This window comes from Cryptomeria japonica, chromosome 9 (genome assembly GCF_030272615.1).
Source record: "Cryptomeria japonica chromosome 9, Sugi_1.0, whole genome shotgun sequence".
Taxonomy (NCBI): domain Eukaryota; kingdom Viridiplantae; phylum Streptophyta; class Pinopsida; order Cupressales; family Cupressaceae; genus Cryptomeria; species Cryptomeria japonica.
The window spans coordinates 214,761,578-214,889,886 of record NC_081413.1 but is presented as its reverse complement, the minus strand read 5'-3'; the positions used below and the strand labels follow the sequence as shown (position 1 = coordinate 214,889,886).

Sequence of the window (128,309 nt, the reverse complement as noted above, 5' to 3'; positions counted from 1 at the left end):
TAAATCTATTTTTTGAATAATAAAAAGTTAAAAAAAAAAATTAAATCTTCAAATAAAAAAAAACTAAGCAACATGCATGTTAGGAAGAGTTTTATTCCTAGTTTTATTAGTTGAAATTAATATGTATGTAGGTTTTTAAGAGTATTGACTTGAACTTTATTTAAAATCTCTATAATAGATTCAAGATTATATGTATATGTATATGTATATGTACATATATGTAATGCCCCTCCCTCGATCAAACTCGGTTTAACCAAGTTTGACTTCAGTTGACTTGTTCTGTTGTTTTTGTGATTGAATGATACTCTCTAATGTAATGACTCTTATCACGATTCTACCATATGACGTTTTGGATTTAATAAATGTTGGTTATGCATTAGATATATATGGATGTTTAGATGTTAGATTATATGCTTATGCACTGATCCTAGATTGGCATATTTACTTTATGTATGAGATATATATATATCATGTGTTTGTTTTCTTGTATGTGTATGTATTTGTATGGGGTGCGAGGGAATGATATTCCATGACCCACTTCAAAGGGACATATTTACTTGTTGTTGGAGAAATGTATGTGTGTTTTTCTCGATGATGCAACTGCAGGTACCGAGCATCGACTCCACCTGAACCTTCAGGTCTAAGCGTGCTCTATGACCCAATGGTAAAATGGAAAATTGGATTTATCAGTCATACCCTTGACGTGACCATCGTTCCTACGAGAATGAGTTCCCAGTCAAGTATCCTTGTTCTTTGGTTGTTCGGTCATATAAGTGGTTAGCCCTATTGGTCCTTGTGTTTTGGCTAGTCGTAGTTCATTTCTCGTGTATGGTTTAATATTTATCTATATTTTACAGTGAGGGAGTATTAATATTAATAAAATAAAGGAGTTAATGAATTTAATTTATTAAAGTTATTAATGAATAGAAAATTGTTACTACGTTATATTAAATTAAATTGTTGAGTTAAATAATTTAGATTATATATCTTTTCTGAAATGATTATTTAAGAGGGAATTAAATATTTAATTTGGCATCTTAATTGTGCTCATAGAAAATCTATTAAAAGATAATAATAATAATAATAATCAATATCTATTTATTTAAAATTCGAATGTATAGGGGAGTTACGAAATATAAATTAATTATTGGAATTATGAAAGGAATCTTGCATGCTTTCTATATGGGGAGTTACTTTTTTGGAAAAAGTGTATCTTCTGCTTTTTGAAATGGAGGGGGGAGTTTTGGTTTTCTCATAAAGAATTTTTTTGGGGTGAATTTATGGGTTTGAATTGTTGTTTCTTTCCTGGATTTTGGAGGAAGTTTTGGAGAAGGAAGATTTTTGCAGAGGTCAAAGTTTGGGGGTTTTGGCTTATTGTGTTGCCTGTGTGTTGTCGGATGTTGGATCTTCAGGCTTCGCTTACGAATTCTTTGCCAGGATAGCATCCTAAGGTAGGGATTTAAATCCCTTTGTGCCTATGCCTTTCTTTGTATATTTTGTATGAAAAATTAAGTGTTATTTATGAAAGGTTGTTTGAATCCACTGAAATATTCGGCTTAGCAATTGGTAAATTTCTTTGTGCATTGATCAAGGGTTTTTCAGTTTTAGTTGTTTGCTTATAATTTGTTATCAAGGTTTCAAGTTATTAATTTGTCATTTTTGGAGTTGTCCAGATTTTGTATGTGTATGAGTCTATACAAATCATGAAATCATGACCTTGGAACAACTAATTATTTATACATATGTTATTTCATATAATTAATTAATCATGTGGTAAGTGTTGTTTAGGATTTTTTGTATGTATAAGTTTTCTTATGGACTTGGGTAATAAACATTTAATTTATTGTTGATCAAATATAATGATAGAAAAATTGTAGGAATGAGTTACGATTTCTTAAATATTTTGAATAATAAAATGTCAGATTCATTGTGCAAATTATTAGGAATAAAATGAGTTATAATAGTTTAAATTTTGGGTTATTGAAATTAATGTTAACTTGAATTAATTGTTGTATAGATGAGATTATGGTCTCTTTGGTATTTTATTATGGTTGGATTCTCTTATGTTTGGCATTATCAGACCTTGTATTTCTTTTGGTTCTTGTCTATCATAGTTGGATACTCGGATATGTTGTTTTAATGTATTTTGGTTCTAGAGGCTAAGGACAATGTTTGAGTTCCTATTTGTTTATCGTTACTCTTCGTCTTTTAATGTAATGTGATTAGTGTCCTGCATGTCTTCTATGCTAGTCAATCATTCCTTGTTGCATTGAAACTCCTTGTTGTATTTTTGTTCTAGCAAGTCAATCAACCTTGCTATGGTATAGGGGCCTTGACTCTTGGTGTTTTTGGGCGTCATAGACCTTATGTTGAACTTTGGATTCCTGTAAAAACGTAAACGTTCTAATTTCAATAATAAAACGAAAAACTCTTTATTCTTAAATAAATTCATCTACTTCTTTCACTGCTATCCTTAGTTCAATATTGTTAGTCAAATATGATCCTTACATACATGAATTTCCATGATCGAAATAATGATCCTTACAACATAGGGTCTTCATAGTATTTCATTTGTTCTATACATCATTCATAGTTACATACAATACTTAGGCTTTTCTTTTGCCTTAAATTCAAATAACAAGAAAATACAAAGTAGAGGATGAGATGTGTCTATTGATCTTCAATCCAAAGTTATCTTCATTTCAATCCTTAGAAGGAAGACGAGAACAAGATTCAGGTGCTTTTTCCACCCAACCTTGAAGTATACATCTCCCCATAATTCTTAATCTATTTAGAATACCTGACCCTGCACGAATTGCTTAGCAAAAGGAATTCGATAAACAAGATGGAATCTGGGACGTGCCTAGAATGATACATGCATTTTCTATTTTTTAATTCATTTAAGAAACAAGCAAGATCATAACAAGGATATGGTAGAGAACATAAATAAATCCATTTGTTTCAATGGTCAATAAGTTACTCGGCCAAGTATAATGTCATGCATAGCAAATAAACATAGTTTGGAAAAGCAAACTATTTTCTCTATAAACTCCACATTCGACACCCATCCTAGAAGGTACCTTTCCCCACAAACACATGTCTATTTATTCTTTCATCTAACATGTCTACTTTTTCTATTATTCATAAAACATCAATATGATTTGTAAAGAAGACAATCTTTCATTTTCAGATTTATAAAGTAAATTTAAATAAGAAGGTGTAACAAATGAATGTTCATTTGCATATAACAGAATACATAATTTAAAACATGAGTACAAATCCTTTTGAATCACAAATTATCATTGTATTCTATGTGTATATGTATCATGTAAAATCTTCGAGTTTTTTCATTCCTTTCTATATTTCAATTCTATGAAAGAATTATAATTTCAGTGATCTATTTCTAGTTTGAAGTTTGAATAATTATAATACCATGTAATCACTAACATTTATGTTTCTTGTTTTGTCATAGGTTTTCCAAATTAATAGAATAACGAATACAAGTTTTGAATTTGTCTCATTTTAATCCTAAGTCTGGAAAAATATAAGAACAACAACTAAAGAGATCCAATACAACTAAAGAGATCCAATAATACGGAATTCAGCATGTATATACTTATTGTTATGTATCCATATGTGTGTGTGTGTGTGTGTGTGTGTGTGTGTGTGTGTGTGTGTGTGTGTGTGTGTGTGTGTGTGTGTGTTTGTGAGTGATTACGTGCATATATACATATATGTATATAATGTTATGGTAAATTCGTCCAAACGGTCATATCATGAATATTCTGGATAAATACTTCATTCTGAAAATTACTTGTCTATGTTTCAAGTTTTCCTACATTCTAATTTTTACATACACATGTTTATATATCTGAAAATATATACATTTTTTTTCTGTTTACAAAGGAAAAACACTCTGATATACTCATGGTTTTCTATCTATATTTCTTCCTGTGTGTTATATTTCATGTTTTTTTTTAAAATCACAGTATAAATGAATAAATAGTTATATATAAATATACGTATATATATATACAAAAACCTGTATTTTAAGAAAAATACAATCTAAAAAAAAGGACATACTATGAGCACTTTGTAACTAGTACGATTCCAGGAAGGTTGTCTATTCACCTTCCTTGGTGTACATACCTTGTTTGTTGGTGCTTGTGTGTTATCCTTGGTGTCCTACATCCTCTTTTTTGTGTGGATTGATATTATGCCCATGTCTTTTCTTGGTTTATGATTGCTTAATGTGGTTGCTTTGCTCGTGTTTTCTTTCTTCATTTCTTCTTGCCTCTATGTTTATTCATGTTACCCTAGTTTTCGCCAGGTTGCTCTTGGGCTTGGTCGGTCGTGACCCATCTCTAAAGTTGCTCGTGTGAAGGTGAATATGTAGTGTTAATGATGGTGAACCTAGTTGCAAAAATGATAAGGTGCACACCATTGATAATAGTGGGAGTCTGGAGAATAAGAATATTAATTCGCAGAAGGATAAACATGAAAAACCCTCCTACAAAATAGTGGTTTTGGATCACTCGGCTCCGGTTTGCCCACCTTCTGCTAGCTTTGATGGAAGATTTTTCAGGCCAGAACACATGGATATAGAGAACGATCTAGGAGGGTCCTTAGCCGATGGAGATAGATTTGGAAATGGTGGTGGCAGTGCAGCCGATGACCCCGAAGGGGGAGGAAATGGTAAGTCTCTTCCTCTTGGGTTGAAGGCCCTCTCCTTGTCTCCTAATGAAGACATGATTAAAGCCATTAGATCAGAGCAGTCGTGTTTAAGAAATATTGCAATTTTCTTTGTCTGTATGGATAGAGAGTCTTTGCCCTCACGAAATTTTTTTGATGAATGGATTGCTAATGTCTGGGGTAAGAAGTTAGGTATTCATGTTAAATTTTGCAAAATGATTCAAAAGGGATTATTTGTGGTTCTTTTGAAATCCCATAATATACAAGATAGGGTTTTGAAGAATTTTTTTTGAATGTGGGACATTCTTTGTTTAGGGCATTTCCATGGTCCCCTAAAGGGAATGTTGAGCAGGTTATTGCACGTTCCTCCCCTAATTAGGTAGAAATTGAAAACTTACAGCCCAAATTTTGGCCATTCATTCCTTAGATTTTGAAACCTTTGGGTTTGGTTCTGCAAGTTGAGGAATCGAGAACCACTCTCCCTCACCTAAATGTCAGGACTCTTGTAGTGCTTGCTCCAGAGGTTGTTTTTCCTGACATTATTTCTTTAGACTTTGAAGATGAGAGCTTTTCATGGGAATTGTCCATGTTGGGCAATTTGGGGGCTTGTTTTTATTACAAAATTAATGGACATATGAGAAAAGATTGTCCATCTCTTAAAAATTCTCACAGTGCTAACTTTAACATTGCTTTGAAAGGCAATATGAGAAGTGATCCTAATAAGGTGCAAAAATCTGTTAATAATCCTAAAGAAGGTAATAATCTACTAGTGGATGAAACCTCTGACATTGGCATTGAGAAGGTCAAATCGAGTCTTGATTGCCCGACTGATGTAAGTAATAATAAATTTGTTAGCCTCTCTAATCCTCTGTTTGAGGATGAGTATGATGTTGTTCATGCCTCTACCATGGATGCCCCTCCCAACACCCTAGTCGGGTGTCATTCAGTGCAGGCTCATCCTTCTAATTGTGGTCAAGACAAGGTTGATAATTTACCACCCCCCCCCCCCCCTCCCAATTGAATGCTCAACAACTTGCTCTTGTAAGTATTAAGGAGAAAGATGATTTAATAAATAATTCTTCTCAAACCCCCTTTGAGTTGAATATGGGTAACTCCTTACCTGGTATCATGGATTCCATGGTGGATGCATCTTCTAATAAACAGATTGTGCCTTTTGGAGCAGATAGTATGGCTAACAATAATTCTAAATAGTTTATAGAGGTTGTTAGTAAAAAGGCTAGGAAGAAAAGGAAAACATCAGACAGATAGTCTCTCTCCAATGATAACAATGAAAAAGGTAATGAAGTGCCAAAATGTTTTAATAGGTTGTACAAGAACCAAAAACCCTCCACTAAATAGATTAGTGATGATGCACATTCATAGTTGGAATGTTAGGGGCTTAGAGATGCCTGATAAAAAATATGTGGTTAGGAAATGGTGTAACAGTATCAAGGAGAACGATATTATTTGCCTCTAAGAAATTAAAGTGGTACGGTTCCATGCCTATACTATGATGAATTTTTTGTGGGGTCAAGCCATTGGGTTTCACTCTAATCATGATAGGGGTAAAGGTGGTACTGCCATTTTGGTTGGTTCTAAGTGGGTAGATAGGATTATTGATAATGGTGTCTCCCCTTGCTGAAGGGCTTTGTGGGTCACTTTCAAAGAGAAGGGTTGTGTTTTTGGTATATGTAATATATATGCTGCTAATGACTATAGAGATAGAGCCAATTTTTGGGATTGGTTGACAACCGGCCTCTTGAATGCTCATTGGATCTTTGTGGGATACTTTAACATGATTGAGCATGGCGAAGATAAAAGTGGTGGCAATAAGCATTGTTGGAAGGGTAATGAACATTTCTTCTGGGCTAGGTTCAAGAGGAGATTTAATCTGGCGTACCCTTTGGAGAGGAAGAAGGACTCCTTTTCTAATATCTGGTTCATATGGTGTAATAATCAAAGTGGTACATAGAGACTTTATTGTAGATTGGATAGATGCTATGCAAATGCCTCTCTTTTCTCCTTTTCCTCACAAGGGGGTCATGCCACTATTTGTGTTTCTCTTGCTAGTATTTCAAATCATTCTCCTATCTCTATCACTATAAATATGGATCTTGATCCCTCCTTTGTTATCCGGCCTAAGAGGGATAATGTCTTCAAGCTTAATGTTTCTTTACTTAAGGACAAGGAATCTAGGGATGCCATTAATATGATTTCCCATTTGGCCAAGCTTTGTAATCATGATCTCAGACCTAGGGAGCAATGGGATGCTCTCATTGTTACTTGGAGGAAAATGTTCTAGATCATTGGTAAGAAGTATGCTATGGATAGGTCTAGGGAGGAGTCCTACTTACAGAATAGGATCAATGGTATTGAGAAGGAGCTTCAGAGTAAGGGGCATGACATGGTTTTAGAGGGGGAGCTTTCTTGGGTCAAAAATCACCTAAAGAAGTTACAAAAATTCAAGATCCAAGGTCAGAAGGTAAGAGCTAAAATGAATTGGCTTAAAGGTGGTGACAAGGGAACCAAATACTTCTTCAATATAATTAGAGCCAAGAATAAAAGGGAACTTATTGAAGATATTCAAGTCAATAACACTCTCACCAATGATCCAGTGTCCATTAAGGAGGCCTTCTTCAATTTCTACAGTGGCTTATTTTCTTCTAAACATGGTGTTATGAACCAGGAGGCTCTTGAGAAATGCTTACTGTTAATCCCTAAGAAATTTTCTTGTGAGGAGGTCAATGCTTTGGGCCAAAAGATCTCACTTGAGGAGATTAAAGTTGTTATCAGTTCACTGGCCAATGGTAAGTCCCTAGGGATGGATGGGTTACCCGTCGAATTCTATAAGCTACACTCGGACTAGATATGCTTGGGATTGCTTGCCCTGTATGAAGATGTGTTTCAACAGGGATCACTTGGAGAAAACATCAATAGAGGTGTCATTAAACTGCTACCTAAGGGTGGGGATAAGAATCTAGTTAAAAACTGGAGGCCTATTACCTTAGTGAATATCTCTTACAAGATTGTTGCAAAAGTTTTAGCAAGGAGGATTGTTGGGTTATGAAACAACTTCATTTCTATCACTCAGACTGGGTTCATTAAAGGTAGATATATCTTGGAAAAATTGGTTACTGGTTGGGAGGCCATGCATTGGGCTAAAGCTGACAAGCAGAATTTTGCAATCATTCTTCTGGACTTTGAGAAGGATATGACAAAATTGAGTGGCCCTTCATTAGAGGGATGTAGCAAGTTTTTGGATTTCCCTCATATTTCTACAGATGGATTGATATTATCTTTAAGGACTCTTCCACAGTCATTGAGGTTAATGGTGAATTCTCAGAACCTATTCCCCTTAAGAGATCTATCAGGCAAGGTTGTCCCATTGCGCCGACCTTGTTTTTCATTGTTGTTGATGCACTTTTTTACATTCTGAGAGCTCCTGCCCTCGGTCCTTCTATCAGAGGTCTAACCTTACGTAATTTTAAGGATCTGATCAATACCCAATTTGCTGATGATACTGCTTTATTTTTGGTTTTGAATGAGGAGAACTTTGATAATGCTATGAATAGGTTGCAGTTTTTTTGTTTGGCTTCTGGTGCAAAGGTAGCTCCTCACAAATCTATAGTTCTTGGTTGGTTTGATTTTCCTCCAAGTTGGGTTACTTGCAAAGGTTGGCAGTGGGCCGGATTGAATTCTATTGTTAGATATCTTGGTATTCCTTTTGCTATTAACCCTTCTATTAAAGATATGTGGCTTTGGTTATATTCTAAAATTGAGAGGAAGCACTTAAAATGACAGACTCGTCTTATCTCCTTGGCTGGAAGAGTGCAAATTGTGCAAAAGGTTCTTTCCTCTCATCACATTTACTGTGCCTTTGCATGGTTATTTGCTAATTATCAAACCAACAAGCTTGAGAAGATCACGAGGGACTTTTTATGGTTCGATGGGTTGGGTCATAGCAAGAGACACTGTGTGAATTGGGATTGGTGTTGCAAGCCAAGGAGTATGGGTGGATTGGGTATCAAAGACCTCAAGGCTCATGGCATTGCTCTAGATTCTAAATGGATTGTCAAAGCTCGGAATGGTAATGAACCATGGCAAGTGTTGATCAAAAATAATATTGAAAGGTCTGTTATTAAAAAAGGCAAAAAATGGAAGACTATCCCTTTATGTGATACTGCTTTGGGGGACTTTAATATGAAGGTGTTTGCTTCTAATGTATTTGATTGACTATGGAAGGCATGGTCACAGGTAAAGAGTTTACTTCCTTCTAAGGGTGCTATAGTAATTCTCCTTCATATGGTGTTATGAACAGATCTATCTGGTGGGGGTGATTTTAAATAATAAACCTCTTGCTCTGACTCAAAGTTGCTCTGCTAACATTTGGAATGATAAAGGTATTTCTCTAATTAGAAATGTATTGTTTGACAACCGTCTAGGGTCTTGGGCCGAGCTTAGTTCTATATATGGGATTCCTCTTTCATAGAAGAAAACATATTCTCTTATTGTTAAAGGTACTAGTTGTTTTTTTCTTGGCAAGGTTTTGGATATTGGTTCCTTTTTGAAGCAACTAAAATGGTTGGATGACTCTCCTTTTTTGGATATATCTACTAAGCAAATCTACATGATGTTGAAAGATGATTACTATATCTTCACCCGAGTCAATCAGTGTTGGGGTCTCGATTGGCCTAAGTCTAGGTGGCAATTTGTTTTTGATTTTTTATGGCTTCCCCATTGAACCTAAGAAATCTTGTTTTAGATGGCTTTTACTTCTTAAAAAGTTAGCAGTAGGTTCTTTTCTATCTGTTATGGGCCCTGAACCTATTAGGTGTGGAGTGTGCAATGTTCAGGAGTCTTTTGAACACTTGTTTTTTGAATGTGAGTTTGCTCGAGGTGTGTGGTCAATTTTCCTCGGTTCTCCCATTGTTTGGAACTGTCGGCCTGGTCCTTCTTGGAGTGAAATCCTTGTTGGCTTTGTGGAATCCTTTGATCTTAATTTGAACCGATTCTGGTTTGTCTTGTCTGGTAAAATCATTTGGTTTCTCTGGAAAGAAAGAAATGGAGAATTATTTCAAAACAAGAGGAGGAGGCTTACTGGGTTTAATATTAAACTCATATACTTTTACATTATGTCTCAGGTTTCTGCTGTTCTAGAGATCTCGAAAGATAGGTTCATGATCCTGGTCCGAGAGGGTGTCCTTCATATTTGCAAGGCAGATATCCAAACTGTTCAATATTTAAAGAAGCACATTTAACACATAAAGGAAATTGATGCATTGGTACAGTATATGGAGAGACTCAAGATTGAAGATGCAGATGTTCCTTCTCCTATGACTGGGGAGAATGTTGTGTTGGCAAATGCACACTCCAATGAGAAATTGAAGGTGATTGAAGGTATTGTCATTGATGGCAACCTTACAATCATATGATACCGACAGGCACCGACATCAGCAGACTCTACACCAGCATACGTTCATCGGCACCAAAAAGATTGATTACCGACACCCTAACCGACAGGATTTTATTTATTGCAAAATGTAATTAATTGTAATATTTTTTTGAAAGCCGACAAGGCATATTGTAATAAGGCTCATATATAAGTATGAGATCTTAGAGAACATTTGTATGTAGGATATATGATGGATATTATGTGCGAACATTAAGGCAGAGTTTGGAATAAGGTTTTTGAAGTTGCAGAGCTTAAACCGGTACTGGATCTGGCATAGAAGATGCCCCTTTGTAGCGATACATGACATTGGATTTTCATAATCCACTTTTGTAAGTCAGTGAGACTTCTCTTTTGTATTTAAGCAGTGAGCTTTAGGCAGTTGGCCTTCCTACATGTGCAGGCCCCTATTGTAACAGTAATATTCTCTTATTGGCCAGTAAGCAAATATTGTGGGTCACAAATCCCACCGAGGTTTTTCCCACACCGGGTTTCCTCGTTAAAAATATTGTGTTATGGTGTGCCTTTCATGTTGTGGTTGTTGTTCTTATTTACTGCATTAATTTTGGTTTATCGGTACACAATTTTAGAATGCTTTTCATTTAATAAGTTAAGAAAATCAATCAACCGGTTAGATACTGATTCACCCCCCCCCCCCCCCCCCCCCTTTCAGTATCTTTGGGAATCCTAACAATTGGTATCAGAGCCTGGTCCTCTATTTTCAAAAGCCTAACAACTTGAGGAAGATTCTGACACCGGTACAGATGGATAATCTGAGAAAGCAACTAGAAACATCTCTTGCAGATTATGATGCAGAAAAGTTGAGGAATATCAAAGTTGAAGATGATCTGAAGGCTGCACAAGAAATCATTCAAGCACTTCAAAAAAATCTCACTATTGCTAGGAACAAAAGAAGAGAACTTTCTGAGAAGATGCAGAGTGATGATGATGAGAAAGAAACTCTTAATGACCTTGTGAACAAACTAAGACAAGAAAATAGTACAATGAAGAATGAGATGCAAGATATGGCCATGAGATTTTGTAAAGACATTGAAGATAGAAAGAAGAATGAAGATGACTTGGCTAGAAGAATCAATGATGCTACAAATGAAAATATAAGACTCAGTCATGAGAATGATATGCTAAAGACAGATCTAATACACTTGGAACACAATAAAACTGAACTCATGAGACAGAAAGATTTCTTGGAAAATAAATTGGCTACAAATGGCCTTGGCTTTGAAGTTGGTGAGAGCTCCCGTACTACAAACAAACATGATCATAGCAAACCGGTAAGACAACCTAATGCTTATAAATTCAATGGAAAATGCTTTAACTATAACAAGTACGGTCATAGAGAAAATCAGTGTAGATCTAGAAACTATCAGAATAATAATGCACCCACCGGTCAATGTTCTAAATGCAACAAAGTTAGACATAATTCAAAAAACTGCAGAATGAATGTAAGATGTTATATTTGTGGAAGATTTGGACACTTATCTAACCAATGCAGAACACATACCGACATAGGTTATGGGAAAGCTATTTAGAAAAACAATGTGACTTGTTATGCTTGTAACAAGATTGGACATATTGCAAAAGTTTGTAGAAGTAAGGCATCAACGACAAATAACAAAGGACCCAGTTTGAAAGGTAAAGAAAAGGTTGAAGAGGTAAAGCAACAATTTTCAAAACAATGGATTAAAAAGTCTGACATTAATGTTAGTGAAGCTATTCCTTCATCGGTAGAATAGAGTATCACTCCACCGGTAGAAGATTCTTCATCTAACTGAGAAATAATCCTTTGGGGGCATAGCAACAAATTGAAAAACATGCTAGTTTACCCTCGGTTGACATTACCTTCAATCACCAAACCTTCAATCATTTGAGAGCCATAACTGTTAAAGAATGGGCTATTCATGCCATGTTATAATATCGTCTAACATCGTAGGATGTCCTTTGAATAATTTTAGTTAATTGACCAATCAATAGTCAAGGAGTCAACTTCACTATTAGCCTCACAGTAGAAGTAGACTATTAATATCTCCAAATTTTTAAACAACTCCAAAACCATCTGATGCATATTAATCAATTTCCGATTCTTAATATTTCCACCTCTTTTACTTATTATTAGGGATTTCCCTTCAGCTACTAGCTTTTTTAAACCAAGACTAACTCCTTGAAAATCATGGAGAACTACTTGTAATTTAGCCATGTTGTTGGTGCCTAGGGGAGGGGAATACTCATTTTTCTCAAAACTTTAGCCTTGTAATTGTTTAAAATATAGGCAGCCCATATCTAGCCAGATTGCCTCTAGAGTATTTGTCAAAATTTAATGTAATTGGACCTTCCCTCAGAGGAAGTTACTTCACATGCGATTACATAGTGGAGTTAGGATTAACAACCCCATGAATAGGGGAAATAACAAGACACAACCAAGATTTTTTCATTTCCCTATCCCATATGGTAAATGAATTATGATTCAATTTTTGATTTCTTGTTGAATTATTAACAACCTCTATAATTTCTCCTAATTTTCTAGAAAAAGTATCCAAGCCCATAGACTTATTATGAATGATCCTTATATTTATTTATTTCCATATTTCCAAAATTACTATAGGAGCTCAGTAGCCATTAACATGCTTGCAAAGATTGCTCTTTTCTAAAAGGCCAACCATGAATTGAAAACTGATCAGATGATTGGGGGATGAGGGCTATACAAACTTAACTTCCACATGACTCGTTTCTAGTAATATTTCAAGGATCGTATTGGAAGAATGTGATTGGTTGTTTCTTCGATATTTTTACAAAGAACACAAATTTGGGAAAAATAAATCGCAACTTTCTAAGTCTATCCCTGATTAAAATCCTATATTGAAGGGTTTCCTAGGCAAATTCATCAACCTTGGGGGAGATATAATTTGTTCCAACATAGATGAGATAGCCACTTAAAATCCCTCACTGCTTTAACAAAAAATAAAAATTATAAACAATAACATTTACTGGATTCATCACATTACTTGAAATGCTTTGAAATTATTTACCAAATTCTATCAAAAGAAAATAATGTTATTTAACTTTTAATTTCGGCTTTGTTTTTTATTATAACAAGAGCAATACGAGGGTGTTGATTTTGACTTTGTTATTTTTTACGGCATTGATAATTATTAATCAACTCCCCTATCTAATTACATGTTTCAAACTGTGTTTAATTCTCATTGAGAGGCCTAAGAATGCCGCTTGCAATTCATTATTAGTTCCCACTGAAAGTTTTTTCACCTACTCCCATCAAAACATGGTTTCCTCTAGACATCAAGAATCAAAAGTTAATTTGAACCAACCAACATTTAATGACTCCCATCTTATTTCATTCTTGCTTTCTCATTCAAATGAACTTGAGAGTTCCCATGACCGAGAGGTAATTTTAGATTTTTTAATTTATATTAAGAATCAAATTAATTTATTAAACAAATATTTTAAAATCATTCTTTTTTTAAATTTATATTTTTTATTTACTTGATAGTTATTATGTTTATTTAAGAATTAATCTATTTTACAGTAAAAAAAAATTTAACAATATTTTTAATTTTATTTGTATGGCTAGCATTCGAAGATATATATATATATATATATATATATCTAATGTTATCATTTTAAGATAGAAATTATCCACTTGCTTAATCCCTTACGAGGTTTTTTTCTTCTATGAAACCTATATGATTAATTATAGGAGGGTAGTCAAAGTTATGCTAGAGTGAGTTGTAGATGTAATGTCTCGAAAATTATAGGTACAAGTTTAGGGCATTTCAATGCTACAAAATCTCCCTTTAGTACATTTGGTGATATGAATGTAAATCTTGCTTAAAAATATGGTAGCAATTTAATATGATTACACATATTATAATCATCATTCAATGATTATAGCTGAACTTTTGTAATTTGATTACAGATAATTAAGTATGTTCAATCACTAATACACTCATTTGGATGCATTTTTATGCTTGTATCAGTTGTCTAATATTTTACCTTTCATTGCATCTTTCCCTACTAACTTGAATTTATAAGTCATTAATAGGCATTGGTCTAAGAATAATTTGAATCAATCACTCATTAAACAAACAGATTAATAAATATTTCCTTCTCAATTTAGTTATTCCATGAATTCACAATTTCACCATATTTACAAGTAATGATACTTTTAAACTTTTGTGAATTGTCTATCTTGCTTTCACATTACACTCGTGGTAATGGTCTTTAATTGGTTATATAGAGGTAGTAGGCTAACTAATTACTCTCGTACTCGGTCAAAAAAATTTGGAGGAGTATTGAGGGTTTAGTTACCACCTTTCTAACATCTTTTATTTACTAGCCTCTAGGAACACCCTCAGATTAACCAAGGGTAAAAGTACAAAGTTGTGCCACACCTTAGACCAACTTATCAACACAAGTGAATTTAAGTATTTCTAACTGAAAATTAATTTTGGTCAAAGATATGGTCTAGCTAGATTCATTCTATCTAAGTTAGAAATGGGCCACAACTTTTTCAATTGGAAGTGTCTACTAATGCATATTTTATACCACTTTGGGTCCAATTACCAAAAAAATAAAATTATTTGCAAAAATTGATGTTTCAACAACTCCTATTCTTATAATTTTTATTTTTTTAAATATAGAAATTGATCAAAAGTTCAATTGCTTACTAATTGCTATGAGTGATACTTATGAAGTATTTAAGCAAATAATTGACAGTCTAATGTCAAATATTAAAGAGATCCGTACTCACTTGTAATAGTAGAGTTGCAACATTCCTCAAGTTTCCCTTACTTGGGGGAGTTGCACTCTCTCAAACGATTGAACTACTAATCAATGAATTCCTCATTCAAGATTAAAACAATGCTATTTGACAGAAGATTTTTTTCTATCACTATTCAAAAAAAGACAAATGCTAGTAAAAGTAATTGTTACTTCTTATTGCAAATCTTGATGTTGACTAATCTAATTGTTTCAAACAAAGTGGACTCATAGTTACAAGTGTAGACCCATTCCATCAAAATAGGAACAAGATTATTCTATGAAGAAGACACAAAATGGAAACTTGAATAAAGTCCTAATATATCTCTCCTAGCTTAAATGAAGAGATCAATCTTGAAGGCATGCATGAATAGGCAGCAAAGACATGCAATAAAGGGTTATTGCCATTATTTAATATCAAAGAGTTCTCATTATTTATGGAAGAAGTTGTCACTGGGTTCAAATGTTTGATTGAATGCTCAGGTTCCTTTGCTTATGGCTTACTCAGCTAAGTATCTAGCCCTTTTGTTGGAAACTAGGAATCCTTTGGCTACAGGTCACTGACAATTTATTGGCTATATGTTATTGCTTTCCTTTTTTTGCATGACAAATTAGTATCTCCCACAAAATACTTATTCAATAACTTACACAATTTATCATTACAAAATATCACAATTCAACAACAATCATACACTCATTCAAATATTTCTTAAACTATTAGTAATTAAGTTTAGTGCTTCACAATTAAACATAAAATTTTGGAAATGTCTAGAGATATCATCAGAACATTGGAAATAAACATAATTAAACGTGTCAATTCTAACACCCATCACCTAGTGAAACTTGTTTTTGTTAATCTTTTTAAAAGAACCCCCACCACCAAAACTCTTTGGCTTGACTTCTTTAAGCACCTAGAAAAGAAAACATCTAGTCAACCATAGACTTGGAGTTCACTAGAATTTTCAAATATCTTTCCATGCTTACCCACTTGCTTTGTACTAATGCTACTTTCTATACTTAGGTATTGATCTAAAGTTTTCCCATGGAGCCCTAGGATATGATCAAATCATCATTTATACATCCTCTATAGAATCAATGATTACTCTGCTTTTGTGGAGACAACGCCAGGTCCACTTTCTCAATCCTCCAAATGAAAAAATGTATACACTAACTAGATCTTGTGTGTCTGCTCTATGATTGATCAATAAAGGAGATTGGCATATTGGTCCATATTCAAACATCGAAGGTTAGTTCCACTAAGATTATTTGTTCTTGAACGTTTGAAGAAAGCGGACACCATTAATCTCTAGTTAAAAAATTAAAGAGGAAGATTTAATTTTTATACCCTCTAGTAGACTTCTTGTGATGTAATGATTGCCAGTAAATAGATTGTGGACATCCTCAACATCAAATTTAGGGAGATGCAAATGGATAAAATTCATGACCACAAGGAATTTGATCCTATTTTTTTTTTGTCATGGATCAAGAAGATAAAGAGCAGCAAAGCCACCGAATTCATCCAATGAGCACCTGCCAAAAGTTGAGGCCAAGAGCAACCCTCTTAAAGACAATTTTGTAAAACTTATTGATGCTTAGATGACAAAGGTTCAACCATAACTAATATTATAGCCATACACGACCTCCTATAAGAAAGTGAAATAATATGATCCCAAGATGTTGAATCATTAGCTACCAACAATAAAAAAATGTGTAAAAAAAGAAAAGATTATACCATGGTGGAGGTTCTACCAAGAAATTGGCTACACATAAACCACCAAATACTTTGTTAGAAGATGATGCTTGGAAGGCAGTCAATGATAAAGTAAACTATATCCCAATCTCCTATAATGTACAAGAGAGAAAATAACGTGAGGAGGGTACCTTAGAAGGAAAAGAAATGTAATCTAATGAACCTAACAACTAGATTGTCATGGTCACATCCACACAAATAGTAGAAGACTTGACCATCAATCAAATGGTCATGGAAAAGCAACTTTTGGTCATACATCAAGGAGGTCAACAAGAACACAAAGGTAGATCAAAGTTGTAGGGGCATTGTCTCAAAGGGATCAAGTGAAAGACAATGCTTACTCCAAAAGACTGATAGAAACAGTGGACCTTAAGAACATAAGAAGATGAAGTTGGAGAAAGAGGACATGTCTACTAAGAGAAGAAACAAGAAGAAAAAAGAAATCAAAAGTGATGTAGGAGCACCAAAGTAGTTCATTCGATTGATGCAGGAGCACCGGATTGGTTCAACCGGTTGGAGTAGTTAACAGTGGAGTTGCTTGGAGATCATTGCATTTCCTCATGTTTTTGGATTCTGAGTTGCGGATTTATCTCCTTGAGATCGTTGTCTTAAACATATTCGAGATTCATGGCATTTGGATTTGTTTCTGGTGAGATATCAATTCCGGTATTGTCCCGGTATTGGTGTGTTCTTACCGGTTGGTCTTGTAGTGAGTAAAGCGAGGCTGAATTGGGTTGCGAATGATTTCCGGAACTTACGGATCATTAAGAGATGTTGTTTTGGGCTTGACCGATGTTCTTGGAGGTCCGTGCGAAGTTCTAAGCATTATTGGAGGCGTTCTTGGTGATTTGGGCCGACATCTTATTGTTTGCACGTTTCATCATGAACTAGTTGATCTTTGGCTGACTTGATCTAGTTGTTGTTTCTTGCAGATGGTATAAAGAGGAAGTTTGGAAATTCATTTTGGAGGACAGAGGTCTGAGGAAGAAGAGATCGAGAGTAGATGTAGTTTTCAGAGAGATTCTGGTTCGGGGGGACTGAAGTCCGAAGGGACTGAGGTCTGGATCGGTGCAGACTATTACTGAAGGCCGAATTGCTGAGCAGATGATCTGCGGATCATAGTTTTGAGTTGTAAGAATTGTTTTGTAATCTTGGGCTGCAATCCAACATGTCTAAAGCATGTGGGCATATGTAATTCATTAAACTGTTATAAGGATTGTTCTTTCTGTTTTACCGGTTATTTCTTGTGTTGTGTGAATCGGTTGTCAGCATCTTTCAAGGTGTTTGTGTCATAGGCTGCAAGGCAGGGCTATCCTTGATTGGATCTCCCTACCTTGTCTGCATCAAAAAGGCAACTAGAAAGTGACATTGCAAAATTAATAAATATTCATAAGCCTCAATGTAAGTATTTCTACCCCTCTCTTCTACTACTCCTTTCCCTTTCTAGACCCCAACAATCTCCTCTATTTTCCCATAGAGGAATTCAATCCCCTACACATCCTAGTGATTTCTACTTCCCCTTACACTAAATTACCCCACCTCTCCCATTCTCAACACCACATATCACCATTGCAAGTAATTCCCATAATTCAAGAACAATCCACACAATCTCCATAATATCCATATCCTCTGCCATATTCAAAGCCCAATTGGACAATTCTTGGAACCAACTCAAGGATGTCATCTCCTAATGCTCCAACTCGCCATCTCATTCCAACAATTGTAATAATTCCCCATCTCTTTCTCATTTTGTATAGTTTTGCACCCCCTAAATAATCACCACTTCTACCACTACACAACCACTAGCCGCATTTCATTTGTACATCCACTTTCCCTAAGGAATACCCAATTGGCTCAAGCAATCACAATGACATGGGATCCCACTTTGTACCAACTAATGGTGTAAATTAAGAATGACACAACAAAAGGTTGCCATGAGAAAAACAAAACAAGATGTTGCTCTTTGCTCTTGCAACCAAGTGCATGGGAACTACGTACAATCCCACATAGGACACACTACATTTTTCTCATTTAACACCATTGTTGGATAAACCAGAAGGCCAAATGAAGCCAAATGACTATCAAATGGAATCAATGCACTGTTAAATATCAAGGATGCTAAAGAACATGATTGATTTGAGTTCCTTTGTTAAGGACCTAAGGTAGTAGATCATCCATTGTCTTAAAGAGAAATTTGACAAAGAGAGAGTTAAGGCAAGCTAGGCAAACAATAGAGGCCTCACAAACAAAGATCAAGGCACTCAAAGGGCAAGTTTCTACCATGTTCAACAAGGCCATCAAGGCAAGAGATGTGTAGGTGCAAGATGCAAAGAAGCATATCTTTGAGATTCAAATAGAGTTGGAAAAGGTCAAGTTGGACCTTGCTACTACAAAAGGAGAAGGTATTTCAAAGCAAGCCACCATGGATGTCAAACAAACACGTTGAGGAACAAAAAGTTCAACTAGGAGTACTGAAGCAAAATTTGAGGGTCGAGGACCTCTAGCACTCCATTCCTAGACATAAACTAAAACAATTTAATACCTCACAAAAAGAATAGAAGCATAAAAGTAAAGAATTTAATAGCTCCAAGCCAAATTAGGAAGTTAAAGTTGTCAATGGACTCATTAGACCTTATCAACACCTTACATCAAGCCTACTATAAGGAGATTGAGCAATTTGTTGTTGCCTTCACACTTGTGCATACTTATATTGAGTATGCCCAAAAGCCTTGTACTTGATGGTCCAAAAGGAGATTGGTTTGGGAATCTACCTTGTGCCAATAACCAATAATGCTTGCACCACCATCTCACAACTATACAATGTTGACCCCCTCAATCTAAATTTTGTAGGATTCTAGTGAAAATATATAAATAGCAACCTATGTTCATATTACAAAGGAGGAATCTTAAGCAATTGAACTTTTGATCCTAATGTATTGATTGTTTCTCCAAAGTAAACACTTTGCTAGCTAAAAATTTTAGCTTGATGTCGAAGTGAAATTTGCTTCTCTTTTTTTCTATATAGGGTAGTCTCTATGTTTGTTTCCAAAATACATATGTATTTGCAAGGATCTAGTGAAAATCTAAAAAATAGCAGCCTATGTGCATATTAAAAAGGAGGAATCTTGAGCAATTCAGGTTTTGATCATAATGAATTGGTTAATTCTTCAAAGTCGACACTTTGCTAGCTAGGATTTTGAGCTTGATGTCCAAGTGAAATTTGCTTTTCTCTTTTTTGCTATATAGGGGAGCCTCTATGCATGTCTCCAAAATACATATGTATTCATCAATGTAATAATTCATGAAATTAATAGAAAGCAAGTTATCGTCATAAGCAACTATTGACTTGTCTTTGTTCATTTTGACTATTTGTGTGCATATATATCTTTGTTGACTATTACATCATGAGTTTGAATTTAATATGAACCAAGTGATTGTTGCAAGCAATTATTGTCTTGTATTTGTTCATTGTTATTGGTTGTTTGCATGTATATCTTTGTTGATTGTTACATCATGAGTTGTTAAGCTTTGGTCTTGCAAATAAGATATTAATCCATCCCATACGAGCCTTAGTTTTGATTTACTTGCTTTCAACATTTTTCTCTTTTCTCCCCCTCCCCACACAACACAAATACCTTTAGGCTTAGCCATTAGATAGATGAGCGAGTCAACCATCTTAATTCAAAGATTGTCTTGTAGAGAATGACATCATTGCAGACCCACATTGTTGTCTACAAGGATTTCCATGTTGCTCATTCATGTGTGGCACATTGGCCTCTCGAAACCAAACCTTTAGAACAAGAAAATAAGTATCAACAACATTATCAATGATAATGTGTATTGGAAATGGCAATACGACAAAATATCTTTAAAATGCATCACAAACGTTTCAATTCAACATAAAGATAAAATTATCAATAATGGTTGCAATTAAAATTTGTTATGTAGTTCTTATAGTTTGACACTACTTATCCAAGACACAAGGAAGTTTGACTTTCTTCCTTGGCACGTGAGTCTCCTTCTAACTCTATTTCTGCTATTTCTCGTAATTTTTCTAGCAAGCACATATGAATAATAATTATCCACTAACACATTCTAATAAATTCTAAACGCTTTGACCACAGATTCCTACTGCTACTACTTTAGTTTGTGTTTTAACTTCCTTATAATTGTAGATATCTATTATTAAAATTTTCAGCCAATACTACTTCAATTTGTATTTCAACTTTTTCATGATTTTAGAAATCTATCACCAATATTTGACAACAAATATTTATTGCAATTACCACTCTTGCTTGAAATTTCTAACTTTTAAAAATTGCCATCTTCAAACTCATGTGATGATTCTATTAACCTCATCCCAATAGGTGATTTGATTACCATTTTCTTTACTTGTCAATCAATATCACAACTCTATAGGTTTAAAAGGGGGCAAATCTTGATTGTTGAAACCTACCCAATGTTTAGCACAATTAAAAGGTATTGTAATTATTTTACAATGAATCTCTTTGGCAATAGTAAATTCATTTAATTGAGAGAAATAATCCATTGGATGAAATATTTACTAAGGGTTTGGATTAGGGCACATGGTGTAAAATCAACAATCATAGCCCATTGGTCAAGTTCTTCAAAGGCCATAGAATTTGGAAAGAAACCACTACACCATTTATCATGAAATGTTTAACTGATAAAGAAATATTAACAATCTCACATTTGTTCACAAGAACTTACTATCTGTGAAAGAACTTGTCAATCATGACTCATTGAACTGATAAAAAATGTGAACAATCTCACATTTGATCACAAGAACTTACTATCTGTGAAAGAACTTGTCAAGCATGACCCATTTGCATTAGTAGGAACTATGTTTTTTCTTCACAATTACAACAAAAATTCTAGCACTAGAGGGGTAACCATGTATGTACTTGCACTTGGTTATTTTGAATAGGCATCTTACCTATGGTTCAAAATTATAATCTTGTTATGAACCATAGAAGTAATAGTCATGAAAATAAAGATTAATCATGAGTTTTCTACAATTCATATTTTACTCATGAAAAATTGCATTTTTTAAAAAGAAATGTAATAGCAAAATTTGACCAACTTTTTCACAATTAATTGCAATTAAACCATTTGAAACACATCTAAATCCTAAAGTATCCCATTTTGACTCAAATTTCAACAATATTTTTGCCACTCTAAAATTTTCTTTGGCAGAGATTGAGATTCAATGTGTTGTTAGGACCGAAACAAAACTATATGGCTAGAGCAAAACCATATGGCTAGATAGATGTCTCACTACAATCAATTCCTTCACCAATCTTTATCCACAAAGTGAGATTCTTTGCTTGCCCTTTTGATGATGTTGTACTATTGTAGTGGCTAAGTGGCATTTGTAAATCTTTAAACTAGCATAGAAATGCTTTGGAGTGGTGGCTACCAATTATGCAAATATGTTAGGATTGCTTTTGCAAGGGAGGCGAGACTCATTATGATCAATAGATTGAGAATTGGAGTATGGGCTACCTTGGGGAAATAACATCTTAAAAGCACAAGAATTGATTCTCAGCTCATGAGGGTTTGCATTGGTGATTTTATGAGGTTGTCAATCTTTGTCACATGAGTGGGAGTAGACGAAGAATGCCTACTGTCAATGTTTGCCACGGGAGTGGAAGCCGATGAAGAATGCCTACAAGTGTTAAGGTTGAAAGAGATGGAATATAATAAGTATTATTGATTTATCACACTTCAGGAGACTATTGGTGAGAGTTTAAAACCATATAGCTCCTTTGACTTGTGGTTAACAAGGAACCAATCTCCTTGACTTGGGTTCCAAAAGTCCATGCTATCAAGGGAGTGGAATAGGAATAAAGTGGAATTCAGCAAATTGTAAGAAATAGGCATGAATTGTGCACATTAAGGTTTAAGTGGTTGCCTTTTCTAATGCTTAGATTCAACTGACTCAAGTAATCCCCTTGAAGCTACACGTAAAATGTGTTGTGTTTGGACAGACACTTGGATGTGAGGAAGAGTAAGGCACCTAGATGGAGCTTAAAAGGGACAAGGTGGAAAGAGGTGTGTAGCAGCTTGTGCTCAATGATAGAAGCTAAGAGCATGTATGCTATTAAAATGCTTTCAAGTTTAAAAAGCAACAAGTTTTTCGAGTTTTTCTACCTCTTTTGAAAATCCATTTTTTACCAAATTAGTTACGGTCTTTTGAAAAAAAATTAATCTTTTGGTTTGTCGATTTCCTCCCCAACAGATATTTGTTGCTATGCTACAAACAATAACAATTTGGTAATACTTTTGCTATACGTAGTTTGAATCTTTTGCAAATGTTCTGATTGGCACAGTTGCATTCGTTCCACTATAGATAGTAGGATATATTCACAATAATAGAGCAAGAGGCGAAAATCAACACGGTTCCTTTCCACCTGTCTGTGGAAGCATTTTTGAAAATGCGACATAATTAAGTTACACAGACTGAAGTGATAACAGCAAGCAATAGATAACCACAAGCAATAGGAATCCATGGTCAAAAATTTATGAACATTTTAGAATGTGTGCTTGCAGTTATTCTTTTATTTTTTATTTGTATGTGCCTGACATAAAAGTTTGCAAGTATACGAAACAGTGGAAACAAAGTTGGAGGGTGGACCCACACACCATTGATAAGAAGAGCCTTCCTGAGCAATGTGAAATCCTGGCAATCTTGATGACCCACAGAACACAACAATAAAAAGAGGGGCAGCCTGCTCTGCTCCCAGAATCCAGGTTCAGATTCATTAAAAATTAAACACAAAGGTATAGCTGGTAAAATTATCCCTCTAGATCAATAATATACAAGCATAAGCTAGTGAACTAACTATATTCCCCAGAATACACAATTGTCTAACATGTTTGTTACAACATGCAAAGCATGTCCATGAAAGAATCTGGTAAAAGGAACATGGGGAGCTAAGTCATGTTTATCTGGCTTAGGGATTTATGTTACTAGCAAGGAGAAGTCTCTGTACCATCATGCAGGGCACAACATACAGTTGCTTTATGGTGCCCTTGGTAAGTTCTGATTGCTTCTCCTGTTGATAGCTCCCACAGCTTTGCAGTTGTATCTGAAGATGCTGCAGGGAACATATGACCAGGATTAAGTTTAACAGTCAAATCCTGAGAACTTTAATAATGTTAAAATGGAAATATAAAACACGTTGAACAAAATTACCCCTACAGAGCAGATTTCAAAGAACACATACTAACCAGTCACGAGGAAAGCTCCATCAACAGAAAATACACAGTCCCAAACCCAACGTTGGTGTCCTGCATCATACAACATAAGATAAACAATAAAATTTAGGCTAGTAAATTTCCACATTTATTAAAAAGATGTATGTTTTACAAAATTAATATCAAGTAAAAATATTTATGAAAGAAGAAAATTGCAATGCCAGTGTTACAAAATCTTGAGAACTATTAAAAACTTCAAAACACACTGCAACCTGTCAAAGTACGTTCCAAAGTAAAGCCGTCAACATTCCATATTTTTACAGTATGGTCAGATGATGTTGTTGCCAAATACCTGTAAGACAGCAGCTTTTAATTACTAACATGTATCTTCTTGAAATCTCATCCAAATCATGAGACACGATCTATATATTGTTGGCATTAATGAAGGAATTGAAATCAAACTGAGAAATAGAGAACTTTCACATCAAATATAATAAAGATAGCTAAACAAAGAACACAATAAGTTCCATACAGAAAAATCTACCAGGTTGTAGAGATCCCACATAGAATTAAATGGACCTTTTACATTACATATCCACATTGCACAACCATAGGGACATCTTTATAGGTCATTAGTTAACTCAGTTTGACTGCACCAAACAAAAGACGTGAAAAAGGTACAGGTGTTCTGCAACTGCTGAATGACTATTGCCTGGCAACAACTCCACACCACTACTTATGCTTAGACTCAAAAGTGGTAAGCTCCCAACGTTAGGGTCATCCCTAGACCCAAACCTAAACCTCGAAAGTTCACTCATGATGACCTTGCCTATGTATCCCTTTTTGGGAATCAAAAGTTCATAGTTCTTATACCAATGATAGAGAGAGTTCATCCTCTTCTCTTGTATGAGACCCCTGATGTGTCTTTTAAATCACAATTGTTAATTAAGTGTGTCTATAAATTAGTCCAGTTACACTAGAATAATAACATCATATTCCAATTAGGTGTTGGCTCCATACCAATCATTAGTGTACCAACACTCACAAAACCACATGTTGTCAATATCGTTCCAAAATCCCATGTTCATACACAGTGAATGGCTCAAGCATACATCACTTATACACAAGGTGACTAACTCATAAACGCATCACAAGATCAACAGTGAATAACTGATACACACATCATTGGTACCACAATGATTAGCTCATATGCACAAGACAAGTACAATAGCACCTATCTCAAGCATACATCACCTATATCTAGTGTGAACGATCCACACATACATCACATGTTCACATAATGATAAAGACCAACTGGCATAAGGGAAATGTATGCAGACTACCATATGCATCATCTCACTACCTAGTTCACAAACACAACCCTGTAAGTAGCTATTATCTGGAAAAGTAATGTTGGTGCATCTCATACTACACAGTGGGATACATCACTTTCCCAATCCACCACCAGCTATGACGACAAATACACATCTCATCCTACTTGATGTCTTCATTGGCAAGGACATAAGTACAACAATGTGTCCATACCTAAGGCTACTAATAAGACTTCCACAACTCATTAATTTCCCAAGTCATCAAACCACCGTATAAGTTACATATTCAAGATGTAGGCTAGCACCTATACTATCAACCATACGAACTAAACTAATAGTGAAACCAAAAAATGCTACCTTAGGCAAACACCAAATAGGGATCGCACAATTCCTCTAATACACCAATGCCAATACTAAATTCCTGCGATGGGTGGATCCTAGCATCCATCATTTGCATGCTACTGGCCTCCATCTCTTGCATGCTACTATTGAAAGCCTTTCTAAACCCTATAAAATCAGGTAGCCCTTGACATCTATCACTTGCATGATAGAGGCGAAAGTTGGCTAACCCTATGAAATCAAGAAGCTCTCGACATCTATGACATACATGCTACTAGTGAAAGATAGCTAACCCTATGAAACCAAGTGGCTCTTGGCATCTATCACCTACATGTAACTAGTGAAAGTCAACTAATCTTATGAAACCGGGTAACTCATAGCATCTATCACCTAGATGCTATTGGTGAAAGCAGAATAACCCTATTATATGGTTGAATACTTCTTTTGGTAGAGCACACTCTTTAACTCTTGCCACACTTATTACTCAACAAGAAATTACCTTTGTTCACACAAACCCATTAGGGTAAATGACGAGTTAGACTAGTTCCTTATACTCTAATCATATTGTTAATGTAATAGCTTTGGTCGGACTCCTTCTAGGCCGACATAGCAAATGCAAATGTGTAATTGGCCTATCGGCCTTACACATTTACCTTGTTCGACTTTTACACATAGCCGACTTTCATATTTATATTGAATCGGCTTGTTAACTAAACGAACATAACTAATATTTGCTCCGCCACATTCGAAGATGTATTAACTATAACCGATTTCTAATAAGGAGACATGAGGGTTTATGAGAAGCCGACTATTGGGAAAGTCGTGTTGATTGGATACACACTTGTGTGGGTATATAGTTCATTACCCTCCCTTTAGATGGATTGAACAATTATCAAGCAAATCAAGCATCAAACTTCAGCAAATCGTATTCCTCCATAAGGAAATTGACATACTCCAGCAATCCGATAATCTCCTTCAGCAGTTCGTGTCTATTCTTCAGAGGTCCGATATATATCTACAGCAGAGCAGACATATCTTCTACATATTGTGATTTGCAGATCGGATTGTGCCATCAATTGGTTGATTATTGTAAAGACATCTTCTGTATTAATAAATAAAATAAGAAACTTTGTTGCTGGGTTTTTTTACCTTCAAGAGGAAGGTTTTCCCAGGATAATATTGTTAAATTTGTGACCTAGTTCAATAATCAGATTTCTAACATTCAATTATTTGTCAACATTAAGTAAACCATAATCAAGTAAAACCAAGAATGAAAACAAGAGAGTAAGAGACAAACACAAATACCCTGGGAAAACCTCCAAGGAGGAAAAACCCAGCACTAAAGACCCACAGGTCAGATTATGTATTCAATCTTAATTGCACCAATACAATACTTAGCTTGATTCTCCAGATCTGATCCCTTTTATTATATCAGATCTGCCCTTCTAAATACACCAAGTCTGCATCAAGGAATACCAAAAATGCCTTATATCCTCTTGAACAAGTTCGCACAATCCTCTTCTATGTTTCGCACCTTTAGTTGCAGAGCTGTTTCGCTGATTGCATGAGAGATGAAGTGAGTGAATTGAGTTTGCATTTTAACTTTATTTATATGAGCTTTTAACCCATATACTCCAAGTCGGCCTTAATCATTTTGGTGCCAATTTGTTTTATGGAGGTGTGGTGCATATTTAGTGCGGCGTGGACATATGGGGCCGGTCTTGTCTTGGGGGCATGTTACCCCTTTAAGATAGGACCCAGTCCTATGTGGGTTCGGATGTTGCCTTAAGGCAATCCGAACCCATCTTACCTAGTTATAAACAACACTCCCTCTTAACTAGGGAAGAAAAGAATACATAATCTGAACCTTTAGATTTCCATCTAGCACACAAGCATAGAATTACATCTTCCACCTAGCACACGAGCATAGGATGGTTCTAGCACACAAGCATAGAAAGTGTAATACACAAGTGGGTCTTTACATAATTACAATTTTCCATCTAGAACACAAGCATAGATTGGATACTTTTCGTTCTTGCACACAAGCAAAGAATGATCAAAGCGTTGCAGATAGAGTCACTAAGATTGAAACTCCCTCTCAACCACGGTTTCATTTTCCACAATACCAAGTCTGTCTCTGAAGTATTCGAACTTCACTCTGGATAAGGGTTTGGTAAGGATATCTGCAACCTGTTGATCTGTGCTAATGTACTTTAGTTGAATGGTGCCTCTTTGCACCATATCCCAAATGAAGTGATAGTGTGTTTCCACATGTTTGGACCAGTCATGGAATACAGGATTTACTGACATCTTTATATAGCTTTGATTATCACAATGAATGGTGGTAGGACCACTAGATTGACCAAATAATCCAACAAGGAGTTTGTGAAGCCACATTGCTTCTCTGGGTGCAAAAGATGTTGCAATGTATTCAGCTTCTACAGTGCTTAATGCTACCGAAGATTGCTTTCTACATGCCCAAGAGATTACTACAGAGCCCAAATTGAAGCAGATACCCGAAGTACTTTTCCTGTCCTTGACACTTCCTGCCCAATCTGAATCTGAATAGCCTTCCAAGAAGATTGAGGTATTAAGTGAATACTTCAGCCCATAACCAATAGTGCCACGCATGTATCTTAGAATGTGCTTGGCAGGAACCAGGTGAACAAGTTTAGGCAAGCTCATGAACTGATTGAGGGAATTCACAGCATAACAGATATCTGGCCTAGTATTGACTAGATACATCAAGGATCCAATCAACTGCCTGTACTCAGATGGATCTGCAAAATCAGAGTTAGCTGCAGAAACACTTAACTTCTTTAAGTTAGATTCCATAGGAGTGGACATGGGTTTACAATCCATCAATCTAAATCTTTTCAGAATATCAATAGTATACTTTCCTTGATTTAGAAAAATTTCATTGGGTTTTTGCCATACTTCTAACCCTAGGAAGTAATGCATTAGTCCTAAATCCTTCATTTCAAATTCTGAGGCAAATTCTTTCTTACATCTTATGATTAATTTATTTTCACCAATGAGAAATAAATCATCCACATACAAAACCAAAATAAGCATATCATCATTATAAATCTTCAAGTAAATGTTAGCATCAGCATCATTCTTACAAAATCCTAAGCTTAGTAAGTACTTATCAATTCTTTCATACCAAGCACGAGGAGCCTGTTTGAGCCCATATAAGGCTTTCTTCAACCTGCAGACACGAGAATCTCTTTTATGGATTACATAACTTTCTGGTTGCTCAATATAAACTTCTTCCTCAATGACACCATTGAGGAAGGTTGTCTTAACATCCATTTGATGTAGCTCCCAACCTTTGGCTGCAGCAATAGCTATTATAGATCTAATAGAAGTATATCTAGCAACAAGAGCAAAAGTTTCTTCATAATCTATTCCTTCCTTTTGAGAAAAACCACGGGCTACAAATCTAGCTTTATATTTTTCAATACTACCATCAGCATTATGCTTAATTTTAAACAACCATTTAGAAGAAACAACAGACTTACCTTTGGGTCTGGGTACAATGTCCCAGACATCATTCTTGATGATAGACCCATACTCTTCATCCATGGCTGATTTCCAAGCATGATGGGACATAGCTTCTTCGACATTGTGAGGTTCAGACTCAATGATATTACACATCACAGAAATGTAGTTGGCGTGATTTTGGAGTCTCTTGCTATCTCTAAAGGTTCCTCTGGGAGCAGCAAATCCTTCAGCATCTTGAATAGTGTTTCTAACCCAAAGTGGTCTCTTTTTGCATACCACAATATCCTTAGGTAAATCAGTAAAGTCCATGGGTTCTGCTGGGTCATCCTGAACTTCCTGATCCGGGAGGTCAGTGGACTCCTTCTGTATCTCAGGGTTAGCATCAACTTTTGAATCTTGATTTTCAATCACCATATCATTATTATCAGATAATGAACCTTTAGATCTTTTGAAAGCAATATCTTCTTCAAAAGTTACATCTCTACTTACCTCAACATACCTTTGATCTGAAATGTAAATCCTGAAGGCTTTGGAAGATTCACTGTATCCCACTAAGATGCCTTTCTTTCCAGAAGGATCCAACTTGGTTCGTTTTTCTTTAGGCACATGAACATACACCGAGCTCCCGAATATCCTTAGGTGGTTGATGTCAGCTTTGATTCTTGTAAAGGCTTCTTCAGGAGTTACATTCTTTAGAGCACGATGAGGACATCTATTCTGAATGTAAACTGTTGTTTTGGATGCTTCCTCCCATAGAAAAGGTTGCAGGTCTTGATCATGAATCATGGCTCTTGCAGCTTCAACAATGGTCCTGTTCTTTCTTTTAGCAACTTTGCTGAGGATTGTAGGGAACACAAAACTCCCTCTTAATTCCTGCCTTAATACAAAAATCATAGAAACAACCTGAGGTGTACTCACCTCCATTGTCAGACCTTAAACATTTAATTCGATTTCCAGTAGTGTTTTCAACTAAGGCTTTGAATTCTTTAAATCTGTTTAGGACTTCTTCAGACTGTTTAGATTTAAGAAAGTAAATCCATGTTTTCCTAGAGAAATCATCTATGAAGATAACATAATAAAGGAAGCCGCTAGGAGATGCTACAGACATGGGACCACATAAATTTGAATGAATAAGCTCTAACTTTTCTTTAGCCCTACTATCACTTTTATGAAAAGGGTTCTTTACATTCTTACCCATTGCACAACCTTTACAAGCATCATCATGAGATAAACTAAGTTTAGGCATACCTTTAACCATTTTACCGAGAGTGGGAAGAGCTTGAAAGTGTAGATGTCCAAGTCTTCTATGCCATAGCTCACATGATTCAGGGGCCTCATGGATGAGAGCTTGAATTGGATTAGCTGCAAGCTTATATAAACTATCACATCTATTTCCAATAACACGAGCAGTTTTGAAATTAGATTTCTTAGACCAAGCAAGTACTTTCCCTTCAAAAAATGCTCATTGCAAACTCTTATCTTCTAAGGCAGAAATGGAAATAAGATTTCTTTTAATACCAGGCACAAAAAGGATATCATAGAGTTGTAAGGAAATACGAGAATCTAGTTTTAAAGAGGTATTACCAAAACCTTTTACCGAGTATCGAGCATCATCACCGATTACCACATGAAGGTCGGTATCCTTTTCAATCAGATTTGAAATATGCTCACGAAAACCTGAGATGTGTCTGGAGGCACCACTGTCAATTATCCAAGTATCACTGTCCATAGGAACATTGCTTGATAGAGCAGAGATAAGAAGATAGTCCTCATTTTGTTCAGCAACTTCATTTAAATTGACTTCCCTTTCCTTGGGATCATTCTGACAGTCTCTGGCATAGTGACCATACTTATCACATCTGAAGCAATGAATCTGAGAGGAATCTCTTGACTTCTTCCTTGGATCATAGAAGGAGGATCTAAAATTTTTGCTTCTCTTTTCTTTCTTCCAATGTCCACCTTTCCTAGATTTAGCTAAGAGAACATGATTATCATCTTTGTGAGAGTTTTTGAGTTTTCCTCTTACCTCAATTCGAGATTCCTCTTCAATGCAATCAGATTGAAGATGCTCAAAGTTGGGAGGATCAGCTCTTCCACCAATGCTACGAATAAATGGTTCCCATTCATCGGGTATACCATTTAATGCAATCATAACAAGATCTTTATCCGAAATTTGGCAATCAAGAGTACTTAGCTTGTCCTTTAGTTCATTGATCTTCATGAAGCAGGCCATGATTGAGTCTTCTTCTTTCATTTTCATGTAAAGAAGCTGCTGCCTTAGAGCAAGGGCCCTGCTGAGGTTGTTGACTTCATACATCCCTTCCAAGTGTTTGATCATTTCCTTGGCAGACGCAAATTTTGATATGACAATGACAAGATGATTCTTGACGGATTCAATTATGATCTTCCTAACCTTGAGGGAGTCTTTCTTGAACTGCTTCAGCTCTTCAGCATCTTCAGGAGGGGACAGCCTTTCTTCTTCTACGAATTTTAGCAGATCATTCTCTTCAAGGATCAATAGAATACGGACTTTCCAAGCAGCAAAATCAAGGGCTCCATCAAGTCTATCTTCAGCCCTCAAACCTGACATTTTAATCTGAAACCAAACAACAACTATATGCAACAAATGATTTACTAAAATCTGAAGTTAGTAACACCTTAGCTCTGATACCATGTTAAATTTGTGACCTAGTTCAGTAGTCAGATTTCTAACATTTAATTATTTGTCAACATTAAGTAAACCATAATCAATTAAGACCAAGAACGAAAACAAGAGAGTAAGAGACAAACACAAATACATTGGGAAAACCTCCAAGGAGGGAAAACCCAGCACTAAAGACCCACAGGTCAGATTATGTATTCAATCTTAATTGCACCAATATAATACTTAGCTTGATTCTCCAAATCTGATCCCTTTTATTATATCAGATCTGCCCTTCTAAATACACCAAGTCTGCATCAAGGAATACCAAAAATGCCTTATATCCTCTTGAACAAGTTCGCACAATCCTCTTCTATGTTTCGCACCTTTAGTTGCAGAGTTGTTTCGCTGATTGCATGAGAGATGAAGTGAGTGAATTGAGTTTGCATTTTAACTTTATTTATATGAGCTTTTAACCCATATACTCCAAGTCGACCTTAAACATTTTGGCACCAATTTGTTTTATGGAGGCATGGTGCATATTTAGTGTGGCGTGGAGATATGGGGCCGGTCTTGTCTTGGGGGCACGTTACCCCTTTAAGATAGGACCCAGTCCTATGTGGGTTCGGATGTTGCCTTAAGGCAATCCGAACCCATCTTACCTAGTTATAAACAACAAATATATGTGCAATTATGTGAATTGTTGTTCTATCTAATCTGATCATAAAACTTAACAAGGTATCAGAGCCACGCTGAAAGAAAGATCATGATCAGATTTTCTACAACTTCTAAGCATTCTCTCCTCTCTCTCTCCTTCAAGAAGTATCTACTAAGCCTCAAAAATGGTTAACGGTCTTAAAGTCAAGGATAGGCTTGAAGGCACATCGAACTTCACCTCATGAAAGTTTAGAGTGTTCATTGCACTTGAAGAAAATGATCTTCTTCAATTTGTGGAGAAAAAGGATTTATCTGAACCTGAAGATCACGAGGAGAAGCTTCAATTTAAGAAAAATGCCATCATAGCAATGAAGATATTAATCGACTCCGTGAGGGATCACTTGGTGCCTCTCATCTCCAAGATGACTACTGTGAGAGATATGTTCAAGACCTTGAAAGGTTTATATGAGATTAACAACACAAGTAGGGCTCTTGCCTTGAGGCAACAACTCCACCAAGTAAAGATGGCAAAAGGAGAATCAGTTATGTCATTCTTCATGAAAATTTCAGAATTGAGAGATCAACTAAGCGCAATTGGAGATCAAGTGATTGATAAATACCTTGTCATGCTAGCTTTGAATGGCCTTCCTCATTCATGGGAGCCATTTATCCAAAGCATAAGTGGAAGATCCAAACTACCTAAGTCTAATCGACTTCGTGCGGATTGCATTCAAGAAGAATCAAGATTGGCGGCTAGGGGAATTATCAAAAGTTCCCAAAATGAAGATACTCATGTTCTTGCCACTCAATCTACCAAGAAAGGAAAGAATTGGAAGAAGGGCAACTTCAAAAGGAATAGAGATCAAAGATCAGAATCCGCACCTGAATCAAAGAAGAAGAAGAAAGATCTCTCTCGCATCCAGTGTTTTAGATGTGACAAATTTGGTCACTATGCAAGGGATTGTTTGACAAGACCTAAGCATCAAGGGGCAAATATCAATGAAGTTTCATCTCAGAAGGAGGCAGAAGATAACTCAAATGGTTTTCTTTTCATATCAGCATTATCGAGCAATGTTCCTACGGACAATGATACCTGGTTGATTGATAGTGGAGCCTCTAGAGTCTAGACACATCACCGACTATCAAGAGCACCGTTCAGATTTGGTGGAGGAGTCTAATTTTCAAGTGATCATTGGAGATGATGCACGCTATTCAGTAAGAGGATTTGGTGCTACATCTCTAAACCTAGAATCTGGAGTTTCACTACACCTAAGTGAAGTTTTGTTCGTGTCGGGGATCAAGAGAAACCTTGTGTCTATTTCAGCCTTAGAGGATAAGGGCTATCAAATTGCTTTCTCTGAAGGAAGAGTTCTAGCATGGCTAAAGAACTCCAGCATCAAGACTGCTCATGTGATTGGAAATCGACATGAGAGTTTGTATAAGCTCTCCACTCTTCTAGTCCAATCTCTTCTTCATGATTCTTCCAGTTCCAGCAAACGTTGGCATAGAAGACTTGGGTATCTTCATTTCAGGGCTCTTCCATCTTTGGAAAAGATGGCGAAAGGTATTCCTAAACTTAATCATGTACATGATGGTACTTCTAAAGGTTGTGCTATGGGTAGAAATATTAAGAGTCCTTTCCATAGTAGTGAAAGTAGGTCTAAAGAAATTCTAGATCTTGTACATTCAGATTTATGTGGTCCAATGTCAATTCCATCCCTAAGTGGATTTTTGTATTATGTAACTTTCATAGATGACTACTCTAGGAAGACTTGGATTTATTTATTAAGGTCTAAAGAGTCTGATGAAGTCCTAGGTAGGTTTAAAGAGTTTAAAGCTCAAGTTGAAAATTTATCTGGAAAGAAAATTAAAGTTTTAAGGTCTGATAATGGAGGTGAGTACACCTCGGGTAGCTTTCGTGATTTCTATATTGAGGCAGGAATCAAGAGGGAGTTTTGTGTCCCTTACAACCCTCAACAAAATGGGGTTGCAGAAAGAAAGAACAAATCCATTGTTGAAGCTGCAAAAGCTATGATTCATGATCAAGACCTTCAGGCTTTTCTATGGGCAGAAGCCTCTAGAACAACAGTATATGTTCAGAACAAATGTCCTCACCGGATATTGCAAAATATGACTCCTGAAGAAGCCTTTTTAGGGTTAAGCCTGATATCAGTCACCTAAGAATCTTTGGTTGTCCTCTGTATGTTCATATTCCCAAGGACAAGAGGACCAAGTTGGAACCCTCTGGCAAGAGAGGGATATTTGTGGGCTACAGTGAAACTTCCAAAGCCTATTGTATTTACATTCCTGGTTAGAAACAAATAGAAGTAAGCATGGATGTCACATTTGAGGAAGATGTTGCATTCAGAAAATCAAAGGGTTCTTGCATGGAGATAGATGATGAAAATCATGAGACTCCTCAAGACATGGATGTTGATCATGCTCCTGAGATTCAGAGGGAGTCTACACAACCTGAAGTGAATGATGATCCAATTGAACCTTTGGATCATACTGATGGGCCTAGAGATATTGTTGTGACTCGAAAGAGACCTCTTTGGCAAGAAACACTATGCAGAAGGCAGAATAGTTTGCAGCTCCTAGAGGCACATTCAGAGAAAGTAAAAGACCACAGAGATTCTCTAGCTATGTTGCATTGATGTGTAATCTTATTGAGACTGAACCTTCCAGTGTTGATGAAGCCTCAAAACAACAAGTATGGAAAGATGAAATGGATGAAGAGTATCAATCCATAATCAAGAATGATGTGTGGGATATTGTTCGTAGACCTAAGGGGAAGCACATTGTATCTTCCAAGTGGTTGTACAAGATTAAGCATGCAACTAATGGAAGCATTGAAAAGTACAAGGCTAGATTTGTGGCTCGTGGTTTCTCTCAGAAAGAGGGAATAGACTATGAAGAAACATTTGCTCCTATTGCTCGCTACACTTCCATCAGGACCATCATTGCCATTGCAGTAGCTAAGGGATGGTAGTTACATCAGATGGATGTTAAGACAACTTTTATCAATGGTGTGATTGAGAAAGAGGTCTACATCGAGCAACCTGAGGGGTTCGTGATTCATGGGAGAGAGTCTCATGTGTGCAAACTGAAAAAAGCCCTATATGGCCTTAAACAAGCGCCTTGTGCTTGGTATGAAAGAATTGACAGATACTTAGTGGGTTTGGGTTTCTGTAAGAATGATGCTGATCCGAACCTTTACTTCAAGGTATTCAATGGTGATATGTTGATCTTGGTACTTTATGTTGATGACCTATTTGATACCAGAGAAGGTCATCTCATTCATAGATGCAAGGAGTTGACTTTAGAATTCGAGATGAAGAACTCAAGACTCATGCACTTCTTTCTAGGTTTGGAAGTTTGGCAAAAGCCCAATGAGATTATCCTAAGTCAAGGAAAATACACCATTGATATCTTGAAGAGATTTGGAATGATAGATTGCAAATCTATGTCCACACTGATGGAAACTAACTTGAAGAAATTGAGGGAAGTTGCAACTAGTTCAGATCTTGTGGATCCTACTACGTACAAACAATTGATTGGATCCTTGATGTATCTTGTCAACACTAGACCAGATATTTGTTATGTAGTGAGTGCACTGAGTCAGTTCACGTGTGAACCAAGATAGATACGTCTACTTGCAGCCAAGCATACCATGAGATACTTGCATGGCACAATTGGATATGGCTTGAAATACTCTTCCAGTGTGGACATGAATTTAGAAGGCTATTCTGATTCTGATTGGGCAGGGAGTGTTACTGATCGGAAGAGCACCTCTGGTTGTTGCTTCAGTTTGGGATCTGCTATGATTTCCTAGTGTAGCAGGAAGCAGTCTTCAGTGGCACTGAGCACCGCAGAGGCAGAATACATTGCAGCATGTGTGGCAACTCACGAAGTAGTGTGGCTTCGAAAGCTCCTTGCAGGATTGTTTGGACAATTGTTGCAGCCTACTACCATTCATTGTGATAACCAAAGCTGTATGAAGCTTTCAGTCAATCCAGTGTTCCATGACAGAACAAAGCATGTTGAGATTCAGTACCACTATATCAGAGTTATGGTACAAAGGAATGTTGTTCAATTGAGATACATTTGTACGGAGGAGCAGACGACAGACATTCTCACCAAGCCTCTTGCCAAAGTGAAGTTTGTGCATTTTCGAGACAAGCTTGGAGTTGTGGAGAATGAAGCCCTTGCTGAGAGGGAGTCTCAGCATCAATGATTCCTTGATATGTATTATAATTCATTCTTCTTTGTGAAAGAGAAGTTTAAGGTACAAGCCCTTGTTAATGCATTCTTCTCTGTGAAAGAGAAGTTTGAGGTGCAAGCCCTTGTTAATGCATTCTTCTCTGTGAGAGAGAAGTTTGAGGTGTAAGCCCTTGTCCCACCCTTTGCAAGTAGGCATGGTGGATCCACCCTCTGCAAGTAGGTATGGTGGATGTCATGTGAGAGACTCCATGATTTGGCACTTGTGTTTATTCACCCTCTGGGAGTAGCCATGGTGAACATCATCACATTGAGTGTCTCCGTGATGAGCACTTGTGTTTTTTTGCATTTCCATTCATGGGAGTAGCCATGATGGATCCACCCTCTGGGAGTAGCCATGGTGGATGTCACTATGTGACATAGATATCAAGAAGGATTCCTCCCTAGCTAAGAGGGAGTGTTAATGTAATAGCTTTGGTTGGACTCCTTATGGGCCAACATAGCAAATGCAAATGTGTAATTGGCCTATCGGCCTTACACATTTACCTTGTTCGACTTTTACACATTGCCGACTTTCATATTTATATTGAATCGGTTTGTTAACTAAACATAACTATTATTTGCTCCGCCACATTGGAAGATGTATTATCTATAACTGATTTCTAATAAGGAGACGTGATGGTTTATGAGTAGCTGACTATTGGGAAAGTCATGTTGATTGGATACACACTTGTGTGGGTATATAGTTCATTACCCTCCCTTCAGATGGATTGAACAATTATCGAGCGGATCAAGCATCGAACTTCAGCAGATCATATTCCTCCATAAGGAAATTGACATGCTTCAGCAATCCAATAATCTCCTTCAGCAGTTCGTGTCTATCCTTCAGCAGTCCGATATATATCTACAATAGAGCAAACATATCTTCTACATATTGTGATTTGCAGATCGGATTGTGCCATCAATTGGTTGATTTTGCTTCAAGGGTTGAAGTGAATTTATTGTAAAGACATCTTGTGTATTAATAAATAAAATAAGAAACTTTGTTGCTGGGTTTTTTTACCTTCAAGAGGAAGGTTTTCCCAAGATAATATCTGTGCAATTGTGTGAATTGTTGTTCTATCTAATCTGATCATAAAACTTAACACATATTTCCCAAGGGTATAAGATGCTACATTATTGATGCCAATGTAAATGAGGTATTACTACAAACTGGTTCGGGTTCGGGCTCGAGGACACAAACTCAGTTTGTGGGTTCAGGCAAAAAAAATTGGCCCTTTGGGTTCGTATATATATTAATATGTATATATGCAAAAATTTAAAGAACTATACAAAATTATAAAACTAAATACATTTAATAGTATGCTACTTCATCATTGATCAATGCCAAATGCCAATTGATAGTTCAAAATTTCAATAATATCATATTATGTCATATGCCATATAATATATATCAATGTATCATAGATTCATATATGTCCAGGTTCACAATTCAAATGAAAATCATTACAATTACAAAATTGACAGTAAAAATAATAATTGTCTTCTATCTTCATCAATCATCAAACGGATCTAGATCAAGATCATCATCATTTGCTCCAAGTTCAAATTCAAAATCATTTTAACCCAAAGCAATGCCACTCCCACTAGGTGCATCAGGTGTAGGTATCTCATCACCATCATCCATAGTGACTCTAGCCAGATCATCAATAGTTGCATCCAAATTGGTACACTCAGGGGTTACATCCCGATGCTTCATTGACCCTTCCTTGTATTGTTGTTCCTTATGTGTTAGAAGACACAAATTGGAATGAATATAAACCAAGTCTTCTACTCTTTTTGAAGTCAACCGGTTACATTCACTAAGTGGATAAAGGAGTATATACTCCAATTCCATTCAGTAGTGGAAGAACTTGCGACCTGTTGAAATTGAAGAGAAAATCAACAAAACTTAAAATTAAAAAATGCAAAATAAATTAAAGAATGTTCAATGCTAAAGTCTACAATACAAATGTCAAACATAAAAAGCAAATAAACTTACTTGTGATAGAATCTTGATTGCAAGAGGTTGGAGGAACATATAATCTTGACCATGGAGGTACCACCATGTAGTACCATCCATTTTGGATTGGTCATTCATGGCACAAGGACTATGACTTCTTCCTGAGATAAACAAACCAAACTCTTTCCTAACACTTTCCACCAATTCAAGACCTATGAAGAGTCTAGCAAATGCCCACTTGTACCCAATAGCAACTTCTGAATCTCTATATGGTGAAGTTCTCCTTGGTAAAGAAAGTACTTCATTGCATAGTACATGGGAGATAATGCATGTGCAAGGAGGTGCAATGGCATGGTCATCTAGTTCCAATGATGAAGAATGATTTTTTCCACCCTTTTGAAAAATACTTCTTTAAAGTCATTCTCTTTTTTGCTATTACGACTTTGATATTTTCAATCATGGTGTCCATGCCATCATAGACTTCCCCCAAACATGCTGCATCTGTATCACCATACCTTATCATACTCATGATAGACTCGATGAAATTCAAGACATATTTGACACAATCCCACCAATTGTCATCCAATATCAATGGCTTAACCTTTTGTGCCCTTTTGAATTTGATTGTTTACAAACATCCCATTGGTTACTAATAACCATGACACTCAATGGTTGTTTGACCTTCAAAAGTCGTCTCATCACTATTGTATATGATGCAAATCAGGTCAAAACAACCTAGGTTCATGTAAAAAATGTCAATAACACATTAAAAAATATTATATACATATTAAACATGGCATAAATAAAATTAAATAGATAAATTAAATCTACCTTCAGCAATTCCAACTTCGAGAAACTCTTGAAAATGGCTTGTGACATATGGTGGTTTGTTACAAACATTTGGATCTTCTCACCCTCTTGGTATATTTCCTTCACCCACTTTATTTGAGTGCCAATTGCTTGCATCACCAAGTTGAGGGAGTGTATTGTGCATGGTGTCCAAAAAATGTGTGAATATCTTTGCTCAACCAAAGCACCTACAGCCCTACAAACTTTTGCATTGTCTATAATGACTTGGACAACATTTTCATGACCCACCATATATATGGAATCAAAGAGGATTCTGGAAATTAACTCTACATCTTTAAGTTGCCCCTCACAATCAGCTGCCCACAAAAACATTGCCCCTTTGGGGGACACTGCAATAACATTTATTAATGGATGGTTTTTGCAATCTTTACATCCATCAAAAACAATAGAAACACCCAATTGAACCCAAGAATCCCTAATCAGTTTCAGTAATGTCTCTACAAAATTCTTCTCTCTTGCCAATAAGGTGGTGCGCACCTTTTCATACCCAAGATTTGTGAAACTAGAAGGTGCATTATTGATTGTTGTCACCATCTCCTGCCAATATGATGATCTTACCAAGTTGAAAGGAAGACCATTGACATAGATGCAACGTGCAGTTTTTTGCTCTGCAATACCTCTTACTTCCATTTTATATGTTTCAACTTTCATCCAACGGGCCTCTTTTGTGGAAAAGATTGGGATCATCTTGCAAAGCAGGTATCTCCAAGAAAGGATGATGGGAGGTCTTTTTTGGTAGTATATGATTTTTAGGTAAAGTCATTGATGTTTTGCTTGCAGATGGGTCAACTCTTAGTTTTTCTCTTCCTATAGCTTGATCAGCTTCTTCTTGTTCTCTAATGAATCCTGCTATTTGTGTTGTAGACAACCCTTGCTGATTTGGCCCTACACACATTTTAATCCCTTACCCAACAAGGCCACAAAAGTGACGTCTCACTTGATAATACAAGCACCTATAATTGGTTTTACAAAAATTACAATTCCATGCATATCCCCCACCTCTTGGAAGTTGTCAACTTTAAATTTTTGGTTTTGAGTCTTGCAACCCCCACCCACTAAACTCGAACTTGTTGCCATTTTGATTTTTTTGCTATTGTAAGAAATTAAACATTTGTAAATTAGAAAAAAAAAAAAAAATGCAAGATTAAACAATGTTAAAGCTAATGAAAGTATGAAAAAACATTATAAAAAATAGTAGAACTAGTTTATCTTTTTCTAAAAAAATTTATTAAAAAAAAAAAAAACTTGAAAAAATTCGTTAAAAGATCAAATAATAGGATTAAATGCTTACCTTATATGCTTGAATCTCCTTTGTGCAAGCTCTCCTCCTCCCTCAAGCACTCCACAAACGATCTCCTTCGAAAAATAATCACCTGCCCTTCAAAATGCCAAAATGAAAGCAAGAGAGAATGAATGAGCAAATGAGCATGTTTTAGGTTTAAAATATGCTAGCACATCGGGTTCGCCCCCTCATACCCCTGGTCCTGGGTTCGGGTCCGGTCCGGCTATGGTTCGGACAGGGTTAGTTTTCCACAGGTCTGGTTTGAGCAAGTTCGAACCAGGTCGAACCCGGGCGGCCGACCGACCCAAAAAGGCATTTTATGTACATTTTTTTTTGTTTGTTTTTTTTGAAATCCGCCAATGAAAAAGTGAAAAAAAAACCCTAAAAGTGACTTCTAAAACATAAACTTGGCTCATTTCTCCTCATTTGTGTTGCAAACAAAAGTTTTTGGCTAGCAAGTTGAAGAAAGGGTGAACAAAATTTGGCTTCCAAGATCAAATAGGAGTTGAAAACTAATTTTTGAAGCTTCAACAAGTGTTGCAACATCACTTCCACACATTTGCAAGCTCCAATTGGCAGCAAGAGGTAGGTTTTTGAATTTTTTTTTCAACTATTTTTGTTTCACAAATTGTCAAACATGAAACATTAATTCTCCCCCCTGGAAGTATCTTGACATTATAAGGCCACTTCCAAGAGGTGGGGGATTCCGTTGGAGATGCCAAGGATGTGGTATAAAACGTAATAGTTCATATTATCGGGTGGTAGACCATTTGTGTGGAATAAAAGGAAGAGGCATCAAAAAATGTCCTGGAAAAGATGGTAAACCTATACCAGATGAGACAGTGATGAAATATATTAGGGAGCATGAGGAGGCAGAAGAGAGAGAAGCCCGCAAATTGAATCAAACCACACCAAAGAAAACAAGGGGAATGCAAGCCCCATCTAATCCCAATGTAGTAGAAAACCACCCCTTCTTTTCCACAGCTGAACCTCAAAGTGAAGCACCCTTGAAACGCAAAAGAACAAAGGGGCCTTTAGAAACCGCATTTCAAAATGAGAGTCGAGACATTACTGACCAAGATGTAGCAAGGTGCATATATACAAATGGGTTGGCTTTCAATGTTGTTCGCTCCTTAGATTGGAAGCAAATGTTGAAAAGTGTTAATGAAGCTCCAAGAGGGTATAAGGGCCCAGGTTATGAGAAGGTATGTGGAACATTATTGGAGAAAGAGGTGAAGGAGGTTGAAGATGAATTGAAACCCATAAGGGATTCATGGGCTGAGACAGGTGTATCAATTGTTTCAGATGGGTGGAAAGATTCTAAAAATCATCCCTTGATCAATGTCATAGCGGTGTCCCCTAAAGGGGCAATGTTTTTGAAAGTTCTGGATTGTGAGGGTCAAGTAAAAGATGGCCAATTTATTGCAGATATTCTCATCTCCGCCATTGAGTTAGTGGGACCCCGCAACGTTGTCCAAGTCATAACAGACAATGCAAAAAATTGTAGAGCTGCTGGTTTGTTGGTTGAGGAACGCTATGATCACATCTTTTGGACACCTTGTGCGGTACATTCACTCAATCTTATGATACAAAGGATTGGGACTAAAATAAAATGGATCAAAGATGTGTATGCAAAGGTTGAGGACATCCACCACATTTCTCAAGAGATTTTTAGATCCTTTTCGAATTTGGAGCTATTGAAGGTAAGTGAAATAGTAATTTAATTTTACATTTCCTGATTTTTTTAATTTTCAATGTTCATAATATCATTGTGTAAGCTATATTGTGTATTATTCTTTAAAGTTTGGCTTTATTTTTAAATCATTTTGGCATTAATTTGTGTTATAGTTTGCTGAGACCCGTTTTGCATCAAACACAATCGTCTTAAGACGACTTGTGAAAGTTAGAGTGGCACTATGCAATATGGTGATCAGCACCAATTGGACTGTATGGAAGCAAAGTAACAGTGAGAGGGCAGCAAAAATTAGGGACCAAACATTGAATGAGAAATGGTGGGATCTTGTGACATATCTCCTTAGTATCACTGAGCCCATCATGAGCATGATTCGCCATACCGACATGGATAGGCCTTGCATTGGTGAGATTTATGATGGCATTGACTCAATGCTTGAAAAAATGAAGTGCACTATAAATGCAAGAGAGAAAGAACCCAATGAGAAATTCTTCAAAGAAGTGGAAGCAGTTTTTGTTGAAAGGTGGAATAAGATGACCACTCCTTTGCATCTTCTTGCCTATGCCTTGACACCAAAGTATTATAACAAACAATTTCTTGATAAACCAGGAAGGATTACACCATGGAGAGATCTAGAAGTATCTAATGGGTACAAGGCAGCATTTCTTAGACTATATCTCGATGATGATTTGCGAGATACTGTTACAAATGAGTTCATAGAATTTGCAAAAGGGAATGGTCTAAGTGTTGATGCTCTTTGCCATAGAACCAAGAAGGATGCTCATAGTGTTGGTGTTGGAAATAAGCCACACCCGAACCGACGATGGACTGGTCCAAGAGGGGCCAGTAGCTCAGTGGTAGAGCACTCCAGCAGCGTATGGAGGGTCCTAGGTTCAAGTCCTAGCTGGTCCATGTCTCAACATGGTATCTGAGCCAGGTCCAGGCTAGGAGCCCCAAGCACACGAGAGGTGTGGCTTAAGGGGGGGTGTTGGTGTTGGAAATAAGCCACACCCAGACCGACGATGGACTAGTCCAAGAGGGGCCAGTAGCTCAGTGGTAGAGCACTCCAGCAACGTATGGAAGGTCCTAGGTTCAAGTCCTAGCTGGTCCATGTCTCAACACATGGTGGTACTTCCATGGTGCATGCTTCCAACACCTACAACCCCCCGCTGTCAAAGTTTTATCACAAGTTTAATTAATTAAAATTTATCACAAGTTTATTTATAGTTTACTTTGTCTTCATAGGTTGCTAGTAATTTTTAATTTTAATTTTATAAATGTATAACTTTAATTGTTTACTTTGTCTTCATAGGTTGCTAGTTCATCTGCTTCAAAAATAAATTGGAGCACATACTCTTTCATCCACTTAGTAAAGCGCAATAGGTTGCTATCAAAAAGAGCAGAGAATTTAGTATATGTGCATTCCAACCTATGTCTTCTTTCACACAAACGTGACTACACCCAAGGGGAAACGAAGATGTGGGATATAGAGCCAGAGCATACTGATTTGGATGCTCCCGCTTTTCAACTTCTTGCATTAACACTTGATGACTCGGATACTGAGCAAACTTATAGTGCAAGTGCAAGCGGCATTGGCTCATCTAATGTCAATGTCAATGATGAGGAAGAGGATGATGAATTAGAAATTTAGAGAATCCATTTGATGATTAAACTTTAAATTGTTGAAAGTTGAAACAATGACACTTGAATATTTTGTCATTTTGATATTAAACTTGATGTATATGATGCTATTATGGTGTGATCATGATGCTATGATTACAAATTTATGTTTGTTTTGTTGTTTATATGATGCTATGACATGCTAATCTTAATTCATGCTTATAGGCTGCTCAAATATTAATATATATATATATATATAATTTACATGTTTTTGTACTAACGAACCCAAACCCCTTTTCAAAATTTTGCGTACCAGTTCTTCGAACTCGAACTGGTGCCCGAACCTGAACCGGCAACCTAGAAAATATGTTATAGGGCGGTGGATTAAGGTTTTTTTTAAAAGGCAACAAAAAGTATTTTTTATTGTTTTTTAAGTCACTTAAAAGTGACTTTCCTGGAGGTGCACTTGGGTTCGCTCGGGTTCGCACCTGAGTGCAGCCCGGGGGCCCCAACTTCTCTATGGGTTTGTGTACATGGACCCACATATAACCTAGGGTCCCTAGGGTGCACCCAGGCCGCACCCGAACCCAGGTGAACTTGGTTTGAGCACAGGTTACAAAAGACGCAAACTTGGTAAATGTGTAATTATCATACTATGATGACACCAATAACTCCTACGGTTTAGTTATAATGTAACTATATTAAGCTCAATGAAAATTATTACCCAAGGGTCAAGTTTTGTTGCCACCCCATTGCATACCATTAATTACTAACACTACTAGAATCAATCCACACATGGAAATTATGCTTCCAACAAAATCGATATAAGGTAAGCTTAGTCACATCAAAACACAAGGCAACAAGAAGTAAAAAAGTTATTGCCCAAATAAATGATAGTTATTGTAGTGTTGTGAATTGTGTCCCTCTACAATTTCACACTCATTTTGGGCTCACTTTGGTAGTTGTGCCTCATGCCCTTGATTCATGTTTGATTGTGCTCATTCCATGGCCACTTTTGGAAGCTCGACACAAATCCATGTTCATTGACCTTTATCCCAGCTCAAAAAACCAAGACTATGGCACCTAGCGCCATGACCCAATCATTTTGGGCCCAAATATGAAATCCTAATGGTCAGTAAGACAAGGAGCAAGAAAGTACTCCCTAATGTTGGCTTTCTTCGAAATTTCAGCTTAAAGAGGTGTAAGTTGTGTAAAAATACAACTCTCTCCCTCTATTGTGACGTTTTCACACATCGCCCCATTGCAAATGGGAACCCTCTTCGTTTTGCTCGTAGGTTAGTTGTCTTAGTTTAGTCGTCTAGCTTGGCAATCATTTCCTTAGCTATTAACCTCTTGCTTGAGAGGGGATGCAATGTAGCTTCTAGGTCAGGTCAAGCTATGTCTTAGGGGTGATAGGTAGTCAAGTGAATCAGTGGATTTCCTCAGGTCAGAGCATGGAGGCAAGAAACAATCAAGAAGTGATAAGCAGTTAATTGAGATGAAGTGTTTGATGAAGAGCGATCAAGGCACAAGCGATGATGAAGGTGCCATGTTGATGGTGATGAATGGAATGGGGAGCTCTTGAAATAGATGAAGTGTTACACCCAGCAAAATGGAATAAGTCAGGTCACTTCCACTTAACCTCCATATCCACAAACTTGTATGTTGCACTTCTAGTGAGGCCTAAAAGCCCAACCAGGTTGCACTTCCGCTTGAGGTCCAAAACCTCGGCCTATCTTGATGACTTCCAATGGCACCCAAAAATTTCGGCGACTCTTGCACCTCTTCCACTCGCTACCCAAAACCTCGGCCATCATGAACTCATTTCTAGTTGCAGCCAAAATCTCCTACCCACTTGAGCTCACTTCCACTTCATGGTGAAAAGTCCGACCATGATTGGTTTCCCCTTTACTTGGCAAATGGAAAGCGCATCAGCTTTGATCATCTAAGTGTTTGATTGCAGCAAATTTAATGAGGGGTGAACGGATTTGTAAGATTAATAACTTGGAGAAATTTCCACACATTTCCACTTAGAGGTCAAAAGCCTGGCCAGCTTGTTTGACTTCCAATGACCCTCCAAATCCATGTATTGCCAGTTCATACCCAAAACCCTGGCCATGTTCGAATCATTTCCACTTGCACCCAAAATCCACGGACTTCCTATGTGCATTTCCAATCAGTGGTCAAATCCACAGCTATGTTTAGACTATTTCTAGTTGCTATCAAAAAGTCCAGCCTAAGGAGATGCAATGAAGAATATGCTGCTGTATCAATGTTGTAGGTGGTGATTTGAACATCATAAGATTACCTCAGAAGATCACACTAAGCTTTGTAGAGTTGTTCTTTGCATGGCGAAGCAAAGTCTAGTAGAATTCACTAAGTCATTCACAGTTTCTTAAATTCCTAGGATTATACTAGCATTCTAAACCCTCTCCATTTTATCTTTTTTATTTCAAATCAAGTAAGATTCCACGTTCCAACAACATTCAAACATTCAGGTTTAACGTAAGTCCCCTTGTGATTCCAGCAAATAACATCAGAATCATCGAGTCTATCCATGTATTTGATCAAGACCTAACTATCGGAACCTTGGAGTCATCTCGTTCGATCACATTGTTTAGCATCTAAGAGGACTTTGTTCAAGAGAGGATATTATTTTGAAAGTGGCAGGCTGTGAGTATAAATTAATTCGAGATGTCATAAAAAACACATCAACACCCTCATTTGAACATATATCTCTAAGCAATCATAATTCCAATCATTCCAATTGAGTATTCAATCAAACATCTTCAAGACATTTGAGGAGAAATCTGAAGTCAAGCATTCAAGCTCAGCAATCATGATCAAGTTATGTGTCCCTCCATGAATGAAGGCATGCATTAACTCCTATCAAGAAACATCAAGCTTTGTGTGAGGCTTCAAGGCAAGGAGTTTCACATCAAAGCATCATTTGTCAATTCAAGCATTTCCTTAAGGTTTTCAGCCTCTGCCCTACCAAGGTTAAGCTCTCTTCACCTATCATAGCTATTGTGGAAGTGGAAACACTTACCTGGAGTTCAACTTAGGAAATCCCCTATACAACACAACATTTTTCCCTCTTTTCTGTAGGCAAGTTACAGATTTGACAGCCAAAAGTTGTGGAATTGCACAAGGCACATTGAGACATACAACTCCAGATTTCAAAGAGGTGAAAACCACATGCTAATTTGCACATGTGACCAAAACTTTTTAGCCAAATTTAGGAGGGAGTGATCTATAGAGCATCTTGATCTGAGATCCAAAGTTTTTGTTGACCAAAGCACCTCCAAGTCTAGGGCACCTAGCACACTTGACATGCATTTTCCAGCTTAGATTTCAGTGACACATTCTTTTCTATATCTTATTTCCAAATTTGTCCTTCTGTGTTAGCTTTCTGATTTGTTTTTGTTTGTTTATACTGAATCTTGTCAATTTCCTAGCATTTTACCTAGTTTTTGCATCTTCAATTCAATCACATCTCATAAGGGAATAATTAATCACAGTGTCCAGCTCTCCTAGAGGACTGAAGCTGGACCTAATTAGTTGTTCCCCAATGAAAGAGTTTGGAAATGGTTTCTTGTTTGCATTCCTAGGCTAGAGACAACCATTTTCATATATTTCAGTTATCAAATTATGGAGAGACCAATAAGTCCTAAGGTTTGATTATAAATATATTTGAGCTCAACAAACATTATTACCTACTTGTGACATCAAAACCTTCCAATTGAGGGTCAAGTTACATTGCTACCCCATTGCATACCATTAATTACTAATATTACTAGAATAAATCCACACATGGAAATTATGCTTCCAACAAAATCAATTTAAGATAGCTTAGCAACATCAAAACACGAGGTTGGGGTTCTTCCCTTGGTGTGTCGGTTGAGTGGTGTTGTTGTTGCTGTGACCACTAAGGTTCAAACCCCTGCTGGAACATTGTGATCGCAGGCTTGTGCCTTTGCTAATCCAATGAGCTCGCTGGTTTGAGCCTTAGCTTTGTTAAATGAGGATGAGGTCCCTTGTTTGTGACATCACCAATTCATAGCCCCGGGTTATAAGTGTTTAATGTGGTACCAGAGAGCATGTTGTGCCAATTTCACCGGTCATGTTAAAAAGTTTACCCTACACTTTAAAAAAAAATCAAAACACAAGGCAATAATTATGCATAACTTAATACAAAATACATCAACTCATAACAAAGCATAGGGTAGCATGGAAACAATTATGCTAAATACCCAATCACAAGAAGCATTACCATTTTAAAATTAGTGCATTTGTTTCTAAAATGAGTTGCCACTTCCTCATATTGTTTGCTTACCAAACAATAATATATCTCATTGTACTATATATACCTAGGTAAAGATTTACAAGTCAAATGGTTGAGGGTATTGATAAAGAAGAGGACAATATGGGAATTAGTTTATCCTTGCCAATTAACCCATATTGAGGGTGTGGGATAAGCTAATGGATCTAGACTCACATTGTTTTACCCAATACATATTGACCTATTCATTTATCAAAGGGAACCCTACTACAAAATCAATGTTAATGTTATCTAAATCAAACCATTTTATTGCTGAGAGATTGAGACAAACTCTGGAGATGTTAAATATCTAAATCCCCAGGTGATTGTGGTTAAAGTCTATCTATAACTAGAGAAATGACTAAGAGACAAAGGTAGGGAAAATTCTCTTTAATTCATAAATAAACAGAAATACATGTTAACAAATAGGAATGTCATTGATAAACATGGCTATTTCATAACTCACTCACCTAGCTTTTACTGTAGATTTCCTTCACCTTTTTGATATCATGCTAAAAAATCCTATCTTGATATTTCTCCAAGGACAAGGCCACCTCAAGCACAAGCACTAACTCAAGCTCTCCAAGGCCTTCATAAGCCACAAGGTACTTTACATGACAAAACCAGCATGTCAATAGGACTCAGCTGCAAATTATCCACAACCCATTTCAAAGCATACGTACGCAACTCACGCCCATCCATTGCAACCAGCATTCCTCTTCCCTTTGCCTCATGAACTGCCGCTATCCTTTTTGCTTTAACAGCTGTCCATGACCTATTCCCTAGCTCTCATTTACGCACAAGCAAGGGAAATAGTTGCAAAGGTTGTATAATCTAGCTTCACACCTACTAGTTGCATTTCCTTGTAAGTTTCCCAAGATTTTTCAACAAACCCATTTTGTGAATATTCTGCAAATATTGCAGTCCATGAGACCACATTTCTTTCAAAATCTTGCAAGCTTCTTCCAAAAACACCATATTGTGCATATCCTGCAATCATTGCATTCCATTAGATGACATTTCTTTGAGGGAATTCATAATAATAGATTTTGAGCCTTTCGTTGCTCCAAATCGTCCCTAAAAAAATTCCTACATCCATTTTTCTTTGATGGTTGTCCCTAGCTTGTTTGAAAGCACCCTTTCATCGTAAGCAAGGACGATCCTCCAAAGGTTGTAGACGCTCAATTTATGCTTGCCAACTATGTTTCTACTCTTCTTGACAAAGTTGTGGGTCCTTGCTTTGCCCTACATGCCAAAGTTTTTCCCATGAGCTGCCAAACTTCTTGTACTCATGTTCTCTAGTTTTATGCACCTTTATGGAGGGTCGCAAGTCAATCTTCTCTTTGTGTGACATCTACGTCCAATACCAAGTCTTTGATGAATTGGAGAACCACCATGCTCCCTTCATTGCCTTGTGTCATGTCCATTTAATACAGTTGTCTCCTTGGTTGGGTGACTAATGCAAAGGCCATGACCTATCTTTTTCTTTTCTTTTCTCATTTATTTTGAATTTCCCACCCTGAACATGAGATGTGACATAAGGTTAAAAAAGATAGCCTCAATTATGTTTTATTCTTTCAACTACTTCTCTCTCTATATTGGTTTCTCCTCGTAATCATGTTTTAATAGAGTTCACCTTGTGGCAAGTAATTTGCCCTTTTCTAGCTCACCCCAAAGTTGTATAAACTTTTGATCTTTTTATTAGCATGTGCAACCCCTACTTTCTCTTTTGGCCTCTTGCTAGAGCTTCATTGACTTTGGTGGCATTCAAACACCAGGTGTCCTCCACACATGAAATGCATTCTCCTAAAGGGTCTCCCTACCTCTCTCGTATCCAACAATTCTGTCATTGCACTATAAATTTCTATTAACTCTATCTTTGCAGTAAAAAGTGCTACTTCCTTCTTCCTTGTATGGATTATTACTCTTTGGATCCTCCACATACAATCTCCAATTGTATCCTTCTATAACCTCCATAGTCTTCCTCTTTGTCGACTTTGCTTGTCTTCAAATATTCAATTCAATTTATTTTCTGCAATGAGCAACATCTAATACACTTCCTCTATCGTTTGGATATTTAACATACTTAGATCCTTGTAAATTAATTCTTTCAAGCCATTCATGTATCTCGCCACTTTCTCCCCTCCATCATGGTGTCCTAACCAAATTGTTAGTCTATGGTATTGCTCAGTGTAGTTCTTCACACTCAAGTCTTTTTGCTTCAAATTATACAGCTCTTTTAGCAACTCGAATTGATAATTTGCAAGAATAAACTTAGATTTCAACTTCTTCACCATTATGCCCTGTTAATGCGGGAAATTGTACTGCTACTCTTTCGGTCAACACAAAATAGAATGCTAACTATTCTATCCTCTCTTGAATAAGGAAATCTCTAATGCTTCTTTAAATGATCAAAGGGGACAACCTCAAGGTTCCAACTGTCAAGTCTTGATAGCTTAGGATAACTCAGCGATTGAAGTGTTTTGTTGGTAAACACAAGGGGACTTACGGATGCAACAAGTTGGCCTACATCTGACGATGCCTTGATTCTCAAACTGGGGAAATAAAAAGCAAAAGAGATAGGGTTTAGGAATCCTAAGGACAATGATAGTAATGATTGATGTTGCAGGTAGACAGATTTCACATAAACCAACCCCTGCTTTACCAGAGATATACTCACAACTTCGCAAGGATAGTGCAAGCTCCGAGAGAATGAAGGATTTTCAGACTGGAAGTACTCATTCAAGCACCCAATTCTGGCACAGCCTAAGACAAACACCTACAGTTGAACTAAGCACAATAAAAGGGTTCAAACTAACCATACACAAAGACTTACAATCAGCAAGCCCCCAATGGTATGAACCTGAAATCAAATCGGATACCCTCACACTTCACTATTAAAACCATTGAACTCTAACTAGCTAATCAAATGAAAAGAAACCATGCAAAAAGAACAAAAATAACAAACACCATACTTCAATGTTCATATATTTGTTTCAATTGCCATTACAACAATTTCTGCTCAGCAATCCTATTCTACTCCTAATCTGCTATCTGCTAAAACATCTAACTATCTAAACATTCTAAAGATCTAACTCCTAAAAATCTAACCCGTTACAAAAGAGAGGAATTGGCCTTTTATAGATTTTACAGTAGTGAATCAAAGGTCAGGATTGAATTAATCCAGTGGCTGAGATCTGCCTTCTAGAAGCCCGACAGCTTTAGCCCATGCCTAGTAACTTCCATAACTTCCCAGCTGCCACTTTCAACCACTTTCTCAACTACCGACAACTGTTTGATATCAATTTAACAAAACAGGTAGCTGGAAATAACTGAACCGTGTCCCCTTTTGTTTTAAATGCATTAATGGGGACCCACGGGTAATTATTTTACAATAAGGCAATTTTTGCTTTATACACAGATTGATTTTCTAGAATTTCAAGTTGTGCATTTTCTAAGTCTGAATTTTTCTAAATGTTTCGTTGATGCCTTCCAGAAACTCGGAATGGCCTCAATTTGGTTGTTTTGCATTGCAACTGGTGGAGGTCCTTCATTGGTTTTGTTCTGCATTCGGCTGTGCAACGTGTTCTTCATTTTGAGCTTGCGTGCTCCTTCCGACAACATCAATCTGCAAACAATTGATTTAGTTTGAATTAATTCTCATGGATTAAATAATTGTATCAAGTATTAAATGCTTTGGAGGCAACATCGAGGCTTTGGTGACTCATGGTTTTGCCCCTCAAAGGGGTGAGAATGACTCCATTCTTCTTTTTATTTCTCTTAAAAGCTTTGCCCCTTCATATTTTGCCACCCTCCCTTTTTTTTCTTTATTTTTTACCTTGAAAGGGGGGCTTTGGTCGGCATTTGCAAGAGGTGAAATGAAGGCGACTTCACAATGTGCCTAAGCCCATCTTACGCATTACGTCAAGGCCTTTAGTCTTGGTGCTAAACACTCACCATAGGCTTGGTATTTTATCGGCTTTTTGAGGGACGATAAAACACCCCATAAGAAAGGCTCGAACTTAACTTTGATATTTTTCAACTCCCTCCCTTTTATTATTTTATTTTGGCATGTTGGGGAATTCTCGGTGTTTTGGGAAGGCGAAAGAGAAGTGCTTCAGCTTTGAAAACTCGCGAACTATATGCACTCTAACCTTTTTGTGCCCTATTAATATTGCTTTGATAACTTTGAGGCTTTTGATCGCGTCCTTATCGGCCTTTATAACCAAAATACCATTCAAAGCCTTGTTTTATTTTATCGATTTTTAAAACATCACTCAATTTGACGACATTTTTGTTGGCATTTGAAGGGGGTTTGGTGGCGTTGGAAAGCATGATTGGAAATATCGAAAGGCGTTGTCAAAGCATTTTAAAATTAACTTGAACGCCTCCCCTCTTGGTATAGTTTTCGACGATTGAAGGTGATATGAAAGGCGTTTTGTTTTGAGATTACATGAACTGTGTTCTGTTCACCCCCAACCCAACTCGAATTTGACCCTTTTTGGGATTTCTTCGAGAATTTTGTTTGGTGATTTTGCCAGAAATGGTAAAAGGCGCCCTAATTTTCTTAACACATGAATTCATTTGAGCCTCCCTCTCAATATTATCCTCAGCGAATGAAGGGGAAAAAGAAAAGGTGTTGTGTGCTTGTGGAATACATGAACTCGCAGGACGACTCCCCTATTTCCCCTCAGCAAATGAAAGGGCGTGGGAAACATAAAATAAATCGACCCCTATGTGGCTTCAGGGAATTCTCGAGATATTTCTCGCAGACTGTGTGAAAAGAATTTGACATTGAAATGTTCGAACTTCATTCTTTCTGACATTTTCGATGTTTTTTCGATGAAGTGAAGACACTTGGTTTTTTAAAATGCACAAACTTCTTCCAAACCTGACTCGTTGTTATTATATTAACAATGATACTTGGGCGATTACAAAGGGTTTGGAGCACAAAAACATTTCTTTCCTCTCTCTCTCTCTCATATGCAAGGCAGACTGAAGGCACGAGGGTCCCTGTCCTAGATAGAGCATGATGTGCGAGCACAACATGTCGCATCTCCAAATATTAGGCCTTCCCTTTCTATTATTTTCTAGCTAGACTTTTGTCTGCTAAATAGCAACATGAGCCTTCAATTTAGTCTTAAATTTTTTTATTCTATCTAGATTATCAATGTCTTCGTACTCAAAATTGTCTTCTATTTAGGATTTGGATTCCCAAAATAATTAAGAACATCTACTCTAATTTTTTTACCAATGCCTAATATAGCTTTCAACATTCTTTCTTCCTTGTCTTCCTCTTTGCTTCCCCCTTGCTCGGCAAGGTTGGCTTCTTATTCATCACTTTGATCATTCCTAGAGTTGGGATTTAAGCATTGGTCTTCTTGAAAACCACCCATCTAACATAGCTTTCAACATCTCAAGCATCTCTTCTATCCTCTCAGTGACATTAATAACATGTCCATTCCATGGATGCATCTTGGTTTTGGGGTAAATTGGCTCAAATAGATGGTCTGTCCACAAATACTCATGTAAGTTACCTCATAGTTGGTGCTTCTTGTGGGCTGCCTCAATTGGGCGATTTTTTTACAACCAACACCTCCCTATTAAAGATAACTTATTTAATCCCTACGAAGTACAAACAAAACATAGATCTTTTGATGGGCACTGCCTCAATTTCAAGGGGTTGTATAGAACACACTCCTTCCTCTAAGTATGCTCTATAAACGAACGACTCGTGAGTCCAACACTAGGTCAATATTCCTCATATTGATCTTTTCAAACTCATTCAAAGAAATTGCATCAATCAGTATGCTCTATAAACGAATGACTCGTGAGTCCAACACTAGGTCAATATTCCTCATATTGATCTTTTCAAACTCATTCAAAGAAATTGCATCAATCAAGCTTTGATACCAACTTATGTAGTCATAGCTAGAGGATCCAATAAAGGATTATCCAACCATGCAACCCACCAAATAAACTCACAACAACTCAGTGGAACATCAAACAATATATCCTTACTTTGCCACAGTACCAACAATATTACAATTTGCGGCGACAATAGGCTTCCAACATGCTAGGTCAGTCATTTAATTAGAAAGTGCAAATTACAAAATTCACAGATATTGCAATTCAAAGCCATGCTCATCTTGATTCTACTTTCTTCATTGCTTTCTAAATTCTAGCAATCTAGAAGAGTGTTTTTATATCAATTTTCAATCATACAAGTGATTTTACTTGGCCACAAGGTGGCACAAAGCTTAATGCCTTATGAAACGTGTAGGTGCAAGTGAATGTGATAATGACAGATCAATGGATCTCGATGTGGTATATGCTATAAGGTCTCCTAGGCCCAATGTACCTCCTAATGCATTCTTTAGTTGTCACAAACTTTGAGAAGTTGTCGTAAACCTCAAACAATGAAACTGGATATCAATCTGATATTCTGCTATGCCTGGTAAAGGATTAGAAATAAATATATGGGTGATCAAAATCTCCTGAGGTTTGGGTCTGTCGTTGAAGGATCCAAGATGAACGCATGTTTCCAATTGCAAGGTGAAATATATAGCTGCAGTGAAATGTGGTGGAATCTTCGGTGACTATCAGATGTTAGAGAACCTGCAAACAAAACAAACAAACAAACAAACAAACAAGAAAATAATTTTGGTTGATACATGATTATTCTTACGCCCTAAGATGCTTCTGTATCACAATGACTTCTGCTGAAGGTGAGAGATGTAAGGCATTGTTTCAAATAGAATCTACAGAATTATAGAAAACATAAGTTTCAAAAGTGGCAGAAAATTTGGTCAATGTTGGACCAGATCTTCTTTCTAGAACACCAAATTCTTAGCATTCTTGAGATGGATATTGGGGAAAGATTGTCTCAGATAAATGAATTTGAATAATAGAGACAACATACGAAGCAATACCAACATTTTTGGTGATCATCTCTTCCAAGAGAACAAACAACTATCTGTAGTTCCCAGGACAGATGAGAAAGAGTTGAATCCCAATATTCAATTTCCATCAACAGTGAAAATTAACTTCAAGTCTAAAAGCCCTTTGATGAAATACATTTTGCCTGATTGGGCAGACTCAGTTCCACTTTTATGTTGCCAAGCTTAAAGATCAAATAATAACAGACTGTTGAATCTGGTACTGAGTGTATTATCATTCATGGAGCAACTGATTGCAGCAATTTACAGATGTAAAAAATGGAAGCAGGTTGTTTAGGTCTGAACCTTGTGTTACTAACTCTCACGATGTAATTATTGGAGTTCGGAAAATACAACACCACAGGAGCCCAAATGATCACTGCAAGCTGAAAAACCTGTTACAAGGAGAAGCAAGGAAGCAAATCACAGAAGGAACAAATACACAGAAAATATGCTCAAAAAGAAAGAGCTCAATATTCACAAAATGTGTAATGTAATAATCCTCCTTACAATGAAAAGAAAGAACTCAACCTTTAATAGGTCAAGAAACCCTAAAAGGGAAAACCTAGGTTTGCACATAATAATTAATAAAAGAATTAATTATTATGCACCTCAAGTTAGCTTAAGTGTAAAAAAGATAAAGGGAACTTAAATAATTAAACAAATATTGTTTAATTAATCAAGTAAATACCCGAATACTCTAACACCCCCCCTTAAGCTAGACTTAGGGAGAAGCTAAAACCTAGAACAGCTACTGAAAGCAAGAAAGATGGGTCCCAGCAACAAGGCCTGATCAGGTACCCAAATACAATGAAATCTCTATGAACTGGAGAAATAGAGAAAACCATGTGGGAAAAAACTCTACTCCAAAAAGAGATGGAAAAGAAAACCATTGAAGCATGAAGAACCTGCAAACATTGTCGAAGAATAACTGCTGATCTGAAGAACCTCCATTGAAATAGAACATGACCAGGTAGAGAAGACTGTAATCTGTATGAGTGCTCTCAAATGACACTACTCGAGTCAGATGGCAAACAAGGCAAATAGCTCAACTCAAAGATACAGATGGCATGTGAAACCAAAGCCTGAAGAGTTGGTCAATCGAACCACAGAAGCATTAGAACCAACAGGACAAACCTCCCCATAATGCTGAAAAGGGAGAGGGACAGGAACACTGAAAAGAACGGCCAAGAAGAACTGCATGACGAAGAACCAGGAACATCAAAGGTGCTGAGAAAAGTACATGGTGTCATGGAAAGAACACTCACTTGACACACAACATGAGGCAAATGTCGTGGAAGGAACACTCATTGGACAAAGGCAGATGGCAAACAAAAGGCAAACATCAACCCCCCCATGGCACTTTATAAGTAGTGCATGTACAACAAGGCACAAGATGTGCATGATCCCAAGTAAACAATGCATGATGGCACTTTATCTCAGTGCGTTTGCAAAAATACAATGCTACAATGATAAGAAGACTGGAAATAGAAAGGAGAACCAAAATAGAGACATCATACTCAGAGAAGAGATCCCAGGACCTGAAACAACCAAGATATCCACCAGAGTGCTGAAAAGCAAAAAACTGAATAAAATATGCATGGAGCAGAATCTGGAAATAAAACTCATATGGCTGGAAAGTACACAGCACACGCTTTCCAAAAATATAAATTTTTTCGAAAAACGGAGTTCGGATGCTCATTCTACGACTCCCGGAGTGCAAAAAAGAGACCCCACTTTGACTGGAAAAAAACACAGTCAAACAGCAAAATTGGAAAAAAATACCAACATCACGAGGTCCGGCTCGGAACTAGCTTTCCGACATCTATTCGTTTTTGAAAAAACGACTCCGTATGCCCAAGATATGGCCAAAAAACCAAACCCCCCTTCAAAACAAGAGGAAGGGGTAGTCTGGTGGCATGGCGAGCGGAGGTGGCCAGTGGGCGGCGCTCTAGTGGCGGCTGGGTGGAGCTCCGGTAGGTCAAGAAACCCTAAAAGGGAAAACCTAGGTTTGCACATAATAATTAATAAAAGTATTAATTATTATGCACCTAAAGTTAGCTTAAGTGTAAAAGAGATAAAAGAAACTTAAATAATTAAACAAATATTGTTTAATTAATCAAGTAAATACCCGAATGCTTTAACAGTAATCTTGTGTAAAATAATTAAAATTTATTTTTACTACTATTTAATTAAAAAAATATATATATTCAAGAATATATTCGAGAAAACAAACCAATAGAATTTCCCAATGAATTGGTCTCAAGAATGAAGAGAAGAATACAAAGGAAAAGAGCTTACCGATGATGTTCACAGAACTCTGGTGAAAGAAGACATTTCAGAATGTATTTGTCATGTGCTTGTAGTTTATGCAATGGCTCAAAGTTAGTCATTGTCTGCAGCAGATTATATCCATTCATTAGAAAAACATAATTGTTGAAGGTGGCCACTTGAAATAGAGTGCAATCATATGTTCAGACCCTATCTACATTTAGCAGATACTTTTCTCACTGAGATTATTGTTCACAACTATCTTAATAAGGAAAAATGGAAAAGATGCAATGACCTGAGTTCCACGTAACAACCGCCAAACATAGCATGTTCCATTATTATTTGCAGCTACAACTAAACTCCCATCCCACATCACTGTCAATGATCGTACAGCTGTATCTACCTCTGGAACCTGAATCATAAATAAAAATTACTCATTTCAATCACTGAAGGGTAGATAGATGTGTCCTGGAGTCTCGCAAAAGAGATAACTATAGGTTGACCTTGCAGAACCTACCTAAAACAATCAACAAAACTTTGAGATAGTCTCCATAAGCACATGCCTATATGCATTTATTGTAACTTACCAATTCACAACTGCAAGAATTGGCAGTCAGATCCCACACCCGGATGTTTCCATTTTGATCCCCAGATATCAATTCTGTCTGAAGAACAGATGGATGACTTCTCATTAACATAGATATTTTCCCAATTTGAAAGTAAATTATTAAAACAATCAAATGCCTCTTGAAACTATTTACAATAAGCAGACAGAAATTTGCATACGCTTGTATCTCCAGGTAAATACAATTAACCTTCTTCAGAAATGAAAATTACAGTAACATACAGAAATTTTAAGGGAGGTGATCAAATTCCTAGTAAGGATGAGAAATTTTATTAATACTTAGATTGATTTAGCATTTCAAAGTTGCCTGAGAGCATGCAACCCACAGCAGCAGGTAAACTCAATATGTTATTATAATTATCATTTAAAAAAATATTAAATGATTGAGATGACAAGGCTTAGTTATTGCTAATATGTTATCAAAATTATTAGTTCATTTCGTGTTTAGGATTCTATTCAAGGCCACCTATCAATTTCATCTAGCAATTTCTTTACAATAAATATTGATGGTGGTAACACTAAACCACACCTGATTTGGATGTAAGACAACTGTATTCACCGCAGCTCGACTTTCATATTCTCTCTGGCAACCTGGAGCTCTGACCATGACATGAAATGGAGCAAATCAGGAACATAGTACATTATGATGACCAAAAAAATCTGTAGCCAAAACTTAGAAATAGTCTTTCTCAAAACACAAAACCTATGTTGTGAACCTGTACCTAAAAATGTTAACTACAGCCAGAATACATAAACGGACAAAAATATAGAACTTGAATATAAATGTGCAGATATTTATTCTTTTCAAGAGTACTTGTTGAAACAACAGAAATTTGTACTGTGCTCTAGAATCACCAGTAAATAGAACAGCCCAATCTCTTCATTGAGAAACCCTAGCATGGAGAAGCCATCAACTCCCCCCTTACAATTCCAGAGGAAACATTCTTCATTCCAAGAGACCTGTTAAAAACGATTATAGTGGCTTCTTATAATGGGAAAGAGTGGGGGTTAAAAAGGAAGTCTGCTGGCAGTAATTTTCCCTGACTGAGCAATCACCCTGAATTTGTGAATGAATGATCAATCATCCTCAATCTATTTACTTAAAGATGTGCAATAAAACCTAACCATGCTTCTGGCATTCATGGCATAGTGTGATGGTTAAATCATGGCGTTGTTGTTTTAGCCACCAAGCTTCAAACTCCTGCTGGGCCATTGTGATCACAGGGCATTGCGCCGTCGCTGATCCATTGTGCTCACAGGTTTGAACCTTTCCATTGATGTTGCTGGCATCCATGCCAAGTGACTTTGTGCTCCAAACGCTCACTGGGCTGCTGTGTTAGTGGGCTTTGTGCCCCTGCTAGGCTACTGTGCTTGCAGGTTTAAATTACTTGCATTAATGTCATGCGTTCATCCTAGGGATGAGATCCACTGTTTGTGGCCTCATCTGGCTCAGGCCAGGCTAAAAGTTCTCAAGCTACCAACCAAAAAAAGAAACCTGACCATGCTTTTAATTAGATGCTAACTATGCTTTATTTTAGGAACTCCTAACTATGTGCTAACTGCTCTTTTATTTTAGGAATTCGATCCGTTTACTTAAAACTATGTGCACAGGTCCTGACTCCTAACTTAACTTCTTATTCAGTAAAAACTGTCCTTGATTAGACGGAAATGAAGCTGTTTCGCTGTTGACCGACTTTGACTGGCTGCATACAACCTATTAATACAAGAGCAACACACACACAGAGGTGACTATGGACACATCATGCCAGATCGTTCACAATTTTGATATAGAAAGACATTAGTTGGTTGAACAGAAAAATCCAGAGTCCTCAACCCTCAGCTCAAATAGTGAGTTCAAGACCTAATTGTATTTTACCATATATGTCCCTTATGTCATGCAAAAGTTATTATTTCTATAAAATCCTAACCGTCTTTATTCTTGCACCAAATTAACAAAGAACAACCAAATTTATGATAGTTTTGTCACAAATTGCCTAGCTAACAATGCCTTAATGGCATGGTTGCATTAAGCAACATGAATCCCTCTCCTTCAATATCTCACTTAAAAATATTGCAATGTCCATAATGATTATAGAAGTTTTTGGTTTCTACAATATCCCACTTCCATCATGTGTGTTGACCATCAATCAGAAGTACAAACAGCAATTAGAATGGTCTTCGGGACATTAATGCAGAGGCTAATCTGTAGAACTCAACTATACGTAACATGAATATTATGTTATGGACTGGGAAATCCTTCTGCGATGATCTTGCTATGTTCAATAAAAGCACAATGGCATCCTGGTAAAGATGTCAGATGGCTTTCTAGAGTGATCCTATCTATTCAGTAAAAACACAATCAGAGATATCAAATGAAAATGAGAGAATCCTATAGTACACATTGCAGCCCCACAAAATATCAACCACAGAATATAGTAGATTTCATAGTACAAAAACTAGGCAAGCTAGTCACTGATCCACAAGTGCCTCCATGGCAAATGGGCCCAGCAAGTCACTCACTGGTGAGTTTTGGCAAATGACACTTGAAAATATGCCAGACTCGGCGAGGCCAAGCCAAAAACTTGGCTACCCATGCATAATGATAGTCAACAGCAGATAAACCCAAAAACCCTTCTTTTTATGCATTTCATCCTTTGTGCTTTCAACCTAATGACACTTGGACCAGGTGGAGGTGCAGGAGATACATGAACAATTGACCTAGATGATGTAGTTCCATATTCAGATTGGATTTTTTATGATGTGGAACAAATGTGATTGTTACTTTTGAGAGAGAGCCGGCAGAATGAGCAGCAGATGCAGTGGCAGAAGGTGAGGCATCAATAGGGGCTTTATTGGATGCACATCATATGCCTGAGAATGATATTGTTCCTTATCAGGAGTCATTACCATCCAGCTCAAGGGCACCCACACAACAATTTAGAAGCTTTAGTTGGCGAAGAAATTCGCAAAACATATAATTAAATGACACTTTGATGTGAATTAAACTTGTTTTTTGATCTATAAATGAAAGAAACAGAAACAACTAATGAATTCTCTAAATTCAATTTTATGCATGTTTTCTAAAGATTCTTTTACAAATTTAAGTAATTTTAATCTTTGAAAATTTTACTGTTCCAAGTCCAATAGTAGGCATGCGTTTTCCGCATTCCATTAGTTTAGTGTAGAGTGCTTTTGGATTCAACTGTGTATTTTGGCATCAAAATCCACACAATTGAATCCAAAAGCACTCTACTATCTCAAGTCCAAGTCAAATTATAGGCCTTCTAAGTTCTTACAAAGTTTTTGAACATGGTAAAATCAACAGAATAGATCTCCATACAGCAGTGAATAGACAAGTGCGAAGATTTCAGATCTGAAATAGCTATAAGCAGATGACAAATGCTGAATGACTTAATGAAAGCAAAGCCACTTCAAGTGACCATCCTCACAAATCTGATTGATAGAGATCAGATGCCTGAAAAATGGCTACATAACTCCTATATATAGCTGAGATTAGTTTGGCACAAACACAAAGTATAGATGAGGCCAAGTACCTATAAATTATAAAATTAACAATTGACAAATGACTTGGTCAAATGACTGTGCGTCACATGTTGATTGCTTCATAACCAATTATATGCAGAGGTATAGGTCACAACATGCCCCTCCAATGGGAAAGGTGCCAATCTCGATTCATGTCAATTGTGGTTGGCTATGTAGAAAGCACCCATCCTCCATATAGCATCCTCCATTGGCATATTCTTACATTTGATGAGGTACTCTATGATTGCCCTTTTGTGCAATTGCTTCTCTCACCGCTCCAAGACTCCCTCTAGCTCCATATCTATTGCATTCACCTTGAAGTTTCACTGAAAGTAGGTTATGATTGATAGTAGTGGATACCTATAGATTGCTTCAAAAATAGTAAACTTAGTAGAACTGTGAACGATAAACAGTTATTCAATCAAAAGCAACCCACTTGGACCATTGAGCTTGTATGTCTAAACTCTAAAGTAAAGCAATAGCCTATACTTCTCATTGATCTTTAACCAATTCTGTCTACACATCTAAGTGAGGATGATGGGAAGAATTGTGTGCAAGTTCAGTGCCCAACAACATAAAGAACCATATTGAAAAGTTGGTGAATATCAGTTCTTTGTCATTGACAATCATTTTCGGTTTCCAAATTCCACGCTATCTGTGGATACTTCTGATACTGTAGTGGACTTAAAATGGTAAGACAAACTACAAAAGTGTGTTTGGTGAGACAATCAACAATCACCATAATGGCATTCAAACCTTCTAACTTGAGCAATCTTGTGATAAAATCCATAGACAGTTCCTCCCACATTTGGTTTAGTACGAAAAAGGGCTACCACAGTCTCAAGGTCTTGACTATTTCCCCCTTGTGCTGCCGGCATCCCAAACACTTGGACACAAATATTTAGGTGACCCTCTGATAATTCTTAAAGAATCAAGAGAGAGCAACAATCAAGAATGCGTGAAGTTCTAATAATATGTTGTTCGTCAACTGAATTCTTGCACATAAGTAGGCAGATATAAAAATATATCTCCTCTTCAAGCAAATTATACACAATGCATGAGCCTTAAGTAAGTTTCTGAATCAGCTATTGTGTGTTAAGATCCAGTCTATATATTTTTGGCTTCTTCATTAAAGTCATGTTGTATAATGGATACGAAAATGGAATGCTTTATCCTCCTCTATCCTGAAAAATGCATCAGCCAGCATATTTCCCTTTTCTTATATATGATTTATAATTTCATAGCCCATTATTTTTTATATATTTTATTTTTTTGTTGTTCATTCATGAAGAGTTGTTCCTTAAAGAACTTAAGATTAAAATGGTTTGTCTTCACCCTGAATTGGTTTCCTATCAAATAAAGCTGCCACGTCTTGACTTAATACATATGCCCACATTCACATATATCAACAATTAGTGAGCTTTTTTCCTGCATCTAAACAACACCAACTCCATAACCTGAAGCATCTCATTACAAAACAAAGTGTATACTAAAATTCAGTGTGGCAACAATAAGAGAAATGCACATTGCCTCTTTCAACTTCTGAAATGCCCAAGCCTCTATTAGCATGAAAACCTCCATCTTTACCACTATTCTTCCATAGTTATCGACAAATTTATTGAAATGTTCTAGGAGATCTTGAACCCTCACAAATCATTCCATGGTGATCTTAATTTTGATAGGAATTAACTTAACCCCAACAACAAAATGACCTAGATAATCTACTTTTGTGACTCCAGAAGTGCACTTGGAAGGTTTTGCATAAAGCTGACAATCCTCCAATGCCATTTAAAGATCTCCTTCACTATTTGTCCACCTATTATCATCTTTGAGTTGCACTTCCTTTCTTGTCTTATCTTTGCTAATCCATCTGCACTCGTTATAAATACTCATTGGACATTCTTTAATAGACACGCTTCTCCCTTATTACTATTATTATAGCATTTAACTATAACACTAATTAAATCTTATAGTTCTTAAAATAAGCTTTTTAACACACTCATATTCAGTCCTACCTATGCAAATACTTTAATAAGGACTATAAAACATATCATTCCCCCACTCTTATATGCAATTACCTTCAGTTTGTATAAAACCCTGTTCTCGTGTCAATAATTTTACTTGATTGACTTAGGTTAGAATCTCTATTGATACCCCTTGAACCCTATTCCTTCAGCCCAAACCAGGTCACTCTCATCTTATTAACAGTTGCCATTTACACAAACTGACCATGCCAGGGCTTCCATCCACATGAGGCAATGACCTCGTCCAGAAGTTTTAATCCAGCGAGTCAATTAGTAGCACAACCCAATGTATAAACAAGAGATAAGGTCCTATCTCTCTTTATGCCAAATGCACCTTTCCCAACCCGATCTTCCTCTTAAAGATTTTATATTTTAACAGTCGGGCATAATGTATTTGGATGGCACTACGTTATGTTTTTTATTCAAATGTTTTGAGTATCCTAGTGTATTCTGCATTGCTGATTGTTCCACTCTATCAAGGATAATTCTTGTTTGGATGGATCCACCTGTTTCTCCAATATATGGTCTTCCAAGTACACCCCACTATTCTCTTTTGGATCACACCTATCCTTTTCCAACCTTAACTTGTTTTTTAGGATATTAATGAATAGGAAAGTGGTCTCAATGACATTCTTAATTTAAGATTTTTGAAATTTTGTCTGTAGTACCCCTTCTCCCCAGTGAGTATTGGTAGGAATACTCTTGGCAAAAAGTGTTAATCCAATAGGAAAAATATTGTCTCATCTCAGCTCACCAAGAAACTAGTTATTGTGAACTACGCAAGGATCTGTATCAATATAAGCTTAAATCAAACACTAGCAGACCGGAGCATACTTGACATAGGAGGCACAGAATGGGAACAACCATTATAACATGAAAATGTTATGCCTTTAGCCTATTGGATGTATCATGGTAATGGAGCAGTCAACTTGTGGTGTGCATAACCTTTAACTTGGCCATTTGAGAGTTTCTAGATTTAGCAACTGTAATTGTATGTCTAAATGGGATTATGGGAACACCAAAGAACAATTATGCCATATATAAGAGGGAGTGATTTGGTTTTGATCATCATAATGCAAACTTTGTTCTAATTGTAAGTATTGTCAAAGTTGCCCCCTCGAACTGGCTCAGTCTGATAGTATTCTGCTTTCATTTCACTCACATTGTGTGAGTCTGCTTTATCCTACTTCCAACAATGCAATAATTTTGTTATTCTATTCATGCCATTTTGCAGATTTGCGATGTACTGTTGTTATTCTACTCTTGTGATCAAGAAAGTTCATTACAAATGGTATCAATGCTCGGAATTAGGCAGCTATTTTATTGTGCATCAATAGAGCCAAGTGAAAATCATTATTCTAGGTAAACGTGTTATTTCCTACAATTTTTTATTTAGATCTACTAATGTTTAGCTAGGAGTTCGCCAATTTTTTATATTCTACTAAGGAAGGTATAAGATGTATCTTAAAGAATTTTGAGAATGTGACTGATGTCCATGTTTGATGTCATATCGCTTGATTGATATCACATTGTCAACTTAAAAAAAAGTGCATTCTCTTTTCTTTCTCCCTTAATTTTCTCTGTCTTGAATGTAGTATGTCCACTCGCTCCTGTATCTCTCGATGATTATATTACTTGTTTAGACTTGGAGTATAAGAGCTCTAGCATTGTGGAACCACACAGACAACAGGTTGCTGATCTCATCAGATCTGATAAACAGTAATTCTTTACCAAATACTCAATTTCAATGAAACCACAGTTTCTTTTATCACATCAAATCTTAAGTGGTAATTAATGTCTACAATTCCAACCACATGCAAATGCTATGTTGCTCCTAAATATTATGTTTTAGATCAGAGATGAATTATTGTGTTATCTTGAGTTAATTCAATCACTGCCTAACAGAGGAGTGGTTACTGGAACTTTCACAACTTTATGGCTCAACTCAGATCTCTGGCAGCAATCCCCCAAAGCTAAGTATGTTACTGGTCCTATGGAGCTGGACTGATGGCACTTGGGGTTAGCAAGTCTTGGGTGTCGAAGACATCAAATCGCTCTCCTTAATCATTGCTCTAGCTAGTGCCCACAGATTGACTATTAGTAGCAGGTCTGCCCCTCTACTCTGTCCAGGAAGTGCATGATGAATTCCAGCAGATGCTGATCTAGGTGATGGTTCATACCCAAAATCACCCAAGGCTTGATTCTGACCTGTAATAAAATGCTGTTTAGATGCCTGCTAATTTTCCCAGATTGATATGCAATGATCACAGCTCAGATAGGAGTTGTGTCCTGCCTGGACCCTCCCAAACTGAGGTTTTCATCCCAATTCAGAATATATTTGCAATTTAGCAAATTTGAATGCATGAAAATCGATACCTTTAAGATGTGAATTCACCATCCTTTATACCTGTTTGTTGATGGATATACAAAGCAGATCAGCACAAAAATTTAAAATATAATTATTGCAATAAATAAGATTATTATCATTATGTGCTTATATTATTATTATTATAGTGTTTAAAAACACTTAAAATAATAGAGATATTGTGCCAAAAGTATCCTATGTTTAGTATATACTGAAAAGTAATAATCCTTATTTTGAGTCTATGCAGTGACTAAGTAATGCATGGTAAACCACAAGCCACCTTGAATGCTCAATGTAATGTCCTCTCTCTAAGCCTACTCAGCTTGGTGACCATTAGTCTATTCCTCAGGTTCCCATAAGCTAAAGTGGTTGGTTAGGAAACTCCAAAGTTCTTAGAACCATTGCAGTTCAATTTATTCGGCATTTCTATTTGTTGCTTTGAGCTTTGTTGGCAGTGAGTTTTGCAGTGATGCTTTCAAAAACGGTTTTGGACACCCGGTGTGCACTCCACATTTCTTGGAGCACATTACTATTTTAGAAAGCCACTTGTTCGGCACTGACATCGTCCCTTGGCATCAATTTCATCTTGGCACACCCAGTTTCAATATCCAATGCTTCGGTGACGACGTCCACAAGGTAAATGAATTATTTTAAATAAATGCTTAAGTTTTTATGTCATGCTTAAGTGTTTATATAAAATTAAAGGACTTTGACCCTTAGTGAAGTGGGCACCCAACTTATGAAAAGAAAATATTTTATAAAATTAAACTTTATTTCATCCAAAGAGGGGGTGTTGAGTTTTGAGGAGTATATAAGGTCTTTTTGGAGCTCATTATGTATGTTGAAAGTTCATATTAATGTTAAGCTGTTCGGTTTTCTCCAAGAAACTTCCTGGGGATGTAAACCCTCTTGAAGAATATCATCCACGACGGTGAAAGTTTTTCCCTAGTTGATTGTGGATAGATTCATCCTGAGTCTACATTGGTGCTTCATTGTTGTGATTTCCAGATTTGTTCGGAAGGGTTTGATTTGCAGAATCTTTGAAGATTCTTTGAATAAAAGATTTTGGAAAATGAGTTTCAAGGTTTGAAGGAGATTGTTTGAGTTTTCGCTGAGAATTTGGGAAACGCATAGTTTTTGGCTTGAATAAAGAGGTTTCAGAATTTTGGGTGATTGAGTTTCTACCTTCCCGGTCACCATATTTCATTCTTTACAGCTGGGCAATGGGGGTTCATACTCCAATGGTGATTTCATGTTGTTAGAGTGCGCCATGGTGTGAGATTATCAAGTATATAACTAGGCATTGAGTAATATGGTGTGAGATTTTCAAGTACATGGGGCAAAAATTTATTGATGCTAAAATCATGGCATCCTCATTTTGATCATTATACTGAATCTTTTTTGTCATGCCAATCTAGTTCCGCCTTTCAAATCTCCCCCTCTACTACTCATTTGAATCTTTCTTTGTAGCTGTTGGAAACTCTATCAGCAACTTTGTTACTATAGAAAAAAAATCAAAAGATTTTATTCACATAACCTTGCTCAGATTCTGATGGAGTTAGATAGTTCGAAGGATCTACAAGCAAAAATAATTCTGCAAGCAGCTGGTCAAGGATGGACTCAACCCTTGGACTATGAAGATTTATCTTTCAAATGCTGAAGATGTTATAAAACTAGTCATATTACAGCATATTGTCCAAACATTAAAATGCAATTAAAATGAGAAGCCTCATGCTGGAAAAATGCTTTCCCCAAATATTACATTGTTGATAGTACATCCAAAACGAAGGATCCCTCCCCAAATGATGGCATTGGGAATAAGAACGATTTTCAGGTTGCTAAGCTCTCCTTAGATTCTGAAGTGAGTCAAAGGAAACAACAAGCACCTTGGACTCTCCAGAATGATGAATCAACTCAAGAGACACTTCAGAAGTCAAGGGTCCAAAGACCAAACAACCTTCAGAACCCTCAGTGATTAACAAAAGACCCTAACTCTTTGGGAATGCGAGCACATCAACTTTGACTTTATCTCATCCCTCCCATCTCCCATAGGATCTTATGGAAGGTGGTGGTGGCAACAAGTAGCATGTAGTGCAGAAAAGGAAAAAGAACATCCCCAAATATGAGGAGACTTGCAACAAAATGCAATTACAGTCTAACTCCAAACAAAGTGTTAAAAACATTAACATAATTTAGGCAATTTTTGTTGTTAATGTGATCCCTCTATTTTACAGGATCCTTAGGTTTAATTTAATGTGCCCTTATTTTTGGCTTTATCTATATCCAGGATTTTGGTGATGACCGAGTTTTGTAGGCTCTAGAAGCAATTTCGAGCCTTAACTTTCAGACTAAGTAATACTTCTTTGGTTAATATCAGGCTTATTCAAAGACATATCCTTGGGCCTATTTTGCCCATCCCCATTTCCGGGACATCCCAAGGACGCATGGATGTCCCCAGGTCGTCCCCTTTGCTCAGAAAACTGTAGGAAACATCCCCAGTCATAGGAGATGTCGGGGCTGACCAAACCCCATTTTAAGAAAAAAACACTCCAGATTTCAAAGAAACATTTTTTTATTTCTTAAGTGGACCCCCACGTCCCAACTTACCCTAAAGGAGGAATAGAGCTTCATTTTTGTTTCATTTCAAGATTTGTTTGTGAAAAAAAAACAAGAGCAGCAGGGTTTGAACAGGGAACTTCTTTTGAGCAGGGATAGAAGAAGCCAGCTGCAAAAGAGATTCAATCTAGAGAAATGGGACTGCAATTTCTTCAAAGAGGTAAGTCTTTTAACCTTTCATTTTGTTTTTTTAATTTATTTTCAAAGCTTGAAGCATGAAATGTCTGAATTTTTTTTTATTTTTTGCATTTTCCAGTTTAAAGTTGCATTAAATCTCAATAAAACATGAGCAGCAGTGAGATTGGTAGTAGTAGTGACAATGAAGTGGGATGGGAAAATATGCAGAGGGTCCATTTACAAGAAAAAGCCTCTTCTCCAACTTGTTACACCTGTGGATAAAAATGAAAAAAATTCAGGGGAGAATAGGGTGTGGCTTTGTCACATTTACAATAAAAACTTCAAAGGTAGATACACAAGACTGAGTACAGTCTCATTTTTTGGGTATTATTGAACATGGAGTTAAAGTTTGTCCAGAATTAAAATAACACGAGAAAATAGAGTGCCATAGATTGCACATGGAGGTGGAAATGAGGGCTCAAGGTGCGACAATTCCAGCACATTCTTTTGCAAGCGCCCAATCATTTTATGCTTATGCCATCTATAGTTGGTAGTAGTGAAGTTGCCACAAGAGGAAAGAGGAAGATTGGTGATGATGAGAAGCCATGGACGAAGCTATGTTTCATGTGCAAGCACAAGATTCTACAAAGTCTTCCATTGCCAAATTCATTTTTTTGTTGTTGATGGCATCCCATTTCATGTGGCATGTTCCTCTTATTTCAAACAAATGATTAGAGATGTAGCCTCTATAGGTCCCTCATTCATACCCCATAAAGATCATGAGCACACACTACCCTCCTAGAAAAAGAGTATTCCAAGGTTAATTTTTTAATGGAGGATATGACTCAAACTTGGATTAGGACAAGTTCTATTGTGATGGATGGGTGGACTGATATTAGACATTGGCCACTCATTAATATCATAGTCACATGCCCTGCTGGCTCTTATTTTCTCAGAGTCATTAATTGTTTGGGTAAGTGTAAGGGTGCAGACTTACAGTTTAGCCTTTTGAGAGATACCGTAGAAGAGGTTGGGCCCTCCAATGTTATACATGTGGTCACTGATTCAGCACGTGTGTGCAAATTGGCTGGTTTGATGGTGGAGAGTGCTTACAAACACATCTTTTGGACCCTATCTTGTGTTCATGCATTGAACAATGCATTGAAAGACAAAGGGAAAATAGAATGGGTGAAGCAAGTGGTGGCAGAAATTAGAGACATTCAAATGTTCATTTGCAACCACCACATCTCACTTGCTCTCATCAAGACATTTTCATATGAGTTCTTCAAACCTATTGAGACAAATTATGCCAGTTATTTCATTTTGTTAGAGAGGATGCTTGAGGTGCATGAGCCTCTCGAATTGATGATGGTGAATTTAGAGTGGAGTAGATGGCCTGATTCAAGCTCTACTAAAGGAAAAGCCACCAAACAAAAGATCCTTGATGACAATTGGTGGTCCATTGTGAGGTAAGACATTGCTGATTTTCATATTAAATTTTCTTATTTTAATATTTTAATTTTATTGTTCATTGTTCAAACTTTCGAAGTTCTTAACATGTCAATTAATTAATTTCAACTTTTTGTTTGCATTTTGCAGATATGTTTGCTCTTTTATCTCACCTATTGTACATGTCATTAGAAATGTTGATACAAACTCTCTTTGTCTTGGAGAGATATATGAGACATTTGATAGCATGCTTGGGAAGATAAAGCAAACGATTTTGGCTAAAGATCCTACTTTGGGATTATACGAGCAACATATTAAGCCCATTGAGATGCAGAGGTGGAACACAATGAACCAAAAAAGCAATAATCGGCATTGAGTCGCGATTAATCGCGAATAATCGTGGATCGCCAGGTTTGCCGATTTTTTCCCCATATAAATCGCGAGAAGTCGGATTTTGGCCGATTAATTGCGACTAAAACCCTGTAAAATCGCATTTAAATTGCGTCTAAAAATCGCAAAAATCTGCTGGCCAAAAAACTGACATAAATCCTAACACAACTTGCGAAAATAGGTCAATTTCGGGTAGGGTTAGGGTTCTAATAAATCTGGAAAAAAACCGCAAACATATCAGACATCCCTAAACAGCCCGCAAAAACCCTAAAATGCACAAATATGCTGTTAATCTGCTATTTGTCGTGAAAACGAAAGTTGGCCCCTAGGGCACTCGCATGTTCTGCTCGGCTCCACCTCAAAAGCTGAGAAAAGGGTGATCGTGACTTCTTTGTGGATGAAAGCGCGACATACTCTCTATGGACCGAACTGAAAACAAGTGCGATAAAAGATAATGCAAAATCAAAGTGAAGGAAAAATCCAAAAAAAAATTCCAGCAGTAATAGTTTCTTTTTTAATTTATTTATAATGTCTTCCAGCAATAGTATTTTTTATTTATTTAACTAATTTTAACATACAATTTAATTGTTTCAAATAGATTTATTTTTAATAGTTTTAGGTTTTAAAAAAATTATTTGTTAATTAGAATTAATAGTTTTAATTTATTAATATAATTATTATAATATACATAATTTAATTTGTAATGTTTATTAAATGTTTAAAATATTAAATATACATTGTAATAGATTAATAGTTTAATATTATATATTTTATAATTTAATTTATAATAAATAAAAATGTTTAATAATATATGATTATTGTCCAAGGGGTTGAGCTTAACTGGTTAAAACACTGGGTTCTCACTGTGGAGACCCAAGTTCAATTCCCAATAGGGACATCTGAAGTGGAATTCTAAGTTGTGACTCTTGGCCTTCCATAGGATGGGGAAGGTCTTGGGATCAATCTAATCAAACACAATAATAATAATTCAAAGATATGTAATGGGGATGGGGCCCCCTACTGTGTCCCCACTGGTTCATAGCTCCAATCAAAAGCTATTCAGGCTTCGACCAATTACCGATCAAAAATATATATATATATATATGATTATTAAATATGTTTAGAATAGATTATATTTATAGTATAATAACTAATTATTAATATTATATTGTTAATTAAAATTAACATATTAATATTATATAATATATAATCTTGTAATTTATATTTATTATTTCTTATTATATTATCAATTTATTAAATTGTATATAAGATAACTATATTATATTTATTTATAATATAATAACTAATTAGTAATATTATATTATTAATTCAAATTAACATATTAATATTATATAATATATAATCTTGTAATTAATATTTATTATTTCTTATTATATAATTAATTTGTTAAATTGCATATAAAATAAAAATAACTATATTATAATTACACTTTTTTAATTCTTATTCTTAGATTATAAAAAATGTATATATTAATTATTTTTATTTGCTTATAATATCTCTATACTAAGGAAATGCCCTTAAATACAAAAAAAAAAATGTTTTTGATTGTTCTACTTCAAAAAATTTACATTTTTTTGTATATCCGTTTTTTCCCCGATTTTTTCACGATTTTTTCAAAAAATCTTATACTTTTGGTTTGTCGATTAATTCCCCAAACGACTAATGCTTCTTTGCAATGAACACCCTGCTTCATAAGGCAACCTTTTCTCTATATCCCAAATGGTATGCACCAAGGGATAGAAGGTTGCCTCCATGTGACAATGAGGAGGTTTGGATGGGCTAACGCGGGCCTTTGATAAGATGTTCGAAGGAGGAGTTTTCAATACTTCACACATAATTTCTTGACTTAGCAAATCTTTGTGGTTCAACCAGAGAAACGAGACTCGCCCGAAATCGCCCAAACTCGGCGAGTCCGAGTCTGAGTCAGGCCAAACGAGTCCCAGGGGCTCGGACTCGGACTCGGCCGAGTCTGGAGAGTAAACTCGCCAGACTCGCCGAGTTGGCGATTTTGGCTCAAAATCGCCAGACTCGGCGAGTCCTGAGCCCCAGACTCGGCTACTGGCTGGGTTAATAAAATGACAAAAAAAAAAACATTTTAAAAAGTTTTTTTAAAAAGTAATAAGTTTTTTTGGAAGGGCGAAATTTGACATTTTGGTCTCTCCGTCAGGATTATTTTATGGAATATAACATTTAAGTATAAGAAAGAAGAAAGATTATACTTTAAGTTATATTCCATATATACTGTCAGGATGTTTGAGAGTGGTTTCGGGCCTCCAGGAGTTATATTGCAAAATCTAGTTTTTGGAGGATTCTTCAGTTTTCCAGACTTAGTCAAATTTCAGGATCAGGACATTTCAGACTTAGCCAAATTTCAGGGCATTTGAAGATCAGGATGACATTCCAGACTTTATCACTCACCAACTTGACCTAGCTTGGACCTTCAAGAATGATACTCACTCACCAAGCAAGACCCAATTAGCAACAAGAGCAAAACCAGGCCCTAAGGAAGACTCTCAAAGAAACCCTAATTCAGACTTGTAATAAGTTTTTTTGGCCTCACGGGGCGCTGCCCCTCGACCTCGCCCTGTATCGCGACAGGGAGCGCGCAAGGGGCGCTGCCCCCAAACCCCCATCGAAAAATATGGGGGAAATTGCGTCGATAGAAGTAGAGAAAATTTAACCTCCAAGTCTGACATTGATTGGATCGACTAGGTAGATATAGAGGTTGAGACTGTAGCCATGGCAGAGGAGGAGCGGAGAGCACGAGCACAGACAGGAGATTCAGAGGCAGATAGTGACACGGATGTTCCTGATGTTGGTGAGCATGGCATGGTGTCACGGGGAGCGGCTATGGAAGTCGAATCATCCAGGACCTACCTTAGACGCCTTCGCAGGGGGCTGGGGCCGGAGGGTGCAGGCTCCTCTGAGCCATAGACTTGTAGTTGTATTTACCTTTGGTATTTGTATGAAACATTTGATGATGATCATATGATGACATGGATTTTTTATTCCATGAGTTTTGTAATATTGTATACATTTGACAATATTTATATATCTATGTTTGTTATTTTCTTCAGCTACAATTTGCGTTTATGCTAATGAGATTGATGTATACTTGTGTATGTAATCAAATAAGCCGAGTTTGATGATGTTATTGTGTCTTTAAGGTGTATTCAATAAAGGGTGTCTGAAACAAGTTTTAAATATTTAAAAATCTCTAAATTTCTTGAGTTTTTCACTATCCCGAGTCCAGCCGAGTCTGGAGCCGAGTCTGACGCCGAGTCCCGAGTCCGAGTCCGAGTTGGCCTTGCCGAGTCCGAGCCGAGTCCGAGTCCCGTTTCTTTGGGTTCAACATTCAATAGACCACTGGCGAGGTTGGATAGAGCTATATTAGCTCAAACTAACACTATTGGATGGTGGGCATGGCACGAAAAGGATACATCACAATGAAGATTCTTGCCGCTCACCTCCTTGCATAGGTTGCCAGTTCCTTTGCTACAGAGAGGAATTGGTCCACATGGCTTTATCCACTCCATCAAGAGGAATCAAATAAGCTAATTGTTCTGCATAGTGCTCTTCGACTTCAAGGTTGTTGAAATCCAGAGTATCGGCAAACTCCAACTTTACAGTGGGGTGTCGATTCCGAAGATGTCACCCAGATTGACGAGGAGACACCAGAGCTATTAGCTGGGGTTACGTTGGATGAGGTGGACCATCGCAATGGGAACAACTTAGAGGACTCTAATTTTGATGCGGTGTTGAGAGATGCAAATTAGGAGCAGCGGTGTACTTTTTTTTTTGTATTTTAATATTGTAATTGAAAGTGAAACTATATGGCAGCAATGTAACCTTTGGACATTTTGTCATAAGTTTATAACTTGTATGCTATTTTTTAATATCACATACATATTGACAATGAATTCTAAAAGCAATTTGATTCTTGAATTAAGTATTATTATCAAGGTTTGAGTTTTGATAATTTGTTTGACTTTAACTCTCATGTGAACTCTCAATTTAACACAAATGTTATATGTTCAGGTTCTATAATGTGTTGAATTTTCAAAGATTAAGCTCTGATATCATGTTGAATTTTGCAACACAAGCACTTGCAAGATCAAACGGCAAACAAAAACACCTTCCACAAATGAGAGTTGCACAAATAAATTCTATATTACTCGAAAGCGAAGAATACAAAATCAATTAAAATTATGCAATCAGGTACTTATAAAGAAAGCATAGACCTAAATTTAGGAGAACTAAAGTGCAAGATGAGAAGCTAAATAAAGTTCAACTTGGAATAAACTAGATGCACAAAAGTTAAATTAGAAGCAAGCACTCTTAAGTGAACTTAAGCAAAAACGCATAACTAGTTGTAAAAAAGCAACTAATGGCTAAATATGCTCTAACACCCCCCTTAAGTGTAACTTAGGGTGAGTGAAAAAAAAACTCTAAATGCATGAATGTAAAAATGTGTCTGAAAGATCCCCGACTAGAAATCTTATCCAAACTACTGATTGTTTTCAAATTCAAATTCTTTGACCAGCGAAAAGTGTTTTTTTGGAAGTTTGTGCTTTATCAATTTTTTGGAATTTTGACAATGCATGAAAATATAATAAATGCAATACGATAAATATTGAGTTCGAAATGAAATTCAAACTTCTGATTTTTAATTGCAGCAAGTACATATAAATTTGAAATGTCTATTCTTAGCAAACTAAGCCAACTAAGGCCTACCGGAAGTCCAGCACTGGAGTTTGAAGGTGGAATATAAGCCTGGAACGAGGAATGACTGAACCAAGCGCCTCTAGTTGCTATTAATGGCTGCAAATGACTTTATTTTACTCTAGGATAATTATCTAAAACCTTTTGATAAAGAAACCCAAGTCTAGTATGAATCCTGAAATCTTGCCAGGCAAGATCTCCAAAATTAGCCAATTTTCCCACTGTTTTGCTGTTGTAGATCAGAATTGACATCCTTCCACCAAAGAAGCTATTGGATTATTCTTATTTGCTGATAACAATAAAATCTGAGCACTCAAACCAACTAATTAACCCTTAATTTATTTATTTGGCTTCCCTAGGCAAAGTAAGTGATACGGCCTGCATAAAACAATATCAAATCTGTTATTTGCTGATGGAACCTTGCCCAGATCTGATCGGTTGCCTCCTTTACTGCTGTAACTGACAAATGCCTGCTGATTTGACCCTCTATTGGTCATATGCAAGCAGATATAGCTCCCACGTGGTGTCACAATGAAAGGGTTTTTGTCCTTCCACTACAAATCAGAGGGTACCGTCTCCAGTTTGCTGTTCTCTGCCATAATGCAGACCTGAACCTTCAAAATTAGATGTAAAAATAAAATTCAAAATGCTCTCCAATTACCCCAAACCTTCTTTTTACCTCTCCAACCCTAATTCGAACTTCTCATGGCATCTTAGAAAGATTCCCATGGAATCTTAAACCTCCAAAAAGGTACGCCCAAGTATGGGTAAGCTCATCATTAAAGTGGGGCCACCTTTTGATTAAAAAAAACAACTTAGAAAAAGGTACCATGGTGAAAACATAAAGTTGTTTAATAACCTCTTATAACTTATTTACTTTTCTATTTTTAGAAAAAGTAACTTTTATAACTTTAAATTATAAAGTTATTTTATTAACTTACCAAAGTCATAAAAATGACTAAGTATAGAACTTCCTTTGGTAAGCAACTCATCTCCAACCACTAAATTCACCTGTGGATATGAATGACAGGCGAATCTCCATCCTGGTAGATCACTCAGGAAGTGGAGACATTACAGTCCTCCCTTCCCGAGATTGCTTGTCCTCAAGCAACATCAAGCAACCTGCTGCTCCACTCTGATAAAATTTCCCAGGCAAATCAATTCCCGGATGCCATACCAAGATGAGAAATCCGCTACAGGACCTGAAGGAGAAGAGCATGATGTCAAATAACCCTTCACACAGCAATGATAATGCTGCCACATTAAGAGTAACCAGTAGCAATCTCAAAGGTGAAGTATATATGCCATCATAGGAAGAGTCAAAGAATGTGTCACGTGTATTCAATACTGCAAAATTTCTATGGCTCACTGCCCCGTGATGATATGCATCAATGCCATGACGAGGGAACAATAATTCACTGCTATTATAAATCTGAAAATTAGAACTGAATAGTTCCCTTGTATTCATTCCTTTGGTGTCATCCAAGTTGACACTAACAAACATGCCCTTTGCTGTCCCTCCTCTAAAGTCATATCCAATTTCATCAACATTATATGGAAGATGACCAACATCAACTGAAAAATCAGAACTAGACAATTCCAATTTCTCCTTATCATCTGTGTGGCAAATGTCATGATTATGAAGGAGACGCTTCTTAGCTTGTTGGGTTATCAATTTGGCATGTCGTGCTCTTGCCAAACAACCCTCATTCAACCTCTAGGATTGCTCTATATCAGCAATTCCAAAGTGCACAAAATCTAATTTACTACAAGATGCATCAATATTAGCTTCCAACCAGTATGTTGTCTTACTTTTAGGCTTGCCATCCGTTGAAGCTCCCAACACCACTTCCTTCCCATCCACTTAGAACTCTAACTGCATCTTATGATAATCAAATGTGTACCTACCAATGGATTGTAGCCACTGCATACCAGGAACCACATCGTATTGCTCTATCGGTATCACATAGAAATCATCAGTCAAGAGATAAGTTCCCAACTGAAGGTTAAGTTAAGGAACTCTCATAGTGCAACTCAAGGTATTACCACTAGCAACTGTCACTCTAAATCCTGAAAATTTCTCGTCATGTAATCCAAATTTCTCTACAGTCTGCTCACTAAGGAAGTTGTAAGTAGCACCAGTATCTACCAAGCAATCCACTAGCTGCCCCCTAAGAGTTCCTTTTAATCGAAAGGGGTAATACCAAGGTACTCCAGATAATGATGCAATCATAACATTGGCAGAAGCCAATGTATCCTCATCACCTGTATCCTGCATCTGCTCATCCTCACCATCAGAAAAGACCTCTATAAGATGTGCCTTGCCTTTTCCAAGGCATCTATGACCTGGTTCCCATGGCTCCTTGCATGAGAAACACAATTTCTTCCTCCTTAATTCGTTCCCTGATTCATGATCCATCTTAAGAGGAGATGGTGCATTGGGTAACTGTGTAGATGAACACTGAGAAGGTTTAGAACCTTTGAAGAATTTCCTATTCTGCTGAGATGTAGAAGGTGGAGGTGTGGTGTCCAAATCCAAGGTAGGTTGTATAGCCTCCTACAAAGTCTTAGGCTTCAAAGCCTTAACCAAACCACGGTATCTCTCATGAAGTCCCTCTATGAAGAGCATAACTACCCTCCTACTAGGCATCTTAGGTACCATCACTGCTATATGATGAAATTCATTAATATATGTATCCACATGACCCGACTGTTTCAAGAGAGCTAAATCCTTGTAATAAAGTTCCACATCTTTTATGTCAAATCTGGAAATCAGCCTCTCTGTGAACTCTGCGTAAGAATGAATGAAGGCGTGATTTTGCATGACCAATCCATGGTGCCACCAGTCATATGCGACACCCTACAAATGCAGGACAAAAAACTGAATGACCTCAATTCAGCCATGGGTTTCAAGGAAATATATATATCTAGCTTGTGAACCCACGCTCGTGCACTAGTGGAACCACTGCCATCAAAAGTGGATAAAATCAGCTTATCTGTAGCCTTCTTCAGATCATTATTCCACTATTGTCTAGGTCCCCTATCATTCTATCCCCTCATGGAATCACGACGCTGCATACAATATTGATGCAATGGAAAAGCATCTCTAACATGTGCTGGTAGACGTGCCCACTCATCGCTGGCAGCCATAACTGTGTCCTGGAAGGTGATTCCATTCTAAGGATTAGCCAATGGTGGTTCATCTCTAGGAGCGAACCGTGGGAGCATAGGCCTATCTGTTGTCTTAGTATGGGTCCTGTCCCTCTGTGGTGAGATGGATGCATTACTCAGGGAAGATAGAGTTCTCCTGCAGCTCCTACTTCCTGCAGCTGACACTGTCCTACTAAGACTCTTGTGCCTTCCCCTATTATTTCCCAAATCCATTATGTCAAGTGTGTCCTGTAACTTGTTGATTGCCTATACTATTCTTGGTTGTGCTTCAGCCAAGCTCCTCGTGATCTCATCAAGATTGAGTGGAATTTGTCTCTCCTGTCTGGGTGGGCTCCTCTGTCCTTCTGGTATATCACCCATATTAGTCTCAAAGGGTGGTTCCGTGACAAAATTTAAATCCACTCTAGGTCTCTTGCGTGTGTCATATCTATAGGTACCAAAATTGCCCCGTTGCATAGAATTACTCTGATGACCCCCAGGCTGGCAGAATCATCGCTCTGATACCACTGAAAGATCCCTAACTAGAAATCTTATCCAAACTGCTGATTGTTTTCAAATTCAAATTCTTTGACCAGCGAATAGTGTTTTTTTGGAAGTTTGTGGTTTATCAATTTTTTGTTATTTTTTGGAATTTTGACAATGCATGAAAATATAATAAATGCAATACAATATGTAAAAGTATTGTAATTTCCAATTTAATAGACAAGTTATATGCAGGATGGTGTCTTTTTATTTTTTATATTATGACTATGACACTAATATTGTTATCTGTCTTTTACTGCAGGTAAGGAGGATGAACATGTATCGATTTCAATGTCATCTCCTTTAATTTGAATGAAGTATAAGTAGTAAGATGGCCACGATCAAGTGGCACCTTGATCGGACATGTCTTTTAGACATGTCCGACCAAGATGTCACTTGGTCGTGACTCTTACAACCATAAACCGATTCATAACTAACTGATGCTATAAACATGCCCGATAATGAATCGGTATCATTGTTAATGGTCACGGTGCTTATAAACATACCCGATAATGAACCGGTATCATTGTTTAATGGTAACAGTGCTTATAAACATACCCGATAATGAATCGGTATCATTTGTTAATTGTAACAGATCTAAAACATACCCGATAATGGATCGGTATCAAAGCATATGATAATGGATCAACATAACGTAAACAATAACAATAGCTGTTAGCATTATATGCTATCGGGTTAATACCGCGATAGCATATTAATGTCGATATGAATCGACATTAATATGCTATCGGGTTAATAGCCCGATAGCATTTAGATTGACGCTTAACATAGTTAAGCAGGTCGTCAATCTAATCCATCATTATCCAATATCAATATCATAATTATGACCAATGTTATAGTCTGATAAAAATAAAGCATGAATGAGTAAACTAATAACAGAATAGAGGAGATTAATGAGTTAGGAGAGTCTTATCTTGCAGAAGCTACTAATGCATTAACACTCCCTCTTAGCTTTTGGAAGATAAAGTAACCTGCATCACATTTCTTTTCCAAAAATGTCAGTCTCCAAGAATATATATCATCTATACATATGATATGAAGTACCATCAGAACATAGAATACAAATATAAAACATTACTCTAAGTATGTGACATAGAGTATCACCCAATCATGTGATATAAAAGATTCATCATTTTATTATGATAAGATATCACCTAAACACGTGATATCAGTATTGCCTAAACACGCAATACTGAGGATAAACATGAGGATGGTTAAATTCTCATCTTATCCAAGTTGTGATATGTGCACAAACATTTTATTCAAAATGTTTTATCGCAACACCATCATGGCACATCCATAACATACCAGAGATCCAACATGATAACTGGTTTGAGAATCATAAGATCGTCACCTTATGATGTCTGCATACAAGAGTTCATAATCTGAGAGATCGTCACCTCTTAGATATGAACACAAGGGGTAAAAACCCAGAATGTCTCAACATGACAAAAGAAGTTTACATTTTCAACATCTTATTTACAAAGCAGATTACCTTTCTATCATACCTAAACCCTTTCTGAAGTGATCAACCTTCACTCTGGAAAGCGGTTTGGTCAGAATATCTGCAGTCTGATCCCCCGTACTAACATATTCTAATTTGATCACATTTTTGTCTACCATGTCTCGTACATAATGGTATGGGATCTCAATATGTTTGGATCTATCATGGAACACTGGATTCACCGAAAGCTTTATGCAACTTTGATTGTCGCAATGGATGATAGTAGGTTTCATCGGATTACCAAACAATCCCACAAGCAACTTTCTAAGCCATATTGCTTCTCGGGCAGCCATGGAGGCTGCAATGTATTCGGCCTCGGTGGAACTTTGTGCTACAGAAGACTGCTTTCTGCTGATCCAGGATATCATGGCTGATCCTAAACTGAAGCAGCACCAGAGGTACTTTTCCGGTCAGTCACACTTCCAGCCCAATCTGAATCTGTGAATCCGTGTAGATTAAGATCAATTTTCTCATACTTGAGACCAAGATTTAAGGTCCCTTGTAAATATCTCATAATGTGTTTTACTGCTACCAAGTGTATCTCCTTTGGCTCACACATAAACTGACTCAAGGCATTTACTGCATAGCAGATATCTAGTCTTGTATTTACCAGATACATAAGAGACCCAATCATTTGCCTGTATAGAGTGGGGTCAGTAGAAGGTGATTCAGTTGCTGCTTCTTTAAGTTTATGAAGATTGGTTTCCATTGGAGCGGTCATAGGTCTGCAGTTTAGCATTCCAAATCTCTTCAGGATGTCTAATGTATACTTGCCTTGGTTTAGAACAATGTTATCAGAATTCTGCCATACTTCCAACCCTAGGAAATAATGAAGGAATCCCAGGTCCTTCATATCAAATTCTTTGGATAGCTCTTTCTTGCATTGATCTATAAGGTGATCTTCTCCTGTGATTAATAAGTCATCAACATATAAAATCATTATTAGCATATCACCTTTATTCTATTTGTAGTAGAGATTAGGATCTGCATCATTTTTAAAGAAGCCTAGTTTTGATAGATATGTGTCAATTTTTTCATACTAGGCCCTCGGAGCCTGTTTGAGCCCATATAGAGCTTTCTTAAGTTTGCACACATGAGATTCTGCATGATGGATCTCAAACCCTTCAGGTTGCTCTAGGTATACTTCTTCAGATATCTCTCCATTAAGAAAAGTTGTCTTTACATCCATTTGATATACCTTCCATCCCTTTGTTGCTGCAATGGCTAGTACAGTCCTTACTGAGGTATATCTGGCTACAGGAGCAAATGTTTCTTCATAATCTATTCCTTCCTTTTGAGAAAATCCTCTGGCCACAAATCTTGCCTTATACTTTTCAATGCTGCCATCTACTGCATGTTTGATCTTAAAAAGCCATTTAGAAGAAACAACAGATTTCTTAGTTGGCCTAGGAACGATTTCCCATACATCATTTTTCATTATGGATTGATACTCTTCAGACATAGCATCCTTCCATACTTGATGTTTAAGGGCATCTGTTACATTGTCAGGTTCGTTTTTAGATAGATCACTCATAAGAGCAACATAGCTAGTAAATTTACTAGGTCTTTTGCTTTCTCTAAAGGTTCCAGAAGGAGCAGCAAACCTTTGATCTTCTTCTACTGTTTTGGTGGCCCATAGTGGTCTTTTCTTGAGATTTCTAGGTGAGTGTTCATTTTCATTTTCAGTTTCATCTAGATTCTCCCTCTGAAACTCAGGGGCAGAATTTTCATCTAAGTTAAAGGTAGGTGCATAGCTTTCAGTTTCTATGAAGTTCTGAGCTCTTTTGAAAGCCAGGTCCTCTTCAAAGATTACATCCCTACTTAGTTCAATATTTCTTTGACCAGGTACAGAGATTCTGTAGGCTTTGGAGGTTTCACTATATCCTACAAGCAATCCTCTTTTTCCAGAAGGTTCTAGCTTTAATCTCTTTTCTTTAGGTATATGGATATAGACAGGACATCCAAATATCCTAAGGTGGCTAATATCAGGTTTAGTTTTAGTGAATACTTCCTCAGGAGTTTTGTCCTCAAGATGGGAGTGAGGGCATCTGTTCTGTATATATACAGCGGTGCTGGATGCTTCAGCCCAGAGATTTGTGTTAAGGTTTTGATCTAGGATCATGGCCTTGGCAGCTTCAACTATAGTCCTATTTTTTCTTTCTGCTACCCCATTTTGTTGGGGGTTATAAGGTATAGTGAGCTCCCTCTTTATCCCATTATCTCTACAAAATTCTTTAAATGAATCTGATGTGTATTCTCCCCCATTGTCGGTTCTTAGGGTTTTAACTTTGTTTCCTGAGTGGTTTTCAGTTAGTGATTTAAATTCTTTAAACCTAGAGAGGATCTCTTCTGATTCTTTACTTTTCAGAAAGTAGATCCAAGTCTTCCTAGAGTAGTCATCAACAAATATTACATAATACAAGAATCCCCCTAGAGAGGATACGGACATAGGTCCGCATACATCAGAATGAACTAATTCTAGAATTTTACTAGTTTTCCTAGTACTATTTTGGAATGCACCTTTGGTATTTTTACCTAGGGCACATCCTTTGCATGCTCTTGAATGATCTTGCTTTAACTTGGGTAGACCTGTGACAAGGTTTCCCATTGAAGATAAAGCCCTAAAATTCAGATGGCCTGATCTTCTATGCCAAACTTCATTTGCATTCGTGGTTTCGTGGATTAGGGCTAGATTGGGTTCTGTGCACAGCTCATACAGATAACCCCGTCTCTGTCCAATGGTCTTTGCCTTCTTGATGGAGGAGTTCCTTGGCCAAGCCAATACTCTGTTGTCCATGAATGTTACTCTGTATCCGTTATCTTCCAGTGCCGATATAGAGACTAGATTTCTTTTGATGTCGGGGACATATAGTACTCCTTCAAGCTGCAAGGTTATGCCTGTCTTCAATTTGATGGTGCAGGTTCCTACTCCTCTGACTGGATGTGTGGAGTCATCTCCGATGGTTACGTCCTCATCACTCTCCTCTGTCATGGAATCCAGTACTTCTCTAAACCCAGTGATGTGCCTGGATGAACCACTGTCAATCACCCATGAGTTGATTTTGTTAGAAGCTTGACTTGTGAGTGCTGAGTAGAATACATATTTCTTGAAGTCATCTTCCCCTTTAGTCTTTCCTGCTTTGACAAATGAAGCATGTTTCTTGGTTCTTTCCGGGCATTTTGCAACAAAGTGTCCGAACTGATCACACCTGTAACATTGAATGTGAGATAAGTCCTTCTTTGAAGTATTCTTGCCTTGACAACCTTTTCTCTTTCTAAACTGCCTTTTCTTATTTTGCTTGGTGGAATTGGTGTTTAGAACTTGTAGGTCTTCATCTATATTCTTGTGCTTCATTCCCATCTTGTTCAATCTTGACTCTTCTTGGAGACAATCATCCCTTAATCTTTCAAACTTGGGATATTTGGACCTTGCACTGATGCCTTGGACGAATGTGCTCCATCCACTAGGCAACCCATCTAAAGCGATGAGTGTTAACTCTTTGCTTTGGATCTCATAGTCCAGAGTTGCAAGTTCATCTTTTAGAACTGATATCCGCATAAAGTAGGCGTTGATTGTCTCCCCTTTGTTCATGGTGATATGATTTATTTCTCGTTTTAATGCTAGAGTTCGACTTGCATTTGATATCTCAAATGTGCTTTCAAGAGCTTTGAACATTTTATAGGCTGTCCGATGTTTTCTTATGATGGGCATTATGTTGTTTCTTACCCCATCAACTATTATTTTTATTGCCTTTTCATTTCCCTCAATCCATGTTGTTTTGTCAGGTTCATTTTCGGGTTGATCATTTTTAGTTTGAACGAATGAATCCACTTTGTTCTCCTTTAGGATCATTTGAATTCGGAATTTCCAGGCTGAAAAATCATTGCCACCTCCGAGTCTGTCTTCGAATCTGATAGCACTGGCCATTTGAAGAAATGTGGTGTATTATAAACTTGTTCTTAAATTTGTTTCACGAAATTAAATAGCCTCAAGTTCGATCAACTTGGCTCTAATACCATGTAAAAGTATTGTAATTTCCAATTTCATAGACAAGTTATATGCAGGATGGTGTCTTTTTATTTTTTATATTATGACTATGACACTAATATTGTTATCTGTCTTTTACTGCAGGTAAGGAGGATGAACATGTATCGATTTCAATGTCATCTCCTTTAATTTGAATGAAGTATAAGTAGTAAGATGGCCACGATCAAGTGGCCCCCGACCAAGATGTCACTTGGTCATGACTCTTACAACCATAAACCGATTCATAACTAACTGATGCTATAAACATGCCCGATAATGAATCGGTATCATTGTTAATGGTCACAGTGCTTATAAACATACCCGATAATGAATCGGTATCATTGTTTAATGGTAACAGTGCTTATAAACATACCCGATAATGAATCGGTATCATTTGTTAATTGTAACAGATCTAAAACATACCCGATAATGGATCGGTATCAAAGCATATGATAATGGATCAACATAATGTAAACAATAACAATAGCTGTTAGCATTATATGCTATCGGGTTAATACCCCAATAGCATATTAATGCCGATATGAATCGACATTAATATGCTAGCAGGTTAATAGCCCGATAGCATTTAGATTGACGCTTAACATAGTTAAGCAGGTCGTCAATCTAATCCATCATTATCCAATATCAATATCATAATTATGACCAATGTTATAGTCTGATAAACATAAAGCATGAATGAGTAAACTAATAACAGAATAGAGGAGATTAATGAGTTAGGAGAGTCTTATCTTGCAGAAGCTACTAATGCATTAACACAATAAATATTGAGTTGCAAATGAAATTCAAACTTCTGATTTTTAATTGCAGCAAGTACATATAAATTTGAAATGTCTATTCTTAGCAAACTAAGCCAACTAAGGCCTACCGGAAGTCCAGAGCTGGGGTTTGAAGGTGGAATATAAGCCTGGAACGAGGAATGACAAAACAAGCGCCTCCAATTGCTATTAATGGCTGCAAATGAATTTATTTCAGTCTAGGATAATTATCTAAAACATTTTGATAAAGAATTCCCAAGTCTGGTATGAATCCTGAAATCTTGCCAGGCAAGATCTCCAAAATTATCCAATTTTCCAACTGTTTTGTTGTTGTAGATCAGAATTGACGTCCTTCCACCAAAGAAGCTATTGGATTATTCTTATTTGCTGATAACAATAAAATCTGAGCACTCAAACCAAATAATTAACCCTTAATTTATTTATTTGGCTTCCCCAGGCAAAGTAAGTGGTACGGCCCTGCTGGGAAATGTACAACCTACATAAAACAATATCAAATCTGTTATTTGCTGATGGAACCTTGCCCAGATCTGATCGGTTGCCTCCTATACTGCTGTAACTGACAAATGTCTACTGATTTGACCCTTTATTGGTCATATGCAAGCTGATATAGCTCCCACGTGGTGTCACAATGAAAGGGTTTTCGTCCTTCCACTACAAATCAGAGGGTACCATCTCCAATTTGCTGTTCTCTGCCATATTGCAGACCTGAACCTTCAAAATTAGATGTAAAAATAAAATTCAAAATGCTCTCCAATTACCCCCAAACCTTCTTTTTACCTCTCCAACCTTAATTCGAACTTCTCATGGCATCTTAGAAAGATTCCCATGGAATCTTAAACCTCCAAAAAGGTACACCCAAGTATGGGTAAGCTCATCATTACAGTGGGCCCACCTTTTGATTTAAAAAAACAATTTAGAAAAAGGTGCCATGGTGAAAACATAAAGTTGTTTAATAATCTCTTATAACTTATTTACTTTTCTATTTTTAGAAAAAGTAACTTTTATAACGTTTTTTTATAAAGTTATTTTATTAACTTACCAAAGTCATAAAAATGACTAAGTATAGAACTTCCTTTGGTAAGCAACTCATCTCCAACCACTAAATTCACCTATGGAAATGAATGACAGGCGAATCTCTATCCTAGTAGATCACTTAGGAAGTGGGGACATTACAGTGTCCCGGCAACAAAAGATCTGATTAGGTACCCATGTACAAACCAATGAAGTCTCTCTAAGCAAAGAAGAAGAAAAACCACATGGAAAAAAACCCCTCTCCAAAAGCGAGAGATGCAATACATGAAAAGAAACATGAACTGCTAAAAAGGAATGAAGGACTAAGAAGCTTCCAAGAAAATGTCCCAAAAGAATAGGAATATGAAAAACATCCTCGAAGCACAAAGAAGTTGCAAACAACTGTCGAATGATAACTACTATAGTGCAAAGATGATGATCAGGATTAAGAAAACAACAATCTGCATGAGTGCCCCCAATGACACTACTTGAACAATCCGATGATAAAGGCAAAACATTTGACAATCGAAGATACAGATGGCGCATGAATCTGCACGAGTGACCCCAACGACACTACTCAACCATGCAAGAGAAAACTACTAGTTGAAAATACAGGTGCCCATAATCTGAAGAACATTGATTAATAAGAGAACATGGAAGGTCGCCTCCACAAAATTGGAATGCAAGAGTGTCTAACTCCAAAGCAAAACCAAGAAAACATTAGCACTGACAGTAGAAAAAAACCCCTCCATAATGCTGACAAGGGAGAGGCATGATAGGTCCACTAAAACCGTGTGTCACTATGAAGTGCATGAAGGAGAATCTAAATGTGCTCAAGAAAGTACCTGCAACTAAAAAAGGGTATGCGTGCAATGCACACATACATGGGACAAAAATCTCTAGGATTAGATGTTGTTGTGGAGGGACACTCACCAAATAAAGGTGTGATGGCAAAACAAAAGGCACTACACAACCCCCCATGGCACTTTATAATACAATGCATGTACAAAATAAGGCACAACAAAATGTACGAAATCCCCAAAAACCATACACAAGAGTGGCACCTTTTTTCAGTGTGTCTACGAGCAAAAAAGTGCATGAAAAGGATGCTCAAAGTGCCCAAATAGGGCAAAGTGTTACAGATACATGTAGGATAGTCCAAGAGAAGCCATCTAATGGAAACAGAAAGATTCTAGGAGCTAGAAAGACCAAGTAATCAGCCATGAAATGAAAACACAAAAGACTGAATAAAAATTACCAAGAGCAAAATCTGGAAAAGCTAACAACTGATATGAATAGGTGACTCTGAGAGCTTTTCAACGATATGTGGAAGTTGAAAAACAAAGTCTGTTTGCCCATGTTATGGCCCCAGAAGCACAAAAAAAGAAGGCTGACTTCTACAGCTTGAAACAAACACTAGGAGCATAATCTAACCAAACCACTTGCAGAATCGAATCGGTGCCCGAATTAGCTTTCCGATGATATCTCGTTTGCCCGATTTTGACTTTGTATGATGAAGTTACGAGCAAAAAACCAACTGCTGCTTTTTATGGTTTGAAAGGCTTGAAGGATTCCCAAAAATGAAAAAAAATTCGAAAATAGCAACTTTTCGAAAATAGAAACTTTCCAAAAAAATAGAAACCTACCAAAATGGAAACTTTCTGAAAATGGAAACTTGTCAAAAACTTTTGCTAAGAATTCTCCGATCTCCGATTTTAACAAATTGATAGGTGATTTTAGGGTTCTTGAGCCTCCTGACCATGAGGTGACCTCTATTTTGCTCCATATTGCCCAAATTTTTTAGCTACTTCCAAAATTCACCTTGAAAAACGCGCCCTTAGCCAAATTGACCCCAAAATTCAACTGCTCAAATTTTCATGAAACTACAGTCGATCTTAGGGTTTTTCGACGCTACAAACACAATGGTGAGGTCCGTTTTTCTCCAAATCTGATGAAAAAATCGCCCACCTCCAAATCCACAAAAAAACGAATCTAGGACCGAACAACGCTTCTGAGTAAAGAAACGCTCAAAATTTGAAAAGGGGTTTGTCAAATCCGTGCTCTAATACCATGTTGAAGTAAAGATTGAGCTTTGATACCATGTTGAATTTTGCAACACAAGCACTTGCAAGATCATACAGCAAACAAAAACACCTTCCACAAATAAGAGTTGCGCAAATGAACGCTATATTACTCAAAAGCAAAGAATATTGAATGAATTACAATTGTACAATGAGGTGATTATAAAGAAACCACAGAGCTAAATTTAGGAGAGCTAAAGTGCAAGCATGAGAAACTAAATAAAGCTCAACTCTAAATAAACTAGATGCACAAAAGCTAAATTAGAAGCAAGCACTCCTAAGTAACTTAAAGCAAAAAAACATAACTAGTTGTAAAAAAGCAACTAATACCTAAATATGCTCTAACATAATGTATATATGCATGTTTTATCCATGTTTTCATATGAATATTTTAAATTTTCCCTATATTTATATAGCCACCACCCTTGTCATCCCCTAATCATCCCCAAAAATGGCTTGAAAAATTGGGGACTCGGAAACGTGTCCCCTCATCCCGAAAACTTGGGGTAACATATGTTAATATAAATGGGTGCAATGCCCATGGTTGCAAATAACAATTTAAAAAAAATAAAAAATAGGAAGGATAAACAATGTAAGGTGAATGCAAATCTTGCCACATTCTCTTGTTAAAAAAGCTACTTCTACAATGGGTTTATTTTTAAATTTTTAAAATGATAAATAATTTTCCATTCTATTCCCATACTCTCATTGAAGGGTAAGATTTAGTAATAGATCATGTGTTAATTACTAATGGGAAACTCAAGGAAAATATCAATGTATCATAGCTTCTTCTTCTATGCCTTCACATTAAGGGATTAGTAAAGTACTAAAGACTAACGAATAAATATTACAATTGAATTGATTTGAACTAGTTAACCCATGAATGCATCTCCATGTTTAGTGCCATCTACTCACTACACATGAAGGGTCTTTCTGCCCTCCCTTTCACCTAGGCCCAATCAGAATGGGTCACCATCAAGGTGGCATTCCATCAAGGTGCTATGAGCATTGGTTCTCACATCAATGCCTAATAGTAGTGTACCGCATAGAATGTGTGTATCACCCATAGCATCCTCATCTATTTTACCCTTACCTTCTTCAGCGCAGGTTGACACATTCTTCTGCACATCGTCAACAATAGAGGGCATTGCACATGTCACATTGCAAGTTGTGATGCTACTTTAAAAATATGCATGTGAGAGTGTTGTTGTCTTTGTCCATGATTTAAAATAACCATTATATCACCTGTTTCTCTTGACCAAACAAAGCAAAAATGTGCAAAAGGGATAGAGAGCACCAGGAAGTGTTCTGATCATAAACACCAGATTAAGTCAATAAATACCTCAGATCCCAAATCTTCACAGTACCATCTTCAGAGCCCGAATACATCCATTTGCCATCACATTGGAATCCCACAGCTGTAACATTGTTTGTGTGAGAATCATAACTAATCACCTGACATCAAATAAGATGTATTGCAACTTAATTATAATGAATTTGAATCATAAAACGGCGAATTGGACATGTGTATAATACACCTAGGAGATAGTTAAGCTAACTTTTGATTAGTTTTCACTGAATTTGCTTACAGGTTGAGGATTATTCGAATTGACTTCAAATAAGCGAATATGTGGATTTCCAGCTGCAGCCAAGTATTGTTTGTCCGGTGTTATCTCAAGACGATTAACTTGCTGCAATAGACACAAACAACGAAACAAAATACCTATCAGCATTCTGCATTTCTAGGATATAATTCCTGCCAAACATGTGAATGTACAGTACATTAACCTTCTCTATTTATGCTTCAAATCAAAGTTAAAATTTAGCAGGCCTAAAAGCAAAATCTCAGTAGGTTGTCAAGTATCACTAAAACTATCAACTAAATTAAAGGAACTAATCACAAGAAAGTAACCAATAGATGAATAAGGGCAAATTTCGCTACCAACTAAACAACTGGTCCTGAGTTCTCATAGAATTGAGAGTTTATATATTGTTATCCTATAAGAGGATCACAAGCAAAGAACAATTATAATTGTTAGATTAAATTAGAAAACAAATCAGAGACCAGTCAGAAAAATTCTTAAAATTAAAAGACCAGTGTAGTGTTGCTGATCTATTTGCAGAAAATAAAATCACAAAAAAAATAAAAAATTAAACAGAAATAAATATGCAGAACAATGGGACCACCTGGTCATATAAGATGGATTGCTCCTGCGAATCTAGCTGTAAAACACAGACTTTCACAATACAAAATTGAGGAGATATATCTTTCAAGTGTTTTCTCTCATAATATACACAAATGGCATGGAAACCCTTCTTAATCAGTGACCAACCCTTCATTAACCCTAGGTAGTCAAAACATAGCATAAATAAGAACACTGATATTAAGAATACAAGGGAAAACATTTTATGGTATGAAGGTAATAATATGGTATGCTTAGGTACACAACATGCCCTCCAAGAGCTTTGTGCTTAAAGCTAGAAACATCTCTACAATTAATTACACTTGAGAGTAGCCCTAGGATGGGTGAACTCCTACAAAATAGTGTGGGATATACAAAACATTGAGCTATGCATTTACCTCCAAGTGTTATAAAAGTTAGAATCGGACCTATGGTCACTAAGTCAAATTATTTAGCTCAATTGACACACCAAACAATACAACTAAACAGAAACCATGGATGAGAATCGGTTTTTGGAGCTCTCAAATCTCCTTATTTTTTATGGCATGCCCTTCAAAGTTGTCGCAAATCCAAATGTTTGCCCAAGAATTCTACATTCTCCAACATCGAATCTTCCATGGGCATCCCCAACAGGAAGCATCTTAGGAACATGAGGATGCCTCGAAAACGTCCCTTCGCTGTCCCCCAAATTCAACAAAAATGGAAATATTTCCAGTACAGCCAACGAACCCCAGAAATGACATGGGACAACTAGCCATTTTACAATTATTTTAAAAGAAAATCACAAAAATAATAAAATAATAAAGGGTTGTGGGGGACCCCTTTGCATAAGAGCTGAACCTAAAAACAACATTATAACATTCAAAACAAAAAAATAGCTCACTTGTGCCATTTTGCAAATTCTGAAGAGTTGAAGGAAAAAGAGCATAGCTGTGAGAAACCAAGTGAGAGAAGGAAAGAGAAGTGAGCAAACGGTAAAAGAAGACCAAGTCCCCATCATTTGAGGTAAGTTCATTATTTTTTGTTTATTTTTACAAATTCTTTTCCTTTTTTTTCTTTTGTCAAAATTTCAAATAACTAGGAGGGTTTTTTTGTTTGTTTGTGTTCTATATTTGCACTTACAGCTGTCATTTACATTTCAACTAAAAAAAAAAATGAGAACTAGCATCAATGAGGGTAGTGAGGGTCAAGAATGTAATGTCCTCAACCAAAAATTAGAATAATTTCAGATCTGAAAATTAGACTTGCAGTCTTTATTGCAAAACACCCAATTTGCCCAATGAACTAACTAGCTAGTCTTCATCAAAAGAGCACCAAATCAAATGAACTTCATAGAGTACAACTGAAACTATTTTTCTAATATCAAATAACATATGAGCAGGTCTGAAATCTGATCTACAACAGCAGCAAATGTTATATCTTCATACGCCAAAATCTAAGCAAAACCCACAAAACTATGACAAACCAAAACCACCTAATTCACTTCAAACACCACAAACTGATACTATTTGAGTTCCAAAATGAAATTACAGATTATATGATCTGATACAAACATGATAGCATAAGCATAATGATGTAGCATACTCACAAAGACTCAAAACTACCAGCAATCACACAACTATGCTGGAAAACTCACTCTATAACACAACCCACAATACCAAAACTACACAATGTTTACCAACAAAACCCAGAGCTGAAATCTGATGTTTGGTAATGATGAGCTACAGCAAAATATCAACAAATATAATGAAATCCCAATAGAAAAAACCCAAAACACTTCTTGAATCACTGCAACAGCATCAATGAAGCCCTATGCACAAACAATGGAAAACTGCTAGAACTACTAAAATCTTGAAGCTCCAGGGCAACCTCTAGATGAAGTTGCTCAATGTGAACACTATAGTTTTGTCCACCATCCGCTTGAAACTTATGGGTTTTCATCCACATGCCGCCAATCTCTAATGGTTTTCATCCACTGAAAAAATATTTGCAGAACATGAACTTCATACAATGAGAAATTGAGAAGAAGAAATGGCACAAAGATGCTGAATTGTGATTTTGCCTGCAAATATATAGAGGACCAACTCCAAATGACCCCCCTTGGAAAAATAAATAAAATATCATCATTTTCATCAAGTTCCCTCCAAACTAGGCTCCCATTATGACCATTGAGTTGCCCCGAAATTCCCTACATTTGTTACAGTTAATTCTTTCTTGGAACTTCTTTCTTCATGACCTCCACGGGCACAAATTCCAGTGCCCAGAAATGAGCCTCGTGAAAATTTAATTTAATATTTAATCATCCTTTTGGCTTTGAAAATGAATGGACAATAATAAACATTAAATAAATCTTTCTTATTGTTACCCAATTAACCCACCCAGGAACAAAGTGAGTTAATATTGACCCAAATCTAATTTTAAACAAAAGGAGGCATGACAAAGAAATTGAAATTGGTCAAGCAAACCATGGAATTTTTTCAAGAAGTGAGAGTGTTTCAAGGACGCCTAGTTCAGAAAATCCATTTCAATCCCCTTCTAACCTCAAAATTTATGCAAAGGGCCCATTTAACCCAAAAAACCTCATTTACAATTTGCAACAGCCATAGACAATAAGAAAGAAAATTCAGGTGGGAGTAGAGTATGGTTGTGTCATATTTGCAAGGAGGATTATAGCGGCAGCTACACAAGAGTTTCCTCACTTCTTTTAGGCAGACCTCGTCAAGGGGTAAAAGTATGCAAAACCATAACATTAGTTGAAAAAGATGAGGTGACCAGGTTGCACATGGATGGTGAAGCCCAAAAAAAAAGGAATGCCAATGGAGTTTTTGTGGCCTAGAGGGCCATTGTCTAGTGCTATTGCTACTGATTCACTAAATCTAGGAGTGTTGAGCCTAAGAGTCAAAGAGGAAAGGAAAGGTCCACTGGTGTTGTAGGCATGTTTAACATGCAATTACAAGATGTAGCTAATAGTTTTATTGCCAAATTTTATATGTTAATGCCATACCATTTCATGTGGCGTGCTCTCCACTATTTAACAAATGTTCAAAGATGCACTTGCTGCTGGTCCCTCATATGTTCCCCCTAGAGATCATAAGCTACACACCTCCCTCCTTGATAAGAAATATTCCAAGGTGAGTATAATGATGGAGGAGTTGAGACAAGTTTGGATAAGAAATGGTTGCTCTATCATTATGGATGGGTGGACCGATATTAGACATCAGACATCAGCCACTCATCAAAGTTATTGTCACATGTTCAAGAGGCTCTTACTTTCTTAGAGCTATTGATTGTTCAAGGAAGAGAAAGGATGCAAGCTTCCAATTTCAAATTTTGAAGGATATCATAGAAGAGGTTGGACCTGTTGTGACGTTTTCACACATCGCCCCATTGCAAATGGGGACCCCCACTTTTTTCGCTTTTTAGGGTAGATGTTTTGCTTAGGTTGTCTTGGTTTAGCAGTAGTTCCTAGTTTTAGCCTTTGCTAGTGAGGGAGAAATGTAGTTGCAAGAAAATGATCTTAAGTGTCAAGTCGCTTTTGCGTGTCAATTTGTCCTTCTGAGGTCAATTTTCCACTTTGCCTTAGAAATTTTGAGCAAAAATGATAAAATTATTACAAATCGATGTGATTTTCGTGAAAGTCCAGATGGACTATGATTTTCCACTCTTGGGGACTCAAAACAATGCAAAACAAAGTTAAAAATCCTTAAAGTCCCGATGGAGATCATTTTTCCACCGTGCAGAGGAATTAAAATCCATTAGTCCCGATGTAATGGGATTTTCCACTGCACAAATGAATGAACAAAGTCAAGTTTGAGCAATGGAAGTCGTGAAAATCTGCTTTGTCCTGATGGGAGACGTTTTTCCACTAAGAAATTAAGGTAAAATCAATCAGTCCCGATGGAGGTCGTTTATCCCCTCCATTTTGAGCAGCAAATTACCTATTTTGAGTTTGGGACATGTTTGGAATGTTCAGTCCTAATGAGGGTCGTTTTTCCACTTGGAAAGAAAGTTTACAAGGCAAAAAATGCAATTTCCTCAAGACACAACAATGGAAATCAAGAGTCCTAATGGAGTTCGATTTTCCACTCAGGGCCTTATAGATCAATTTACCTAGCGGAAATAAGGACAAGTGAATGAAATAAAGAGGAGTCCTGATGAAGTTAGAATTTCCACTCAGGAAAGAAAGTTTACAAGTCAAAAACATAGGAGTCCCGATGACCCACGTTTTTCCACCAGGCTGGTATTTTATAATATTTATCCCACATTCATTGTGGAGTGGAACAAAATGGGATGAAAGTGAATAAAGCTGCAAGTGGGTGAATGAGTAAAGGTAATACAAGTATTGATTAGTCCCTATGACCACCGAATCTCCACTCAAGGACAAATCAAGCAAATTTTTATAAGGACTAAAGTGTCCCTATGGAGATCAAATCTCCACTCCATGGGAAAATAATCAAAGCAATGCAAAATCTCAAGGACAATCAGTCCCTATGGGGGGCGAATTTCCACTTGAGCTGAAAATGTGCAAGTCTAGTCAAATTTCATAAGGACAACCCAGTCCCTATACTAGTCGATTTTCCCCTTGCATTAAAAGTAAATTTTCAAAGGCAAATTCAAGATGAATCTGAAGGAAAAATGTGTCCCTATGAATAACGATTCTCCACCATTGCATTTGGTCGAAGAAAACAAAGGAAAAATCGAATTTAAACCAAGTCCTTATGCAGGTTGAATTTTCACTTAGAGGTGATTTGCAATGACTTTTATCCCACATTCATGTTGGAGTGGAAAATGAAGGAGCAAAACTGAATAAGAACAGATGAAACAAAACATAAGCTTCAAAAAGATTGGCAGGTCAGCTAAGGAGGACAGACAAGAAGAAGAACCGACTTTGGAGATGATCATTCAGCAGCATATAAGTCATTCAGATCAGAAGTTAACCTCCTCCAAACGCAGGGTGAACAAAAACAAAATCAGATCAGCGAGTTCAAGATAAAAAATTGTGAATGAAGAAAGATGATGGCTGATCATTGATCAAAGCCATCAATCAAGGGTATGAAACCGTAATTTTCAGATTGCAATTCAAGGCAGAGATATTTACCAACAGAAGATCAGTGGATTTGGGGAAGAAAACAGAACTCCAAATCGTACTAAAGGCTGATCTAAGATCAAAGCCTTCATCGCCTTGACAAGCGAATGCCAGATGAGATCGGATTGAAAGCGAATTTCTAGCTGAGAACATCCAGATTTGGAACAATTGCTATCTACGATTTGGTCATGATCTCAAACTAGCATCATCATTTCCGGACTTAGATATTTATTTCCAGATTTAAGGGGACTTCAAAACTTGGTTTGATAAAGTGTTGATATTGTTTTCATTTATATTTTCATCCTTCTTGATTCCTAATGTTTCCTTTCTCAGGTTCAATGCAAGGATGAAAGGTGAAAGGAGGACTTAACCTCATAGAGTAATCAAGATGTTCAAGCAGATCCAAGGAAGGAATTCATCAGGCCAAGGGAGTCCTACAATGAGGACATCTATCTGGAGCGAAGGGGGATTCACAGCGAATTTATGGGGCAGACCTGGGGCACACCATTTCAAGACAGACATACGATTTATATCAGATTTTGGAAACAAATCATATGCAGAACTAAAAGAGCTTGAGAATTTTCAAAATCAAATTGAACGAATTGGTGGATTAGACCTAAGGGAATGGTTTTCTAACACTTGGTGCATTTCCAAACAATGTATCATTCCCGGACTTGGAAGGTTTCACACAAGAAATGCAAGGACGATGAAGAGTGAAGAGGTGAACACAAAAATTTCCAGTCTAAGTGGAGACCAACGTAAGATTCGAGGTGAAATACTATGCAGGGACGAAATTACCAATTATGAGATAAAAATGCAAACTTGATCTAGGAAGAAAGATAGTTTCAGAAGAGTCGATCAAGTCTACAAGGCAAGCTGAGGTGACATCCCAGTCACCATTCGTCCAATCAAAGGGTACCAAGTCAGCATTCATTCAAGGATGGAACAAGTGACACATGGCGCCTCCTCAAATATTATTTATCTTACCTATCCTCATCTCTCATTGGCCAATGTAATGATGGTTGCAACAAACCCTAATTAGGGTTTCTATCTTTCGATCTTGGCCATTGATTGTGAATCAATCTGAGTCGTTCATTGTAATGGAGACCTCTATATAAGGCTTAGTGCTCTCATTTGTAAAGGTTAATAGAAGCTAACGTTAGAAGAGTAGAAGTAGATTAGGAGAGAAGGTAAAGATTGTTAATGCATGATAGCTTCGGTAAGATAAATGATTGAATGAGAGATAAATGAAGTCTCTCATTCAATCATTTATCCTATCGATAAACTATCAAGAAAACTTCAAGCTATTTCATTTGATGATGATTCTTCATTTGTATATGTCCAATCTACTTAGTCGATCAATGTTCAAACTATCGATAATCATATCATAGTATAGTATACCGATTAATATCGGTTTGCATTATAAATGTGATCACTGATTATTATCGGGTTAACCATGTATCCCGATTTATATCGGTTGAATCCTCAACAGTAAACAAATGATGATTATCGGATTGTTATCGAGTGGCAAAGCATACACCACTTGATATCTAACTATTAGTTAAGTGATTGGTATCGGTTAAACAAGTCACTTAGACACCGATTGACATCGGGTAACATGTCACGTAAATACCAATTGACATCGAATACTAAGTTACATAGACCCTGATTAGTATCGGGTTGTTGATCAGAATAAACACCGATTGGTAATCAAAGGGTGCGACCAAGTAATGTCTTGATCGGTCATGTTAGTAATGTCTTGATCAGTCATGTCCATAAGACATGACCGGTCAAGGCATTGCTTGATGCTCTCCTCTTGCCTATATATACCAATCGATATTTGTGAGAAGGACATTGAAATCGATAAATCCTCCTCTCACCTGCCACACAAAAGAAGATAATCAGATTTATAAGATAAATAGATAATACAGAGATAGAGAGAATATAAATTAGAATACATCTTGCATATTGAATTGAAATTTGAACATTATTTACATGGTATCAGAGCTATAGTTAAATTGAACCTGAAGCTGTTCAATTTTGCAGAAAATTCGAAACAAGCATGTATTCAACATCACAATTCTTTCAATGGCTAGCGCTATCAGATTTGAAGATAGACTCCAAGGAGGTGATGACTTCTCAGCATGGAAGTTCAGAATTCAAATGATTCTAAAAGAAAATAAAGTCGAATCATTTGTAAAAACTGAAACTGAAGAACCTGAGACTGGACCTGACAAAACAACTTGGAGAAAGGGAAATGAAAAGGCCATCAAAATCATAGTTGATGGGGTGAGAAATAATATTATGCCCATCATAAGGAAACATGAGAAGCCTACAACATGTTCAAAGCGCTTGAAGATGCATTTGAGATATCTAATGCCAGTAGAACCTTGGCTTTAAAAAGAGAAATAAATCACATAGCCATGATAAAAGGAGAATCAGTCAATGCCTACTTATGCGAATATCTGCCCTAAGGGATGAACTAGCAACCCTTGGATATGAGATCCAAAGCAAAGAATTAACACTCATTGCTCTAGATGGGTTGCCTAGCATATGGGAAACATTCTTCCAAGGCATCAGTGCAAGGGATCAATTTCCAAAATTCGCTAGGCTAAAGGCTGACTATCTCCAAGAGGAATCAAGACAAAATAAGAAAGGGATCAAGCAAAATATAGATGAAGATCTCCAAGTTCTAAATACGAACTCAAACAAGAAAAGCAAACAGAAACAATTCAAAAAGAGAAAAGGTCGTCACGGCAAGAACACCTTCAAGAAGGACCTTTCTCAGATTCAATGTTATAGATGTGACAAATTTGGGCACTATGTTGCCAAATGTCCAGAAAGAGCTAAGCAACAAGCCACATTTGCCAAAACAGGAAAATCTAAAAGGGAAGAGGACCCCGAGAAGTATGTACTCTATTCAGCACTCACAAACCAGGCATCAAACAAAGTTAACTCTTGGGTGATCAACAGTGGCTCATCCAGACATATTACAGGATTCAGAGAAGTGCTAGACTCCATGAAAGAGGAGAATGATGAGGAAGTAACTATCGGAGATGACTCTACACATCCAGTCAAAGGAGTTGGAACCTGCACCATCAAGCTAAAGTTAGGTGTATCATTACAACTTAAAGGAGTCCTATATGTTCCAGGCATCAAGAGAAATCTAGTCTCAATATCAGCACTGGAGGATAATGGATACAGAGTGACCTTCATGGACAACAGAGTATTGGCTTGGCCAAAGAATTCATCCATCAAGAAAGCTAAAACGATTGGTCAAAGACAAGGCTACCTGTATGAGCTATGCACAGAGCCCAACTTAGTCCTAATCCATGAAACTAAAGATGCTAAAGAAGTCTGGCATAGAAGACTAGGCCACCTAAATTTTAGAGTTTTATCATCAATGGGAGACCTTGTCACAAGTCTACCTAAGTTAAAGCAATATCATTCAGGGGCATGCAAAGGATGTGCCCTAGGTAAAAATACTAAGGGTGCTTTTCAAAATAGTACTAGGAAAACAAGTAAAATTTTAGAGTTAGTTCATTCTGATGTATGTGGACCCATGTCTGCACCTTCTTTGGGGAGATTTTAGTATTATGTAATATTTGTTGATGACTAGTCTAGGAAAACTTGGATCTACTTTTTGAAATGTAAAGAATCAGAAAAGATCCTTAATAGGTTTAAAGAATTCAAATCATTAATAGAGAACTACTCATGAAATAAAGTTAAAACGCTAAGAACTGATAATGGGGGGGAATACACATCAAAATTATTTAAAGAGTTTTGTAAAAATCCAGGGATTAAGAGGGAGTTAACAATACCTTATAACCCTCAACAAAATGGGGTAGCTGAGAGGAAAAATAAGAAAATCGTTGAAGCTGTTGGCGGCAATATTGTACATGGAAATAAAACTAGTTAATTAAGTTGTAATTGTGTTGGTTAGTTGGCAACCGAGGGGTGGCAATTGTGGTACGACGGTTGGCGCTCGCACCCCCTCGGCATCTTTATATACTTCCGAATGTAACTTGTGGAAAACAACGATTATGAATGGAATAACATCTGATATATTGCATCTGATATCTATGGCATTATTATTCTGCATTACATGTTTTATCTGTGTGCTTTAAGTTATTCACCCGAGAGGGCAAACAGAAGCTGCCAAAGCTATGATTCTTGATCAGAATCTAAATGTCAATCTTTGGGCAAAAGCAACTAGCACTGTTGTATATATTCAAAACAGATGTCCTCACTCCCATCTTGAAGATAAGACCCCTGAGGAAGTCTTTACTAAATCAAAACCAGATATTAGCCACCTTAGGATATTTGGATGCCCTGTCTATATTCATGTACCTAAGGAGAAAAGATTAAAATTAGAGCCTTCTGGAAAAAGGGGAATCCTTGTAGGATATAGTGAAACCTCCAAAGCCTACAGGATCTATATACCTAGTCAAAAGAATATTGAACTAAGTAGGGATGTGATCTTTGAAGAAGACTTAGCCTTCAAAAGAGCCCAAAGCTCTCTAGACCCTGAAGTCTATATCCCTACCCCTAGCATAGATAAAGATCCTACTCCTAAGCGTCAAAGGGAGAATACTGAAGAAACTATAATTGAAACTCAAAGTCCACCTAGAGAAAACCTCAAGAAAAGACCACTATGGGCCACCAAGACTGTAGCAGAAGCTCAGAAGTTTGTTGCTCCCTCAGGGACCTTCAGGGAAAGAAAAAAGCCAAATAATTAACTAGCTATGTTGCCCTTATGAATGATCTCTCTAAAGCCGAACCAAACAATGTATCAGATTCACTTGAACATCAAGTATGGAAGGATGTCATGTCTGAAGAGTATCAGTCCATTATGAAAAATGATGTTTGGGAGATTGTTCCTAGGCCAACTAAGAAATCTGTTGTTTCATCTAAATGGCTTTTCAAGATCAAACATGCTGCAGACGGCAGTATTGAAAAACACAAGGCCAGATTTGTAGCTAGAAGGTTCTCACAAAGGGAAGGAATAGATTATGAAGAAACTTTTGCACCTGTTGCCAGGTATACATCAGTAAGAGTTGTATTAGCCATTGTAACAGCAAAAGGGTGGAAGGTACACCAGATGGATGTTAAGACAACATTTCTAAATGGTGAGATCTTAAAAGAAGTCTACCTAGAGCAACCTGAAGGGTTTGAAATTCATGATGCAGAGTCTCATGTGTGCAGACTCAAGAAAGCTCTCTATGGGCTTAAACAGGCTTCCAGGGCCTGGTATGAAAGAATTGACACCTATCTCTCAAGACTAGGCTTCTCTAAGAATGATGCAGATCCTAATCTCTACTACAAAAGAAATAAAGGTGATATGCTAATATTGATTTTATATGTTGATGACTTATTAATCACAGGAAATGATCACCTTATAGATCAATGCAAGAAAGATCTATCCAAAGAATTTGATATGAAGGACTTGGGACTCTTTCATTACTTCCTAGGATTGGAAGTATGGCAGAATTCTAACAACATTATACTAAACCAAGGAAAGTATACCTTGGATATTTTGAAAAGATTCGGAATGCTAAACTGTAGGCCCATGACCTCTCCTATGGAAACCAATTTAGATAAACTTAAAGAAGCAGCAGCAGAGTCACAACCCATTGTTATACATTGTGACAATCAGAGCTGCATAAAACTTTCAATAAATCCAGTGTTCCATGACAGATCCAAGCATATTGAGATTCCATACCACTATGTGCGAGATATGGTAGACAGGAATGTGATCCAATTAGAATATGTTTGTACAGGAGATCAAACGGCAGATATTCTGACCAAACCTCTTTCCAGAGGGAAGGTTGATCACTTCAAAAAAGGTTTAGGTATGATAGAAAGGTAATTTGCTTTGTAATCTGTATTTACATATCAATAAAATGTTTAATGTGTAAACTTCTTTGTCATGATAGGACATTTTGGATTTTATCCCCTGGGTTCATATCTAAGAGGTGACAATCTCTCAAGATAATGAACACTTGTATGTAGACATTATAAGGTGACGATCTTATGATGTCCAAACCAGTTATCATGTTGGATCTCTGGTGTGTCATGGATATGCCATGATTGTGTTGTGGTAAAACATTTGTATAAGATGTTAGTGCACATACTACAACTTGGATAAGATGAGAATTTAATCTTTTCTCATATGATTATCCTTAAGTATTGCGTGTTTAGGCAATATTGATATCACATGCTTAGGTGATGTCCTATCATCACAAGATTGACGTGGTGAACATTTGTATCACGTGTTTAGGTGATACTTCATATCATGTGATTAGGTGATATGATTTCCTAGAAAGTCAGATTGTGTAAAGAATACTAACCATCATTTGAATTGTGATGCTTGATATATTGTTTTCATTTATCTTACCTAGCTAAGAGGGAGTGTTAATGCACGATAGCTTCGGTAAGATAAATGATTGAATGAGAGATAAATGAAGTCTCTCATTCAATCATTTATCCTATCGATAAACTATCAGGAAAACTTCAAGCTATTTCATTTGATGATGAATCTTCATTTGTATATGTCCAGTCTACTTAGTCGATCAATGTTCAAACTATCGATAATCATATCATAGTATAGTATACCGATTAATATCGGTTTGCATTATAAATGTGATCATCGATTATTATCAGGTTAACTATGTATCCCGATTTATATCGGTTGAATCCTCAACAGTAAACAAATGATGATTATCGGATTGTTATCGGGTGGCAAAGCATACACCGCTTGATATCTAACTATTAGTTAAATGATTGGTATCGGTTAAACAAGTCACTTAGACACCGTTTGACATCGGTTAACATGTCACATAAATACCGATTGACATCGGTTATCATGCCAAGTAAATACTGATTGGCATTGGATACTAAGTTATGTAGACCCCGATTAGTATCAGGTTGTTGATTAGAATAAACACCGATTGGTAATCAAAGGGTGCGATCAAGTAATGTCTTGATCGGTCATGTCCATAAGACATGACCGGTCAAGGCATTGCTTGATCCTCCCCTCTTGCATATATATACCAATCGATATTTGTGAGAAGGACATTGAAATCGATAAATGCTCCTCTCACCTACCACACAAAAGAAGATAATCATATTTATGAGATAAATAGATAATACATAGATAGAGAGAATATAAATTAGAATACATCTTGCATATTGAATTGAAAATTGAACAAATAATACAAAGATTGTTGCCAAGATCTTGTTGCAAGAGACATATTGTTTTTCATTGAAGTTATGGTGAATTTTGTATGTTGATTCAATATGTTGCATTGTCTCTACTTCTCATTTGTTTTAATTTTGGTTAATTGAATGAAAGATTTTGTGGATGATTAATGGTGAAATTCGCATATCCATACTACTAGCAGTTTGTTGATTGTAAACTTGCCTTGTGTGGTCAACTGGAATCCTTAATCAAGCTTAACTTCAATTGCTATTCACAAATTGATATGCATTGCCTTGATGGTGTCTATGTTGTTGGTGGTAATTTGAACATCAGATATTTTATATTTACCTTAGAAGATCGCACTAGCTTTGTGGAGTTGTTCATTGATGTCAAAGCGAAGTCTAGTAGAGTTTCACCAAGTCATTCACTACATCCTACATTCTAGAATTAGATTAGTCTCTCTAAACCCTTTTCCTTTTGTTCTTTCTTTGTTAGATGAGTTAGTCCCAAGTATCCAAACATTCATGCATTCAACGTAAGTCCCCTTGTGAACCCAGCAAATCACATCAAACCATTGAGCTTATCCACACATCAAGACCTGACATTTCGGAACCTTGGAGTTGTCTCATTTGATCGTGAAGCATAGCATTTGAAAGACTTTGTTCAAGAGAGGATAAGATACCTTGGTATTTTACTCTATGTTTGAGGTGCATAAAAAACACATCAACGGGACCCCTCTAATGTTGTACAAAAGGAAACTGAGTCAGGCCATATATGCAAGTTAGTTGGCTTGATGGTGGAGGGTGCTTACAAGCACATATTCTAGACCCCATGTGATGTTCATGCATTGAAAGACATTGGGAAAATAGATTGGATGAAGGAAGTGGTTTTAGAAGCTCGAGGCATTTAGATGTTCATTTGCAATCATCACACATCACTTGCTTCCTCAAGACTATGGATACTAGATACACTATCTACTTTATTTTGTTGTAGAGGATGATTGAGGAGCAAGAGCTTCTACAATTAATGGTGGTTAATTCAAAGTGGGCTAGATGGGCGAAGGCAAATAAAGCTGAAAGAAAAAATGTCAAACAAAAAATCCTCCAGAATGATTGGTGGTTTTTAATTTTTTAATTGTTGTTTTTAAATTTTTAATGAGTTGTTGATTTAATTATTAACTTTCTGATTTTATTAACTAATGCATTGTTGATTTTAGTATTAAATTTATGGTTTTCATTTTATTATTAAATTTCTGATTTTATAATCTTTATTGTTTCTAAGTTTCTCAATTGTAAATTTAGTAAATTATTTTCATTCTTTGCAGATATATTTGCTCCATTATCTCACCTGTTCTGCAGGTCATAAGATATGCTAATACAGACTCTACTAGCCTTAGAGAGATCTATGAGAGATTTGACAGCATGCTTTGACAGATGAAGCAATCAATTCATAGAAAGGACCCTATTTTGGGATGAGAAGCACGTTAGTTCCATTGGCCGCTTCTATGACTGCCTATGTTCTAAATCCCAAATGGTATGCAGCAAGACCTAGGATAGTGCGTCCATTTGATGATAATGAGTTGATAGAAGGCTTCATGAAGGCCCTTGGGAAAATGTATATTGAGGAGTTTAGCAAACTTAGAGCACAGTGACTAGCCTTTGTGTGTCTCCATGGCCCAACATTCAATAGAAAAATGGCATTGATGGATATAGCTACATTAGCTCAAAGCAACCCCACTAGATGGTGGACATGGCATGACAAGAATGAGCTAGAGTTGAGCATGCTTGCCACTTATCTCCTTTCACATGTTGCTAGTCCCTCTGCTACAAAGAGGAATTTGTCTTCATTTAGCTTCATCTATTCAATCAAGAGGAATAGGCTTTACCTCTAGACGATTGGAGAAACTGTTGGTTGTGCATAGTGCCTTGTAGCCTCAAGATCGACAAACACCTAAGTATCATCAAACTCCAATTGGACATTAGGATGATGACCCCAAAGATACTACACAGGTTGATGAGGAGGAGGCACATGATGTGTTGCTTGGGGTTCCATTGGATCAGGATGAGATAGCCTCTCATAGTGGCAGTGACTCAAACTCTGATTTTGATGTAGTGTTAGGGGATGTTGATTAGGGACTGTAGTTGAAACTTACAACCTTTGAGAATTTTGATGTTAATTTTATATAATATATATGCACATTGTCAATGAATACAATTAAATTTTGTTAAAACTTCATTTGTTTGTTGATTTCTAGAAATATAAATTTCAATTGAACTCTATATTATGTGTTAAGGTTCTATGATGTATATGACAATTACCTTTATCAATGCTATCATATGAATATTTGAAATTTTCTATATTTTTTAATTTTCCCTATTTTCTCATAGCCATCCCCTGTCATCCCCTAAAAAATGGCCCCACTCCTGTCCACAATCGGAAAACACATTCTCCCATCCCTTCTTGTACCTGTCCCAAAAACTTGGGGTAACATAGACTTCCATTCATCACTCATGGTCAGGATTTTTTGTCTACAAACTACATACCCTCCCATCTTTGTCTTCAAACATGAAACGTTGAAGACACCATGAATGCACCGCCTTCCTAACATTAGCACAAATATTAGATATTCCATAGCATTGGAGATTGAATCTTCTACTTTCTCCACCCTCAATGGCATTTTCTTTTATAGTAACCAAACAAACACCATATACCTAACTTCAAAACTACATTTTCACCTTGGTCAGCTTGTTGCTTCGTCCAATTCACACTCATAGCCAGAATGTCCATCAATTGTCTAAGTATGGCCTACATCCTTACCATTGCAAGGACATTGCCCTTCTAAATTGCCTAGTACATAGGTGATATTGGAGGTTCGTAGCCATATTACCCCATAAATGGGATTACCTCATGGCAGACTAATACATGTTATTGTATCAATACTCAATGAAATATAAACATTCCATTCCACTCACTTGCTCTACTTTTCACCTACATATATCCTTGCATACCTTCCAAGCATTTGTACACTAACTTCATCAACATGCACTAATGTTTCATGTCACCATTGCTAATCCAAATGGATATTAGCAAACATAACTCTAGAAAATACCCTCCCAATCACCAATGATCTAGCGTGGAATCCCATATAGCTTAAGACCATGTCAAAAATAAAGCTTAGCAATCTTTGGAGTTGTTGACACGGGCCTTAAAATGCAAATTATCTAAGTTTCATGCCTCTTTGTTGCCTTTGCCCATACTTCTTTCCTTCAAAAGGGCCACTCTGTCAGCATTTGTATTTCAAATGATGTTGTTGTCCCATCTAAATCCTTGTCACAAGCCACAATATCAAAATCTTCAAGTTTAGATGTCTTTAAATTAATATTTTGTCCCAAGCGAAAATTCAAAGTATCTAGGCATGTCCACACTTGTGTAAAATCCTCTCTAACTTCTGTTTCTACATGTTCACCTTCCCTCTTTGTGCAAGGCACGCTCCCACCTTAACATCCCACAGCCTTTGATTCCTAAGGAGTTTTGGAGTCAAGTTTATACTTCCTATAGACTTCCTTCCCAAATCTACTTTCCTGTCACCTATACTTTTGCGGACTTCTGTACTTTCCTCACATGTTTGCAATTCCCACAAACATGCTTCCTAGACAAGATTTGTGTACAAATGCATATGGTTGTTCACACAAGGCGTGCATGGCTTCATGTACAATGCCATGTGAAAAGATGATGCAATAGATATAGGCAACCTGCAAACTTGTCAAACACTCCTACATTACTGCCCAGGTTGCAAGGTTGATTGTAACACTATATATATGTCGTTTCGAGTTTGTATTAGGTTGGTTGGTAGCCAAGTTGCAAAATGAAGAGAAGTTGTAGATTTACATTTTGGGGTATCTTGTAACAGATCAAGAACTATTATGAATGTAATTTTCTGGTTTTCACCCCCATGGTGTGCATTGCTTTTATAATCCTCAAAGAATGTGCTTAATGTGTGGCTTAAGGCTAATTGGATGTCTCCTTAAACATTGTGTAATCTTTTAATAGTCTCATCAATCTTCCTAATCAAATTTATTGATATAAATATTGTACTTGACTAGTTTGTTAAAAGATAAAAAAAAACTCTTTGAAAAGCCTTCGTAAGGCACCTTACTGTAGCAAGATATACGTTTATTTGTTTGTTTAAGGATTATTAAGATATGTTCAGCTAGTTACACTAAAGTTTCATTTTCTTTCAGTTCGCATGCATAGAGCCCAGCTTATGCTGTAAGCCATTGTCCTTATTGTCATTTTCATTAAGGTGTCTACTCTTTGATTACATTCATGTTGTGCTCTAGTTGTGTGACCAGACTGAACTGCCCATATAGGATAAAGGTGCCAATATGTTACATGTCCAACCTCCCATAATACATCACTCTTATTGAACAAAAATAAAATATCTTTTATAAACATAGTAGTTGTTCTTTCTACATCCATCCATCTATGAAGTAAGGTTTGAGATTGAATATTTTAAGGGGTTAATAAGGATATCTCTTTAGTTATTACAAGGTTTCCATATCTAATTATAGAGATGTGAAACCCTTGTTTATGACAGACCAATATATAGGTACTTAGTGTAGTCAAATTCGAGTTTTATATGCATTGGATATGGTTTGTCTCAGATTCTCAAGGTCCATTCTCTCATCATTTCTCTTTGATTGTACTAAAAGAGAACACCTTAGGGAATTTTCCCCTAGGCCTAGCAGAAATTGAAGCAGACAAAGGAATTACCCATACTTATCAATTAGTCCATTGTTATTCCCTAATCAAAAGTTCCAAATTATCTATCCTAAGTTTGACACCCATGGCACTTATGTGTGGGTTATTTTAGAGATTCAAGAATCCATGACTCTAAGCACCAATGAGACCATTAGAACATGATTTTGTTATACAAATTATATTAGCATATTCATCAGCTGAACTACCAAAATAAATATCTCATCCTTACCTTATGAACCTTGGCAAGCCTATGATAAAGTCCATGGACACAATTTGCCACTATTGATTGGATAAAGCAATTGGTTGGAATAGGCCTAGGATAAAGCTCTCAACTTTATTTCTTTAATATGGCTCATCTCTTAATAGGATGAACGCTCTCAACTATACTCAATCAAAAATTGCAAAATGTCATCTCTTAATATTCTACCAAAAGAAATTGATTGTGACATTTTTTGAATTTTTGGAAACTTGTGTGTGTTGCAAATTAACTTCTGTTCATGCTCAACTTCCATACCAAAGGGTAGCAATGCCTAAAAAATAAATGTGAAAAGAAGAAGACAACACCACTGCAAACTAACCAAGCCATACCCTTACATCTATAATTTCTTGTTTGAATTGGACCACAGCAAAGCCACTTCAATAATCGTGAAGATCTTGTTGCCAAATAGGTTAGCTAATGGAGGAGAGAAGGAAAACAAATGAGTTCTATTAGCACATGATGTTGTATCAACTATCTCATTCCCTTTCCACTTCTTCTAGAGAATCTCAAAGACATAAGCCTACAAATGATCAATCTACTTTTGTTCCTCCTTTGCAAGTGTTCAATATGTCATCAAGTGCTTGATGCTCACATGACCACTATTAATAAAAAAATATTCTCCCCAACATAAACAATGCCACTTGTCAAATATATATAGAATGGCCAACATCACCTTGCTACATGTTCAAACTGACCTTTCTCTATCATCCAACTTCTTGCTTTCAAAGGCACTAGAATGATCACCTTGAGAAGTTGAATTTTGCAATAGGCAAAGAAAACAACCAAGACCAAATACCATAGTGGTAACCACAACACAAATCAAGACTAGATTATAGAAAACAACGCTACTTCCCATTGATCAAGAAAGGAAAATACTTTGCTCACCATTATTAGCCAAAATGAACCTATCTAAGCAAGCTAAACTAGGTGTAGGAAAATACAACATTAAAAACTAATGAAAATGAATAAAAACCTACTCCAACACCCCCCCAACACAACTTAGGTGAATGAGCAAAATAGGTCCCAACAATCTGTCGCCTAATGAGGTACCCATGTACATAGGAATCCCTCTCATAGGAGACAAGCGCCATGTTGTGACCTTTTCACACATCGCCCCATTGCTAACGGGGACCCCCTCTTTTCCGGCTTGCTGCGTTGTTAGGTTAGGGTTTTGGCTGCTTAGTGGGCAATTTTGTGTTTCCCGTGCCCGAGTCTCGGAGTTTTGATCATGCTAGTGTCGTTTAGAGTTTTTGAAGTTATAGGATCAAGTTGCAAAAGTTGATATTTTAATGATCCTAAATTTTATCTAAGTGTTAACCTTTTGAGTGTTAACATGTTTTTAAACACGCGTATCAGTGATTTTAAAGTGCCAAGGTATTCCCAGACCTTTTGGAGTTGTTTTCTCGTTCCTAAGGTATTATTTAAATTGATTTCGCACTTTATCCCGATAATTTCCTAGTGTTTCACTCTTTTTTTTTGGAAAATTCGCCTAAGTCTAGTCTAATTTTGAAGTTTCTAAGCAATTTTGAGTGGTTAAATTGTCATATTGCAAGGGTTAGAAGGTCAAATTCCATGCTAGAGGTGCTTTTCCCCTCGTATTCCAGACTACCCACCCTTTTCCCCCACTCAAAATCCACACTACACATGGGTTTCCCCTGAAATCCATACTGGCTATGATTTTCCACCACTGTTTATCCATGCCTGGATCGATTTTCCCTTGGAAGTGCTAAAATTTGGCTAAGTGTCAGGATTTTTCCAGACTGCCATCGATTTTCCACTAGGAGTGCGGACTGGAGTACGAACTATAGTGCGGACAACGTTGAGGATGATTCCATGCCTGGGTCGATTTTCCACCAAGATGTTTTGTGACAAGTTAATGCGGATTTTTTGTGCAGACTCTCAGTCCATACCCAAGTCGATTTTCCACTAAGAGCAATTTGATGAGTTTTGAGTCCGGATTTTCATCCAGATTGAGGTCAAATTTCCACCAAGGAGTGTTTTTTGCAAACGAAGTGAATTTGGAGTGTGGATTCCTTGTCCAGACTGCCATCGATTTTCCCCTAGCCTGTTTTGTATGCATTTTGATGAAATTTTGTATGGATTTTTATCCAAGCTAAGATCGATTTTCCCTTGTGGGGATTATTTTGACATTTTAAATGATTTTTAATGGGATTTCTTAATCCCAACTAAAGTCGATTTTCCCCTGGAGACTCAATTTAGACTTAAAATTGAAATATTTAATAAGTGAGCCCCATTTTAATTGTTTTTAAATGATGATTGATGATTATTTAAAATTTTAAAAGCAAAATTAAATAACTTGCAATAAGCATTTAATGTTTTACCCTTCTAAAGCAAGTTGGTTTTTACCAAATAAGTATATAAGCAAGTGTTTTATCCCACATTGCTTGTGTGGTGAAAGTGAGAGGCAAAAGCAAGTATAAGAGAGGAGTCTACAACAATATTTTATTATTTAAATCTGCCAGGTGTCTCCATGAAAGGCGATTTTTCTCTCTTATTGGCGAATTTTGGCGAAGTGCTGAAGTGAAGTGTTGGATTTAGGATTTCTTTCCTCCTCCATTTTTTCCAGCTTGTTGTTCCATCCCATTGCTACCATTGAAGACCATTTCCAAATTTTTGATTTTCCAAGTTTGGCGATTTTTGGTGTTTGGTAACTTTGGCGATTTTCTCCTCCATTGCTGCTTGTTGTTCCAGACCTCCATTGTTGCAGATCTGAGCTACATTGAAGACATTTTCAGATTTTCAAAAATGGCGCTATAAATGGGAAAGTTTCAATTTTTATTTTGAGGTGAGTTCCACGCATGTTTGATGCTACCTTTGCCTCCCTACTTGCTGTCATTTGCTTCAGATTTAGACCTCCATTGTTGTCTGTACATTCAATTTTCAGACTTAACTTTTATTGCCCAGCCAGCTGCAACTTTAGCGATTTACATTTGGAGAGTATTTGGAGGCATTTTGGAATCATTTTCAGACCATTAGAAGGCTGTCTTAAGGTCTGCAACTTTGTTAATGGCTGTTTGTCCTCAGAAATTTATCTTTTACCAGCCATAACTATGTTTCCAAAATTAATCATTTTTATCATCGAGACTGATTTTTATCAAGTTTATATATATTTTTGAAGGATTGCAACATGTTTTTGAAGTTAATTTATTAGTTGCAAGTTGTCTTCAAATTTGTTGACCTCCATTGTTGACTACGGAAGGTGTTCTCAGACATACCTTGTGTGAAAACACAAGCTTTCAAACCTTTCCTTAGTCATCGTTGATCCGGTATACTCCTTTGCATTTTAGTTTGCATAATTTCTAAGCATAAGGAGGTGTTAATGAATTTTATAGAGGGTTTTCATGCCCTAGCGTTGTTGTACTTTGAATCCAATTGTCAAAATCTACCAAGAGTGTGGATTATTCTCTTGACTTTATGCTCTAATTAGCTAAAATCTTTAGAAAGTCACAAGAATTTTATCAAGAACATTATTTATTTTCCTAAGTCTAATTTCAAGCTTCGTACAGGTACGATGTCAAAGTTCGGATTTAAGGAAAGGAAAGAACTACTGAAGATACTGGAGACTGGAGTTTATCCAGAGCTCAAGATTTCATCCAGATGGAAGGAGATCACACATACAAACATGCATTTCCTAGACTTGGACCAGATGCGACAGCGGATGTTTGGAGTCGAAAATCAGGTTCCTTCCCCAACATATGCGAACATTATGAAGAGTGGTATTTTTCATGCCCCTGGATTTCCACAGTCCATACAGTGCAATGACCTTATCCTGAAGTGTGCACGATGTTATGATCCGCTCACGCGAATGATCAAGACTCCTAAGGGTGTTGTTATTGCCTACCTTGTTGAGGATGCTATTGCTGAGGTGTTCGGAATTCCACGCGGAACAAACATGAAGGATGTGACCAAGGATGAATATACAAAAAGATACACAAAGAAGATGGGTGTATGCAAGAATATGATAAACAAAGAGTGGATGATTGAGCCTAGATCTCATCATTCCAAGGCTCCCAAGACACTCATGTGCATAGACTTCAAAGAGGAGTATAACGACTTAATATTCCTACTTAACAGAGTGATGGGGATGCCGCAGGGAGCAATATTCGATGGATGGATGTTCTATTTCATCCAGGATTGTCTTAGAGGAACATTAGTAAATTGGTCTTAAGATTATAAGTGACAATCTGGACTTTCAGCTAAGGAATGTAGAGCAGTCCAAGTCATTCACCATGACTTCTTACCTGGTATACCTGCTTGCATGGTTTGTTTCATACAGAGGATTGATATGTAAAGGTGAAGTCGGGAATGGGCAAGGACAATTCAGGAGTCATGAATGCTACCCCCAACTGAGCATGTGTAGAATTGAAGACTATAAGAGAGTGAATGATGCATTCACTATGTCCATCACATGGATGTTGCAAGGCGGAATCCACAAAAGATTGTCCAAGGAGGCAACAGAGTTAATAGAGAAATATGGATCGTGGTATATACAGTTTCCCACTTTCACGTACCTTAGGATTCATGGGTTTCAATCTGAACCCTACAGACTTCCTAGGTATCCAACCGACATAATGATCTTGTTGGAAGTGGTGAGACAGCTTCTAGAGTTCGAATGTCATTCAAAAAGAGAAGCATAGGACAGGCATGACATTCCCTATTTCAGTTGGGAAGACGTCAGAGGTTTGTCAGTCTGTCATAGCCGTCAGCACTGCGAGTGAGGAGCTTGCATTCTATCGATTTGCTACATATAAGAAAAGAGAAAGATTTGATCCAGACAAGAAAGTTGGAAGGATCGGGGGAGAGAAGTTCATCCACAAAGTAGACATAGAAGATTATTGGGTCAACCTGATGGACGAGCAAGCAGTGAAGAGAAGAATGTGGTCCAGAATGTCAGTGGTTTTCATGAGGAAGTGTGGACTTTTCCTCATTCTTGATCAAGTGTTAGATAACAGAGATCATACACATCCACAGTATGAGAATGAAATGAAGAAGGCAATCTTATTGCCAAATTGGTCAAAGTCAGAAGAGATTGACCTAAATGTATTGATGAGAGAGGTCTTGAGTTTCTCCCGTGCATGGGTAGATATACAGATGAATAAGTTGGTTGATATGGGTGTTCCCTTCACTTATGAAAGGATGAAGCCGGAAGAGTCTACTTCTGAGTATGATCAGAGGACCATCAATGATGTCAGGATTCATGGAGACGATGAGAGTCAAGCTCCCAAGAGAAGGAAGAACACGCCAGGAGAAGTCAAGGCCAGAGGGAAGAAGATTGAGGAGGTGAAGAAGAAACAAAAGACCATCATTCCTCCACCTATCATTCCTTCACCACCTCTCAGTGTCTCATCAATCAAAGTGATCGAAGTAACAGAGCAGAGCAAGGAGACTCGGCAGTGTTCCAACACAGTGATACTACCAGGGAATAGTCAAGAGTTATATGCCACAGCGACATCTGCACCTCCGAATGAGAATGATGATTAGTCAGGATCCCCTACTGTCCTTTTGGAAATTAGTTTGGGAAATGAGGTATACGATTGGATCAAGGATAATCCTAATGATGATGATGATGTTGTCTCGGCATTGAGAGGACTTGATCGAGAAATGTGTCTCGATGATGGTATGGAGATGGCCGCTATTCCTGAATGGCTGATGAGAAGTATGGAGAAAAGTAAGAAAATGATAGAGGTACAACCTATTGACGACATTGATGACTACCTAGCTAGAAGTGTTGAGGAGAAAGAACCCAAGAGAGCGGAGATTTTGTCGCACATAGCTAGAGATGAGATAGGAATGCAGATTGCGTAGATTGTTGTTCCTATTGCAGGCGTGACAACGGACATTGCTACTCCTATGGATTTCCAGATCACTTTAGTTGCCCTTGGTCGTACATCCAGAAAGCAAGAATTTCAAGAGATTGGTGAAAACCTCAAGGCAATCGATGCAAGGTTAGACAAAGAGATTGCGGAGAAAGAAAGGTACAGAGAAGAGAATATCAGACTTAGAGAGTATATTGCAAGGATAAGGCATGAAAATCCCACCCTTATTTCCCCTATTGCAGTTGACCATGGAATGCATTCACACTATGAGGCAGCGAGAGATACACTCTCGGAGGTGGAAAATTGGATTGAGAATACAAGAAAGCAGGCAGATGATTTCCTTACTCAGTTTGTCCATGCATATGATAGGACAACAAGGCTCGCATTTAGAATCCAGTATTTGGAGGGAGTTTGGGAAGAATTCTGGCCTATCCAAAAGAAGACTATTCCACGCCTCCAGGCTTTAAAGAAGATTCCTAATTCCACCTTGGTCAGCGAGAACATCGTGCACAGTGGAGACAGATACGATTTCCATGGCTGGTATTGTTCATTAGCCGTGAAGAGATCAACTTATGAGAACGCCCAGTCGAGTTGTATGGAGATGGAGGGATTGATTCAGGACATTCAGATGAAGATCCTTGCCTCAATTGAGGAATTATTGGGTGTTGATGTTAGTGATGCTAGTGGTTTACACTTAGCCGAATTAAGAGACAAGATGAAATTTATGTATTTTTGCCAGTTGGACTCTTTGAAGAAGAGTCAGATAGATGACTTGGTCTCTTTGTTGATTCATGTTCATAGTTCGCAGAAGCTCATGCCAGATTGGGAGAACACTTTGGATGCTTGTTCGGATTAACTGAACGTGATTGATTTACAACAAGATACCTTGCCTAGCATTTCCATGGAGGAGTTAGATTCAGTATTGGCTAGATTCTTGGAGTATGCTAGAAGAGAGAGAGATGCAAGGAGGAATCTTCTAGAAGATTCCCTATTTGATGATTAGGTATCTTTTCATTGGGCCATATGTAGGTGGCGCCAATTTTTATGTAAACCCTAATTAGGGCAATTCTAGGGTTTTGATGGCATGATCTCGGCCGTTGATCTTGTACCAATCTGGGCCATCCATTTTTGTAAGAGACTCTATATATGCCTCCTTGTCTCTCATTTGTAAGAGAGTTTTTGTAGAATTGTTGGTATATGCTGCAGCTATTTGAATCATAACCATTGTTCAATTGTTGGTGATTTTGCTCTTCAAGTGTTGTGTTTGCATTCATAGCTCTCAATTCCTCCAAGTTAGATTAGAATTTTAGATTAGAATTTATTTTCATGTATGTTAGATTGAGTGAAAGATTTGTTGAATTTATTTGTGTGGAATCCTTAATCCATACCACTAGCCTCTTGCCGTTGGTAAGTGCGCCTTGTGTGATCAACTAGAAATTTGAGTAAGCTTAACTTCACCTATTACGCGTCCCTTGACAAGCATCAACTTGGATGGTGTCAATGTTTGATGGTGATAGCCTGAAAATCTTTAAGTATACCTTAGACGATTGCACTAAGCTTGTGTCAATACCTGTTTGTGAGACCTTGCCTAGTTTGATTCCACTTGATCTGTTCATCATTTCCTACATTCCTAGGCTTAGAATAGATTTCCTAAACCCTATTCCTTTTGCCCATTTTTTTAGTAAGTAAATCCAGAGCCATATTGATAAATCTTAAGTTGTCAGCACACCTACTCCTCATCTTCATGATAATCCAAACATTTGCGTAAGTCCCCAAGTGAACACATCAATTCACATCGACCATTGAGTTACCCACTCATCAAGACCTGACATGTAGAAACCTTGGAATCATTTCAGTTGATCTCATTCTTAGCATTTGAGGTGATTTTATTCAAGAGAAGGTAAATTATCTTGGTAATTTATTCTGTAATGTTATGTGCCTAAAACACACATCAACACGCCCCAAAGAAAGGAGAGAGAACGCATCCACCCAAAATAGAGAGAGAAAAGCCCCTCAAAAGAAGAGAGGGAAATAACCCCCAAAGATATGATAGGAAAAAGAGGGCCATGTAGCCCCCAAAAGAATAGCTCCTTGCAAGATCAACTCCATATAATAGAGAGAGAATGCAAGGGTAGACAGTCTCATAACGAGTGCTAAAGTAGGTACCTTTGCATTGAACAATGCATCTTCCTTTTAGAAGAAAGAAACCGTGCAATACAAGTTTGTTGAATTCCCACTCTAATAGTCAAATGAAGGGCAGAAATAGGATGGAGATCTCTAGAAACTACTTAAATGTCATCCTTCTAGTGCTAAAAGTCAAAACCAAATTAAGAGACCCAAACATAACAAAAGAAAGCACCCATTCAATTGCATAAAGTACGTCCTTCTACATCGAACAATGCATCTTCCTTTAAGAAAAAAGAAACCCTATGGTGCAAGTTTGTTGAATTCCCACTCTAGAGGTAGGATGAAGGGCAGAAATGGGGGAAGATCTCTAGAAACTACTCAAATGTTGTCGTTTTGCTCTTGAAAAAGTCAAATCCAAATCAACAGTGTCAGGCATAACTAAAGAAAGCAATCATCCAAAGCAATGTGGAAACTGATGAAAACAAGAACCAAAGATGAAGGTGATCCCTCCAAAAATTGCTCAAGACTCTTTGAACCACTATTAGGCTATAATAAAAGCTAATAAGATAAATCACATACCATATACCAAATGTAATGCCCCGCCAAGGAACCCTAGATGGAAATTTTATTTTTGAAGTAAATAAGTTCCATGCATACAACACAACTAAGAACTAACGCTCAAACCTCTAGAAGGATCAACTCATCGATATGACAATGCACGTGCAAAAGATAAAACACAAGAAACACCAACCAAACATGGGGAATGGTCTCCAAGACCATAGGACAAGGTCTCTAAGGTGATTATTAGAATATTTAGTTATATATTAGTCACCTATATTTAGTTCCTTGTTTAACGGTCATTTAGCTTTTTAGTTAATTAGCTTTTAAGCTTTATTTAGCATTTAACTTTTTCTTTTTAGTTAATTAGCTTTTAAGCTTAATTTAGCTTTTACCTCTTTAATCTTTTACTTTAACGTTATGTTCTAATTATAGAACATCGTCTTGTAACCTCTATATATACGTGTGTGTATCGTTCAATGTAATCATCCGATTATTGAATCATTCGTTCAATTTATTTTTCATGGTATCAGAGCAAGTCGATGGGATTCTTTAAAGTTTGGCGAATTTTTTAATAAAAATTCATGGCCTTCTTTCATGAATATTTTCCAGATTTTTTTTATTGTTTTTTTTTTTTATATAAAAAAACAATTTTGCTTTTTTGAAAGCTTTTTGAGGGTTTCGAGGGTTTTTGGTTTGTGGGCGAATTTCTGTGTTGGGTAACAGCTCATGTTTTTTTTAGAGTTCTGGAGATTTTTGGGCCTGCAACCTGGAGTTTTTTTTTGCAGATTGAAAATTTTCCTAGGGTTTCTGCAATTTCAACTAGGGTTTTGACCCTTTAGTTCAAGTCGAAATTTTATTTTGCTTGCAGATTCTTGGTGGGTTTTTTGAGACCTCAACTGGGTCGTCGTTAGATTTTTCTGGTGCATCGTTTTCCGTGCCTCAATTTTTGAGCCATCGAATCTGTATTTTGATTTTAGATTCTTGGTGGGTTTTTGGAGAGCTTTTCTAGGTTGATCTCAGATTTTTCTGGTTGCCTCGTTTTTCGTGCATCGAATATTGTGCCAACGAATTTGCCTTGGCATTTAAAAACAGTCAACGATTTCTGCTAATTTTGTGGGCGCTGTTTATGCTGTACATCCGACCTATGGTTTCTGCCCTTTTTTTTTGCGTTTTTTCTGGAAAAAAAAATCGTCAATATTTTTCTGTTCTTTTTACAAAAAAAAATCATGGGTATTTTTTTATTTTCTGCAAATTATTATTTTTTCTGATTATTTTCAGGAAAAATTTCAGGTTTTAAGTTTGCAGAAAAAATTTAATTTCTGGGTTTCTTCCAAACCTCGAAATTCGCACCTTAGAATTCGTCCCAGAATTCTCCTCCAGGGTTTCAGATTTTTTGTGCAGCTGCTTCTATTCTGACTTTTAATCAGAATCTTCCATCTCATTCTTTGTGCCTTCACTAGGTTGACCACATTCAACCTCAGTTTCTGTGATGGCATCTTTGACCAACATCATGTTGGAACACAGACAGAAGTTCAACAGCGGCCACAACACCTGGAAACAGTGCATGTTCACGATATCTGAATATCGTTGCCTTGATCAGATTGATTTAGGCCAGACCTCGTCTTACAAGTCCCAGGGTTTTCACGATTTTTCCTGAAAAATTGTTTGTCGGTTTTCTGATTTTTTCCATAAAAAACCATGGGAGGGTTTTCACGATTTTTCCCTCAAAAATTGTTTGCAGGGTTTATAATTTTCCCTTAAAAATTATCTCATCTATAATTCGTGATATTCGCATAAGATTTTAGTTATCTGGGTTTTACCGTTTTTTTCCCACAAAAACGATGATTTGTAACCCTCAGATTTCTTGGTTTTTCAATTTTCTCCTCAAAATCATAAATTCTCTTTTCGAGGGTTCCTATTTCAGGGTTTGACAGTTTTTTCCTCAAAATCGTGCCTTGTTGCAGTTAGTTTGGGTCGTACTTGCCAGGGCGAACATCTATAACCGTGGTATCTTGCAGTCAATTTTGGAGTTGATACTCTTCTGCAAAAAGGTTTGCCGATTTTCCTCAAAATCGTGGTTTCAGGTTTCAATTTGGTTACCCAACGTCAGGTTGGATGGATTCTAGTATTCTTGGTCATTAACACTTTTCAGATCCAAGGAGGGTCTCCACTGCAGCAGAGTGTTCTTTTCATTTGTGATCTAAAGACCTGCAGTGTCTTCTGTAGGGTAGTTAGTAGATAGAATGACCATTAAGGGAGGGTATTAGAATATTTAATTATATTTTAGTCACCTATATTTAGTTCCTTGTTTAATGGTTATTTAGCTTTTTAGTTAATTAGCTTTTAAGCTTTATTTAGCATTTAGCTTTTTTTTTTTAGTTAATTAGCTTTTAAGCTTAATTTAGCTTTTACCTCTTTAATCTTTTACTTTAACGTTATGTTTTAATTATAGAACATCGTCTTGTAACCTCTATATATACGTGTGTGTATCGTTCAATGTAATCATCCGATTATTGAATCATTCATTCAATTTATTTTTCAGTGATTAGGTCCACACAAGACCATCCTTGAAGATACAAGACTTGGATCGATAAACAAGACCACCTATTGGGTCCTAGGTATCACCAAAGAGCTCTGGTGAAACTCTAATTGCACGTAGACACTCCTGACACCTTCCTAACACACACTAAACCAACACAAGACACCTCTAAGGTTTCCTAGACGTCACTACCTTTGCAACACAACTGAAACTACATCAAACAAACACCCCAAACTCCCAAAAACGTCTCTGGACTAAATGGCAACGAACACTTTTTGGGAACCTGCACAAGTGTCCAAGACAAATTTTGGGAATCTGCGCTAGTATCCTCAATCCAAGTAAGAGATCTGCACCAATGAGAATCAGTACTTTTGCAGAAGATGTCAATGGTGACAAAGTCACATCTAAGGACTTGTGAACTACAATATGTGCCACCATGGAAATAAAAAGAAGTGGAGAGAGAACAAATGCTAGAGAAGATCAAACAACAATTTTAATGGAACTATCATTGAAGAGGAATCTCAAGTCCTCAATGGTGTCCTCCAAGTCTACAAAAAAAAACTCACAAAATAACCCAACAAGATCTATCAAATACTCGTCCCAATGAGCTATCACTAAAAGACAATGAATGTGATCCTACTACAATGAATCACTAGAAGCGCAAAAAGAAGCAACTCTAAACTCGGAAGAAACAAAAGAAGATAGAGATGAGGTCTCCATGCTTGTAAACTAACTAGATTTCTCATCTTAGATTAGTTGTCCACACAAGATGTCTAAGCATGAACACCAATTAGATCTGCTAATGCAAAAAGAGAAGAATCCTCAACCTCAGAATGCTAACTCAAAGATAGAGAAGATGAACCCTTTAATTCTATAATAAGAACCATATAATTCAATGAATCTAATGAAGTCTCTATAGGAGGAGGAGGAGGAGTATAATGACTATTCAATCTCTTCCCACTGTTTCATGATCATATGTTTGATAGACATCACGTGGAACAAGGTTGTTGATAGTGGGATTCTCTGAGAATGGAGGTTCATGTGGATCTCCATGCATTTCCCTAAGTGTGGTCCATAGATCACAAGGGCACTGAATGTGAGTGTTAGCAATGTAGATGTTGATGTCGATATTACACAAAATCACTCCCAAGACATGTTCAATGTTTATCCCACACTTGCTTCAGCCAAAAAGAAGTGGGTTCAAGAGCAAGTCCATCAAAAAAGGGCAAGAGTTTAACCCATATGAAATGCTCCAAGAGGTTGTCTCACTAGAACTTATAGTTGTCTATCCAATTTGAAGCTCAAATGTTGACCTGTGATTATCAAGATATATTACTTCATAGCTCAGTCGTAGAATAAATATGCAGCTACGCACCCATAGCCATAGTGACATTTAAATGCAGTGGGAATAACCACATCCCTACAAACAGTAAAATCACAATAGTCTCACCTATGTGTGCTTTGAAAGAGGATTTTCCCAAGAGGAAGAATATTTGTATAAATGATAGACAGGGCTGGGAATTGCTCTTAATATCTTGACCAAAAGACCTGTGGTTTCAAGAAGACCTAAATTTAGCAGTGTAGCTAAATTCAACCAAGCTTATAATTACAAGATGTTTGCAGTCCCATTTGGACTATTTGAAAGGGCTTTGAATCAAGTTTTGCAGGTTTTGAAGTACCACCATTGAAAATATTTCTGTTCATTAGAATTTCATTAACTTCATTAATATATTATAGGAGATTAGAGGTATACTTAAAATTATTGGAAAGGGTTTTACACTATGTAGAATTCAGTCGATAATTTTGCATGTTTATCACCAAGAAAAATATTATGATTCGCATAAAATCAATTCAAGAAATGCAAATCATGAAAATGCATTTTTAATCTCTCAAGGGTTGCGGCGTAATGATAAAGGGGCACATTTACTATGTGAAGAAATGCAGAAAGCATATCGATGTCAACTTGTGACCAAAAATGTAGAGGTTGCTTTGACGATCACCTCCAACCCGGACACCCATTTGAAACTCGAAATCAAACCCAGTCAAATTGTAACAGTACTACGGTACAATCGGAAACCTGGAAGCTGAAAAAATGACTAGAACTAAATATTAAACATTAAAACAAAGAAAAACGCAACAAACCTCCAGGGATGAAACGCGAGGCAGAGAAATCCTAGCCATATAATAATCCAACTTCAAGTACCCACGCCCCGAAATGCTGCCTATAACTTAAAAAAGGCATGTCCCATATGTTGAAGATTAGGTTGCCGAGTTTTTGAAACATTGGTAAAGTGTTTGGATTGCTACACATATGTTAAGTGTGCGAGACTCCTCCTCTTCCATATACTACTCCAGATGTAGCCGGCTCGACAAGGTTGTAATTAACAGTAAATGTTAAAAAAAACAGTGTGTAATTTATTTGTATCAACATTTCGAATTACAGTACATGATCCACCATAAAGAAAAAGCAATCTTGGTCAAAACTCGCGGTACTAAATTTGAGTACTATAAAACTGCAATAGAAATCCCCTTGTAAGCTTGCGCAAAGAGGTCGCAAAAGCTCAATTGCTATCTGGCCCGGCAGAGGCCACAATAACAGTATTTACCACTAGCGGAACACTGGGTGACGAAGATACTCGAAAAAAAAGATTGTGGAGTATTGAAACAAGATAGTTCAATATGGATGATCGAAACATCATCAAAAATTTTAAAAATTTGACACTGGTGCCTGCGGTTACTTTTCAATATGCAACAACATGAAGGAACTTACAGAATCAGGGTACTGAAGGGTCCGATAGCAGCGGCCACTAGTGGCCTCCCAGAACCGTACTGTATGGTCATAGCCTGCTGTTGCAAGGATTACTGATGGCTGTGGCATTTCTGTCGTGTTTCTTCTATATGCCCTTTTATTCTGCACTAAAAGCCTTTTGAATTCGACATACCGCCTGCCCAATTACCCAGATCAAACGGAAGCCAACCCAAATTCTGATCTGAATCCATTCAATTCACATGAATTCGGCAATGCGCTTGACTATCATAGGTGAGGAAGCTGAAATTAAAGCCAGAATTCATTCAGTATGGAGTTATAATATAGTGCTTCCCAAAGATTCAATTTTCAACTTAACTTATACTTTCCTTCATAATTCTGCAAAACAAAATTAAATCAAAAATAAGTTATTGCAGTTGTATTTGGTTCTTATAATGTCTCTTTGGTGTATTTTGGGCATACAATGTTGTCTTCAAATTTAGTGAACAAAGAAGAATTGTATATTATGTCTAATAAAAAGCTACATCAAATAATAAGAAAAATGATTTATAAAGAGTTTAATTATTTTTTCAATTAATTATGGTAGAATAAAAAGATTTGAAATCAACTAACTTTTTTCAATTGTTTAATAGAAAAAATCTTAATGTAAGAGTACATGCAAACTACCAACTCAGTCAATGATCATGAATATTAAAGTTACATAAATCCTTCACAAAAACAAATTAAGGTTCAATAGAGTTGTAAATTTCACATCTTCGATTTGCATCAATCAATTTTAGATTGTCAAATATAGTCATAGATATGAAGAGATTTAGTGAACATGGCAGATCAAGTTAGGACAATGTTGAAGACAAAAAAACATATCAAGAAATAAGAAGCTCTCAGTACTTTGAGTTTCTTGGTTATGATTTTGACATAGAATGGATTAAAGGAGGAAACAACCCACTTGTTGATTTATTCTATGTCACATAACTAAGAAATTCAAAATATCATCGAGAATTCTCCCTTGCGCTATACCTTTATTAGGTTTTTTCTTCATAAGGCTCCTAATAGCTTTACGATATTCTCATTGATGAATATGGATGATTACAATACTGAGAAAGGACTCTGCAAATATTAATATTACATATGCTCAAAGATATTAAGGCTCCTCAAGCTTTTGGCTCTAATACCATTTTATACCGAATATTATAAACAAGCTAGAAAATTCATATTATAATGACAAATTGACCACCTATGCAATTTAATTTATGATATTCCTAGCTCGTATGGAAGTGCAAGGATAGAACATACTCTTAACTTGCCTCTAAACTCTTTACAGCACTCAATTCACTCAAGACTCGATGCCTAAAATGAGCTCACAATGTCTTATTTATAGCATTTGGAGGCCAAGGGGATAGATAAAAGTGGTAGATAGATTACCAGTAGATGTGAGTGCTAGCTTCGATTAAAACTAATGAGTAGCAGATGAAAAAAAGTAGGTGGAAATTTTGGAAGATAGTGATAATGGAGTGGTAGGTGGTAGTTTGTACATTTGGATGATGTAAGCTCATTATTATAAATTCTAATCTAATTAAATATTAATATCATCTTATAATATTCATAATAGAGGATGAATATTTATTCATAAAATATTAATATTTATAAGAGTCAAATATTAATAATTTACTCGATCCTAAAATTTGACATATTATTTATTATCACTTTTAATATACCTGAAAAGTGAGAACGGTCCACTTAAAACCCACAAGTAGCTACATGGATTTTGCTTTTTATGATAGGGTTGCATCTTGTTGTCGGATCATAATGTGGTTGACACCACGACATAGACAAGCGCATGTGCTCACTATAATCATGTCATGCAAGGCATATGACTCTAAAACTAAAACATACTTTACTAGATTGCAAGGAAAATATTGCCTCAAATGGCCAACAATGTTAGTCCTTGCTTTATTGCAAGCCTGAATATATACAATTTCAATATTTACAAGAGTATCATTTCATGTTATCCATTATATCTATAAAGAGTGCACCATCTGCCAAATTCTAGTATAAGCAAGAGACCACTGACATTGTCTGGATTTTTAAACTTTGTGATATATTTGTAGTGATAAAAATGATTTAATTTATTGACAGTTGGTTGTCTATCATATGAGTACCATTCTCCCATTATTCTAGTGTCTAAATGTTCAATATATCATTCTAGTTGACTATTGGTGAAATGGACACATAGATTGAGAATATGCAATAAATCTTTCATGACTACCTTAAAAGGTGTTAGTTGGGATAATAATAACTTCCAAGGACAAAATATTAATAAGATTTGGCAGACGATGGAAACTATAAGGAACATGTCTTGTAATATTTCTAAATTGAAAGATGATGACAACTTGCTTATATTGTCTTTCCCAAAATATAGATCAGTTTATTTCCCAATTGTTTGGATATCTCCCCAACCATCGTTCTAAAATATAGGGGTAAGATTGTGAATGAAGTATCCTTCCAAAATATTTCTTTGACATTCTTCTAGGAGTTCTTTAATTTTTTGAATGGCCAAATATTCTAGATTTTTAGGAAAAAGATTTCAGTTTTCATCAAATCTCCCAATTAGATTAACAAAATCTACTTATTGGGGACTATGAATGAATTCAATCTCTTTATTGCTTCCCAAAATTGCAACTATTTGAGAAAAGGAAAATTTCTAAAACTAACTCAAAATTTTATCTTAGGAGGATGCCAGTATCTATACTATTATCCTGCCAAAATGAACAAGGATAATTGAAATCTCCTAGACATGCTTTCTTTTTCATCATTTTCTTAGCACCAATATCATGTATTAAAATATCCTAATAATTCCAACAAATAGGTGGTAGAACATAATGCTTGGCAATGTTGATTGTAGATCTTGTATCTAAAAGAGCAAAAAAAAAATTATCATATCCTTTTAGTCTGACAAGAATTATTGGCTTCTTAGAATTCAACTGATAGTTTACCCAATCATCAAGTTCACCATATTGAAATGTTTTGCATTCACTTCATAGAATTGTTCCTCGAGTTCTTGATAGCCATAAATACCTAGAAGATTTTCCCAAATGTTGTTGGGTTGTTAAAAAGTTGCATATACCTTTGTTGCAAGAGTTAATATTTTTTAAACATTTAACTTACCTTGGAATTCCTTTGCATGGAGTTCTTTTTTAACATGTATGGAGGTCCAGCCTGAATTCTCTTTAGAAAAGATTTCTCCTTATGATTCTTATCAACAAACATTGAAGAAGACTTTCTTGTAAAATTCTCTTTAATCTTTTGAAGCCATTTTTTTGCATAATTTTCTTTAGAAAGAGTTTAACCACGCTTAGCAAGGACGTCTTTATTATAATCATTACAAATCTTATGATTACGACATTTTTTTATTCTCATCTTTCACTTTTGGAAGCATCAATGCATGGCCTTGTTTCCCTTGATTCATTTCTTTTGTATATAACGTTATTGAAGAAAAATATGTTTCTATGTAATTAATTTCAGAAAGAACTTTTTTTTACAATGTTTTGAATTAACTAATCCACTATCCTTTCTTGGTGTACAATCATTCTTGCTAAAAAAATTGTACCATTTCTATCATCTTCTACTTATTTTCCAATTATCATATTGAATTGTTCTATGTTGTTTTCATTGTTGTGTCGAGAGGTTGTATCTTCATAAAACCTTTTGATCTTATCATGTTCTTTACAAACATATTTTCCTTGAAAAGAACTTTGTTTATTCTGGTCGTGAATTTTTTTTATCATTTTTATCCTTAAAAAGAACACAAATTTCTTTAGAATGATTTTGATTATGATCTTCTTTTTTAACCTCATCTAAAAACATTTCTTTTCTTTTTTTATGTCAAAAGTTAATCTTTTATCAATCTCTTCATCTTCAATAGATTTATAATCATCATTAATGTGTGAAGAATTCTTGTTGGAGATTTTATCAATTTTATACTCAACAAATATACTTTTACTACAAAGAGATGTGAAGCATATTGAATCAGAATTTGTCTACTCTTCATATGTTGGTTCGAAGATTTTTTCTTCAGACAAACTCCTTTTCATAATTTGTACCTTGGGAGAAACAACAAATGCTTTTCTATTTTCATCTTGAGAACTCGAATGTTTAACTAAAGTAATCTTAAACTTCTTTGAACTTTGAGAACATATTTTATCATAGCATCATTTTTATGAAATCTTCCAATAGAAGTCTCTAGGTACTAAGAGATTTTTTCTTCTATCTGTAACTTTTGTTTCTATAAAAGATTATTTCTTTTTATGGATGTGCTCTTGTTCATTTCTTTTAAATTCACAAGTTTTTATTTCCTTTGTCTATTTTTCTAATTCTTTTTTAATTTTATTTTTTCAATATTAGATCTTTCAATTTTTTGCAAATACCTTTATTTCTAATTTCTTTTGGCTTCAAAAGTTTCAACATTTTTATAATATTTTTTGTTTTTTCTTTTTCTAATTCTCATTGAATTTCAACAAGTTCAATTTTTTTATATAATCTTCTACATATTTTTCATATTGTTGGGAACCTTCATCTTTATGTTTGTCCTTTTATATTACAAAGACTATTTGAGCCATGTGTTCTTTTGACTTCATTAGACCTCATTCTATTTTTTATTCATTTTCCAAACTTAGTCTATCTAATATCCTTTTGCACACAATCTTTTCTTACATTCTTATATCTTTGAATTTTAAAGGATCAATTTTCACCAGTAAACAATTCCTTATTATCAACAATGTTATGTTCTTATATGAATGTTGAACTATAAACATTCATATTTCTATATGTTGTCATTATGAGAAAATATTAATGAGAAAAGTTTTAGATCTTACTTGAAATTTTGACTCCAAGTTTGCTACTACAATTTCTCGTCTTACAACTGCCCTTCATAATGCCTCTTTGACTTTTACAATATGTCTTACTTTTGTGGGGTCCATAGATCCTGAAGCTTACCCTCAATCTTTTAGACTTAACACATTATAAATGAAGCATGAAAGATAGTCTTCCTTGACTCACAAAGGAACACAACATAAGAAGACAATAGAGTCATGTTTCCATTGATAAATATGGATGATCGTTACTAAGAATGGACTATGCAAATATTTATATTACATATGCTCTAATATATTACAATAATTATCAATATTTTGGCTTTGATGCCATTTTACAATAGATATTATAGACAAACTAAACAATGCATATTATAATGGCAAACTATGTAAGAAAAAACCCAATAAAGATATCGCATAAGGGAGAATTGCTTGATGGTATTTTGAGTTTCTTGGTTATGATTTTAATATAGAATGGATCAAAGGGGGAAACAATCCACTTATTGATTCATAAAGTAGGGAACTAGCAACAACCATCTAAATGTAGGTTGGTGATTCAATACCTCAATGGGAATTACTAGATGGAAGTATTATTGAACTTCTACAACTTCCAACCAATTTTTTACAATTTTGATTGACGTATGGATTTTGGATAAATGGTTGAGAGATCTTAAGAGACTCATTTTAGAATACCATGATCAATGATTACATTCTCCAAAAGATGGAGATTCTGACAATATGAAAAAACATGCAGAAGATCATATAAAAATTTTGAAAGAAGGTATTGAAGAAATTGAATGAGAATTGGAAAAAGAAAAAAGAAAAAATCTTAGAGAAATGTTGAAACTTTGAAGCCAAAAGAAATCAAAAGGAAAAGTATTTACAAAAAATTGAAAGATTCAATATTGAAAAAAATCAAGTTCAATTTAAATAAATAGAAAAGTGGACGAAAGAAATAAAAACTTCTAAATTTGGGAAAAAGAAAGAAAGAAAAGTACATCCAAAAAAGAAATAATATTTTACAGAAATAGAAGTTGCAAATAGAAGAAGAGATCTCTGAAAACCATGAGACTTCTATAAGATTTCATAAAAATGATGATATGGTAAATGATGTTCTACAAAGTTCAAAGAAGTTTAAGACCACTCTAGTTATACATGAGAGTTTTGAATATGAGAATATAAAAGTATTAGTTGTTTATTTAAAGATATAAATTGTGAAAAGGAGCTTGCCTTAAGAAAAAATCGTTGAACTATTATATGAAGAGCGGACGAATTCTCATTCAATACGCCTCAAATCTCTTTGCAATAAAAGTATATCTACTAAGCATAAAACTAATAAAGTCTTCAACAAAAAAATTTCACACATTAATGGTGAATATAAATCTCTTGAACATGAAGAGATAGATAAAAGATTAACTTTTGACAAAGACAAAGTTATGTTTTCGAATGAGGCTAAAAAAGTAAATCATGATAAAATCAAATGTTATGAAGAAATTCATGTTCCTTTTAAGGATAAGA

General features: G+C 36.5%; 1 protein-coding gene across 1 annotated transcript; it reads right to left on the bottom strand.

Annotated features, from left to right (window-relative positions):
* Window positions 1-23,214: 23,214 nt before the first annotated feature.
* Window positions 23,215-122,277, bottom strand: LOC131044497 (target of rapamycin complex subunit LST8-1). The gene is made up of 10 exons (XM_057977827.2): window positions 121,927-122,277; window positions 90,192-90,293; window positions 89,945-90,057; window positions 58,751-58,820; window positions 58,184-58,261; window positions 57,892-58,008; window positions 57,627-57,721; window positions 24,176-24,255; window positions 23,937-23,996; window positions 23,215-23,803 (listed from the first exon to the last, which is right to left on the bottom strand). The coding sequence occupies exons 1-10, from the start codon at window positions 122,032-122,034 to the stop codon at window positions 23,676-23,678; spliced, it is 951 nt and encodes a 316-aa protein (XP_057833810.2). The 5' UTR covers window positions 122,035-122,277; the 3' UTR covers window positions 23,215-23,675.
* Window positions 122,278-128,309: the final 6,032 nt, after the last annotated feature.

Coding starts and splice junctions, on each gene's coding strand:
- LOC131044497 (XM_057977827.2), bottom strand. CDS start 122,034: ATGCCACAGCCATCAGTAATCCTTGCAACAGCAGGCTATGACCATACA. Junction 90,058..90,191: donor ATTCGAATAATCCTCAACCT/GTAAGCAAATTC, acceptor ATTTGATGTCAG/GTGATTAGTTATGATTCTCA. Junction 23,997..24,175: donor TTTGGAACGTACTTTGACAG/GTTGCAGTGTGT, acceptor TGTATGATGCAG/GACACCAACGTTGGGTTTGG.